The sequence below is a fragment of the Pantherophis guttatus genome, chromosome 7 (genome assembly GCF_059756535.1).
Source record: "Pantherophis guttatus breed Tessera chromosome 7, ASM5975653v1, whole genome shotgun sequence".
NCBI lineage: Eukaryota > Metazoa > Chordata > Lepidosauria > Squamata > Colubridae > Pantherophis > Pantherophis guttatus.
The window spans coordinates 54,334,530-54,472,328 of record NC_142069.1 but is presented as its reverse complement, the minus strand read 5'-3'; the positions used below and the strand labels follow the sequence as shown (position 1 = coordinate 54,472,328).

Sequence of the window (137,799 nt, the reverse complement as noted above, 5' to 3'; positions counted from 1 at the left end):
TTGGAAATGGTAATGGAATTAAAATGATTTGAACACAAAACACAACAAACACTCTGAATATCACATTCTCAGTTTCATGTTATACTACTGCATGTTTTACAGGCTGTTTTGAAAGTTATTTGTAGGTCAGAGATGAGATATTCATGGTTAGTCTAGATCCACGTCTTAGGTTAAATGCTCCCTAAACCCTGGGTGGGCTTTAGGGTCAGGTTAATGAAAACCAGTAGAAAAATTCCTCACAATTCAATGTATTTATTCAAACTATGAAAGGCTTAAAATATAGTGGGAAGATGTATCACACCTTATGTAAACTAATCTTTCCCAAGCTATAAAAGTTGGATGAAAGTTTCATTATTGTTCTAGTAATGTCCTTCAAAATTGTCCCAGTTTAAAAAACATGCAAGTAAATTGGAAGAAAAACTTCCCAGTCTAGTGGTAGGCTAATATTCATTTTGAATTTTATTTTATTTATTTATACCCTGCTTTTATTATTATTTATAAAAAAACTCAAGGCAATGAACAAACCTAATACTCCCTTCTCCTCTTATTTTCTTTATAACAACAACCCTGTGAGATGAGTTCAGCTGAGTAAGGGTGACTGCCCAAGGTTACCCAACTGGTTTTCATGGTCAAGGTGGGACTTGAACTCGCAGTCTCCTGCTTTTTAGTTTGGTGCCTTAACCACCAGATGAAATCAACCATCAACCACCAGGAGCCACGGTGGCACAATGGTTAGAATGCAATACTGCAGGCTACTTCTGCCAACTGCCAGTTGCCTGCAATTTTTACTTTACTTTTTACTTTTATTATATTTATTATATTTATATACCGCCCTTCTCCTGAAGGACTCGGGGAGAATTTGGCAGTTCAAATCTCACCAGGCTCAAGGTTGACTTGTTGGGGGCAATATGCTGACTCTGTAAACTGCTTAGAGAGGGCTGTAAAGCACTGTAAAGTGGTATATGGGTCTAAGTGCTATTGCTATTGCTGTTCTATCTTAGCTTGATCACTGAGTCTAAGTCTTACTTTGAAAAGAAATAGACTCCAAATTATTTTTCAAGTGGCAGTCTGTACTTTTTGTATTTCACTGTTATTTAATTTCTCAACATGCCATTTTTTCTCTCTACAGTGTAAACATATGAATGAATACTTGATGATGTCACTTAATGTATTTCATGGACTTTTAGACCTGTCAAACCTATGTCCTAAATGCTGGAGGTGATGGAAGCTAAAACACAGACCTGTCAAACACAAGACCTGCGGGCAAAATCTGGCCCATGATGTGGTTAGATTTGGCCTGGGGGGCCGCCCTGGAGATGGCGAGGGGGCATCCCCTGCAGCCTCAGGCCCAATCCAGCCTGACTGGAGACTTCCCCTACACAGGAGGCAGCGAGCGTGCAGTGGCTGGTGTTCCAGGTGAAAGAGAAGTGCTCAGAACGTAGTCAGCCTACGGGGCAAGATGGTCACCAGGGATGCCAGGCCCCACACACTTGTTGCCTTCTGTGCACGGGGCCAGGGGCCAGGGCCGAGGTAGTAGGGGTAGCCCCTCACTTGTCTCCAGGCCAGCCCTGTGGGCCATGTTCTGTTTCAAGCGGCAAACTGCTTGGCACAGACAGATAAACTCCATGGAAAGAGTATCATGCAGATTACTTTTGTTTGTCAGGCATTCTCAAAACAATAACTCATAGTCACTGAAGAGATTCTTCTGAGGTGCATATAATCTGTTCCCATTCACATAGGTGAAACGAGGTAGTTTGTCCCATGTTGAGGGAGCAAGCAGCTCCCGGTAGGGCTGGAATTCAAAAAGTCCCGCTAGCATACATGTAGCAAGTCTGACCCAGTGGCCAATCAGAAACACAGATGTGACTACGTGACATAAACTAAATTTCCCAGAAAACAATCCCTTAAGGGGATGTTTTTTAATTCCTAAACTAACTATTTACTCTAACCAGCACAGGCCAGATCTAAGGCTAACCATGTTCCAGCCCAGATGGCAGCCATAAAGTTGTAGATCAGCTCACATAATTCTCCCCAGTGCTGCTTGGTGGGCTGTGCTCTACTGCGTTTTTTTAGCCTTGCTGGCCCAAAAGGCCCGTTTGCCGTGGTGACGGGACATGGAGTGTGGCTCAAGCTGGTCTTGAGCCAAGTGGGGAAAGGGCGCAGAACTGCGGCTGCTCGCGGCCATGACTGGCATTCTGTGCAATTGGCTGAATCGGGAAGTGATGCTCTTGTGGACAGTGGGTGAGTCCAAGGAAGTGGGGTGTCATTGCTTTGAGGCGCCAGGGGAGGAGGGGTCCCTCCCACCCCCTGGTTGCCCGCAGAAGGGTGGATTTTCAGTATTAAAAAAGAATGGTGATTTAATGACTGATCTATATGCTTTACCAATTATCTGAGGCCTGGGATCCCCATTTGCACCACCCAGAGGGCCAATGTACGCCTGTACGTACCTCCCTAGCTGCTTGGCAATTTATCTACTCCACTGTATTTATATATTCTTCAAATATGTTTAAACTTTAAAAAAAATGGGAAGCTGACTTGCCACAAAGCAAAACACCATCCTCCAAAAAAAAAATCATTTCTTTATTTATATTCCATCATTATTTTTATAAGTAATTCAAAGCCACAAACATTTGAAATATTTATTTATTTTATTTATTATTTATTTTTATTTATTAGTTCAATTTTATATGCCGCCCTTCTCCGGAAACACAGGGCGGCTTACAATGCATTAAGCAATAGCCTTCATACTTTTGTATATACCTGCTTAGTAGGGCTTTCGGCCCCCCACTAAGCGGTGTTCTTTTTTATACAAAGTCAGCTTATTGCCCCCACAATCCAGGTCTTCATTTTACCTACCTCGAAAGGATGGAAGGCTGAGTCAACCTTGAGCCTGGTGAGATTTGAACTTGCAGTAATTGCAGGCAGCTGGCAACTAAGTGCTACTTTAACAGCACTTAGTCCACTGCACCACCAGGCTCCCTATATTCCCCACCACAGTCTTGTGAGGTAGGCTCGGCTGAGAGAGGGAATGACTGGCCCAAAATCAGCCAGTCAGTTGTTAACTCACTGAGCCAATTCTGAACTTTCCTGCAATGTGAAAAAGAGAGCTATCTGAAGCCAGTGTTTTGTTTAGAACTGTGTCCACCTGTCTTGAAATAGCAGAAAAATTATAAGCATAGGGCTGTGCATTGCTATGGTGGACAGGGATGCACTTGTCTGTAATTCTTTAAACAAAATATTGTTTAAATATTGCCTTTTCTGGGGAAGAAAGGCAACTGCATAATCCCAGTAAAAACTGCATAATCCCAGGAAAAAAATGCAGCTGCCTTAAAGAATTGCAAGCGGGTGGGACTTCCGGTTGGCGCCGCGGGGATACAGATGGGGAGATAGCTAGCTCCACGGAGCTCTGCCAAAACCCCATCTGCCAAGCTGCCACCGACAGGTCTTCGGACCTCCCCTGTCTTGAAGGGACAGGGGGACAAGAAGGGACCCCTTGGGCGGCCGAGAGGAATGGGCAAGTTCCTCGGGGCCGGCAGTGGAACGACAGCCACGGTGGCTGTCCCGAAACCGCGGCAACCAGGTACAAAGATCGTGCTGGAGGAGAGGAGGAGAAGCTAGAAGTGGAGAATGAAGTAGGGAGTTGAAAGCCGGGTGAGTTGACTTCTGCCCAGGCGAAAACTGCCCATAAATGCTGGATTACAAAAAGTATGCCCCAGCCGTAACAGTGGCTGAGAAATATTGGGGCAAAAAGACTCAAATGAATGGTGGAGAAAAGACCTGTTGATAGATAGCGTTAATTATGGACTTTTTGGAAATGATTTTATTACAGATTTGGTTTTCTTTTTTTATTTTTCTGGCTATTTTTTGTGGCTAAACGAGATTGGATTATGTTTGAGAGAGAGGAAGGAGAAGAGGAAATAAATATGCTTTTAAAAGTAAAGATAAAAGACAAACGGAGATGGAAAAGATGGCTGCCAGCTGAAAAATGAAAGTGTAAATTCCAGACTGCTTGTTACTTGAAAGAGAAACTTTGTTGCTTGTACTTAAAGTGGATTATTTTGAGATAAATTTCAAGAGGCTTGACTTTGGACATATAATCTGTGTATTGGAGGATATTGAAGACCAGAAAGAAGAAACTAAATGGAATAATGAAAACTGATTTATTAAGCGTGACAACAAGAAAAAAAAAGGGCATGGCAACAAAAGAAGAACATGATGATACCATATATGGAATAGCCAATTCAGAATTAATTTTATAGAACTTATAACTCTGAGGACATTGAAATGGAAAATAAATATACTCAGATAGATTGGAGAGGGGAAAAAATGGAATATAAAGGATAACAAAATACCACAGTTTGAATTAAATGGGTGTAATGGTGTCTGGGAGTTTGATCTTTGAATAATTTTAGGAGATACCTTCCTTCTTCTCTGAGCTCTCTCTCAATTCTACTTTATTTTTATTTTTTCTTTCCTTTTTCTTTTTTTTCTTTTGTCTTTTTCCCCCTCTCTATTTTTTCTAATTCTCTTTTCAATTTTTTTTGTTATATTTCTATTCTCTTTCCTATTTTTATTTTTATTTTTGTTTTTCTTTTGTTTTTCTTTTAACTATTATTAATATTGTTACTATTCTCTCTCTTTTTTCACTATTATTTTTATCTAAGTTGATTTTATGAATATACAACAATTTGACTTGAAAAAATGAGTATAAATGATTGAAAATTATGATATTTGGATGTTTTAATACTTTTTTAAACTTGGAATTTTTAAGCTCTATTTACAGACCTAATAATTTAGAAGAAAATGTTCTCTAAGGTGCTGGATATTAAGAAGAATTAATTGCATATTTAATAATTATAGAAAATTGATTTTAAAGTGATTTAAAATATTGATATTCACTGGAAATAAATATGGCACGGGAGAAAGCCTAGGAGAGAATAGGAGCTAAGATATTTGTCGATATACTTTTTTATTTTTAATCAGTTAAAGACATGGAGGAGAATGGATTTAAAAATGAATATGAGTAATATATTGTGAATTAATTTAAAGTTAAATAATTGAATAAGAGATGTAGAAATGGAGGAAAACATAAAGCTGGACAATAATTAAAATAAAATGTTATGAATTAGTTAAACAAATGAAGTTAGGAGTGGAGGGAAGCATGGTTCTGGAGAACAGTGAAAGTAAAGCTGCGATTTAGTCTTACAAATAAGGTAGGAGTGGAGGAAAGCATCATACTGGAGAACAGTTAAGGTAAAACTGGGAACCAGTTAAAAATAAAAATAAGAGTTAGGAGTGGAGGAAAGCACAGGCTGGAAAACAACCAAAGTAAAGCTGTGAACCAGCCATTAGAGTTAGGAGTGGAGGGAAGCATACGCTAGGTAACAGTTAAAGCAAAACTGTGAACTAGCCAAAAAATAAAAAGTTAGGAGTGGAGGAAAATACACCTGGAGACCAACTGAAATACAGTTGTGAACCAGTTAAAAATAGAGGTTGGAGCGGAGGAAAACATTGCTGGGAAGCAACTATTTGAATTACGAACCAGTTTCATAATAGATTTAGGAGGATTGAAGGAGATAACGTTGGTATGCAGTTAAAATTACACTGTGAACCAGCTCAAATAGGTAAGGTTAGGAGTGGAGGAAAGCATCGCTGGAAAGCAACTGATTAAGTTGCGAACCAGCCAAAAAATAAACTCAAGAGGAAGTGGAGGAGACAATACTGGAGAACAGTTAAGCCAAACTGTGAACCACTTAAATAAATAGAGATAGAAGTGGCGGAAAACACTATTGGGAAATAGCTATTTAAATTATTAATTAGTTAAATATTAGATTTTAAAATAAAGTATTTTGGGAGTGACAAATTTTATACGGAAATGTTGATTGATTTAGAAACAAGAGAGGAGGAAAATATTCTTTGTCAAGATTATGGATACTAGTTGCCATTTAAAAGAAGTACAATATAGACTCGATGTAATGGGTCTTAGAAATGAGGAATATATATGAAATATTGATTGTTAAAATGACAAAGATTTGGAATGATGTCTATTTGGAAATAATTGTTTAGAATTTAGGGTGACATAGTAGGATGTTTAAAATCTAAATGTTTAGAATAAAATTTCTTTTTCTTTTTTTTCAAAGAGGTAAATGGATAAAATTTGGAACAAAATTGGTTGAGGAAATGTGAGTAATTGTATTTACTTTATACCGGATCAAATCCTTGCTCTTTATATTTCATGTTTTTTTTTAAAAAAAAAAACTTTTCAAAAAAAAAAAAGAATTGCAAGCGGGTGTAGCATTTCTTTTTCTGTGCTCTCCAAAATATATATTTTTGCATTTGAATCCAAAATGCAGTGGTATAGTACAAGAGGGCAAGTAAGAATACACAATTAAGAAATATTATTTGAAATAGGTGCTTTGTAAACTTATCTGTGGCAAGTCTTCCCAGCTACTGTTTTGCAAAAGCATTCACAACAATAAATATTCATCAGAATCCAAATATAGGGTTCCAACTTTAGGTGACATGGCTGCTTATTTTATTTCTACTACTAGTAAAGAAATGTTGAGAAATCATCATTTTTATAATTACTTCTGAAGAGGAAGAAACAATTATATAAAAGGCTTCAAATTTAATTAAATATATCATTACAATTAAGCCAAAGACGTAATTCCAGTAAATTAGAATTTGCTCACAAAAATTCCAAGATTAACCCATGACATCTCCAGCAAGTGATAGGAAAGCTCTTTTTCCACCTAAGGCCCAGAAGAAATAGTACTAAGTTAAATAGACTATAAGCATAAAGGTAAAAAATTATATATGTAGTGTTATCTTCATTTTAGATTATCAAAAGGGTTTTGTGGCTCCCGGTGTTTTCTGTGGGAAACGGATCCAAATGGCTCTTTGAGTGTTTAAGGTTGCAGACCCCTGCACTAGATTTATAAACTCTATTAAATAAACAGTATAATAAACACTATTAAATAGATGAGTCTTTGAAAACAAAACACTCTGTTATTAAGAAGCATGATATTTCACTTGAAAGGCATTCTTGTCTTTAGGGCAATAGAGAAAGACCTGAAATAAACTATATATGTAATAAGCATCCATGATGATTGACTATGAAAAATGAGGTGTGTAATAACCCTTTTTCAGATACTGCTGCCTAATTACTACATCAGGATTTCATTTTGTAATTTGGCACTTAATGTACACCATCCTAAATGTATTGAATCTGTGTCTTCAGAGGAAAAAAAAGTAACTGAACAGCCCCAGATTCCAATTAAGCAAGGAGAGGTGAGGAGCAGTTAAGCACTGCAGTCCAGTGACTGTTCTGCCTTATGCACCCACCGAATACAGTTGGAGAGAGAGGAGTACACACCATTCAGAACATAGCAACCCAGCAACCATATTGCCAGCATACTGTAGAAGCTCTGCCCATTCAGAGCAGGCAAGGCTTGTAGGTCATCAAAACATAAAAGCCAATGAACTCATGTTGACAGGATCCAATCTCCTGAACAATGTGACACTGTAATGCAGGCAATTTAGGTTGAGATTTAAGTCAGTACTGTATAAGTCTAAGGGAGCAGCCACTTTTTCTTTCTGCCTGTAGAATTCATGAAAGCAATACTATGAGATTTCATTGTGGCATTATTACAGAAAAATCCAGCTGATGTTTGAAAGCAAGATATACTTCTTAAAAGTGAAGATTTTACTTTCAAACAATAAAAAAGAAAGAAAATGGATTAAAGTCTTCTCTTTGTATCACTGTACAGTGGGGCAAGAAAGTATTTAGTCAGCCACCAATTGTGCAAGTTCTCCCACTTAAAAAGATGAGAGAGGCCTGTAATTGACATCATAGGTAGACCTCAACTATGAGAGACAAAATGAGAAAACAAATCCAGACAATCACATTGTCTGATTTGGAAAGAATTTATTTGCAAATTATGGTGGAAAATAAGTATTTGGTCAATATCAAAAGTTCATCTCAATACTTCGTTATATATCCTTTGTTGGCAATGACAGAGGTCGAACGTTTTCTGTAAGTCTTCACAAGGTTGGCACACACTGTTGCTGGTATGTTGGCCCATTCCTACATGCAGATCTCCTTTAGAGCAGTGATGTTTGGGGGCTGTCACTGGGCAACATGGACTTTCAACTCCCTCCAAAGGTTTTCTATGGGGTTGAGATCTGGAGACTGGCTAGGCCACTCCAGGACCTTGAAATGCTTTTTACGAAGCCACCCCTTCGTTGCCCGGGCGGTGTGTTTGAGATCATTATCATGCTGAAAAACCCAGCCACGTTTCATCTTCAATGCCCTTGCTGATGGAAGGAGGTTGGCACTCAAAATCTCACGATACATGGCCCCATTCATTCTTTCCTGTACATGGATCAGTCGTCCTGGTCCCTTTGCAGAGAAACAGCCCCAAAGCATGATGTTGCCACCCCCATGCTTCACAGTAGGTATGGTGTTCTTTGGATGCAACTCGGCATTCTCTCTCCTCCAACACGACGAGTTGTGTTTCTACCAAACAGTTCTACTTTGGTTTCATCTGACCATATGACATTCTCCAAATCCTCTTCTGGATCATCCAAATGCTCTCTAGCAAACTTCAGACAGGCCCGGACATGCACTGGCTTAAGCAGGGGACACGTCTGGCATTGCAGGATCTGAGTCCCTGGTGGCATAGTGTGTTACTGATGGTAGCCTTTGTTACGTTGGTCCCAGCTCTCTGCAGGTCATTCACTAGGTCCCCCCGTGTGGTTCTGGGATTTTTGCTCACCGTTCTTGTGATCATTTTGACCCCACGGGGTGAAATCTTGCGTGGAGCCCCAGATCAAGGGAAATTATCAGTGGTCTTGTATGTCTTCCATTTTCTAATTATTGCTCCCACAGTTGATTTCTTCACACCAAGCTGCTTGCCTATTGCAGATTCAGTCTTACCAGCCTGGTGCAGGTCTACAATTTTGTTTCTGGTGTCCTTCGACAGCTCTTTGGTCTTCACCATAGTGGAGTTTGGAGTGTGACTGTTTGAGGTTGTGGACAGATGTCTTTTATACCGATAAGTTCAAACAGGTGCCATTAATACAGGTAATGAGTGGAGGACAGAGGAGCCTCTTAAAGAAGTAGTTACAGGTCTGTGAGAGCCAGAAATCTTGCTTGTTTGTAGGTGACCAAATACTTATTTTCCACCATAATTTGCAAATAAATTCTTTTCAAATCAGACAATGTGATTGTCTGGATTTGTTTTCTCATTTTGTCTCTCATAGTTGAGGTCTACCTATGATGACAATTACAGGCCTCTCTCATCTTTTTAAGTGGGAGAACTTGCACAATTGGTGGCTGATTAAATATTTTTTTGCCCCACTGTACATTTTAACACACTTTGACAAATCAAAGTTTGGTTATAGGACCTTAGGACAAGCTCAGAAGCCTGAATAGATAGCATTCAGTTTTTGTCCAAAAAGAATGAAACTGCCACAAGATGGCAGTGTGTAATACTTTGATAAAATAAATCACATAAACTTCAATATCATTCCCCAATCTGGTGTCCTCCAGATGTATTAGGATTACAAGTTCTCAAATTTCCAGGCAGCTGGGAATAGGATGTACTTATTTATTTTTCACATTTATATGGCTGCTTATCTTGCAAAAGTGATTCTCAGTGGCATACAACATTCAATAAAAACCATACATGAAAACAACCATTATAAAAATGTAAAAAGGCACCCTTAAAAATTAAAAAAGACTGAAAATTTTAAAGTATACATATATACTGTATATCTGCCAATTCAGGTGCTTGGCAACTGGCATGTATTTATAATTGTGGCACCATCCTAGGTCCTGTGATTGCTATATGCAACCATTCCAGAGCGCTTCTGATTAGCAAAAGCCACTTTCACTTAATGACCACATAATTCAGTTCATGACCACAGCAAAAAGCTCACAAAATCAGGTATGACTCATTAGATAATGTTTAGTGATGAAATTCCAATTGTGCCGTAAGTCAAGGACCACTTGTACACACATTCCACAGTCATTTTGCAGTATTTCTTCTCAACTAGATATATCAGCAAAACTATGTTCAGAAATTACTTCTTTATTCTAAATTGCTGAAAGTAAAACTAGTACAACATCTCAAATGCAAGATTCTTTTATCAAAGGAGGCACACTTTATTAGCACATGGAGATCCAGGGATGCCAAGCCCTCGCTGCAACTCCTTGATCTTGGAGAAAAATGGTATAATTAAAGAGAATATTTGTGACATATTGCTTCTTTGATTTCTATTGTACTAATCTTCTCATTCTTGATAGCTATTTTATTTTTTGTATTATTGTAATGTTTTTTTATTTCAATGTTGTACACCACCCACATCACCTGTTGAGATGGTTGGCCACACAAATTGAATGAATGAATAAAATCTTGTAAGATTTGCTAGAATCAATCAGAATCAGCATTAGAACAAAAAAGCAGAACTGAACTGAAAGTAGTTAACACTTCTCTAAGAAAAAAAAAACAATTGAATTTACTCTTATTGGTAAGTTTTACAGGCCTAGAATTTATAAAAGTAAATATTTAGTTTACAAACTTAAATTTCATTGAAATACCCAGGTATTTTTTATACACTACCAGTGGCAGGGTAGATTGCTGAAAAAGTTTCAGTTAGGCAGCATTAATATTTTTTTATTTTATTTTTTTATTTATTTTAAATTTATATAATTTTAAAAACTATATTAAGTTACAAGATAAAAGTAAAGTAGATAGATGCAACTAGGCCATGTAAAGGGCCAGAAAAATAGTTGTTGCTTTTTAAAATTGAATTATTTATGAATTGTGCACATATACAGGCTATTCAAGTGGCTACTTTCCTTTGGATTAACCAAATTATTAAAATAGTTTTTATAATTCTTTTCTTCAGGTTGCAATGTATAAAAATGAAAATAGAAACAAAGGGGCTATATTAAAATTCCCATGACATCCATTAGGTAATTTCAGAAGTACAAAATATGACTTTGGACTTCTGCTTAATGCCCAAACCAAGTTACATGACTGTATAGTTATAACAAAGTGGATGTGGGTAATGTGTCTACAAAATTATTTAAGACTCGGCTATAGATGAATGGAGGGGATTTAATCCAAAATAAGGTGATTTAGGATCTCTTGTTGGACCCTTTGGGTGATTTTCAGTTATTTAAAAGTGCAAGTAACAAAATGGCTTTTTTATAAATCAGGTGCTTTAATTATTAAAATCTGTGTTGGTAACAGGAATTGTTTTGTATGTGATAAGAGTTCAAGCTCAGATCTAGTAATGTAAACAAATGTTTGGGTGGAATATTCTCAATGACATCCTGACTGACATGTTCTTTGCCTTTTCTTGGGGCTGATTGTGATTCTGGGAGTTTCATTAAAAAGTACAGAACTAGTCCTCCATCTGTTCAATCAACAGACATGCAGAGCTATCTTGTTAGCTATGCTCATTTCTTTGTTATCCTTGTTCTCACAGTATTTCAATTTACCAGTTTGTCCGCGACACATAGGAGAGCAAACAATTGTAAGACTGCAAACTTCAGATAACTCTAAACTAAGATAGATGCAGCTGAGGATTCTTGAAATACCCATTTGGGTAAATTAGCTCACTATTATTATTATATTACTTTAGAATACAAACTTATTACATACCTTTTTTTCTATCGGCAGTAACAGAAAAATAAGAAAAAGGGGAAAAAAGAAAAATATACTCTGTGAGGAGAGTCATTCTTTCCTGCATCCAATAATGAATTTCAATAATTGACTTTTCTTCCACCATAATAAATTGTAAACTACATTTGGCACTTTTAAGGATTCTAAATTATTGCATGTCATTATTTTGGATGGAAAGTCATAAATAACATAGTACCTTTCCTCTGTATAGACAAGGCCAGTATTCATGAAAATAGGTGTTTGATTGTCTGTCTATCTATCTTTCACATTTATTATTTTTATACTGATGTCTGAATTTTCTGGCTTGGGTTCTTTAATATTCTATAATAAAATTCTATTTACACTTAATAGAGTAAAATATGTCATCTATTCTAATCTCATTTCAAAGGAGTTTGAGGAACAAGTATTAAAAACATCTGACACATTCCTTATTTTTGGCAAAATAAAGCTTGCTTTTTTAGAGAAGTAGACATTCCCCACTGTTTGGGCTACTTTATTCAAGGAAATTGAAAGATATAGACTGACGTAGGCGATGATGCCTGTAGAATTTGTCCAGTGATATGAATAAGTACAAGGACAGAGCTTGTCTCCAGTAGGGAACACTCCGTACTCAAGCTATTACAGCTAAACAGCAGCTGCTGTCTCCATCATTTTCCTCTTTAAAAAAGCAAAATTAATAATCCATGGGATAAACACGTCTGACACACTGTCAGCATTAATATCATGGTTAATTCACCATGCTGTCAAAATAATATCTTTCACATACATAGAAATTGTTTGGCAACCAGAAGAATTGAAGATTCCATGGTGCCGTGGTCTAAAACAGCTTGCTAAATTTTGCACCCCAGTTCATGTGGGCCAAATAGTCCAACATTCAATATGAGCATTAATATGGGGTGGGGGGAGGAGGGATTTTTATGTCTAAGGCATTTGAAACTTATCAGTTGTAAGAAGACCAAGCTAGCATTTCCTATAGAGATACTCAATTAAGTCAAGATCTCTTTTTGGCATTTAGATAGTAATAGCTGTTGAGAAATATTACCAGCAATTAGATTTGGTAGCATGCTGTGTGGTCCCATCTCATTAAATCAACAACAAAAGAGATTGGTCTGAAAACAATATTATTTATTTTGAAATGTGGCATAGAATAGTTATGGTGACCACCAGAAGACACTATGTCAGCAGTTTTATCCTATTTGTGATTTGTAAGGCATGGATAGCAAGATGTTATACTTTGGGGTTCAAATCCTTTACCAGGAATTGAATACATGGATCTTTACTGTAGATGACTCTATACAGTGCTTTAGTTTTAAGAGTAGGCTGGGTCCTGACACTCAATATTGCAGAGATATAACAATTCTATCAGAATAGTATATTTAGTCTACCTTCTCTTACTGTAAATTCTGAGAGCAGAGAAGAGATATTGCATTATATCATGACCTGTGTATTATAAGCCATGTACAATCCCATACATTTTGGTTTAACTTAAGGTAAGGTGGACAATATGTACCATTCTAGTAGAATAATAGGCAAAGGTAAAGGAGTCCCTGCAAATGTTACTCCGCTAGAATATTGGGGGCAGTGCTCCACTAAATTTCATGGCCATTGTGCCAGTGCTGTCCAAAGGCATTTCTGCAGTCATGTGGCCAGCATGATGTCAGAGTGCTGTTACCCTCCCACCAGAGTGGTACCTCTTTATCTACTCACATTTGCATGTTTTCAAACTGCTAGGATGGCAGGAGCTGGAATAATAGATACTGCTGTAATAATCTCTTTGTAGGAAAGGAAGTGAACAGTAAACTTTAAGTGTTTTGGTGTATTATCAGTTCAATTCAATGCTGGGTGCAAGAATTCAGATAAAAGCTTCTCCATTTAAAGGCACAAACAATACTGGAACAGAATGGGATAACTTGCTATCAATTAGCTTTTTTCTTTTTATTGCTTCCTAGAATTCCTTTTTCTTGCCTAAAAGAAGCCTAGACCAGAAAAGGACTTCTGTTCTTCTTTCACTGAATTTTCTAGATTCAGGAGTTTTACTATTTGCTTGGGCCACCACCCAAACACATCTTAGGGTTTCTTTTCTTTTTTTTTTGCAGAATCAACATATCAGAATTGTTTCCAATCATACTTTAAAAATTATATAAATAACAGACATGTTTTATTTACACTCAATTTTATTTACATGAGTATCAGTACATGTACACACAATACAGACAAAGATGTAATGTACGCCAGAGCAAAGCAAACCGAAAAAAACTCCTCTCTAAACAAAAACAAAACACTACTGATCTTACTCTTAAATCATAGTTTAGGAATTTAGAAGTCTGATTCAGTGTCAACATTTTAATCATTAAAATATTGAACAGAAGATTCCACAGATTTTAAAATGTTACAATATATATAAACGATATATATCTAAAAAAGCAACCAGTTGAACAAGAATGGCCAATCTTTGTTCTGAGGATATAGCATTCTACTTATGATCCCCCAAAACAGACCAAACAAAACTTGTTCAAATGCCCTGTCAATGCTCTTTCACATGGTGCTTCCTTCTTTGGTCCTAAGTACAATAATATTTTTGATGCTACTGACACCAATTTTATTATAGCCAGTCAGACTTACCAGGCTTTTGGCCCTTCTGGCTGGGAATTAAAACATCTGTGGATCTAACACAGGGGAGAGGACATGGGGAAAGGATAGCAAAGAACATGAAGTGGCACTATCAAAGGATTCCATTCTACTTCTGGATGATACAAAAAGTATCTCAGAGGAATAAATCATGGCAGTCCGTTGCGTTATGCTGTTAGAAATGTGCTACTGTATGCAATGTAATTTTGTAAGCTTCAGGTCTGTGATCGGATAGAACTGAACAGGATAAAAGTGAGAGATGGAGAGAGAATATGTATTTGGGTGAAAAGCTAGGCCATTGCCACTCCTTTTCAGAATTGGTTACAAACACATTGTTCTTGTTATTTATCTACTTCAACACTTTCATCTCACAGAGTACACAACTGCAAAAATAGAAGCATCCTATTTACAATATATGTGTGTGTGTGTGTGTGTGTGTGTGTTTCCTCTAGCCAGGTTTTCCCTACGTAACCAAGGTTTTTCTGCAGCCCCAGCTCAGTAGAATCACATCCATTCAATTCTGGGCTTTTTTCCTTTCTAGCAGCCAGCAAGCTCTTCCTGCTAGGTCTATATAGATCTATTTCCAGCTCGTTTGCTTTCATCAGTAGGCCACACCCACATCTTATGTATCCTCCCTGTAAAGGTATAGTATCTAAAGGAAAAAAGCCCAGAATCGAGTGGATGTGATTCTACTGAGCTGGGGCTGCAGAAAAACCTTGGTTACGTAGGGAAAACCTGGCTAGAGGAAAAACACACATAAACCCTACAAAGAAGTAAGAAAATAGATACTATACCTTTACAGGGAGGATACATAAGATGTGGGTGTGGCCTACTGATGAAAGCAAACGAGCTGGAAATAGATCTATATAGGTCTCCCACCAGCAGGAAGAGCTTGCTGGCTGCTAGAAAGGAAAAAAGCCCAGAATCGAGTGGATGTGATTCTACTGAGCTGGGGCTGCAGAAAAACCTTGGTTACGTAGGGAAAACCTGACTAGAGGAAAAACACACATAAACCCTACGAAGAAGTAAGAAAATATACACACACACACACACACACACACACACACAAATTAAACATTTTCTACAACACAACTGCATAGATTTTGGTCGTTGCTGCTGCTGCTGTTGTTAAATAAAAAAGAAACAGATTCAGCGATATGCACGTATGTGAGTATCAAGGCCCTATCAGCTCTCAGTATTTAGCAACATTTATTTTTTATCTTCACATTTTGATAACTGAAGGTCTTAAACTGAGGAACAATAGACACATTCAATTAAAAAGAAAGACATATGAAAACATTGTCCAGATGCGAAATAGCATCCTCAGCAATGTTTGTTTATGAATAAGGAAAGACTGCCTGATCAAGAGGCATTTTAAAAGCTATTTAAGTTAATACAGACTATTGTAATGGCATAAACTTATTTGAAAAAAAAATAACAGAACTAATACTAAGAAAAGAAACATGCAAAAGTGTGTCTTTGATGTCATACAGACATCAAAGACACACTTTTGCATGTTTCTTTGGTGTTCACATAAATAGTGCAATATCATACCTAAGGGTTATCTTTTTGCTATCCACTCTTAATATCCTCTAATATCCTAGAGACCAAGCATTATAAATCTGGTAAAAGTGATTCTTCCAGAACTGTTAGATGGAAATGGTGAGGAGGAAATATTATCTTTACAAAAATTGCTCAGTTAGGATGCAATTTTATAGCCCCTGGGAGGAGGTACAAGACATTGGAAATTAGGCAAATCAATGCCCATTGGGCTTCTAAGGCTGGGAGAACATGTTGGAGGAAGGGTATGGAAACATACATTCTATGTCAACCCTGAAGCTCATATACAGAAATGTCAGGGAAATCCTATTATTCAAAACAAACATGAGTAGGAATAGATGGAAAAATTCAAATATTTATTCTTCTTTATTTCTGCCTTGCTGAAAGGTTTACAGCAAGATGTTGTGCTTGTTAAACACTCCAGTGTTGGAGCACTCCAAAAGCAGAAATACTGCTCTGCCACAGTGGAATAGCTTATTCCTCAGTCTCAGGAACTTCAAGATATATGAATATCCAGTATGTCGGCTGGAGAATTCTAGGAATTGAAGTCTAGACTTCTAAAAGTTCTCGAGGTTGAGAACCACTGGCTAATAACCACTGACGATCTGGAACGAGCTCCCCCCAGAAATACGGAGGATCCTGGATCTGCGCACCTTCCGCCGCGAGCTGAAGACTCTTTTATTTCATCAAGCTGGCCTCGCCTAAATCTTTTCCCTTTTAAGTGTAAATTTTAAATTTTAATGTGTTTTAAAATATGGGTATTTTAAATTATGGGTATTAATTCAGCCAAATTTATTTAATTCATTTTATTCGATTTTAAATTTTTATATGTATGTGTTTTATTTCGTGGCTGTTCACCGCCCTGAGTCCTCCGGGAGTAGGGCGGTATAGAAATTCAATAAAACTAAACTAAACTAATACTTAGGAAAAACTTTTATAATTTTATAATTTAAGTTCTTTGCTGGATAGTCAAGCCCAAATTCCTAGTAGTTCACCATTCCTTTTCTGTGGGAAAGCCAAGAGAATGCAATGAAAAGAGCTCCATTTTTGTAGTAATCAGATTGGCATGGTTGGGATGGAATTAATTCCCTTTCTGGGTAGGGAATTTGGAAACAGTTGTCTATATACTTATAACAACCAAAAGTTCCTCCAAGAAACATTTTTAAATGCCTTCTAATTGTAAAGCAATGAAAAAATAGCTCCTGCTCAGTTTTTTATAAACACAAAGGCAGGACAAAGAAAGAGTTTGAATTCTCTCTTTTTTGAAATTTCTTTATGCAAGGACGTCCATGGGGCAAGATATGTCAAACAGGTAGTCCTCGACTTATGATCACAATTGGACTCAAAATTTCTGTTGCTAAGCAAGGCAGTTAAGTGAGTTATACCTCATTTTATGACCTTTTTGCCACAGTTGTTAAGTAAATCACTGCAGTTAAGTGAAGCATGATTGTTAAGCAAATCTGGCTTCCTCCATTGATTTCTCTTGTTGGAAGTTGGTTAGGAGTTACAAATGATAATCACATGGCCCCAGGACAGTGCAACTGTGATACAAACTTTTATCACCATGGGGATGCTGCAATAGTCATAAGTATGAAAAACAGTCAAAAGCCACTTTTTTCAGTGCCATTAAATGAATGATTGCAAGTCAAAGACTACCTGTACTGTATGTGCGGCTTCTTTCTTACATGTGTCACATACATCCAAAATGGGTAGAGCTTACAGCTCAACACAGCTTTCATCATTCTAGCAAAAGCAGCAGGATCCCACTTACACCCATGTTCTATAACATATATTATAGTAAAAAAATAAAGTATAGAAAGCCAAGGATGGCTTCCAAAAAGTTTTTCCACCTCTTTATCAGCAGTGGCCATAGAAGGCATTTTTATTTAATGTGTTAAGTCTGTGTGTTTCTGCTATGCACTTCCCACATGTGGCATCTTTGTGTGTTGTGTGGAGAGGGTGGGCTGTGCATATTCCACTCTGGGCTTGTCATCAGGAGAACTGAGAACTGAGAATGGAGCAATGTCAATATCTTGAGCTGGGATGCCTGGAGGAAACTTCCTAGGGTTTTATTTTTCTTCATACCCTTAAGCCTGATTCAATCCTTTTTAACTAGATCTTTCTTTTTCAGCTAAACCTTCCTATAATTAATATATATCTGTTTCATTCATGTTTCAGGTACTAGTCATCACAATGGAAAGGATAAAAGACAGATAGATTGATTATCCCACCCACTCCCTTATTTCTTCCCAGCAATCCTTTGAGTTGGAAATACCAATAGTACTAGACTTATATACTGCTTCATAGTGCTTTTACAGCCCTCTTTAAGTGGTTTAGAGTCAGCATATTCCCCCCAAGAATCTGGATCCTCATTACTTCAGAAGGATGGAAGGCTGAGTCAACCTTGAGCCGGTCAGCATTGATAATACATTCTTCTTCTTTTGGAATTGCATATTACATAACTGAAGGAATTAGCTGCCCCTAAACTAGTTAATATTTAATTTGCACAAGAGTTTGTCATCATCACACCATGATCTAGATGGGAACCTCCACTGTAATGTGTTGTGAACTATTGCTCTTTATTGCAAATGGTATGTAATTTGCCTTCCAACAAATCAGAACATTTGTAAATTCCCAAAATCTTTATGATAATCACTAGGATATTTTATGTTAAGAACTTGAGGAGCCTGAGTGGCGTAGGAAGCTAATGCCTCCTACTAAGGCAGCATTTAACATCCAGCTGCCTGCAATTACTGCGAGTTCAATTCTCACCAGGCTCAAGGTCGACATAGCCTTCCATCCTTTCTAAGATGGGTAAAATGAGGGTCTGTGGGGGCAATAAGCTGACTTTGTATAAAATATACAAAAGTATGAAGGCTATTGCTTAACGCATTGTAAGCCGCCCTGAGTCTCCGGAGAAGGGCGGCATATAAAAATAAATAAAAATATAAAAAATAAAATATATATATAAAAAAACTTTTGTTCCATTTTAAGAAAAAAAAAACTGAGTTCTGAGGACTCATCTGTAGTACAAACTCTGAAGCAGCTTGCTTTTTTGTATTATCCTTCAAAATGGCCTAATGCCTGGACAGGAAACCTAATTCTATTATCTTTTTGGCCCCAGCATTATCTATGCAAAATAAACCTATTACTGACCTACTTCACAATATGACTGTAAAGAAAAGTGCTTTATAGAAGTCATAAGCACTAAGACCCTCTGAATTAATATACATTCTTAAAAGTGACAAAAACCACAAAAAGACTATCAGGACCATCACTGTTCTAGAATCTGAACCAGCTATATGTAGATGGTCTAGAAATGCCCATAATGAAAGTACAAATATCATAATAAAAAGGATTATAAGCTTCTATATACTTGATAGCAAGCTCTGAAAAAACTCTGGATGCAACCCAGAGAATGCATCAAGATAAGTGTATAAATGCCAGCATGTCCTGTATTCTTTCTTTTCATGAACTGCAGACTCTTGAACTACGGACAATCTCTGTGCATCAGAGGTCAATAGATGGCATTCTCATTTGCATTTTTAGGCTGCACAGTGCCAGTAAAATATTTACCAACCAGTAAAGATGTCTATGATTATACCAGGTGCCATTTGCAATGATGTCTTTGTTGATACTAGAAGAAATTTCTACTGTACTGCTAAAGAACAAAGTCTCTCCTTTTTATTAATTATATGATTTTGGCAAGATAATTGTCAGTATCTATTTTACTACATGATACTAAAATAGAATTTATAATGGATCAGTATGTATTTTCCTTGGCAACAGCTTCTTTATTGTTATTGTTCTTGTAACAGCAAAAGAGAGTTTGAAATTCTCCCAACCAGAAGATCACAACTTCATCAAAGCAAAGCAAAATATATTTACAAATGTAATCCTGGCACCAAGAAATTTTATATCTCACACACATTATCTCTGGATCTGTTTCTTTTGATTTTGGTGTATTTTAATTCAAATAATACTGTAGCGGGACAGGGAGACAAGGTGCAATTTCCTGGGAGACTACTTTGAAAATGGGTACACATGCATGCACATCTCCCACAAGGATAACTGAGCTTAAATAATTAGTTTTTGTTTACTAATACCAAAAGACTCCATAGAATCTATATGTGACAAAATACTAGTTATCTATCTAATCATTAACCACATTACTGCACCAGTGTGATTTACTTTGATCAGGATAATGGATAATGGATTTTAGCTGAAAATCAGAAGAAATATTCCTGTGCAATGTATGAAGCAGTAGAAGATATTCTTCAGGTATTTCATTACCATTTACTGCATACAGAAGACCTATGACCAATGGGATCTGTGAAATTGTTCTGACCACTGTAATAATACTGATGCAAAAATTACAAATTAGCAACTATTTCCTGTGGAAAATATGCAGTGATGATTATTTCTTGTTTGTTTGTTTAATAGAGGAAATTTCTGATGAGTAGGACATACTGGCAAAATAGGTGATTAGTGATTTTTGTGAACAGCAAGGAGATAATGCGTTCTTCTTGGTATCTCACTAACCTTCAGTGGCATGTCTTAATGCACCCAATCATAGATAACAAGAGGAATGCTCACCATGGAAAATAAAATTCCTAATGCCAAAAAGAGGGAAGCCTAGAACCAAAATGAGATATTATTTACATTTATTTACATGCAAAAGTGTGCTCCAATGTGAGCATCCAGGGTGTAGTTCTTAAAGACATTGAAAAGTTGCTACCACAAATTTTGCATTGGAAGAATGGGAAAATTATCAAATGCATGAGCAATATCCTATTAATTATCCTTACTTTATTTAAAAGTAAACTATTTAGAAGTACATTCGTAGGTGTGGGATTCAAAGGGAAAGTGTGGTCTCCAATTTGGGAAAAGCTGCACCCTTCTATTATATAATGATTAGCCAATTGAGAATGGGCTTTAAATATAAGAAGAAATATGTTCATGGGGAAGGCAAGGAAGCCAACACACAATCAATATCTAATTATGTCAGCAATTCATGGATAATTCTATCTTACAAATTTAATTCGGAGGTGTGCAAAATGTTTCTAATTTGCTTCATCTTGCATTCTAAATGCAGTCCTGTTTTGAGTTTAAAACAATTATTTTGCTTTTAAAATAGATGCTTCAAATATTTTGGAAATGGCTTTGAAGTTATTTCAGAATATATAATCTTAGCCTTGTCAGGCATTTCTGAGTTTTGTTCCTGCATTCCCAATATCCTTGGTTTCTGTTGCCTTGTATTGGGAAAGGCTATCAAATGAGAAACCTGTTCTAAGTTTGAAAGCACCATCTGTGATTAAGAGTCCTGTATGATTAGGTTCTCTTCTTTAAATCTTCATTCTTATTCATAAACAGTGCAAGCAATTTACTGCAGATCATTTTAAGATACTGGTATTTGTTTGCAAATGGTACTCCATTTGCAAACAAGTATTTATCTTTGTTGCCTTCTGACATGAATGCTGACTCATTTAGCCGTTTGCATACTGGAAAGATCTAAGACCCTTCACTCTGGAGAAATAGTATGTTCTACCTTTGTTACACTTGCACAGTACAGCTTTTAATCTTGTTTAATGAAGGATAACAAAGCATACTAACTTACCCAAATTCTCTGAATCAGTTTTGAACCATCTTGATGGGTGATTTTCAAATAGAGTGAAGATGGAAGAATAAAAATCAACATATTGGCAGATGTTGTTCCTATGACAATGAGAAACATTTTGGTGTTATAATAAACAATTTATAAATCTAAGCCTAACAAAGGAGGAAATCTTAATTAAATATTCCTCTGCGCATGCCCCAAGATGGCGCTGTCCGTGTGAGATACACTCGATGATGGGATGGTTTCTGGTCATTTGGGGGTCTGGGGAGCTGACTTGACCATCTGCGGCCCCAGCCCCAGTTGTGGGAGCCTCTACGCAGCCTGTTGAGGGCTTTTTTGCCCTCCGGAACGCTATGGCTGGGCGGAGCCGACGCGAGAGGCGCCGTGGGAGAATGGTGATGGCGGCCTGGGTGCGGCAGCCTTCTTCTGCGCCGGAGGCCGCGGAGGCCGGAGCGGTGGCGGCTGTGGGCGCGTCGGCGGCGGCATGGAGCAGGCCCGCCCCTCCCAGGCCCTGGATATTGTCCCGGTGGCCCTGGGATATGCTGAGGGGCCGGGTTCCGTCGACGGTGGCAGCTGAGGCGGCAATGGCCGCTGTGGCTCGATGGCGAGACGATGGCAGCGGCGGCCTGGTGCTTAGCAGCAAAGGAGGGGGGGAGATATGGCCGTTTTGTTTCTGGCCCTACCATCTATACCTGGAATAGACCATCTGACCTGGGGGCTGGAGTCTGGAGGCGGGAGATACGATCAGGGGATTTATGAAGTCCTGGGGGTTGGAGAGGCTGGAGTGCGGCCAAAAAACTGGTCATCTGGTCGCCTCGATTTGTCTCCTCCCCCTACCCATGCCTATGACTTGGTCTTCGGCTTCCCGCCTCCAGATTATGTCCAGCTGCATGTTATCCCTCCCTTTTGAACATCTTCTCTCCCTCAGGTTTAATATCATCATGCCTCCATGGTTTGGCTTCCTTTCTCATCTGAGCCCCAAGCTGGAGGGTGTCTAGGCAATTGTCATGCGGGAGCTGAGGGAGTTGGTGCCTTTCACCAATGGAGGAATAGACCATCTGACTTTCCTAAGCCCTTTCCATCTGGGCTAGCCACCGTGAGAGGGTGGCTTGGATTCTTACCTCCGATTTTGATGAAATGATACGGGACTCCTCCCACTGCAGTGAGAGGGCAGAGGACTCCAGCTTACCGGCTCTGAGATTTATCTTGCTCTAATACCTTTAGACTATTTATCAAACTCCTGACCAGACTTTTTACCTCTCATCTATGTATGGCTTATACCTCGGCAGACCTGCTTGCGCTGCGAGATGCCCCCCTCTCGCGGCGATGGCCTTCCACGTTATCAAAGGCCTACCTTAAAGACGGGCTTTGGAGCCCTGAGAGGTGGCATGTTTCAAAGCGGGGATTAAGGGGTTTTTTAATTAGGGTTTTTAATAATTTTTTAAGGGGAACCGGGAGGATGACCAGAGGGGATGGGGGGGGGGTAATCCACCAAGGCCAGAGCCGAGCCTGGCATGGGGTAACGGTTTGGAGGGTACAGGACGAGGGAATGGGGAGGGGGCGGAGGGCTATCCCAATGAGGGAAATACCATCAGCACGGTGGTTGGGAGGGGCAGATATGGTGGGAGCAGGGGGCCACATCATGTGTTGGGGATGCACACTCGCTGTTTGAGAGCAATTGCACGCCCCGGCCCCCAAGGCTCCTCTCGGATACTAGGTGGCTTAGATACTCAGGACCTGGGCCTGCGGCTGATGCTGTGCAATGCCAGGTCTGTGGTAAATAAGGCCCCCCTCATTCACGATCTTATTCAGGAGGGGAGAGCGGACCTGGCAGGTATCACGGAGACCTGGTTGGGACCGGAGAAAGGAGTCCCTCTGGTCGAGATGTGCCCACCAGGTTTCAGAGCATACCATCAGCCAAGAGCGCAGGGGAGGGGAGGGGGGTGGCGGTTATTATTAAAGAAGGTCTTGGTCCGAGGGAGACCACCGTGCCTCAGATTGCCGGATGTGAGTCCCTCTTTGTGAGATGGGGTCATGGGGTTCAGATGGGCTTGCTGCTTGCGTACCTGGCTCCCTGCCACGTGGCAGTGGCCCTGCCTGAGCTACTCGACGTGATAGCCACGGTGGCAGTTGATACACCCAGGCTTTTGGTCATGGGTGATTTCAACTTGCCATCCGTTGGTGAAACGTCTGGGATGGCTCGGGAGTTCATGGCTTCCATGACGGCCATGGACCTGACCCAGTTAGTTCATGGCCCCACTCACGGGGGGGGGACACACTCTGGATTTGATTTTTGTCTCTGGCCAGTGGTTGAGTGATCTTGTTATAGGGGATATAGACATGGAACCCTTGTCATGGTCAGATCACTCACTCCTTCATCTGGACCTTCGAACCGCTACACCCTGCCGCAGGGAGGCGGACCCAATTAGATGGGTCCGCCCCAGGCGCCTGATGGATCCTGATAGGTTCCAGACGGAGCTTGGGCCAATTCCTGATGATCTGGCACACGACTCAGCCGAGGACCTGGTAGCTGCCTGGGATCGGGCGGCTGGTGAGGCCTTGGATCGAGTCGTGCCTTTGCGGCCTCTGACCCGGTGTCGATCCCTCACGGCTCCTTGGTTTACCGAGGAGCTGAGGGAGATGAAATGCCGGAAAAGACACCTAGAGAGCGGTTGGAGGGCCAGTCGCGCTGAATCTGACCGAACACTGGTAAGGTCGCATATTAAGACCTACCTAGTGGCGATAAAGACGGCAAAGTTTAATTACTTTTCCGCCTCTATTGCGTCATCAGGGAATCGTCCGGCCGCCCTGTTCAGGGTAACCCGCTCCCTGCTCCATTCAGGAGCGCGGGAGGATCCCTTGGAAGGCAGGGCGGAGGATTTCGGACAATACCTGTATGACAAAATCGCTCAGATCCGGGGGGACTTGGACTCTGACTGGGTAGATCAGGGCAGGGTGACGAGGAATAGTCTTGAGAATATTATCTGGGAGGAGTTTGATGCTGTGACTCCCGATGATGTGGACAGGATTTTGGGGAGACATGTTTACTGGATCCGTATCCCTCCTGGTTGGTACTGGCCTCCCGGGAGGTTACACGAGGCTGGCTCCAGGGTGTTATCAACACTTTGTTGAGTGAGGGTCACTTCCCCGCAGCCTTGAAAGAGGCGGTGGTGAGGCCTCTCCTCAAGAAGCCGTCCCTGGATCCGGCAATATTGGCCAACTACCGTCCTGTCTCCAACCTTCGCTTCATGGCGAAGGTTGTTGAGAGTGTGGTCGCGTGACAGTTTCCGCAATTCCTGGAGGAAACATCCTATCTGGATCTGTTCCAGTCGGGTTTCAGGCCTGGGCACAGCACGGAAACGGCATTGGTCGCGTTGGTTGATGATCTCTGGAGGGCTCAGGACAGGGGTTGTTCCTCTGTTCTGGTCCTATTAGATCTCTCAGCGGCTTTTGATACCATCGACCATGGTATCATGCTGCACCGGTGGAAGAGTTGGGGATGGGGGGCACCGTGTTACGGTGGTTCTCCTCCTTTCTCTCCAACCGGTCGCAGTTCATGTTGGCAGGGGGGCAGAGGTCGACCTCGAGGCCTCTTATATGTGGAGTGCCTCAGGGGTCGGTCCTCTCACCCCTCCTGTTCAACATTTATGTGAAGCCGCTGGGCGAGATCATCCGTGGCTTTGGGGTGAGATACCACCAGTACGCTGATGACACCCAGCTGTACATCTCCACCCCAGGCCACCCCAACGATGCCCTTGAAGTGATGTCCCAGTGCCTGGAGGCTGTACGGATCTGGATGGGGAGGAACAGGCTCAAGCTCAACCCTTCCAAGACTGAGTGGCTGTGGCTCCCGGCATCCCGATATAGTCAGTTGACTCCATCACTGACTATTGGGGGCGAGTCTTTGGCCCCCACAGAGAGGGCTCGCAATCTGGGAGTCCTCCTGGATACACAGCTGTCCTTGGAGGAACATCTGACGGCTGTAACCAGGGGGACCTTTTGTCAGGTTTGCCTGATTCGCCAGTTGTGGCCCTTTCTTGATCGGGATTCCCTGTGCACAGTCACTCATGCCCTCGTAACCTCTCGCCTTGACTACTGCAATGCTCTCTACATGGGGCTCCCCTTGAAGAGCACCCGGAGGCTCCAACTGGTCCAGAACGCAGCAGCGCAGGTAGTGACGGGAGCAGCATGGCGCTCCCATGTAACACCGCTCCTGCGTGAGCTGCACTGGCTCCCGGTGGTCTTCCGGGTGCGCTTCAAGGTGTTGGTTATCACCTTTAAAGCGCTCCATGGCATAGGGCCTAGCTATCTTCGAGACCGCCTGCTGCCACCGACGACCTCCCATCGACCCGTGCACTCCCACAGAGAGGGCCTCCTCAGGGTGCCATCAGCCAAACAGCAGGCTGGTGACCCCCAGGGGGAGGGCCTTCTCTGTGGGGGCACCTACCCTCTGGAATCAGTTGCCCCCAGAGATAAGGAGAATCCATGACCTCAGTGCCTTCCACAGTGCCCTTAAAACCTTTTTTTTCCAGCAAGCCGGGCTGGTCTAATTTTTTAAGTGTTTTTTAATTGTTTTGTTTATCGTTTTTAATTAACGGGGCCAAATTTATATATATATATTTAACTGTATTTTAATATTTGTATTTGATGTTTTTATTTGGCTGTTCACCGCCCTGAGTCCTCAGGGAGAAGGGCGGTATACAAATTCAAAATAAAATAAATAAAATAAAATAAATAAATATATTTAACATACTGTACCTACAACTCCAAAAATATCCTTCATGGAAGGTATAAAAATAACCAGCAGGTTAATGATCATCAAAAGGATCAATGTAACCACAATGTGTTGGCATAAATGAAATTTGGTTTTTCTAGCAAGCTCAAATATAGATGAACGAACCTATGGAAGAAAAAAAAAATAAATCTGTTAGGCAAAATGTTACATGGGACAGACATCCTTTTATTAATTCTCCTTCAGAATTATATTCTGTGTTCATTTAGAGGAATTAATATATCATATTTGTGAATATCAGCATTTTCAATTCTATTGCTATTTGTTTCAGCTAGAGCTTTTTTATACTATCATAACTTGTTCTAATAAAACATTAAAATTTTGCTTCAAATTAAAAATTGAATTGCTTTTTTGCCAAATTTAAAATACTTAATCTCTCATACCAAGCAGAATTTTCATGTGAAATTGTTAAAGAAAGGAGAACAATGAACACATATTTATATTATATAATATTTTCACTTTTTACTTTTTTTTTATTTTTTTATTATTTTTTAAAACTGCACTTTCTACTTTCTGATAAATATTTGAACTGATATCATAAGAGCGTATGATTGCCTTTGAGTTCTGATTGTTCAGGAATTCAGAGGAGGCTTGACTTGACTACCTGGGGAATTCCATAGTCTTCTATAAAATACTGCAGTAAAGGTGCTGCCTAGACTTGGATAATATAAACGTATCAGATTAGCTCTTACCTTTCCTGAATCCCTGTTTGTTTCTAGTCCCAACTCAAGGGATAGTTTTAATCTATAAAACTCTTCCATTTGTGGGACCTGAAGGAATTTTTCTGAATGTTCCTATTTGTGCCATGGTCAGCCTCAAAGGCCTGCTTGGGATGACTTCTTATGCTGAGATATGACAGAAAGTTACCCAGGAACAAGCCTTTACATTGGTTGATTACCCAAATTTGGAATGCCTTCCCCAACAAAGTATGGCTAATGTTTTTATTTGCTGTAACAGTGATTTTAAACTTTTTATTGTTGCTTGGAGTTCCTGTTATTGTTTTAATATTTACTTTTTATTTCATTCTGTATTTTATAAAATTCTTTTACATGTTTTATGAATTGCTTTGATTATAAACATCTACAAGGATTTTTTTTTGTGGGGGGAAGTGATATGGGTAGTCCTTGACATATGACTACAATTGAACCCAAAATTTATGTTGTTAAGAGACATTTGTTAAGTGAGTTTTGCCCATTTTATGACCTTTCTTGCCACAGTTGTTAAGGGAATCATTGCAGTTGTTAATAACATGGTTGTTAAGTGAATTTGGCTTCCCTATTGACTTTGCTTGTTAGATCATAAAAAGCTGATCACATGATCCAGGATAATGCAACTGTCATAAATATGAACCAGTTGCCAAGCATCAGTTTTGATTATGTGACCATGAGGATGCTGCAACCATTTTAAGTATAAAAAATGCTCATAAAACATTTTTTTCAGTGCTGTTGTAACTTTGAATGGTCACAAAATCAATCGTTTTAAGTCGATTGCTACCTGTACTTCTCAATTTTAATGTTTAAAATAAATGCATAGAAAGCTAGTTTGATCTTCTGCACTATATCAGGTTTTCTAAATCAGCCATACTGAACACAGATAGTCCTGGAGTTATGAATATAATGGAGCCTGCCCATTCCATTCGTAAGCCGAGGATTTGTGGGAATAAATCTTGTACCTTGAACAGGATCACTCCCTACTTTTGCCCACAAATTTGATAATCGAATGTATTACATCGATACATACATCGAATGTATGGCTCTTTAAGTGCACGTGAGGTATCTCGGGATGGGGAAGGCCAGGGGGGCCTAGTGATGGGACAGGCCACCTGCTTAAGACCATCCAAGGCCTCCCCGACCTACTGAACTCATGCTCCCCACAAGTGTTTTACCTCCCACCCAATCTGCTGCGCCAGGTCACTTACCATGCAAAGATCTAGCAAGCTGCCTCCTCTCCAGCCTCTCAGCTGTGCACACCCCTCTGCAGCTCCATTTTGGTGTGCGTAGGCCTTGCCCAGCACTTTGCCGGCCAAAATTGAGCTACTTCAGACCAGTCAAGGCCTCCCCTGACCACAGATACCTCATTCTCCTCCCCTGTGGTCCCCAAAATTGCTTCCTCCCTCATCCTGCCACATCAGGTGATTTACCTTATGAAGATCTGTCTCTTCTCCAGCCAGTTTCTTTGCCTGCTTCCTCCCGTCATCAAAGGGCTTGACAAGGCCTCTGGTGACGAAAAAGGAGGCCTGGAGGGCTGCGCCGTCCTTCCGGTTCCTCGTTTTTCATCATTGGAGGCCTCGTCAAGCCCTCCTTTCTCGTTGGCAAAGCACTTGAGGATTGTATCTCTTTAGGCTTCGGCAGCCCTTTTCAAAAAGGCTTTGCTGGTAGGAACAGAGCTTTGTAGGGATGCGCCTGCTCTTCCCAAGCTCTGCTGGTGCCAGCCAACCTTTTTGCAAAAGACTGCCAAAGCCTACAGGAATGCACTCTCCCTGCGGGCTTTGGAAAAGAAACTGCAAACAGAAGGAAGGTCTGAAGGACCAAAGCCTTTCCACAGTTTGCAAATATCCAGGCCTCAATTCACACAGAGGCCTAAAGTGCAAGATTACACAAGATCAGTAGCACGAGATCTCGCACTATTAATCTCGCATGATCTTTCAGTACGGTAGGCCTGTTTTCTGCCAATGCACCGAAATGCTAAAGCAATGAAGCAGGCAAAGAAAGAGCAATAGAGATATCTTCGCAAGGTAAGCGTGTCTCCACAGGTGGAGTGCTTGTGAAGAATAGGCAGGGTGAATGTTACAGAGCCTTTGCAGTCATTCGTAAGGGCGAACAACTGCTGTAGTGCAACATTTGTAATTTCAGGACTTCTTCATAAACGCTAGTGGGTACTTATCGTGTAACTTCGAACATTCACTAAGGGAACATTCGTAACTTGGTGCTACTTTCCTACTTTTTAATGGAATGATTTAAAAGAAGTGAAAAAGTTATCATTTCAGTCTTTCCCAATATGGAATCTCTGGAATTGTTTGAAACTATGATCTCTAAGAATTCCCAGCATATTTGTAAGTCCCGGAAAATATAGTTCCAAGATATCCAAAAGGCCAATCCAGAAGAAAGTGTGGAAAAAAGGCCCACTGAACAAAAAACAAAAATTTTGGAATTAAATGCAATGAAGTGTTTTACTGACATGGACAATTACAGTAATCATTGGGTTCTTGGCCAGAACATTCAGAGGTAATTAAATTAAGACACTTTATGAGCATCATATCCAGAGAAACTAAAAGTTTCATTGCAGGTAATTATTTGGAATGATCTGGCTGAAGCAAGCAGTGGGTGAATCTAGAGACCAGAGTGGGTTGGGATACTTTCTGTCTCTGGCACTTCCAGTCTTCTCTTTCAGGATCCCTTTTTTTTGCCGTGTTGCTGCAATATTCATAATTTCAGGACTTATTCGTAAACGCTATGGGGTGCTTATCACATAATTTTGAACGTCCACTAAGGGAACATTCATAACCCGGGGATTACCTGTACTATAATTTCCATTACTTTTATACTGGTCATCAATGAGCAATATCCTGGAATGATGGGATTTATGTCCTAATATAGTCTGGATTTGTGGAAGGCTGAACAATATCACTGAACATCAATGTTGTTTTAATATTTAAGCATTGACAAGTAGCATCAGCAATTATTATTAGGCAAATAGAACACTTCAACATTCCAAATCCCTTTAAACATTCTAGCCTTCAGAGTATCTACCTATCAGAGAACAACAAGGAGCAGAAGGAGGAAAATGAAAGATACAAACAACTGTAATGCAGACTGAGTCAGCTGCGTATCAAATCATAATTCATGAACCAAAACAGCCCATCAATAGAACTTCATGGAGTAAATGGGAAAATAGGATGGCTCAGAAAGGAAATGTTGTTTTTGCAGCATGATCAATAAGTATATTATTTATTAGACACAATTGAGAACTACATGTCTATTGGTTTAATGAAAGCAGAAATGGACAGTTCTTAATCATACTTTTTTTTGAGAAAAAAATATTTTCAGTTTTGCAAATATTTGGAATTTAGGAGGCTGGGGATTGATGTTAACTTGCAATCTATTCCTGCTAAAACAAAAACTAAATAAGGAAGCAAACATTCAATTCTTGTATTCAGGAACTACCAATCTATTAACAAATGTTTGAAACTATGATCTCTAAGAATTCCCAGCATATTTGTAAGTCCCGGAAAATATAGTTCCAAGATATCCAAAAGGCCAATCCAGAAGAAAGTGTGGAAAAAAGGCCCACTGAACAAAAAACAAAAATTTTGGAATTAAATGCAATGAAGTGTTTTACTGACATGGACAATTACAGTAATCATTGGGTTCTTGGCCAGAACATTCAGAGGTAATTAAATTAAGACACTTTATGAGCATCATATCCAGAGAAACTAAAAGTTTCATTGCAGGTAATTATTTGGAATGATCTGGCTGAAGCAAGCAGTGGGTGAATCTAGAGACCAGAGTGGGTTGGGATACTTTCTGTCTCTGGCACTTCCAGTCTTCTCTTTCAGGATCCCTTTTTTTTGCCGTGTTGCTGCAATATTCATAATTTCAGGACTTATTCGTAAACGCTATGGGGTGCTTATCACATAATTTTGAACGTCCACTAAGGGAACATTCATAACCCGGGGATTACCTGTACTATAATTTCCATTACTTTTATACTGGTCATCAATGAGCAATATCCTGGAATGATGGGATTTATGTCCTAATATAGTCTGGATTTGTGGAAGGCTGAACAATATCACTGAACATCAATGTTGTTTTAATATTTAAGCATTGACAAGTAGCATCAGCAATTATTATTAGGCAAATAGAACACTTCAACATTCCAAATCCCTTTAAACATTCTAGCCTTCAGAGTATCTACCTATCAGAGAACAACAAGGAGCAGAAGGAGGAAAATGAAAGATACAAACAACTGTAATGCAGACTGAGTCAGCTGCGTATCAAATCATAATTCATGAACCAAAACAGCCCATCAATAGAACTTCATGGAGTAAATGGGAAAATAGGATGGCTCAGAAAGGAAATGTTGTTTTTGCAGCATGATCAATAAGTATATTATTTATTAGACACAATTGAGAACTACATGTCTATTGGTTTAATGAAAGCAGAAATGGACAGTTCTTAATCATACTTTTTTTTGAGAAAAAAATATTTTCAGTTTTGCAAATATTTGGAATTTAGGAGGCTGGGGATTGATGTTAACTTGCAATCTATTCCTGCTAAAACAAAAACTAAATAAGGAAGCAAACATTCAATTCTTGTATTCAGGAACTACCAATCTATTAACAAATGGACAGAAAATTCCAACTTACAGTGAAAAATAACACAGGGACTGTAAGTATCACTGCAACAATGACGGCAACACGAACAGTTAAGACAAGGATGTCATCTTTATTCTGGTATTTGTGAAGCAAATCTGATTGTACAGATTCTGCAGGGAAAACAATGATAGAGCTGTTCTAGCAGTCAGATAATTAATTAATACAAGCTGCCATTTAGTAAAAAAACATCTCAAACAACTTGTGATTTAATCTTTTGAAATGAGGCTGGTGAATCACCCTTTCAAATTGAATTGTCAGAATGGTTCAGCGCATCAAACTGTGTAGGATCCATTTGTATCTGCTAACAGAGACTTAGACTCAGCAATTCAATATTCAATGAATATTTGTGGTTATGTGCTTTTTCTTAATTGATTCAGAAGTGAGAATCTATATGATTTTCTAATTCAAATCAATTTTCTGATCCGAATTTCAAATTTAAATCAAAGTTGATTAGCATTATAATCTTTTATATCAGGGGTGTCAAACTCGATTTCATTGAGGGCCACATCAGGATTGTGGTTGATCTCAGGGGGCTGGGTGGTAGGCGTGGCCAGCTGAATGTCGCTCATATTGGGGGGCTGGGGGGATCCATTGTCTTCAGAAGAGGAAAGCAAGACCAGGGCAAGCGCCAAACCCTTGTCCACCAGAGGAGCCTCGCTGTCCCTCTCAGGCCATGCGGAGGACCCCTGGACAGCGCCATTGGCTGCCTGGAGCTCTGAGCAGTGGAGGGAAAGCACCCAGCGCTCTCAAGTTCCCAGGGCACCAGGACCCCACAGCCCAGCCCAGCCACACTTCCCCAAGGGGGCGCCCAGCTGCACTTACTCCTCCTCAAGACTGCTGCTGCTGTGCTTGCTCTCCTTGGCCACGTTGCTCATGGTGTGTGCGGGCAGGCAAAGTGTGGGTTCTTGCGAGAGGACCCGGCTTTGTAACCAAAGCATCCTTAGCTATAGGATGGGAGACCACAGGGAGAGGAGTGGACAAGGGGATGGCGAAAGGCCAAATGCTAAGGCAGGACTTTCCTCAGACCCCCTCTCTCATAATCTCTCTCCTTCCTTCTCATTGCCATCTTCCTTCTTTCCTTCTCATTGCCATCTTCCTTCCTTTCCTCCTTCTTATTCCCATCTTCCTTCCTTCCCTTCCCTCCTTCTCATTTTCAACTTCCTTCCTTCCCCTTCTCCTTCCTCTTTCCCTCCTCCTCCTTCTCCTTTCCCACCCTTACTTCTCCTATCCCTACCCTTTTTCTTCCTTCCTTCCTCCCTCCCTCCCTCTCCTCCTTCCTTCCTCCGCACTCAGGAAGGCACGAGGGCAGCTTTCCCATGCAGGGGCGGGGGCAGTCCCAGTGAAACAGAACCCTCATGTGCTGCAAGGCCAGGCTGGCGAGCAAGACATGGAGGTGCTGGTGGTTGGTGTGGTGCTGATCTACAACTTTTGGAGCCATCTAGGCCAGAATGTGGCCAGCCTTAGATCTGATCCACACGGCTACCCTGGAACCAGCGAGGGACCGCCCTGCTGCCTCGGCGAAAGGGAAGCCTCGAGGGCTGTGAGGCCAGGCCAGTGAGAGGGGTATGGAGGTGTTAGTGCAGATGTGGTGCTGATCTACAATGTGGTGGTGGCCATCTGGGCCAGAACGCAGTCAGCCTTAGATCCGCAGTGCTGCTTTGGAGCCAGCTTGGGGCAGCCCCTGCCACCTCAGCCCTGCCCCCTGGGCACACACATAGGAGGCAGCAAGCACTGGCATCCTGGGTGAAAGGATGCCAGTTCCCACACGCTCACCACCTCTTGTGAATGCGCTCAAGGTACGGGGTGGTGGCGGCCCATCGCTGGCTCCAGGGTGGCTCTAAGGCTGACCATGTTCTTGCCTGGATGACCGCCACCAGGTTGTAGATCAGCGCCCAGTTGGCCTGGGCCAGGCTGAAGCACCATGGGCCAGTCCTTCGCTGTTTCCAGGGTGGCCTTGTGAGCCAGTTCTAATAACACTGTGGGCCGGATCTGCCCCGCAGGCTTTAAGTTTGACACCCCTGTTCTATATGTTACTTTCCAGAATCCTGAAACAAATGCAAAGATAATAAATATGTATTGCAGACATAGAAATGTATGCTAATAACTGGACAACCCATGCCCATTGGGTCATTGTTTTAGAGATATTTCCTTACTTAAAGAGAGAAAAAGAATGACCATGGGTGGGCAAAAAAGGAGTGGGAGTGAGTTCTGACTTCCTGCCAGTTTTCCTGTAGAATTACCTTGTGGGAAGTTGGCAGGGAGCATCAGAAATCCTTCCTTCCTTCCTTCCCTTCCTCCCTCCCTCCCTCCCATCTCTTTGCTAGGGAGAAAGTCAGTGGAGAAGCCAACAGGCGGTTTCAAGTCCAAGGCCAGCAGGCAGGTATGTGACTGCCATTGGTTGGGGGTGAAAGTGAGGTGGTGCAGGTCAGAAACGATACATGGAGATGTGTGAGAAATACTGTGGGTTGGGAAGAGGATGTGGATGTTTACTAGAGATGCCATCAGGGATGGTATACAGATGGGTAGTCAGGAGGGTTCCTGGAATGTATGTGAGGTGTTGTGTGGATTGGATAGGGAGTGGAGGGGTGTGTGGGTGAAGCAAGTGCATAGGGTCACAGAGTTGTGTAAGAGGTACTGCACCAGTCAGGGATTGCACATGAGAGGATGTGGGTAGTGCTTGAAGGTGCTTGGGAGTGTATAGAGTGTGATATGCAGGTCAAGAGATGGTGAGTGGGGTTACATGAAGGGTGTATAAGGGTGCCCAAGAGGTGCTGCATGGGTTGGACAATGCGCATGAAAGGACGTGGGTTGGAGAAGGTGCGTGTAGTTGTACAAAAGGTGCTACATTGGTCAGACAAGGTGCTAACAAGGGATGGTGCAGATTACAAAAAGTGTGACATGGAGGGCACAACATTGGTCAGGGAAGGTGTATAGGGATGTGGCACAGGTTGGGGGAGCACAGAAGGGAGTGGCATGGACTGGGAAGGGCTTACAGGGATCCTGTTCCTCTTCCTTTTCCTGCCTTCCTTTCTTCTTTCTTTCCTTCATGAAATTTCATTTCTCAAATTTATATACCACTCATCTTGTGGTTTGAGGTGACACTGGGTGGCTAAGGCTTTTCCCTTTCCCTTAAAGTGGCTGTTTGGGGAGGTGGGGGCAAAAGCCTGCTAGACTGGCTGAGAAATGTCATGGAATATTGAAAATAAAGATCATGTGACCACAGTCCAGTCCAGCAGCAGAACAGCATCATCAGATAAGAAAATATCCTTTTCAAATTAAGCATGAGGCCTCTTCATTTGGATGTTGCTTTCTGTACAAAGAAGGAAGAAAGTGGCAACATACGCATTTTATAAAATTCATGTTTGACTGTGATAATGTTTGAATTATAGGGTAATCATTATTGGCCTCAGTTGCTTGCTTTAAAAAGTATTATGAATCAAGAAGTAACCTAAAATATCATGCATGTTAGGGAAGATACATACATACCATAAAATGTCAAGTAGCCAAAAATAGCAGTTAAAAAGTACATGACAAACATGGCAAAGAAAGAGATTTTTGTAACCATCTGCATTCTTTTCTGCGAATGACTGTAAAAAAAAGGGGGAGGGGGAGAGGAATGAAGATAAATGAAGATTGGTGGTATTATTATTCCATTATTTTTTCATTCAGAGGCTGCCTAACTCCTCAGCAACATTTATTAAACTTTAATACATGCTCACAAACACTATACCATTTACTATACTCATTTATAGATAAAATGAGTAATAATGTGAAGCTTAGTTACGAAGGCAAATAGTAAAAACCGATACTTCATTCTTAATCCAACTCTTTTAACAATGAGTAAGGGCTAATATTCCTTTCATGGATCACTGCCTTGTCGTGGCAAAGGGGCTTGTGCAGCGCAATGAAGCTATGAGCTATGCCGTGCAGGGCCACCCAAGATGGACAGGTTGTAGCAGAGAGCTCTGACAAAACGTGATCCACTGGAGAAGGAAATGGCAACTCACTCCAGTATCTTTGCCATGAAAACCCCATGGACAGTACCAAAAGGAAAAAAGATATGACACCGGAAGATGAGCTCCTCAGGTCGGAAGGTGTCCAATATGCTACTAGGGAAGAGCAGAGGGCTAATACTAGTAGTGCCAGAAAGAGTGAAGTGACTGGGCCAAAGCTGAAAGGACGCTCAGCTGTGGATGCATCTGGTGGTCAAAGGAAAGTCCGATGCTGTAAAGATCTATACTCCATAGGAACCTGGAATGTAAGATCCATGAATCAAGGCAAGCTGGATGTGGTCAAATAAGAGATGACAAGACTGAACATCGACATCTTAGGAATCAATGAACTAAAATGGACAGGAATGGGTGAATTTAATTCAGATGAACATTACGTATACTACTGCGGGCAAGAATCTCTCAGAAGAATTGGAGTAGTCGTCATAGTCAATAAAAGAATAGGAAAAGCAGTACTGGGATACTGTAAGGATCGCCTCTCCTTCCAACTTAAGAAAGTACGAACTCTTGAAACGTAGTTGTTCAAAAGGATTCTTTTATTAAGCAGAAGTGAAAACCATCCAGTTAAAGCACAATCTGAATGCCCTTAGGCAAAGCAGTAGGATTAAAGTGGTAGAGACCCCTCCCTTTAGGTCAGAATGCGGATTTCAGCCAATACACAAGTGTGAAGATGTTTTCTTTACTATTTCCTTTGAGAACCCGAACATACATGCATTCCCACCACTTCCCTTTAAAGTGAGACAACCCACATGGCTATCATATAAATTCCTGCAGGTAAAGGGAATCTCAGGCTTCCTTGGCGCCAGGATATAGGTTGTAAAATATCTGATGACACAGGCCATCCAAGTCCCCCCTTCCTTCACTTGAATGGCAGTATCACTTTTAGGGATCTGACATGCTACCCTCCTTAGAAAACAAAAGGGTCCACCTGTAAAAAAAAAAAAAAAACAAATATACACAAGATTTCAAGATTTCATGATAGTAGATCAACAAGGTTTGTTAGGGTATTGGGAGTGAAATTTTCTCAGTAAGATTGGAGCCCTAACGTGGTGTTTAGCGACCCATTCATTGTGTGCTGATGGTAAATGTTTCCAAGCAACTAAGTATTGGACTTTCCCTCTGTGGATCCTAGAATCAAGGATTTCCTTGATTTCAAAGTGTTGTTCACCTTCAATCATGATGGGAACAGATGGTGTAGATGCAGGTGGTCTGAGGGATGAGGTTACTTCTCGTTTGAGTAAACTGATATGGAATACTGGGTGGATCTGCCTGAGTGTCTTTGGAAGAAGTAGTTCAACTGCTACTGGATTTATGATTCTAGTGATGGGGAAAGGTCCAACGAACTTTGGCCCTAGTTTCTTTGATGGTTGTAATGATTTCAAGAATTTTGTAGATAAGTATACTCTGTCTCCAATATGAAAAGGTTTGGGTTCCATCCTTTTCTTGTCAGCTTGAATCTTAAAAGCTTCTCTAGCTTCCTGTAAGGCTAATCTAACCACTGGCCACGTGTTTCGCAAATTATCTGTTAAGTCCTCGCAGTACCGACGCCGGCAAACTCTGTTCTTGCTGCCCTCCCGTGATTGGCCAAGTCGCGCTGGATTGCCGAGCGGGAGAAATACACCTTTATGATTGGACGTTCTAGTTTGACAGCTCGCTACTTAAGCAGCTGTCAGGCAGTTTCTTCGTTCGTGAGTTTCTGAGGTATTCGTTGTTCTACGTATTGTTGGTTTAAATAAAGAGTTTATTAAGCCTAGCCGTGAGTCCATGCCTTTGTTCTAGGATAGAACAATTGGCGATGAGGGTGGGATCGGCGACGGCTGTGGCAGGGCGATAGAAGCAGCACCTGTCTCTCACGCTGACCATGTCAACGTTTTTGCCAGTATTTTCCCCGTTCGTCCCATCGGCAGAAACATGGGACACTTATATGGAGCGTTTCGAGTGCTTCCTCCAAGCGAATGCATTGACTGACTTGTCCAGCGCTTGGAAACGGGGCTACTTCCTCAGCTCCTGTGGAAGCGAGATCTTCGGAACCGCCAGGGCTCTAGCCGCCCCACAACAAGTGTTTGACGTTCCGTGGGACACATTATTGGAGAGACTTAAGAATCATTTCTCCCCCACACCATCTCGTATAGCGCGCCGTCATGCATTTTGGCAGCGCTCACAGTCGGAGGGGGAATCTGTGAACGACTACATGGCCTCTTTGCGCTCCGCAGCACTCCACTGCGAGTTTCGTGATTTGGACGAGATGCTTTTGGATCAATTAGTCTGTGGCATTAAGGATTTAAAGCTGCAACGGTGATTATTGGCGCGGTCCGAATTAACACTCCAGGTAGCCCTGGACGAGGCCAGGGCTGCTGAGATGTCCGGCCGTTCTGCCGCTGAAATTCAACAGTTCCAAACGCCCTCGGCAGCCGCTGTGAAACCTCTGTCCATCCATTACGAGGAGGTTGGCCTGCCGGGTTCCTCCTCCGATGACGAGAGAGAGGTGAGCCGCCTCAGGGCGACTCGTCGGCGACCAGGAGTGACCAGCAAAATTCCAACATCAGCCCAAGACTCTTGTTTGGGCTGCGGTGGCAACCATCGTAGAACCGACTGCAGATTTAGGACCGTGATTTGCCGCCGCTGTGGCAAGAGGGGCCACCTATCTCGGGTTTGCCGGGCTCCCAATCCCATGGCCGCCCCTTCTACTGAGCCTCCACCAGATCGCCGCCGGGGCCGGAGATCGGCCGTTCGTCATGATGGCTGTGTTGCTGTGACCCATTACGAGGACCTGCTGGAAGTTGCTGTGAGCAATGCTTCTTCTTCTCCCGCTGCCAACAAACTTTTCCTCACGGTGGTTCTGGAAGGATCGACCTGCCGCATGGAGGTCGACACGGGTTCCTCCAAGTCCCTCATTGCCTGGTCTACCCTAACCAAATTACTGCCTGGGGTGTCCCGACGGCGGCTTAAACCTTGCCCAGTCATCTTAAGGGATTATCAAGGGAAGTCCATTGCTACATTGGGTTATGACACTTTCCAAGTATCCTATCAGTCCTTCTCTGGCAAACTACCACTAATTGTCGTTAAGGACAATCTGCCTAGTTTGCTAGGCCTAGACTGGTTTGCCGCACTAAGGTTGACTATCTCGGGCATACACTCCGTGTGCCCAGATGTTGCTTCCACATTAGCCCTTGAATTCGTGGATGTGTTTTCCGATCAACTGGGCAAATATACGGGTCGACCCATATCTTTTAATTTGGATCCCCAGGTGGTGCCTGTTAGACTCAAACCACGAAGGGTGCCCCTAGCCTTGCGTCCACGGGTAGATAAGGAATTGGATAAGCTCATTGCCCAGGGTGTCCTTGTACCCGTAGATCACGCCAGCTGGGAAACCCCCATTGTCATTCCTCTGAAACAGGATGGGACCATTAGGATCTGCGCTGACTATAAGTGTTCCTTAAATAAGGCGCTGCAGGCCAACCCCTACCCGGTGCCGGTGGTGCAGCATCTACTGCACTCCCTGGGCCATGGCCGGGTCTTTGCCAAGTTAGATTTGGCCCAGGCTTATCAGCAACTCCCCGTTGATGAGCCGACGGCCATGGCCCAAACCATACTCACTCACAGGGGTGCGTTTAAATGCACCCGACTCCAATTTGGTGTAAGTGTCGCCCCGGGAATATTCCAAAGCATCATGGAACGATTGCTTCAGGATATTCCCGGGGTAGTTCCTTATTTTGACGACATATTGGTCTCCGCTGGAGACCAATCTGATCTCCTCGCTAAGCTGCGGTCTGTCTTGGGCCGTTTGCGCAGCGCTGGCCTCCGCCTTAAAAAGTCAAAGTGCGTTATTGGGGTTCCCCAGGTGGAATTCCTGGGGTTCCTCATAGACGCTAGAGGAATTCACCCGACCCCTTCCAAGATCGCCGCCATCAAACACGCCCCCACCCCCACCTGCAAGGCGGAGCTACAGGCTTTCCTGGGGCTCCTTAATTTTTATTCGGTTTTTCTCCCTCATAAGGCGTCCTTAGCTGAGCCCTTGCACCGCCTCCTTGATTCTAAGGCACCCTGGGTGTGGAGTCGCGCTGCTGCCGCGTCATTTCAAGCTGTCAAAGACGCGCTGACGTCACGGGCTGTTCTTGTCCAATACGATGAGAACTTGCCTTTGTCCTTGACTTGCGACGCCTCGCCTTATGGCATCGGCGCCGTTCTCAGTCATATTTTCCCTTCGGGCATTGAAGCCCCGATTGCCTTTTACTCTAGGACCCTGTCCGCCCCGGAGCAGAATTACAGTCAGTTGGATCGCGAGGCTCTGGCGGCTGTCGCCGGGGTCAAGCGATTCCATGATTATCTGTATGGCCGGTCTTTTACCCTCATCACCGACCATAAACCCCTGCTTGGGCTGCTCTCCGGGGACAAACAAACTCCCATTATGCTGTCGCCTCGTATGTCCCGCTGGGCCGAGTTCTTGGCCGCGTATTCCTATCATCTGGCCTACCGTCCGGGTTCGGCTATAGGGCATGCTGATGCCCTTAGCCGTTGCCCCTTGGCTAATCCTGATTCCGACCCAGCTCCCGCGTCCTCTGTCCTTCTCATTGAAGATTTTGATTTCCCTATCACCGCTTCGGACATTCGAGCTGGGTCCACCACGGACCCAGCCATTTCCCAGGTATTAGACTGGGTCCGTAGGGGGTGGCCCAAGGGTCCTGTCCAGGCTGAGTTTGTTCCCTACCTGCGTAGACAAAACGAGCTTTCAACCCTACAGGGTTGCCTCCTCTGGGGCCACAGGGTTGTTATTCCGACAGGGTTAAGGCGCTCTGTTTTGGCCCACCTCCATAACTCACACCCGGGCATTGTTCGCATGAAGGGGCTGGGCCGCAGCTATGCCTGGTGGCCTGGCATGGATCGCGAGATCGAACACTGGGTGGCCACATGTCCTCAGTGCCAATCGTCCCGGCCAGCCCCTCCAGCGGCCCCAACTAGGGAATGGGAAGTGCCACGGGCTCCCTGGGCGCGAATCCATATGGATTTCGCTGGCCCTTTCCAAGGTCACATGTTCCTGGTCGTCGTTGATGCCTATTCTAAATGGCTGGAGTTAGCTCTCATGCACTCCACAACGACCGACGCAGTCATTAGGGTCCTAGAAGGGTTGTTCGCTACACACGGGCTTCCCGATACCATAGTCACCGATAACGGCCCACAATTCACTTCGGCACCCTTCCTGCAGTTTGTGACCAAACTAGGCATCTGCCACACGACAACAGCCCCTTTCCATCCGGCCGCTAATGGTCAAGCGGAAAGGGCCATGAGATCGGCCAAGGAGGCTCTAGGCCGCCTAGGGCCTTCAAATTGGCACCGCAAAATTAACCAATACCTTTTAACTCAACATACGACCCCCTGCCCAGTCTCAAAAACAAGCCCGGCCGAACTACTTATGGGCCGGCGACTCCGGACCGTATTGGACCGACTACACCCCGCTTACGCGCCAGAAGAATTCAAGGCAGGAAATAAACACACCTGGACCTTTGCTGTAGGGGACCCTGTCTATGTGCAAAATTTCAGCACAGGTGTTAAGTGGGTCCCGGGCCACATTTGCCAACTAACCGGACCCTACTCTTATAGGGTCCAGCTCGACGATGGACGTGTCTGGAGGCGGCATGTGAATCAACTACGGCGGAGGGCCTTCACGACGGCGGGCCTCCCATGTGAGCAAGCAGATCCTGCCGAGACCATTAAGCCACCGTATATACCCACTAGGCCGGCCTCACAAGTCCAACCTACAGCCTCTCTGCAACCCGATGCGTTCTCGTCGGTTAACTCACCTGTTCCAGTTGATTCTCCCGCGTTGACAGTTGTTCCGCCCACTCCTTGTTCTCGGCACTCCAGCCCGGCACAGGACAGCACCATGACTCCGCCTATGCCGAAGGCCAGCCCTGAACTGAGACGATCTGGGCGGAGCCGACGTCGGCCTGCGTACTTAGAAGATTACGCATGCGCGGTCCAGGTGGGAAGGAGTGTTAAGTCCTCGCAGTACCGACGCCGGCAAACTCTGTTGTTGCTGCCCTCCCGTGATTGGCCAAGTCGCGCTGGATTGCTGAGCGGGAGAAATACACCTTTATGATTGGACGTTCTAGTTTGACAGCTCGCTACTTAAGCAGCTGTCAGGCAGTTTCTTCGTTCGTGAGTTTCTGAGGTATTCGTTGTTCTACGTATTGTTGGTTTAAATAAAGAGTTTATTAAGCCTAGCCGTGAGTCCATGCCTTTGTTCTAGGATAGAACATTATCCATCCACTCCTTAAGTGAGGGGATGGTGGGTTCTTCTGTGGGTAGTTCAGGCATGGGGCTGAAATCCTGGCCTGTTGCTACTCTAAAAGGGGTAAAACCAGTGCTTGAATGTACAGCATTATTAAACGCAACTTCAGCAAAAGGCAAAAGTTCGGTCCAGTTATCCTGTTGAAAATTAATGAAACATCTTAAATATTGTTCTAGTACCGAGTTCAAAATTTCAGAATTGCCATTAGTACACGGATGGAAAGAGGTGCTCAACCCCTGGCCAGTACCAAGTAAGCCCAAAAACGCCCTCCAAAAGTTGGAGGTAAATTGAGCCCCTCTGTCGGATATGATCCTTTGTGGAGCACCATGAAGTCGATAAATGTGTATTAGGAATAATTTGGCTAAATTTTTAGCAGTTGGGATCTTTTGGCAGGGTATAAAATGTGCCTGTTTTGAAAATAGGTCTGTCACAACCCAAATAACAGTATTTCCCTCACTGTTTGGCAATTCCACGATGAAATCCATAGCAATCTCTCTCCAAGGCGCTGCAGGTTCAGCTACCTTCTGCAACAGACCTGGGGATTTCCCCTGGCGTCTTTTTGCTGCTGCACAAATGGGGCAGCTAGCTACATAGCTTTCTATGTCCTTTTTCAGTGATGGCCACCAAAATTGTCTTTTAATCAGGTGTAAAGTTTTCACAAACCCAAAATGTCCAGCTAATTTGGAGTCATGGCACCGTACCATTAAGCATAGTCTTTGGCTTGCAGGGACATACAACTTCCCCCCAACCCAAGCCAAGTCTTCTTTCATCAGACAGCTGGATTTGTTGTTCAAAAACCATTCATCAGTGGCCAATGCTTGTTTAAAATTTTGGGTGATGTCATTGTCTGTCACTGTTTCTTGTTTTTTCTGGGATCTGGTGACTACTTTAGCGGCTAGTTGACTGTTTTGTACTATAGGTTTGATTACGTCTGACCTTGCACGAATGTATTGCGGTTTTCTGGATAGCGCATCCGCCAGAAAGTTTTTCCCCCCCGGGAGGTATTTTAGAGTAAAATCAAACCGTTTAAAGTACTGAGCCCATCGTACTTGTTTTGGGGAGAGTTTCCTTGGGGTCTTTAGGGCTTCTAGATTTTTATGATCAGTCCAGACTTCAAAAGGGGTCTTACTGCCTTCTAGGAAGTGCCGCCAGGTTAACAATGCCCAACGAACTGCATATGCCTCTTTCTCCCAAATAGCCCACCTTTGCTCAGTCTCATTCAACTTTTTGGATCTGTAAGCGCAGGGTTGTAGTTGGTCTTGCTCATTCTTCTGAAGCAGGACCGCTCCTATTGCCACATCGCTGGCATCTGCTTGTATGACAAATGGTTTCTCCGTGTCCGGGTGTTTTAGAATTGGTTCTGCTGAGAACAGCCGTTTAAGTTTTTCAAATGCTGCCTGGCATTCCATAGTCCAGTTCAATGGTTGCTTTGGTTTAGGGTTGTCCTCCTCCTTTGTTTTTAAGAGCTTGGTGATGGGGAGAGCAATCTGAGCGAATGCAGGGATAAACTGGCGGTAAAAGTTAGCAAACCCCAGGAAGCTCTGTAACTGTTTACGTGTGCGTGGAGGGTCCCAATCAAGTACAGCCTGCACTTTTAGAGGATCCATCTCAACCCCCTGGTGTGAAATGCGGTATCCCAAATAGTCAATTTTCTCTTGATGGAATTCACATTTGGAAAGTTTGGCATAAAGTTTGGCAGCACGGAGTTTGTTTAAAACTGCCCTGACTAGTTTTACATGTTCTGCTTTGGTCTCGGTATAGATTAAAATGTCGTCCAAATAGACCAGAACCCCCTTATATAAATGCTGATGCAGCACTTCATTTATTAACTGCATAAACACTGCAGGGGCTCCTTGTAACCCAAAGGGGAGCACCTTGAATTGGTAGCAGCCGAGGGGGGTGTTAAATGCCGTTTTCCACTCATCCCCTTCCTTAATTCTGACACGGTAGTAAGCCTCCCTTAAGTCCAGCTTTGAAAAATTTTTCCCTTTAGCGAGGTGTGCTAACATATCTTTCATAAGGGGGAGAGGATACACGTTCTGCACACTGATAGTATTAATGTTCCGGTAGTCAACGCATAAGCGTTTTGAACCATCTTTTTTCTCTCTAAACAACACTGGGGCTGCAATTTTTGGTCAGGCTGGCTCGATGAAACCCCTTGCTAGGTTTTTCTCAATGAATGTTCTCAGCTCTTCCAACTCCCTCGGTGACATGCTGTACATCTTGGGTTTAGGGAGTTTCGCGCCGGGTAAGATTTCTATTGCACAGTCAGTGGCACGGTGGGGGGGGGAGCTCATCTGAGGCTTTTTCGCTAAAAACCTCAGCTAAATCCTTGTATTCTATGGGTATGCCCTCAGTTGGTGTGGCATGACCAGGCATGGCTGTTTCTCGATTCTCTGCCCCCTCAAGTCCTTTATGTGGATACTCAGCAAAAGTCACCTTCCTCTGAAATTTTATGATGCCTTGTTTCCAATTGATTTGTGGGTTCCATCTTTTTAGCCACGCAAGGCCCAGAACCAATGGCCATTCCATGCCAGGTGCCACTATAAAGGTAAGCCTTTCCTTGTGGCTTCCAATGCCTATATGTAGAGGCACGGTGGCCAGAGAAGCTGGCTCCCCTCCTGCTATTGACCCATCTAGTTGGCAGAAAGCAATGGGGGTTTTCAGCTTTCTTATGTTAATCCCTAACTTCCCTACTAAGGTTGGGCTGATCAAACAACGGGTGCACCCCGAATCCACTAGGGTGGGGATACTTATCTCCCTGTCCTGGTTTGGGATAAATAGTCTTAAGGGGAGGGTAAGCGGTTTAATTGGTTTGCTTACCAGTGGCTCATCATCTGGATCGCTTCCGAACGAGTGTGATTCCTCCTGTTCAGATGCCAGGGTTTCTTCCCCAAAGAGGGGAGAGGATGGGACTGCTATGGTCTCCCTGCTCCTCAGGGCAGTCTCCTTCCCACGCCGACCCGGTTTTCCAGGACCCTCCCCCGGTGGGTGGTTCCGGGCGGGTGTTTGCGAACGACACTCTGCAGCTCGGTGCCCTTCTTTTCCACACTTGAAACAGGCTGAAGATCTCGGGGAGAATGCGGTTTGTGGTTTGTGTGGCTCTTGCTTCCATTGGGGTGAGGATTTCTTCCATGCTCGCCCCGCTCGATACTGGTTTCTGGCCATATCGATCTCAGCTTCTTCGGCGGTGACATACCATTCATGTAGGTCATTCGGTGCCCCTCGGGCCACGCAGGCATTGTATAGATCATCACTCAGTCCATCCTTGAAACAGCTCACCAAAATATCTTCCGGCCAGTGCACACGACACGCGAGGTCCCGGAATTCTTCAGTATACTCTGCTACTGGCCGTCGCCCCTGCCTCACCACCTTAATGCGGTCACGTGCTTTGCGATCTGCCAGTGGGTCCTCGAACCGACGTCGCAGGGCCATCATGAAATGGTCGAAATTCCGCAGTTCTGGTGCGTTGGCATTATGTAGGGTCACCATCCATCTGGCTGCGGCACCCTCTAGGGCTAGGGTCACAACTCGCACTCGGGAGCCTTGGGTTTGGAAATCACGCCCATACTCTTGCATGTAGGTGAGCACATGTGCCACAAAGAATCCTAATTGTTGCGGATTCCCATCAAACTTCACCCCAAGAGGGGGAGTTTCTCTTTCCAGCTGAGGAGCCCGGGGTTGGTTGGGAATGGGCGCCCGTGTGCGTGCTGCCTGGGGGGGAGGGTTTGCTGGGTCTTCTCCCGTAGCTGCTGCACCATCTGCTCAATAGGCGGCCTCCAGGAGGGGGGGTGCCTCCCCTGGCATCATCCATGACTGCTGCCCTTTCAGTGCTCTTTGGTTGTTGTCCTGGCTCCCTTCGGATGTTAAGATTTTCCAAAGTCTCCATCACCAATTGGGTTATATGCCTCTTCAGATAGTCCTCCCTCAGGGGTGCTTCGGTCAGCCCCCACTGGTCAGTAAGGGCTTCTAGTTCCAGTTTCCACCCCGGTTTTCGGTTGCCACGGTTGAGGGTGACTCCTCTGGTTCTCTCATCCCAGCCAACTTTCTTCCCAATGCCAATTGACCAGCGGGGCTTTTCAGGATTCTCCAGGGTTACCTCATCCTCTCCGATGGGTCGCACGAGGCAGGCATCCGACTGGGTGGCGGTTGCTGTCTCTCCCCAGCAATCGGTTTCTCCCAGCTCTCTGCTTTGTTCAGACATGGTTTGCAAGGTCCCCTCAGTAGAGCAAAGTTTGCTTCTCTGGGTTGACCGTTTTGCAGATTGTGTTTTCTGTAAGGATCGCCTCTCCTTCCAACTTAAGAAAGTACGAACTCTTGAAACGTAGTTGTTCAAAAGGATTCTTTTATTAAGCAGAAGTGAAAACCATCCAGTTAAAGCACAATCTGAATGCCCTTAGGCAAAGCAGTAGGATTAAAGTGGTAGAGACCCCTCCCTTTAGGTCAGAATGCGGATTTCAGCCAATACACAAGTGTGAAGATGTTTTCTTTACTATTTCCTTTGAGAACCCGAACACACATGCATTCCCACCACTTCCCTTTAAAGTGAGACAACCCACATGGCTATCATATAAATTCCTGCAGGTAAAGGGAATCTCAGGCTTCCTTGGCGCCAGGATATAGGTTGTAAAATATCTGATGACACAGGCCATCCAAGTCCCCCCTTCCTTCACTTGAATGGCAGTATCACTTTTAGGGATCTGACAGATACAATCCCCAAAATGACAGAATGATCTCAGTTCGAATCCAAGGCAAACCATTCCATAACACAGTAGTCCAAGTCTATGCCCCAACCACTGGTGCTGAAGAGACTGAAGTTGATCGGTTCTATGAAGATCTACAACACCTTCTAGAATTAACACCAAAAAATGATGTCCTTATCATCATGTGGGATTGTAATGCTAAAGTAGGAAGTCAAAAGATAACCAGAATAATAGGCAAATTTGGTCTTGGAGTACAAAATGAGGCAGGGCATGGGCTGATAGAATTTTGTCAAGAGAATACAATGGTCATAGCAAACACTCTTTTCCAACAAGCCAAGAGACGTCTTTCTACACATGGACATCACCAGACGGTCAACACAGAAATCAGATTGACTATGTGCTCTGCAGCCAAAGATAGAGAAGCTCTATACAGTCAGTAAAAACCAGACCAGGAGCTGACTGTGGCTCAGATCATGAGCTTCTCATTGCAAAATTTAGGCTTAAATTGAAGAAAGCAGGGAAAAGCACTAGACCACTCAGGTATGAACTAAATGATGAATATACAGTAGAGGTGACAAATAGATTTAAGGAATTAGATCTGATAGACAGAGTGCCTGAAGAACTATGGACAGAGGTTTGCAACATTGTACAAGAGGCAGCAACTACAACCATCCCAAAGCAAAAGAAATGCAAGAAAGGAAAATGGCTGTCTGATGAAGCCTTACAAATAGCTGAGGAAAGAAGGGAAGCGAAAGGCAAGGGAGAAAGAGAAAGATACACCCAATTGAATGCAGAATTCCAGAGAATAGCTAGAAGAGATAAGAATGCCTTCTTAAATGATCAGTGCAAAGAAATAGAACAAAACAATAGAATAGGGAGGACCAGAGATCTCTTCAAGAAATTTGGAGATATGAAGGGAACGTTTCATGCAAAGATGGACATGATAAAGGACCAAAATGGCAGGGACGTAACAGAGGCAGAAGAGATTAAGAAGAGGTGGCAAAATTACACAGAGGAACTGTGTACGTCACTGATAACCATGATGGGTGGCCACTGACCTCAAGCCAGATATCCTGGAATGCGAAGTCAAATGGGCCTTAGGAGATCTGAGGAACAACAAAGCTAGTGGAGGAGACAGTATTCCAGCTGAGCTATTCAGAATCTTAAAAGACGATGCACTGAAAGTGCTACACTCAATATCCCAGCAAATTTGGAAAACTCAACAGTGGCCACAGGATTGGAAAAGGTCAGTTTACATTCCAATTCCAAAGAAAGGCAATGCTAAAGAATGCTCAAACTACCGCACCATTGCACTCATTTCACATGCTAGCAAAGTTATGCTCAAAATCCTACAAGCTAGGTTCCAGCAGTATGTGAACTGAGAACTACCAGAAGTACAGGCAAGATTTCGAAGAGGCAGAGGAACTAGAGATCAAATTGCCAACATACGCTGGATCATGGAGAAAGCTAGGGAGTTCCAGAAAAACATCTACTTCTGCTTCATTGACTATGCTAAAGCCTTTGATTGTGTGGGCCACAACAAACTGTGGCAAGTTCTTGAAGAGATGGGAGTACCAGACCATCTTATTTGTCTCTTGGGAAACCTATATGCAGGTCAAGAAGCAACAGTGAGAACTGGACACGGAACCACTGATTGGTTCAAAATTGGGAAAGGAGTTTGATTGCCTTGGACTGCAAGGCGATCAAACCAGCCAGTCCTAGAGCAGATCAACCCTGACTGCTCTTTAGAAGGCCAGATCCTGAAGATGAAACTGAAATACTTTGGCCACTTAATGAGAAGGAAGGACTCACTGGAGAAGAACCTAATGCTGGGAATGATTGAGGGCAAAAGAAGAAAGGGACAGCAGAGAATGAGTGGCTGGATGGAGTCACTGAAGCAGTCGGCGTGAGCTTAAATGGTCTCCGGGGGATGTTAGAGGACAGGAAGGCCTGAAGGAAAGTTGTCCATTGGGTCCCGATGGCTTAGGCACAACTTTGCCCTAACAACAAGGGTTAATATATAAATTCTCAAATGCATTCCTCATTCACTGTCACGAAGGAACGTATTTATAACACATGAAACATCCCCCAAATTTAAGAATTAATTATTAAAAAAATCACTTTCTAATTTCCATCCAAACCTCATCTTATTTCACATGAATGTGTACATGTTTCTTAGGAGGTCATTCTTCAGTATAGTATGTATAATCTCAAAACAGCTTGCATTGCTAGTACAGAATTAAAAAATAATGTATGTACCACAAAATTGAAAAAACATTCACTAAAACTAGAACCTAGGGCTCCTTGCACAGTAAAAATTGCAATCCTGGGGAAAAGTCCTAAAGAGTCTCCATGGGAATTAGGTTCCAAGATTGGGCAGCACAACTGAAAAGCTTCCTTGCCAGCATCCTACCTCATTTCTTTTTGCAAGGTTCTTAGTAACAGTGTCAGAGCAATGCAAGTGGGGCCCTACAAAGATCTATCTATAGTGGAAGCAAATGAATGAACTTACTGTAAGTATAGTAATATATGTGATTAAACATGTGGATTAACATGTGTATTTTTCTCCCACTGCAAACAACAGCTGCTAGAATGATCGCAATAAGCCAAATTGGATGTTTTGGTAATGCCCCACATTCCTATCTAGTTTCATAGGAAAGTTACAGTAGTTCTTGAAGTGGAAGAGAAGGATTCTGTTGTGATTATGACATGAAAGAAAGAATCCATCCCCATATGCTGGGAAAGATGATGATTATGCCTTCACAGTAATCCTTCCTTTAGATTCTGAATGTGTGCAAGCTCCCTACCTATTACTATTTAGAATAGAGTTTGTTACTATGTCTATTCAAAGCATTAGTGAAGACTTATAAATGGCTTATCCAAGACCACTTAGAGATAGTTTGGCTGCATGTACATTTTGATGTAAAGTTCATTCTCTGTGTGCTGAAAGTAATGGAAGCAAGTATCTTAAGGACAACAGAAAAAATATTTCACAATAGCTGAATCTAAACCATTTAATAGCTGGCCTTGGGAGAACAGGCTAGCCCCTTCTCTGGTGGATTTTCAGCAAGATTTTTAGAAAGTCTTTATGTTACAGACAGAAAACTTTATTTCAAGACTGTGCTTGCTGTTATTTGATATTATTTTATTTTATTATTTTATGTTCTAATTTTGATCTCATTTTAACTTTCAACCATCCAAACTAACATCTATGCATTAAAATGGGATAAGACATTTTTAAATAAATAAATCAACAAAATACATATAATATCATGTAGTATCATCATTCAAGCTTATAGTATCTAAATCTGATACCAAATGGAATCGAATATCCAGCAGCCAAAAATCTAGGACAAGAGAAATATAAATGTATGATCTATAGCAGGGATGTCGAACTCATGACGACACGTCATCATGTGATGTATCACAACTTTTTTCCCCTTCGATAAAACAGGGGTGAGAGTGGCCAGCATGTGACGCATCTGGCCCACAGGCTGCGAGTTTGACACCCCTGATCTATAGGGATAAAAGCAGTAATGCACTGTCTAGGATTCTGAGATTGTTCTAAGAATGTAATACTGACTTGGAAGAAAAAAAAACTCTTAACCAACAGTTTTAAGGATGATTTAAGCAAAAACAGGAATCTGATTTACAAAGAATATTTTAATCTGGTTAAAGAAAGAAGAAACAAAATGGCAAACTAAGAAATGAAAAGTTTTAAATCCTTTGAGTCTAATATATAAATAATAGTTTCCTCATTGTGTTAGCACTAAGCAATCATTGAATCATCAAAAAAACCATGGTAGGTCAAAATAGGCTATTAAGCAGTAGTAGCTCATTATAGCAGCATATACTGTGCTTATATAAACTGTTAAGCTTAATAACATGAATCCCTAATTTAAGGACCTCAACTAACAGGAAACAGGCTAGATCAGCGGTGTCAAACTTGCATTGTCATGTGATGTATTGGGACTTTCCCCCCTTTGCTAAACTGGGCAGGGGTGGGGCAGCACGTGATGCATCTGGCCTGCGGGCCGTGGGTTGACACCCTTGGGCTAGATGTAGCAGGCTCTTTTCAGTCCATGCACTCATCAATAAATGTGTTTTTTCTTCCACACTAATTAGTAATTTTTCATACCGGTAGTCTTCAACTTATGCCCACAATTGGGTGCAATTTTAGTCGTAAAACATTATGGTCATAAGATGCAATTTTACCACTGTTTTATAAAGTTGTTAAATAAATCATAGGATTGCAAGTCCAAATCCAGCTTTTCCAATGGGCATTTTTGCCAGAAAGTGGTAAAAATGTTGGAAATGCAACCACCCAAAATGTAATGTGATCTCAGTGGTGGTGTGGCAGTCATAACTTTAAGGATAAGTCATAAGTAACTTTTTTCAAGTCCATTGTATCTTTGAACGGTCATTAAGTAATAAGATTACTTAATGACCTTAATTTTAGGGTTAATAAACCCTAAAATATATAGGTTTTGTGTTTAAATAATTACAAATGCATTTGTATGTGCATTTTTATTTACAAAATATTTTAACTCAAGCACACTTATGCTAAAATATTTAATAAATTTGTTACATGTTTTGAATACAGCGTTGCAGTGCAAAATCTAAAGAAATGAAAAATATAATTTAATCTGGCAATTATTTCAGGAGTTATGGATCAGATGAGTTTGTATTAAAAACTATAAAGATTAAAGTTCTCAAATAGATCTAGAAAACAATGCTAAAGAAGACAGATTAATTTTGTTTGATTTTGTTTCATTATTTGTTTAAGAATTGAGTAGTCCCTTTTAGACATCATTCTATTTGGATAGATATATGAAGACTGTTTATAATGGGGATATTAGCCAATTTCATATGTGCTAAATTTAATGCGCACAACTAAAGCTGAAGTTCTATTCACAAAAAAGTTTTCATTGTTTCTTCTTGGGTTTTTAATCATCTGTTATCTTTCCAGAGTTGCCAGTGTGAAATGGGTGGCCATATAAATCAATCAATTAATTAAACACTGACAACCTGACTTTTCACAGATAGTTTAGGCTGCAACAATAAAATTCTTAACTCTTGCTAGAAAAGTTTATGGTTAGGAATTATGCAATGGTAGTCCAAACACTTGGAGAATACCAAGGTATTTACTTTACTTATATATCTAAAACCCCTATACAATTTCTGGGATTGTGATTCTGCCTTAAAGCATGTAAACTTTACAGGATACAGAAATATCTGTGCTTTCAGATTTTTAATTAGGCTTATATATATATATTTAAAACAATGATCCTTAGAAGACCTGAGAATTCAATATACTCTGCCTTCCAGATTTTAATGGTATACCGTGTTTCCCCCCAAATAAGACCCACCCCAAAAAGAAGCCCTATGTTTTTTGAACACATTCACTCAAATTAAGCCCTACCCCAAATTTAGCCCTAATTAAGATCCTGCCCACCCCGGAGTGCAGGGGCTGGGGCGAGGTAAAAATTAAGCTAGGGTGGGGGTGGGGGTGGAGCTTCCCTACTTACCAGGCCTCGCACACCCCAACACCTGCCTCGCCTTCTTCTGCAGCCGCTTCTTCTGCGGCCCACTTCTTCTGTGGCTGCTTGTAGCCGCTCACATGCGTCACCCCCAGCCTCGGTTTCGCTGTCAGAGCCTTCCGGAAAGCCTTCTGCAGCTGAGAAACGGGCTCCAGATTGACGTGTGTGGCACCCCCAGCCTCCATTTTGCCATCAGAGGCCTTCTGGAAAGCCCTCTGCAACCAAGAGATGAGGTTCAGATTGATGCGCACATTGCCACTGGCCTCCATTTTGCCGTTAGTCTCTTCCGGAAAGCCCTCTGCAGCCAACAACAGCGCTCCGGATCAATCCAGAGCTCTTTTATCGGCTACAGATGCCTTAGTCCTTTGTAGTCAATAAAAGAGCTCCAGATTGATCCTTTTACTGTCTGAGCCTTCCGGAAAGCCCTCTGTTATCACCTGCAGAGGGCTTTTCAGAAGGCTCTGACGGCAAAATGGAGGCCAGGAGCGCTACATGCATCAATCCGGAGCCTGTTTTTTGATTGCAGAAGGCTTTCTGGAAGATCTCTGATGGCGAAATGGAAGCCGGGGAGTGCCACGTGCATCAATCTGAAGCCCGTTTCTCAGCTGCAGAGGGCTTTCAAGGAAGGCTCTGACAGCGGAATGGAGGCTGGGGGTGACGCGTGCGAGGAGCGGCAAACAGCTACAGAAGTGGGCCGGCAATGGGTTCCTGCTGGGCTGGGCAGGGCTGTCGGTGCCATGGTAAGTGAATAATTAGACCCACCTGAAAAGAAGCCCTAGCTGTTTTTTCAGGGGGTCAAAAGAAAATAAGATCGAGTCTTCTTTTCGGGAAAACATAGTAGTTCTTAACTTTTTAACACCAGATTGAAAGAGTAAGGATAAAAGGGAGAGGGGGAAAAAAACCCACATTTACATCTCTGCTAGGTTAAGCTGCCTTTGAGCCAGATGTGAATAATGGTGCTATAGCTCAAGATCCCTTTAGACTGATTGTTAGCACTATTGGTGTTTCTACAAGTAGCTGTGCAGATCTAAAGAAAATGCCCAGCGAGTAACAATGTCCCTTCAATTCCCCCCTCAAGTGAATCAAATCTTTCTGGAATGCTGGGGGGAGGGGTCAGTGTCAAATATTCCCTCTCCTTTGGATAATGACAGCACTGCAAGTATATAACTCAATATTCCTATCATTCAGATGAAAATGTTCTTTTTAATAATCAGTAATAAATATTCTCTTACTCTTTAAGTTCACTGTAGATTGGAAGGACTGATGGATGGCACACAAATGCAAATGCAATGGTAGGCAAAGCATACACACTCTGTTAAAAAAAAAGTAAGAATCAGGATACTTTTCCTAAAGTTGTTATAAAGTCTTTATTGTTTCAAATATCAGAATTGGAATTTTCTATACTTTTGCATCTGTAGTAAAATGAATGTTTGAAAGATAAATTTCAGTGAATGGAATATGTCAATGGAACACAGAGTTCTTAAGGACCGTTTAATTTTACTCTCCATTACCAGGACAACATATACACCCTGAGATTTCTTATTAAATTTTTTAAAAAGCACATTCTACAATTGAACTTGTATGTTCCTATAACACCTATAGCTCTATAGTAGAAAGAAATGGCAAATACTGTAGAAAAAAACATACCTTAGAATTAAATGTAACATACTTTGGTCTGCATGCCTCCGTGCCAAAACTAAAATTGGAAAAGGTAGCATCTGTTGCATTTCTGTCCAGAAAAGGACAAGAAAGCTGAAATTTCTTGTATATGACCTACAATAAAGGATCAAAGTTGAAAGATTCAGCAAATAGTTTTAAATTTAAATTTAAAAGTTAAATCACTTAGACCAAATTGAAACATTAAGTCCAACTTACCACTATGAGAAAAAATATCATGCATGTCAGAGAAAATCCACTAGTATAGCCAAGATAGCCTGATGGAAATTCAAAGGACAACATATTCAGTAATTTATTATTACTTTCATTTGTGTACTTAATGGCTCATTATTCCATCCCTTATATGCATTTGACATTGTTCACCTTTTTAAATTATCATATAAATATAATGAAACTTATAGGCAGTGATTCTTAATTGTGCTAGTAATATTCAATATTTTTACTTATCTATCTATCTATCTATCTATCTATCTATCTATCTATCTATCTATCTATCTATCTTCTAAATAGCCCATCTCCCTCAGAGATTTACAGATTTATTGATTAAAAATTCTCTATAAATAGAAATATATTTTTATATAATATAGTTTTATAGGTTTAGCACCAGGGGTGAAATGCTCCCGGATCGGACCGGATCAGCTGATCCAGTAGCAATGATGGCCGGTAGTTCGGAGAACCGGTAGCAATGGCAGCTGGAGGCTCCTCCCACCCGCCCAGAAGTTATTACTTCCTGGTTTTTTGAGCCTCTGCGCATGCGCTCGGGCCAAGAGAGGTGGTGGTGGAGGCACTGCATGTGCAGCCCCAGGACATCTGCCCTCTCTCCAGGAGCGCCACTGCCGTCCCAAAGCTTGCCTTAGCCTCTGCAGCCCACTGGCCCCTCTTGCCCTTCTCTTTCTGGGTGCAGCATTTCTGCTTGTTGGGCCACTTCCCCACAGTGCTTCTGCTAGTGCCACCACGCAAGCCTCCCATGAAGAAAAAGAGGGGAAAAGCAAAGTGGCTGGCTGCAGAGCTGCCAGCTTCAGGAAGTGGCCCAACAGGCAGAAGCGACATGCCCAGAAAGAGACTCCAGCCTTGCCCCATCCACTGACTACCTGCTCGCCCTTCGCTTTGGGTCAGGGGCTGGGGCCTAGAGACGCGCCATTCACCGAAACCCCGGAGCTGCCGCTTGCCTCAACCGGGTTGGGGAATGCACCATTTCCTGACTCTAGCCTTGCCGTGGAGCCGCCGCCCACTCGCCCTTCGCCACGCGGCGTGTCCTACTCCTTGCCTTTCTCTTGTGGCTGGCTGCCAGGGAAGGCAAGGGCCCGAAAGTTACCGGAGCTGCTCTCCTTCTTGAATGTGCCACCATCATCACTGCCCTGGTCCATGCGCCGGCTGCGCAAGCGCACACCATTTATTTCATTCATTCATCAGTGGCAGGTTGGGTGTGCGCTTGCGCAGCTGGCGCATGGACCAGGGCGGCTTTATTTGAAGCGAGCTATGTTATTTACTGTTCTCAGGGTATGCAGAATTTTTTGGGGACATAAGCAATCTCAGAAATAGAAAAATGAAACAAAGACATTATTTAGTGTCTTAAACAACCAAATATATTCAACCTGTACCCAACTGTACTTTCAAGTCTCCATTCCTAGGAGGAATGGATGGAAAGACATGTTTAAGATTAAGTTTCAACAATCTTTTAGTCTAAAAAAGGTAATTTATTCTTACCCAAATTTTTCAGAAGGCATAGAGGAAGAATTATTAAAAAGGTCACAGCTACGACCAGAACTCGCCCATCCACATACCAGGCTCTATAAAACATTTTTGAAAACAAAAGATAACTTTTACTGAACTCCTATTTGTTTAAAGTAGTTAAATTTAAAATCAGGGATGGAAATCTGCAAAATTTGGCTTAATTTTAATCCTTATCCCAATCCCCATGTGTAAAATTTCAATTTATATCTATGATAAAAGCTATCTAGTTTCTCTACTTCAGCTTACTATTTGAGATAGGGAGAAAAGGGATCCTGAAAGAGAAGACTGGAAGTGCTAGAGACAGAAAGTATCCCAACCCACTCTGGTCTCTAGACTCACCCACTGCTTGCTTCAGCCAGATCATTCCAAATAATTACCTGCAATGAAACTTGTAGTTTCTCTGTATATGATGCTCATAAAGTGCCTCAATTACATCTGAATGTTCTGGCCAAGAACCCAATGATTACCATAATTGTCCATGTCAGTAAGGCACATCATTGCATTTAACTGCAAAATCTTTGGTTTTTTGTTCACAGTGGGCATTTTTTCCATACTTTCTTCTGGATTGGCCTTCTGGATATCTTGGAACTATTATTTTCCAGGAGTTACAAATATGCTGGAAATTCTTAAGAGGTTATAGTTTCAAACAATTCCAGAGATTCCATATTGGGAAAGACGGAAATGATAACTTTTTCACTTCTTTTAAATCATTCCATTAAAAAGTAGGAAAGTAGCACCATATACATGTCCCTTAGCAAACATTTAAAGTTACACAGTAAGCACCCCCTAGAGTTTATGAACAAGTCCTGAAATTACGAATGTTGCAGCACTGCAGTAGTTGTTCGCCCTTGCGAAGGGCCGCAGAGTTTCTGCAACATTCACCCTGCCTATTCTCCCCCCCCACCCCCGGATCTTCAGAGGCACTCAACCTGTGAAGAGTCAACTACCTTGCGAAGAGCTCCCCTCTGTCATAGTTTCTTTGCCTGTTTCGTTGCTTCAGGCTTTCGGTACATTTACAAAGAACAGAGGACTAATATACGCGATCTCACGTGAGATCATTAACACGAAATCTCATGCTACTGATCTCGCATTTTAGGCCTCTATTCTCTGCAAATTGAGGCCTTCACTTTTGCAAACTGAGGGAAGGCTTCAGTCCTTCAGGCATTCCTTCCATTTGCCGTTTCCTTGCTGAAGCCTGCAGGGAGATTCTGTCCCTATAGGCTTCAGCAGCTCTTTGCAAAAAGCCTGTATTGGCAGCAGCGGAGCTTTGGAGAGGTAGGTGCATCCCTCTGAAGCTCTGTTCCTACCAACAAAGGCTTTTTGCAAAGGGCTACCAAAGCCTACAGCCTACAGCAATGATGGCTAACCTTTTTGCCATCGCATGCCAGGAGGGAGGGGGCAGGGGGGTCACGCACGCACGTGCCCACGTGCATGCGCACGCAACCCCACCCACCCCCAATCCTGGCACATGATGGCCTGGTAGGCCCATTTTTCTTTCTTACCTGGTTCCAGATCCTCTCTATGCATCTGGGAAGGGCGAAAACAGCCTTTCCCACTTCCTTGGAAGCCCTACGTAGGCTGAAAGGGCTCATTTCCCAACTCTCAGTGGGACAGGAAGTGACATTTTTTGCTATCCCCAGCCTCCAGAACCTCTCTAGGAGTCTCTAGGAGCCTCTCTAGGAGTCTCTGGAGGCTGGGGACAAGAAAAAAGTCACTTCCTGTCTCACCGGGAGTCAGGAAATGGGCCCTTTCAGCCTCCGTAGGGCCTCCAAGGGAATGGGAAGGGCTGTTTTCGTCCTTCCCAGATGCATAGAGAGGATCTGGAGCCAGGTAAGAAAGAAAAACGGGCCTTCCCCACCCACCCCCAGGCCCTCCAGAGGCAGGAAACAGCCTGTTTCCCTACTTCTGGTGGGCCCAGAAGGCCTGAAAATCAGCTGGCCGGCACGTGCATGCGCCCCAGAGCTGAGCTGGCATGCCCACTAATATGGCTCCGCGTGCCACCTGCGGCACGCGTGCCATAGGTTCGCCATCACAGGCCTACAGCAATCCTCAAGCAGTTTGGCAGCAAGAAAGGAGGGGAAGGGCACGCGTGGGCCTCCAACCTTGTTTTTGTTGCTGAAAGCTTCATCAAGTGGTTTGGCGGCGAGAAAAGAGGCCCGTAGGGGAAAGCACAGCCCTCTGCGCCTCGTTTTTCATTGCCAAAGGCTTCATCAAGCGCTTTGCCAATGAGAAAGGAGGGAGCAGACAAAGAAAGAGAGAAGCTGGAGAGGAGACAGATCTTCATAAGATAAGTGACCCAGTGCAGCAGGATGTGGGGGAGAAATTGTGGGGACACCAGAGGAGGGAGAATGAGATATCTCAGTGGGTCGGGGGAGGCCTTGGGTGGTCTGAAGCAGGTGGCCTATTCCATCACTAGGCCCCCCCCCATGGCCTTCCCCACCCCGAGACACCTCGTGTGCATTTAACAAACCACGCATTCGATTACTGAATGCGTGGTCGAAAGCAGGAAGTGACCATGTTCAAGTTACGCAATTCACTCCTACGAATCCTCGAGTTACGAATGGAATGGGCAGGCTCCATTACATTTGTAACTTGAGGACTGCCTGCATTTCCTCCTGGCATCGACCACTTTATATAAATCCTTCATCCAACCATCAAAATAATCAAATTAGAAAAAAACATAAATTCAACTTACACAAATGTGTCACCTTCTCCCATAAGGAACTTTATGGCAGCAGGCAGCTCATTTTTAACTATAAAGAGGTAGCTCAACATAGCTGGAGGAAAGCATGGTAAAAAGAAAACAAGAAATTGTGCTTTAAGCATACAGTAATGTACATTTCTGTATAATTTTCAAAGCAAGTCAAAAGAGAATATTTGGCAAAATTCCTAACATGGGTAGTAAGTGAAATGGGGTATGTGCTTTTTTTCTTACATGTGTAGAACTTGCACCAATAATAAAATAAACGAATAGAATAGAATAGAATAGAATAGAATAGAATAGAATAGAATAGAATTTTTTATTGGCCAAGTGTGATTGGACACACAAGGAATTTGTCTTGGTGCATATGCTCTCAGTGTACATAAAAGAAAAGATACATTTGACTTCTGGTTGGCTCCGCGAGCTTTGCTGTCACGCCTCTGTGGGTGTCCAATCCCCGGCACCGTAAAAGCTGCCAGAACAGCCGAAAAACAGCTGTCTGGCAGCTTGGAAACCTCTCCCCGGGCAAAGGGGAGAGAGGAGAGCCGACAGGTGGAGGTAGAGCCCCCCAAGTGCCCTAGGAGAAATCCTGGGGTGCGAAGGGTGAGAGCTCCCTAGAAGCCTGTCAATCTGCTCTGGACCTGGGACGACTCCGCTGATTACGGAGCTAGAAGCCGCGACCAATTTCTGCTGAATACAAATGAGGGATTTATATCTTGAATTGCTGCAGGCAGAACAAGCCAGGAAGTCAGACTGCAAGTATTTACACTTAACTCCAGTTTTTATAGCCTCCTTCGGAAGTAACAATTAAGCAATTAAGCAATTTGCAACAAAATGGCGATTGAGGCTTGAAGAGGCGTGGATAGTGAAAGTTACAGGGAAGTTTAGTTTCGCTGGCAGCCTCTTGCCTGATAAGAACTTTTGTACTGAGAGAAGGAGGACTTTAATACATTAATTTATGATTGGGGAAATCCTTTGACTTTGAGGAATTTTTCTTTTTGGCTTCTGACTAAAATATAAAGACTAATTTAAACTGAAATGGCCTCAAAATCTGTAAAGACTGTTCCTATTAAAGGAACTGGGAGCGCTGGAAGCTCCCCAGCTCACACTTCTAGATTGCAAGCCTCTGCCCCCCCAACAGGCCCACAGACTCTAACGTTTGAGATGATACAAGCAGCCCTACAAGCCACACAAGATAAAATTGCTATTGTGATTAATGTAAAAATTAATGAAACCAATGAAAAAATTAATGAAACCAATGAAAAAATACAGGCTGTTTCAGATGAAATCTCAATTCGGAATCAGGAAATTAGGGAAGATATATTACTGGCATTCAAATGTTTGGCAGGTGATATTGAAATGATGGATGATAAAGTTCAAGAAATTAAGCAATCCATGGAAATTTTGGACAATAAATTAGGAGAAACTCAGAACAGAATTGAAAGGGCTGAAGCTGATGTAACGATGATACAATACAGAGATATGGAATTTGCTTTAAGATTTAGAGGGGTGAAGGAGAATAAACAAGAGAATTTGAAAGAAATGATGTCAGAGGCATTAGCACAGCTGCTGGGGGAGACAAAAAATGAGCTGGGCTGGCAGATTGACAAGGCATATCGTGTTAACTCTTGGGTGGCCAGACAGAAACATTTACCAAGAGACATTGTAATATATTTTACCACAAGGAGACTACATAATGAAATTTTACAGGCTACTTTTAAAAACAAGCTTCAGGTTGAAGGCCAGGAGGTGATGACAATGAAAGAAATCCCCCCCAAGATCTTGAGAGCCAGAAGGGAGTATGCTTTTCTGGTGGATGAATTGAAAAAAACGCCAATTACAGTATAGATGGGAGGTGCCAGCCGGCCTAGTGGTGACTTATTCAGGAGAGAGATATTGGCTTAACACAATATGGAAAGCAAGAGATTTTTATACCAACATATTAAAGGCTGGGACACCCAAATCACCAGAAGGAAAAAGAAAGAAGGAAGTAATGGAAGGAGAGAGAGAAGAGCTACTGACAGTAGTTCAGGGGGGAGCTTCGACTGGTCAAGAAGAACCGTTACAAATCCAGATGGCTGTTCAAGATTTGGACTTAATTGACATATTAGAACAACCAAAGGATCAAAGACAAACCGGAGCAGCAACAGCTAAGCGCAAGGAAGAATTAAGACAGCAACAACTTCAGATGGCAACCCAAGAAACTACCAAAACAGAAGCTGTGGGGGGAACAAGACCTAAAGGTCAACTGAGGCAAGACCATCAGAAATTGCTCCAGATGCTTCAGAGGCCCAGAGATGGGAACTAGATTTTTGACCTGGAATGTCAATGGTTTGAATTCTCCACAGAAGAGAAGGAAAATATTTCACTATCTTAAACAATTTAAGAATGAAGTAATTTGTTTACAAGAGACTCATATCAGGATACAAGATCAAAAATATCTGATAAATTCAAGATTAGGTACACATTATGTAGCAGCAGCACCAGAGAAGAAAAACGGTATAGTTATATATTTGAAAAGAGACTTAATTGCTAAATTAGTTGAAGCGGATGATCAAGGAAGATTTTTAGCGATTGAACTTTTAATAAAAGGAGAAAAAATACTTGTAATTGGAGTTTATGCCCCGAACCAACAACAAGAAAAATTTTATAATTTACTACATTCAAAGTTGACACAATGGGGATATAAAACTTGCATCCTATTGGGGGACTGGAATGGTGTTTTGGACGTAAAGAAAGACAAGAAGGGACCCAAACAAAATGTTTTAACAAGAGCAAAACTGCCCAAACCATTTTGGGAGATGATGGACGACTGGGAGTTGAGGGATATTTGGCGTGAAAGAAACCCAGAAGAAAAAGATTTTACCTTTTTTTCGGATAGACACCAATCTTTTTCAAGGATCGATTTTATATTAATTACCAATGATCTCTTATCTAGGGTGAAGAATACGAAGATTTGCTCAAAAACATTGACAGACCATAGTCCAGTTTGGCTGGAATTGGAGTATGAAAAAGGGCCTAGGAGGTCCTGGAGGTTAAATGATAACTTGTTTAGGTATGAAGAAAATGTAAGAGTATAAAAAATTTATGAAAGAATTTTTTGCTATGAACATGCAAAAGGGTACATCTATGGAAATGGTATGGGATGCAAGTAAAGCATATATGCGAGGAATTTTGATATATTTGAACAATAAATATAAAAAGAAACAGGGGGAAAAAAGAAAAGAATTAGAAGATGAGATTAGTAAACAGGAATGGGCTTTAATAGCCAACCCAACAGATAAGAAAATTAAAGAGGCAATTAATTTATTGAAGGGTCAATTTAATATGTTAATAGCAGATCAAGTGGCAACTAATTTACAATATGCAAAACATAATACTTTTTGTAACGCTAATAAACCAGGCAGGTGGTTAGCATATTTGTTAAGGAAAAAGCAGAAATCAAGGACAATAGAGAAAATAAAATATAAGGGTAAAGAGGTTTATGAGCAAGAATTGATTAAAAAATCTTTTTAAGAGTTTTATTCAAGGCTGTATACTGGTGATAAAATTAAAGATATAGATATAGATAGATATCTGCAGAAAGAGAACATTTATCCAATTTCAAAAGAGCAGAGGGATAGTTTAAATCAATTGATAACCTCCGAGGAAATTTTGTTTGCAATTAAGCAGTTGAAAGTGGGTAAAGCTCCTGGAACGGATGGTTTGACAGCCATTTATTATAAAAGCTTACAGGAAGAAATGGTGGAACCATTGAAGGAATTATTTAATAATATACAACAGGGAGGAGGGGTACCTCCAACTTGGAAGACAGCATTTATTTCATTGATTCCAAAAGATGGGCAAGACAATACAGATCCTAAAAACTATAGGCCGATTTCACTTTTAAATACAGACTATAAGATTTTTGCTAAAATTTTAGCAAATAGATTAATGACAGTTATGCAGCAAATGATTCATCATGATCAAACTGGTTTTATAAATGGTAGACAAATGAAAAGCAATGTAAGACAAATTGTTAACTTATTAGAGTATTTGGGAAGGAACAACCAGGTCCCTGCAGTGCTAGTTTTTTTGGATGCTGAAAAAGCCTTTGATAGATTGAATTGGCAATTTTTATTAAAATTAATAGAAAGGATGCAACTTGGAGAACATTTTGTACAATCTATTAAGGCAATATATCAAAAACAAACAGCGCAAATAATAATTAATGGTGGTTTAACAGATATTTTTAATATAGAAAAAGGAACAAGGCAAAGTTTTCCCTTGTCTCCGTTATTGTTTATTTTGACGCTGGAAATTTTATTAAGTAAAATACGTGGGACGGATACAATAAAGGGAATTAAAATTAGACAGCATGAGTACAAGCTACGAGCATTTGCGGATGACCTGGTTGTTACCTTAGCCCAGATATAATCTGCTCATATGGATATGTATCCGGTTTTAAAATAAATACAGCTAAAACAAAGATAATAGCTAAAAATATGGTTAGAAGCCAGAAAGAAGAGATAGAAAGGTTAACAGGATTTGAAATAGTTAAGAAGGTTAAATATTTAGGGGTTTATATTTTGACTGCAAATATGAAATTGTATCAGTATAACTATGAACCGTTATGGCAAAAAATACAGAAAGAGATGGAAAATTGGAAAAAATTACAACTGTCTTTGCTGGGAAGGATAGTCGCTGTAAAAATGCATATTTTACCAAAAATTTTATTTGTTTTTCAAATGATACCTATACTTAAGAAAGATGAAAATTTGAAGGAATGGCAGAAGGGCATAAACAAGTTTGTGTGGGCAGGGAAGAAACCGCTAGTTAATCATAAGATAATGCAAGACACTCGAGAAAGAGGTGGTCTTAAAATGCCTAATTTAAGATTGTATTATGAAGCCACGGCGCTCTCAGCAATTACAGACTGGATAAATTTAACGGAGGAAAAGATATTGAATATTGAAGGATATGGTCTGGTCTACGGCTGGCATGCTTATTTATTGTATGATAAGAAAGTAGATAAGACTTTTAAAAGTCATATATTAAGAAATGTTCTATTGCGTGTCTGGAAAAAGTATAAATACAAATTAAATGATAAGTTACCAATATGGACAATACCCAGACACGCGATAGAGAACATAAATTTGGAGCAAAAGCAAGATAAGATTACATATAAGGAACTCCTTTATAAGGAAGGAGTCAGATTACAATTAAAATTTATGGAGCAATTAAGAGAAGAAGGAATTATTAGGACTTGGTTTCAGTATGGACAGCTGCAGGCCAGATGGAGAGAAGATCAAAAAACTGGTATTTTGCAACAGGATGAGAATTTGATAAAGCAAACAAGAGATAAAGGTCAAATGCATATAAAAAGGTTGTATAATGTATTAGTGGAAATAGATTCAGAAACAGAGCTAGTTAAGGATTGTAAGATAAAATGGGCACAGAATATAGGTGAACCAATAATGATGGAAACATGGGAAAAGATATGGGTTAGAAATGTAAGATTTACACAAGCTCAAAATTTAAGAGAGAACTTTTATAAAATGTTTTATAGATGGCATTTAGATCCCCAAAAACTAGCCTATATGTATCCAAATTTACAACCTAAGTGCTGGCGATGTGAGTGTGAAGATGCTACATATTTTCATATATGGTGGACATGTAAAAAAATTAAGGCTTTTTGGATAAAAATATGGTGGATTATTCAAAATATTTTAAGGAAAAAAATTAAATTTACACCACAGTTCTTTTTGCTGGGAATAGTTACGGATTGTATTGTAATAGAGACGAAATTGGTTTTGAATTTAATAACAGCTGCCAGGTTACTGGTGGCACACTACTGGAAGAAGGAAGATCCACCCACCATTGAGGAATGGACACTAAAAGTTGTGCATTTGGCTGAGATGGCAAAAATTTCATCATATCTTAAAGACCATTCAAATGAAAGATACATATCGGAATGGAGAAGATGGATTGACTATATACAAAAGAAGTATCCAAATAAGAAGATTCATATAGCTTATGAATGAAATATTTTTAAGTAGTTTATGTTTATAGTTTTTTGAGTTATAAGGAGTTAAAGATCTAGGGAAAATATGAATGCAATAATTTGTTAGCATATTTTAGTTTTACGTTTGTGAATGTCTATACCCTGTGCTTGTTCTGGGAAGTCTAGGGAGGGGAGGGGGGGAGGGGGGAAGGGGGGGGAGAAAATGTTTGTATTTCTTATAAAACTTTTCAATAAAAAAAAAGATACATTTGTCAAGAATCATAACGTACAACACTTAATGATAGTCATAGGGTACAAATAAGCAATCAGGAAACAATCAATATCAATATAAATCGTAAGGATACAAGCAACAAAGTTAGTCATACAGTCATAACTGGAAGGAGATGGGTGATGGGAACGATGAGAAGGTTAATAGTAGTGCAGATTTAGTAAATAGTTTGACAGTGTTGAGGGAATTATTTGTTTAGCAGAGTGATGGCGTTCGGGGAAAAACTGTTCTTGTGTCGAGTTGTTTTGGTGTGCAGTGCTCTATAGTGTCGTTTTGAGGGTAGGAATTGAAACAGTTTATGTCCAGGATGTGAGGTGTCTGTAAATATTTTCACAGCCCTCTTTTTGACTTGTGCAGTATACAGGTCCTCAATGGAAGGCAGGTTGGTAGCAATTGGGGTTTGTTTTTTTTGCTATGTTCTAATTATCCTCTGAAGTCTGTGTCTGTCTTGTTGGGTTGCAGAACCAACCCAGACAGTTATAGAGGTGCAGATAATAGAGTCAATAAATAAAATAATAATAATAATAATGAAATGAAATAAAATAAAATAAAATGAAATAAAATGGTAGAAAGGGAAAATCAAATGAAAACAAATATTTTTGTTTCACAGTAGTATATCCCAATAGTACATCTACAGTTAATTACCCGCAGAAAAATATATAATATTAAAGCCATTTCAAACTATAATTTAATATCATAGTTTCACCAGTTGTTTTAAAATCAGCTATTAATCAATAGCTAAAGCAACTTATGGCTTAGTGTGCCTGCAAATGTTTCTGCTCCACATGTAGTTTGCTTTAAGTAAAATTAGAAAATAAAAAAAACTATCCTTTCTTCCTATGGACTTTCCCATTGACTGCTGGGAATAGTACATTTTAGTCATATTCACTTCTGCCCTGATCCCATATGCATTTTTATGTGTATGTGCGAGAAAAGGAATGGTATACATGTGGATGATAGTAAATGGGTACATATGTGAATAGGTATGACTCATTGGCTCCTTCTGCAGTTCTCCAAATGATTCAAAGCAGCCAGTGCAGCTTCCCAGTATGAAATGCTTAAGTAGACCTACTGAATGAATTATTTATTTTTCCTGCTTCTTTAGACTTTATTTACCTCCAGTGTTCTGAAGAGACGTAGATCCAAAAACAATAATCTTTCCTGGAGTGCCAAAAACTTGTTCTCCGAGTTTTTCATAAACCATGCAGCCTAGTTAAACCAAGGTGAAGAGAGATGGCAATTAATCACAACAAGGAACAGTATCTCTAATCATTTACTGTACATTTGTTGCATACCTATGTATATCATATTCTATTTTTTTATCTTTTAACTGACAAATGAGATGTAAAGCATAAGAAGCAGAAAGCACCTCTGCATCATAGCATTTGTTCTCTCCAGTTCTTTGCAAAAAAAAGTCTAAAGCTATTATCTTCACTTCTCATAACCTTGAAAAGTAGAGAACACTTGTGAACCAATATTGCTGCCCACTTTCCTTCCGGCTGAACAGTAGGAGAGTGAAAATAATGTTGTTAAATTGGTGTCTTTGTCCAACTCTCTGATCATGAACTAACAAAAGTTCTTTTACCCTTAGTCAAAATTAAAATAAAATAAATTGCAAGGGAATATTTGTGGTGGTGGTTTACAATAAATATTGTGAGGTTGTAGTGATGGGAATGTCAGTGTTCCAAGTACCATATTTTTCGGACTATAGGACGCACTTTTTTATCTCCCAAAACTGGGTAAAAATGTCTGTGCATCTTATAGACCGAATATTGCCAAAGCCCCGCCCACTTGCTAGCCATTTTTTTGCCTCAACACGCCCCATTTTCGGGCCTTTTTTCGGCCCATTTTCGGGGCTTTTTTCAGCCCATTTTCACGGCTTTTTTGGGCCCTTTTCAAGGCTTTTTTTGGCCCATTTTCACGGCTTTTTTGGCCCATTTTTATTTATTTATTTAATTTATTTATTTATTGGTTCGATTTATATGCCGCCCTTCTCCGGAGACTCAGGGTGGCTTACAATGCGTTAAGCAATAGCCTTCATACTTTTTGTATATACCTGCTTAGTAGGGCTTTCAGCCCCCCGAAGCAGTGCTCTTTTATATACAAAGTCAGCTTACTGCCCCCACAATCTGGGTCCTTATTTTACCTACCTTGGAAGGATGGAAGGCTGAGTCAACCTTGAGCCTGGTGAGATTTGAACTCGCAGTAATTGCAGGCAGCTGGCAGCTAAGTGCTACTTAATAGCTGTGCCACCAAGGCTCCTTATTCCTTCCAGTTGAAAATTTTTGAGGTTTTTGGCCCATTTTCAAGGCTTTTTTGGCCACTTTTTAAAGAAAAAAAATGGCCTAAAAAAAGCCTCAAAAACAAGCTGAAGAAAGCCGAAAAAACAAGCCAAAAAAAGCCTCAAATACGGGCTGAAGAAAGCCTAAAAAATGGGCCGAAAAAAGGCGAACAAATGGGACGAAAAAGCCTCAAAAACAGGCCAAAATAAGCCTCAAAGACGGGCCAAAAAAAGCTTCAAAGACGGGCCAAAAAAAGCCTAAAAATGGTCAAAAAAAAAGCCTAAAAAATGGTCCAAAAAGGCTGGAAAAGGCCCAGAAAAAGGCCTGAAAATGAGGTGTGCGGAGACCAAAAACTTTTTTTTGTTGATTTCCTCTTCTAAATTTAGGTGCGTCTTATAGTCAGATGCGTCTTATAGTCTGAAAAATATGGTAATGCACCCATAGATAGCAGAACTCTGAGGCAGGTAGATTCCTCAAAGAATAATTTATTGGATATATCATATTGGCACAACTGGTGAAAACCGACTCTGAAAGTTCCCGTGGTTTTCACCCAGTTTATTTTCCCTTCACTTTTAAAACATATATTTTCATATACTCTTTAACCTCATTATCTTATTAAGATCATATTTGAACTATGGCATTATATACTTTTTTAGTTTTATAAAGCAAAACTAAACAATGGCTCTATATTTTTCTAGGTTTAACAAAGCATATTTAATTTTTTTTAGAATTAATAAAGCAAAACAAAATAGGGTGGAAGATTTAGGCTTTTATATACCATATTCATTATCTATATGTTATTCCTTGGAAGTGAAATAATATAAAGTTTTATAAAATACCTGTTTCCTTTGCACAAGCTAACAAGAGATTTATTGAATAGATGGAGAGCAGTGTCACTGAAATCAAAAGCAACCTATAAGAAAAAACAAGAAAAATACTTTTTAGCACTATAATATAAAACTTGAGTAAGCATGGATGTATAGCAGTAATATGAATATAACTTTAATTTAAACCATGAGGGCCTCCCTTAGGTTAACATAATTACTTGGGGCAGGTTGGCTGCCTTCTCAATAACACAGTGACAAATGACAAATCATATATTAAAATAATTGCTCTGAATGAAATTTGTCATTTGGTCCTAAGGAATTTTGGACCAAGCATTTTGAGGACACTGGAGCTCACACACTTCTGAGTGTAGCAACTTTAAATTTAGCTATTAATACTAAACAAGTAATTTGTTTTGCGAATTCTAGATATTTGGCTTAAATTCTTTGCACTGAAATACTCAGAAAATCAATTTTAAGAATACTTGCTGAAGAACTTTTCCATTAGAATTATCTCAATCTTACTTCATGTTTATCTAGAATTTGTGCCAAAATTATAATAGGTATTTAATCATAATTCTATTTCTGCAGGAGTAATGTGCTCTTAGCAAAACATGAATTACAATTGAATTGTACACACTAATTCTCAGTACAGACACTCCATAGGTTAAGATCAAGTTCTGTTGCCCTCTATCTATAACTCTTTACGATGACAAAAAAAGTAAAGCACTGAAGCTGTGCAATGTTTTCATGAGTTACTGAAAACAGGCTGTACACTATTTAAAAGCAAACATTCTACTTTGTGACACTTATGAAAGCACTGCACAGCTTCAGTGGTTCATCCACCATTTTGAGTTGGATCATGTTGCCAATCAGCGGTCCACCATTTTAAGTACCATAACAAGGCAGCCATCTGGTATTTTGTAACAGGCAGCCCTGTTCATAACTAGGGGTTGTCTTCAGGTTGGATGTTCTTAGCCCAGGGCTGTCTGTGCATTCAAAAGGTCTTACTCTAAATATGTGGGCAGAGTTGTAAAATTAGAGGTTTTATGGTTTCAAATTGTCAGTATAAATCTGATTTGCAGATTCAGTTTATTGGGATAATGTAAGAGCAAGAGCACTGAGTAATAGAAGTCAGGATTGTGAAATTCATATGAGGATTACAAGGGGAGCTTTGTGAAATTCTGCTGCTGAGAAACACCCTCAGGGAAATTGCCACCTCTGTGGCTTCTCATCATCGTTTGCACACTATATAGATGTAATGGAATGAGAAAGGAGAGGAAGAGATACTGCCTAGAACACAAACAGACAAAAGAGGCAACAGTTCCCAGTGACTTAATGTTCAGAGTAAGAAATTTAAGGAAGATCTGCCCTAATGAAGCAAGTGATGTGTATGAAGTTTGTGCCTTTAGATTTGCAAGATTCTGTTAACATAACCTTACAATAAAATAGAATTAGTTCAATGTTTCCTGCCTGGTTTACCTGACAGCAGATTGGTTTGTGTGACAAAAATTAACATTACGGAGAGTGGCTTAGGTGGAGCAAGACCATAAATATTATAATAACCAGACATTTTGGACCACGGAGAATAGGCATAAATCCCATTCTAGAACGGGGCATTTTAGGGTCATTTATTTAAAAGATGCTATTTTAAGAGTCCAAATAACATCTGTGAGATTACTATTTGCTAAAACTATTTCATTTCCAAATCTAAATTTAGAAAAATTTAGTCTTAAATTTTTGACAACCATCTTATTTAGGATTATTCAAAAATGAAATGTACTTTAATAAATATAATTCACCTTATCATACCCATTAAAAACAGTTGGAAAGAAGCTTAATGGTATGGTTGGCCATTACTAGATCAAAGTAACAACTGAAAATTGGCAATTCAAACTTGAAAACAAGAATAACAAAGAAAGACCTATGCCTCATAGATCCTACATAGATTAAATTACCTGACTAAATCTGGAGTGATTTAGTATAGAATGTCACAAATGTCTTTTGGTTTAATTCAGCTTCATATTACCAGTATTTTTCTGTAAAATATTGATACCAGAGACCAACGATTTCTGGATTAGGAAGTATCCAATATCATGCCCACAACAACTATGGACAAGATATTCTGTCATTTAGTATCATAGAATAGAATAGAATAGAATAGAATAGAATAGAATAGAATAGAATAGAATAGAATAGAATAGAATAGAATAGAATAGAATAGAATAGAATTTTTTATTGGCCAAGTGAGATTGGACACTCAAGGAATTTGTCTTGGTGTATATGCTCTCAGTGTACATAAAAGAAAAGATACGTTCATCAAGAATCATAAGGTACAACACTTAATGATAATCATAAGGTACAAATAAGCAATCAGGAAACAATCGATACCAATATAAATCGTAATCTGACTAAACTATATAACTACGAAAATTTATTATCAGAAAGTTCTATTCCATTACTACTTATTTGAAAGTAAAATCTTTCAAAAACATTTTTAGTTTCTAAATATGAAAGACTAAACTAAAGACTAAATAGTGAAAATGAATTATTTTTCTAAGATAGCAGAGCAAATCTAAAAATGTTCTGTTAGACTTCAATTTATTTCTCAAATATATGCTTTTTTTAACTTTTTAGAATTGGAAGATTAGAAATTGCCTCTCTGGGTATTTTAGTATAAAGTGATTACTTTTCTTCTCCTTTAATAACTTTTTTTAAATGAGATGAGTCAAGATATATAGATTTATTAAAATAATTACCATAGTTGATCTAATGGAAAAAGACCCTTATATCCATCTTACTGAAGATGTGTTTCAGAGACTTGAATATTCAGGCGTGCTTAATAGTATATACCAGCAGAATTAATAAGGATGCCTTTAGATCAGAGGTGTCAAACTCAAACTCACCCTGGCCCATGGGGTGGTTAGATCTGGCCCGCAGGGCTGCCCTGGAAACAGCGAAGAACCAGCCCGTGCCTCTGCCAGCAAAAATGGAGCTTGGGAGGGCTGCACATGGCACACTCAAGCTCTGTTTTCAACTGCCACAGCCTCCTGCAACCCTCTACCAGCGAAAATAGAGCTTGGGAGGGCCGCACATGGCCCTTCCGAGCTCAGTTTTCGCTGGAAGAGCACTCAGACGCCCCAGACACGATTCACATTGAGCTGGTCACACAACTTATCCCTCCGCTCCCCAGGTCAAACACAACCCTGATGCAGCCCTCAATGAAATTGAGTTTGATACCCCTGCTTTAGATTATTTACTAATACATTTGAACAAGCAAAATGTCTAGATTCTGCTCTTCAACAACCATGTTTTACATGCCAGTAATTTCAATTTTGTTGCCAATTGTTTTCTATCCTAATTATTCAGATTTGGTCAAGATATTTATTGATTAAACCAAGATGTTTAATTCTTTAAAAAAACCCTACATTGTGCTACAGTAATCTGTATTTGTATTACCTGGTAAGAAATCAACTCAAGCACAACTTTTATACAAAAAATTACATTTATGTGTTCTTTCCCCCATCAAATAGCATGGGAGTTTGTGTACCTTTCTTGAATGGTATCAGACTGCATCAACTAGCATTTGTGGGGACGGGAATTGTTCATGAAGTTCTAAATAACAAACATGGTAACTGTAGTGGTTTCATGTCCCTAACAATTTTGGGGTAGGCAAAAATCTTATTAATATCTATATGGAGTGGACTGAATATAAACAATTTCAACCAGTAAACATTTGCCACCTTCTACACAGCATACCAATTATAGCATGACGCTATGCACAGCTTAAGTTTCAGATCCTCTGTTAATGCTTGTATGAATAAGATTTACTCAAGAACTGTTGAGCCCATACCAGATGCCCTGAGCCAGACTTTCAAAATATGCTTACTTGATGTGATGTGAATTAGTCACATCACTCTGGGGCAAGTGAAGTCAAGCTCTTAAAATCATTATTTAATATAGTACACAGTCAATTACAATGCAACTTTTTATTGTTAACATAAGCAGTTTTATAAGGCAATATTTTGTCCTTAATGCATTACAGTATGACTAGTGTGCATAATTCCTCTAATGATCTCCACTATATTTACTACTCTTATTTTCAATGAATAAATGTTTGTTGTTTTGTAAGTCACTTTGAAGAAATATAATTCCTGCAATATTTTTCTTTAAAAGTCCTTTTCTATTTTTCTAAAAGAGAACCATTGTGGTGGCACAGTGGTTAGAATGCAGTATTACAGTGGTTAGAATGCAGTATTGACTCTGTCCGGTGCCAGGAGTTCAATGTTGATCAGCTCAAGATTGACTCAACCTTCCATCCTTGCAAGGTCAATAAAATAAGAACCCAGATTGTTGAGGGCTTTATGCTAACTCTGTAAACTGTTTAGTAAACACTATGAAGAGGTATATAAGTCTTATTGCTATTCCTAAAAGATAATTTGTGTGATAGTGAAATCACTTGCATCTGAATTATAAGGTACATTTTATCTCTACCTGCCCATGTGAACCTTTGGCTTCTACATTTCTTTCTTCCTTCTCTGTTCCATCCTAGCTTCAAGGTTAGTTCATTTCAACTTTCTATTAAAATTATTTGCTTTTTTCTCACAGAATAAATGTAATTAATCTTTATCACTTAAGAAGTTCCAATGCTTTCGAACTTGCTTCTTTCTTTATAGCATAGCTGAATCCAATAGTCTAGATTCATACAGTGCAAATAATAATCATTGGCTCTGACTGTAACAGGAGTAGATTTATGAAGGAAGCCTAAGCCCTGAAACTTGTGTGTATAAATAAAATGTTAACCAGTTCAGTGAGAAGTGAGTCTCAGAAATGGAACTGCCTGAAATATGTCCTCAGAGAAATTACATTTACATTGCATTATATTACCTAGTGGTAAGATACATAATATAATAAAAGTAATAAATAATAAAAGTAATAAAAATAATAAAAGTATTATTAAACTTGATTTTGCTCCATTGTTTGACTCAAAGAAGAAGAAATGTTCATATAAACTACTGTTCATAGTAGTTTATTAAAAAGCCTCACACAAATACTTTCAGCAAAAATAAAAAAAATCAAAGTTCCTAGTGTTAAAATCCTGATGATCTTGTTAAACTGAAAGAGTTCTAACTTGTATTTGGCTTTTCTGTCCTTACAGGTTTTCTCACAGGTTGTCTGTGTTTTTTTCCATGTCTTTCCAGGAGACACCATGAAAAGGATGTTTGTTGTATTGCATGTGGTTGAGACAGACAGACTATTGCAAATACCATCCCATGGAATGGCATGAAAGTACAAACAGTGCTGGCTTTCAACAGATTCAAAACATATGTACAAGACCTAGAAAATTCTGCAGTGTCTCAAGAGTCCTTAGATTTCTTATATTAAACTAGATCAAGGCAGCATGTATGTCAAAACAACTGCAGAAATATTTGTACCAAGAATGTAGAGAGCATTATCTGTAGTTGATAATTTTAAACTTCATAAATATAAATCTGAGCAAACAAGGCCATTGAATTGAGTCATAATTTGTGTAAATTTTCAGCATTAGTGCATTGAACAGGGAAAAGTGGCTCCTTGTTATATTTTTGAAAGATGCTGCATGTTTACAGACAAATAAGTCATGTTCTGCAAGAGGTACAAAGGTACTGCTTCTGTCCTGTGAGGTGTTAAAGAGTTCAGTGGCATTCTGCAAGGTATTTGCGAATGGGTCATAAGTCTGTAAATTTATACAAATTCTACAATCCCATTCATAAGACCTGGAGATATTTTAGCTAGCTATTATTACTGCTTGTTGCATGGATATCAGTAGATAATAAATACCTCCATGTAGTATGCATGCATATCTATTACGTTGTACAACTCATAATGTTACTGAAAAGTATAAAAAGTTAGTAAGATGGCAACATTTGACTGTTTTGTTTAAAATGAGACAAATATAGCACTGAAAGTTGTACCCTGTGCACTACACAGAATCCTTGTGTGCTGTATCCAGTGCCCCTAAGATAATGGAAGGGCTCCATATTCTATCATCATCAATTAACACCCACCCCAGCTATAACATAACAAGAAATGCCGCAGGAGTGATTCTAAAGCATTTAATTTCTGACTATAGAGTGGATTGGTTCTCACTGGTGGTAAATCTTGTTTTATTGCCTCTCTCTCTTTATTCCAGAGAGCAGGCTGGATGCTAATTTTTATGTTTCCTTTGCCTCTGATGGAAGATCCATAGGCTAGCTGAGAGACAGCTCAATGAATGGCAAAGGCTGTGATGTGAGAAAACTCCCAATACAAAAAATGTTCAGTTATTTTATTCCCCTGGCATTGTTTTAGGTAGGTACTGTAGATGGGGAATACTGAACTAAGAATGAGTTTGGGGTTATTGGGTTTTGTGGGTTTTTAAAAACTTATTTAGATGAAATATTTACAGTACTGAAGTTTCTTGCAACTCTAGTTTATAACACTCAAATATGTTTTTCCTGTAGAATAAAACATTACTCAGTTATATGAGTCATTTGGATTTCTCAGTTCTATAGTTTACAGCAACATTTGGGTACATTTGTCAATGATTATGTAGGCTACCCTGATGAGAGGCACTAGTAAGAGTTCGTGCCAACTCTTTATTCCTAGAACTCCAGGGATAAGCAAACAAAGTGCAAGACAAAGAAGAAATCCTCACCCCATTTCTCTAATTCCACCTTTTCCCTTGCTTCAATCTCTTCTCTTTTCCCTCATTCAAGTACTGTCAGAAAAGTCAAGGGAATGACAAAATATGAATTCATGTATAAAGGGGTCTTTCTTCTATTTCTGTTTAATTGCAGGAGGAGCAGATAAAGTGCTGTTCACTCCATATCTACAAATATAGAACAAGACTCTGTAGTCTAGAGATTGGAAAATATTAGTGCCTAAATTATACTTAAGAAACATTTGCAAATTGCCAGACCACTCAACAAATTCCTTGACTAAGTTTTGACAAGGATACACGGAACCATACCAGGATATGCAGGTTTCAGAAAAGTCAGAGGGATTAGAAAACTACATGACATATAATGAAGAGAATAAGAAAATACAAGGTGGTTTACCTTGACTATATTCAAGGTCTTTGAATGTGTAGGACTTGTCAAAATATAAAATATATTAAGACTAATTGGCAAAACACTGGATTATTTTTCTAAAGAATTCTTTCAACAAATAAGGGACTTGTAAGATTGAATCTGGAGAAACAAAGTAGTTCAAAATAAAGAAGGGAATGAGCAATAATACATACACTCTCCATTTCAGTTTAATTTGGATAATAAATGTATGATGAAAATGTCAGAAGTGAGATTTAAAGAGATGATAGCTGGAACAGCAGAAGGTCAAGAATTAACTATTTGAGATGTGCAGAAAACCATGTTACCTGTACATAAAAAAGACTAGATACATCAAGTAGTAGTATCTTCAGTAGACTTCAGTTGATTTTTTTTAAAAGTTAAGTTGGGTAGGCAATTTAGAATTTGAGTAGAAGGCCAGTAAGAAATCCCAAAGCTTAAAATAAGACTGTAAAATAAATAATTTTTTAAAAAAACCATTCAGGAATAAGAAAATGGCAATTAACTTCAGCAGTACTGTTGCCAATAAAACAACACAGACTTATATAGTCCCCAGGAGTTTTATCTAAATTATAAAAGTGTGTTATAAAAGTAAAGATGAAAAATGAGAAATATAAGTTAATACTTAGTAAATCACCTTAACGTTAAGATGAGAAATTTACTGTCAACTTACAAGCGTAGTGAACTTACAACTGAAGAAGTGAAGATGGCTGATAGATTTGTTTTCTTGGGCTCAAGAATATACAAAGATGCACTATGTGCTGGAGAAATAAAGAGGAAATAAATCTTACAGAAAAGAGCAATGAAAAACTTACTGTCGATATAATACGCTAAAAAAGGCTAAGGATATTTCAATGACAACTAAATTAAAAATAGATAAAAGCACTGTTATTTCCAGTGGTAATACAAGGCTGTAAAAAGCTGGAAAGCCAAGAAGAATTGAGCATCAGATCTAAGCTACAAAAAAACAGATCATCACTAGATGACAGGAAAATGTTACAGAAAACTCTCTGGTGCTATTCAGTGGCGATATGAATTTTTGCAGAACTGGTAGCCTCAAGAAATGCTAAAGAAAGTACTACATTTATGAACAATGGATTTGGGGACAATGGATTTGAGGACAGTTATGCTCAAGGACCATAAGAAAGAACAAATCAACCAATCCAAGATCAAATAAACCAATCAATCATGGATGACATAATAATTGACTGCTCCTTTTGATCAGCAAAAGAAAGTCACACACACTTTGAAAGTGTGATGCAAATGAATGATGAATTAGAGGGAAAATGATTTGAGGGAAGTGGAAAAAATAAAACAGACAAGATCAAAGAGATTACTGGAATGTCTTTGAAAAAATTGAGTTATTACTTAAAATAGGTGTGGTTGAGTGTTTGCCATACAATTATCAGTAGAAGTCAAATAGGACTCAAAGACATCTAACTAATTAAATAAGGTGACAAATCCCATTATATTTGAATATTTAACTTCATTTCTTTGTTTGGTTACTCAGCTGATTAATAAACACTACACTGAATCTAAAACAATGCCAAATAATAACAGCATGTAAGGCTGTCCCTTTTCTATTTTAATACTTTCTTAATATTCTTTTTTTTGAAGAGGAATAAATGCCTGCTTAAATGAACCTGCAATACAGTTTCACAAATGTTTGAGAAGTACATTGTAGCAGTTCAAGATCACTTATTCCTTAGTACAGTGGTTCTCAACCTTCCTAATGCCGTGACCCTTTAATACAGTTCCTCATGTTGTGGTGACCCCCAACCAGGGGTGGGTTCTAAATTTTTTTACTACCGGTTCTGTGGGCGTGGCTTATTTTGTAGGCATGGCTTGGAGGTTATGTGACTGGGTGGGTGTGGCTAGCTGGTCATGTGACCGGGTGGCCATGGCTATGTGTATAGGGACTACTCAGAGGGCTGAAAAAAGTCATTTCTGACAGGTCCTCGCACTTTTGACTGGTCCTCACACTTATGACCATCCTCACATTTATGCCCGTGCAGTATTCTTAACAACCATGTCACTCATTTCACAACTGCTTCTCTTCACCATGGTGACAAGATAGGGCAAAAACATAAAATGTGAGGACAGTCGTAAGTTTGAGGACTGGTCAAAAGTGCGAGGACCAGTCAGAAATAACTTTTTCAGCCCTCTGAGTAGTCCATATGCACAAAAGGACTACCCAGAGGGCTGAAAAAAGTCATTTCTGACAGGTCCTTGCACTTTTGACCGGTCTTCGCACTTATGACTGGTCATCATTTATGCCCATTGTAGCATTCTTAACAATGTGTCACTCATTTCACAACTGCTTCTCTTCACTATGGTGACAAGATAGGGCAAAAACGTAAAATGTGAGGACAGTCGTAAGTTCGAAGACTGGTCAAAAGTGCGAGGACAGTCAGAAATAACTTTTTCAGCCCTCTGAGTAGTCCATATGCATAAAAGGATACAGCAATAGAGAGGGATGAAGGAAGGGAAGGGAAATTAGAGTAGGAGTGAGGGTAAGAGAGGAAGAGAAGGAGAAAGGAAGAGGAAGTAGGGAGGAGAAGAAGAGGGTGAGGAAGAGAAAGTAAGAAGGAAAGAAAAGAGAGAGGTGGTAGGTTTGAGGAGAAAGATTGCTGTACAATAAAAAAGATGAAAGGGAAGAAAGCCAACCCCAAACAAATATAAAGATATTAAGATAAAGAATGAATTGTTAAACTTTAAAGAATAAAAGAGAACAAATATGAATAAATAACAATAATTAGAAACACACATACAAACATACAATGTATTTTCTTTGAACAGAGTATTTGGCCGGTTCATAAATTTAAACATAAATTTAAACATAAATTTAAATTTAAACAATTGAAATGTTTAGTCATTTCAATTAAATTTACAATTTCTATATTTCCTTTTTGCCATATTTATTCCTCATCTATTTTTGTAAAAAATCAATATTACCCTTCATCCTCATCTCTAATCTTAATCAAATTCAATTTTTCCCTTCTATTCTATATTATATCCCTTCCCATTGTCATCTATTTTTATATCCATCCTCACATTGGTTAATTATGTAATATTAGTTGTTTAATATGAATTCAACATTTTAATATAAATCAATTAGTTATATAACTACCTTTTTTGTATATTAATCAATATGAACATGAATATTCCAATTATTTCCATGCAATCCAATTTCTTACAAATCAATTAATTATATTTACCAATAATAAACCAAATAATTTCCCTCATATATTCCTCCAAACCACAACTTAACCATTTCTGCTTTCAACACAATATATAATTAATAGTATCTCAATTATTACAATTCCCTAGTTAAATAGAGCTTTTTTTCTTTTGTGTTTTAAAATCTCCTCTTTTTCCCTAAATTTCCCGTTGTTTGCACCTACCTTTTTTGGTGAGGAAAAAGAAAAGAAATCTGCCTGCCTAATTTTCTAACGTGCAAAACCAACAGCCTGCTTTACTTTCTCTTTCGTTTTTCAGTGGTTTTCGGGTGAGTGTTCATCAGTATGCTGATGACACACAGCTATACATCTCCACCCCAGACCACCCCAATGATGCCCTTGCTGTGATGTCCCATTGCCTGGAGGCCGTGCGGATCTGGATGAGGAGAAACAAGCTCAGACTCAACCCCTCCAAGACCGAGTGGCTGTGGCTTCCGGCGTCCCGGTATAGTCAGCTGGTACCATCACTGACAATAGGGGATGAGATCTTGCTCCCCACAGAGAGGGCCCGCAACTTGGGTGTCCTCCTGGATTCACGGTTATCTTTAGAAGATCATTTGACGGCCGTGGCCAGGGGTGCCTTTTATCAGGTTCGCCTGATCCGCCAGTTGTGTCCCTTTCTGGATCGGGACGCCTTGCGCACGGTCACTCATGCCCTAGTTACCTCCCGTATGGACTACTGTAATGCTCTCTACATGGGGCTCCCCTTGAAAAGCACCCGGAGGCTCCAACTGGTCCAGAACGTAGCCACGCGGGTGATTATGGGCGCAGCTCGTTACGCCCATGTAACACCTCTCCTACGCGAGCTGCACTGGCTCCCGGTGGTCTTCCGGGTGCGATTCAAGGTGTTAGTTATCACCTTTAAAGCGCTCCATGGCTTAGGACCTGGGTACCTACGAGACCGTCTTTTGCCACCAATAGCCTCCCACCGATCAGTTCGTTCTCACAGGGAGGGACTACTCAGGGTACCGTCAGTCAAATTATGTCGACTGGCGACTCCCAGGGGGAGGGCCTTCTCTGTGGGGGCTCCAACCCTTTGGAATGAACTGCCCCCAGAGATACGGAATATCCCTGATCTCCGTGCTTTCCGCCGTGCCCTCAAGACCCTGATGTTCCAACAGGCAGGGCTAAACATACAAACATGCGAATGATTTTTTTAAATGTTATCTAATTCTGGGTTTTATTTAATTGACCAAACTAAGTAACAATTTTAATTAGCAATTTTATGATGTTTGTGTGTCTATATTTTTCTTGACTGTACACCGCCTTGAGTCCTACGGGAGAAAGGCGGTATAGAAATATAATAAATAAATAAGTATAGCTAGGGGGAAAAAAATCTGCACTCTTTCCAAGCAAGCAGCAGAGCACTGAGCAAAACAGCTGAGAGCAAATCAGCTGGGGGTCGGGAGCCGATCTAAGCAAGGGCTAATTAGCCTATGCTGAAGCTCCATGGGCCAATAAAATTACAAAAAAACACCGAACCATTTGTTAAATTGCTGGCTCACCCGCCCCTCGCCCACCACTATTTATTGGCAATAAATAGTGGTGCGGAGGGGCGGGGCAAGCCAGCAATTTAACAAACGGTTGGGCTGCACCACTGGCTATAGGGCGGCCCTTTGAAGCCCCGCGGCAAGAATTTAAACAGTTTTTTTTCCTCTAGCCATCGGAGGCAGCAATAGATTGGGAGTGGGCGGGGTAAACAAACGGCCGGCGATCCAACAGAGCAGAGAGTGAGGGTGAGTGAAGGCATGGGGGGGCAGAGAGGGCTTTGGCGACCCCTGTGAAATGGCCATTCGACCCCCAAAGGGGTCGCGACCCCCAGGTTGAGAACCGCTGCCTTAGTAATTGCTATAAGATGCATTAGATTGGAAAAATATTTAAAAAGTGAATGACTTTTCCAGGTAGTCCTTGGTTTACAACCATAATTGGGCTGGGAATTTTGGTCATAAGTTGTTATGGTTTTAAGTTGAATAAGCACATGACTGAACCCAATTTTACATCCATTTTTTTCAATATCCATAAAGTGACTCATTATGATCAGAAAATCACATGATTGTAAACGTGAATCAACTTTTTCCAATGGCATTTTTGCCGGGTTTATCAGAAACCCGCAAAAACCCTAGCAAATTGTAATCATGTGACGCTGAGATATTGCAATTGGTTATAAATTTTGAGCCAGTTGCTAAAAGCTTTAACAGATTAACAGAGATGGAAGGGTCCTTGTACTGTAGGTCATCTAGTCCAACCCCCCGCTCAAGCAGGAGACCCTACACCAGGGTTGTCAAACTCGCGACATCATGTGACATATTGCGATTTTTCTCCCTTCACTAAACTGGGCATGGGCATGGCCAGCGTGTGATGCATCCGGGCCAAGAGTCTGACAGCCCTGTGCTACACCACTTCTGACAAATGGCAGTCCAAACTCTTCTTAAAAGCCTCCAGAGATGAAGCTCCCACAACTTCTGAAGGCAACTGCTTGTGTTTGTGTTATGTTGAATTCTAGTATGACATGGTCACTCTCACCCAAGGTTCTTGTGATTTCAACTCCCTCTATCACTTCTTCTCTGTTTGTAAGAATTAAGTCCAGTATGGCTGTCCCTCTAGTTCCCTCTCTGCCTTTTGGACAATAAAGTTGTCAGCTAGGTTGGTTAGGAACCTATTCAATTTCTCACTTAGTGCGGAATTAGTCTTCCAATTGATGTCAGGGTAATTGAAGTCCCCCATTACTATTGTAGTATGTTTCCTACATATATTTGTTAGTTGGTTAGCAAAAAGAACATCTATTTTTTCTTTGGTAGAGCACAAATGAAGCTTTGTATGACTTCCTTCAAGATAGCTTTTCTCAGAATTCTTATCTGTGTATTATATAATCCTTCTTACTGTATCTTTGTTGATATTTCTTTGAAACATAATCCTTTTCCTTAAATTTAATACCAACCTGAGCTTTTTTGTTTGTTGTCTATATCATGAATCCAATATATTATTTTAAACATCCTTTTATGCCAATTTTTTTTTCTGAGGGTTGAAATTTGATAAAAAATACCATTTGCTGTTATCACTCTGAACTATCCTAGTTAAATGCAGGAGAGCCAATGGTAATAAAATGTTTACAATTTTTTTTAAAAAAGCTGTGATAATTTATATTAGCAATACTACATTTGCTAGTATTTTTATTTTCTAGTAATAAATAGCAAGAATCCAGACCTGATAAATGTCATACAAAGATAGCATGGCATTTCATACTACCTTTGCTCTTAAAAAACCAATATTTTTTTAACCTTATTGGTGATTAGGTACCACCTTCATTGTATTGTTTAAGACAATAATGTGATATTGTCCTTTCCATGCTGACTTAATCCATTCAGCAATGTTGATTAAAGTTCAGGAAGCGACTTGTCCTAATGCATCCATGGCACCCAGCTGGGATAGCTTATTCAACATTAAAAAAACCAAAACTGTTAACAATAGTTATTTGATTAGAAAGAAGCCCCAAAAAGCACATACCTCATTGTTTAGAATATTTTGCATGAGATTATGTCTTAAGAATCAAACTTAAAATTTCTTTAGAAGTTAAATAAGAAGCTAAGCAGCAATGTTTGACCATCTATTAAAAAGTTTCTACATATGTGTGAAGTTCATGCTAAACAAATACTCATTCTGTTTTAAACAGAATAGAATTTAAACATACATTTCAAATTAAGAATGAATTTATCTGTCCATTCTAGTTTCATCCACTTTTCCAGCTTACCCACCTTAAAAATCATTGTTTCCAGCTTCATTTCAGGTTGTATTTTTTAAAAAAGTATTTACATGAAAATTTATACCACTCACTGTGGTTTTCTAATGCAATTTTGCAAAACACTTTTTTCAAATGTAAAATGTGTTGTTTGTTATTTTCTTTTATGTGTGCATATTTATATCTAGTATCTTTACTTAAGGAGTAGTGTGGTGGCTCAGCGGTTTGTCAGCTGGAAGCCCAGGTTTGAGGCCTGAGCACCACATGAAGGGGTGAGCTCCTGTCCTCGCTCCAGCTCCTACCAACCTAACAGTTTGAAAGCATGCAAATGCAAGTAGATAAACAGGTACCAGATAACAGCGTTCCATGAAGTTATGCTGGCTGGCCACATGACAGTGCTGATTCAATGGCCTTGAAACAGAGATGAGCATTTCCTCCTATAGTTGGTAATGACTAGCGGAGTAAAATCCGCAGGGACTCCTTTATTTTTACTTAATAATTCTGCATACGTTTTATTTATGAATTACACTGCAAAACCTAAGAAACTACAAGTGAATACACCTGTGTATTTTGTTTATGCACTGGTTAGGAAAATACAGATCAGGTAAACCTCTGCATTAAAGTATAAAAAACAGAATTTTACCTGTGTCTTTCCTTCAGCTGAATATTTACAAGGATTGAATGAAAAATGTTGCTTCCAAAGTTGTAAGTCACTGACAGGTAGACGTACTGATATGCTAGAAGCTCTTACTGTAGTATTTCTTAGCCTCTGTTCTTTGACTTCAATTGGCAGGAAGTTGCTATGAGAAAAGGTTCTATTGCTCTTGTTTGTGAAGTGAAAGCCTGCAGTAAGTGCATTTTAAGTGATGTGACATGATTAAATTTTGATTGCCAAGGGATCCTTGAAATTCAACATCAAATTCAGGTTGTTTATGATGACGCTGAAGTGAGTATTGTACATTGCTAGTCCAAAAAAATGTAAAGGTGATATACTCAAAAAGAATATATGGAGAGAGCGACACCCAGAGATGAGACAATATACATTTCACTCTTGCAGGCATAAGTCATGGTCGTGGATCGACATGGCCTGGATGACACTACAATTAAGGGAATACGTTTCTGAGACAGAAATTGGGGTTAATGATTGGGCTGATCACAGCCCCTTGCTTGTAACATGGAGGGGCCAACAGAAAAGGAAAAGATAGAAGATGGATGTGAGGGTGCTGAAGGATGAGGAAGTTGTGACCTAGATTAAGAGAGAAACAGAATATTTCTCTAAAGAGAATAAGAAAGAGGATATGAACCTGCAAAATAATTGGGATACTTATAAGGAGCTAATTAGGGGATTGGTAATAAAATATACAATAAGGAAGCGAAGACTGGAAAGGAAGGAACGATCAAATTTAATGGATGGTTTAGAACAGGTGGGAAAAGGATTACGAAACAAACCGATGGATCAGGCATTATTAGAGGAAAAAAATTCAATTTGCCATAAAATAAATTTAATGGACGAAGAAGAAGTAGCTGAAAAATGCAGGTGGGTCAAACAAGGTTATTTTGAAAACGCTAACAAGCCGGGAAGATGGCTAACCTATAGAATTAAAAAGTTAAAGGGAAGAAGTAAAGTAGGTGGTTTGAAGGATGCGAATGAAAGATGGGTAACTGACAGGGAAGGTATGAAGGGAATCGTACAGAAGTTCTTTACAGATTTATACAAGAGAGAGGAAGGGTCAGAACAAGAGATGGAGAAATATATAGAGGGGCTGGATCTTCCAAAAGTGCCAGAAGAGGTAAGACAAATACTTAACAGGGAAATTTCAGAGAAGGAGTTGGAAGAGGCAATTGGAAGGCAGAAATTAGGGAAAACTCCGGGGACAGATGGGATTCCTATGGAATTCTATAAGGAAACTCTTGATATAGTGGGACAATATATGACTGAAGTCTTTAATGGAATCATCGTGGAGGGTCGGATCCCAAATTCCTGGACGGAGGCATATATTTCCTTGATCCCCAAGGCAGAAACAGATTCATCAGTGATCCACAATTACAGGTCTATATCCCTTTTGAATACCGATTATAAGATCTTCAATTCAATTTTAGCAGGGAGAATGAAATTTTTTTTAAACCACTACATACATAGAAACCAGAATGGGTTCTTGCCACATAGATAAATAAGGGATAATGTGAGGACGATAATAGATGCAATGGAGTACTATGAGACCATTTCGGATAAGGAAGTAGCATTTATTTTTGTAGATGCTCAGAAGGCCTTCGATAGGGTTAGGTGGAAATTTATGTTTGCCTTGTTAGTTAAGATGGAATTTGGAGATAATTATATACGGGCGATAAGATCGATCTACTCAACTCAAATAGCTAGAGCTTTAATTAATGGGGAAGAAACGGGTAGGATTGAAATTGGAAAAGGCTCAAGACAAGGATGCCCACTGTTCCCACTTCTATTTATATTTACACTAGAACCTCTGCTACGGGAAATCAGGAAGAATCAGGGAATAAAGGGGCTGAAGGTGAGATCTGAAGAATATAAAACTCAGGCATTCGCGGATGACTTGTTTTTTATCGTAGAGGATCCATTAGAATCAGGTAAAACTTGCTTCAGGAGATAGAGAAGTATGGTAGAGTTGCAGGTCTCTGAATCAACAAAGACAAGACGAAGATTATAATAAAGAATATGACACGAAATTGTTGGAGTGAATTGGAGAGATAATTGGGCCTTTAAGTGACTAAAAGAATAATATACTTGGGTATTTGGATGTCTTTTAAAAATACGTCTATTATGGCAGATAATTACACAAAGTTGTTAGGCCAAACAAAGACAGACCTAGAAAAGTGGGAGCACCTGCAACTCTCCTTACTTGGTAGGATAGCTACGATTAAAACCCATGTACTTCTGAAATGGAACTATTTATTTCAGACTGCCCCCGCGAGACTGGATAGTGGTTTTTTTAAACTGCTAGATAGTTATGTGAGGAAATTTGTGTGGCAGAAGAAGCAGCACCAGATAAAACTTAAAATGCTCCAAGAGGCTCCATGTAGAGGGGGATTTGGTCTACAGAAAGGGGAGTTTTACTACCAAGCAGCTAATTTAACTTGGATCAGAGACTGGATGCTTTTAAATAGGAAGAGGACTCTTACATTGGAGGGTTATGATTTGTGTCACAGTTGACACCATTTTCTATGGAGTGAGAGGGGCAAGAAATGTGGACAGTTTAAGAGACACTACCTTCGGAGAATATTATTACAATCTTGGGAAGGGGTTAGGAACAGGCATTATTCAATGATTCCGATTTGGTTTGCCCCATTATTTATTTATTTATTTATTTATTTATTTATTTATTTATTTATTTATTATTTATTTATTTATTTATTGATTTATTTATTTATTTATTTATTTATTTATTCATTCATTCATTCATTCATTCATTCATTCATTCATTCATTCATTCAATTTATATACCGCCCTTCCCCTAGTGGACTCAGGGCGGTGCACAGCCAAAACCAAAATACATAACAATACAAAATTTAAAATTAATTAAAAGAATTATATACTTTGGCCCGAATTAAAACAGTGCGAATTAAAACCCATTAACAATTAAAACTAAACAATTAATAACCATTAAAAACTAAAAAAGGGGGGCGGGGTTCACGCCAGCCCTGCTTGCTGGAAAAGAAGAGTTTTCAGGGCTCGGCGAAAGACCCGAAGATCCGATATCCTTCTTATCTCCAGGGGCAAATCATTCCAGAGGGCGGGGGCTGCCACAGAGAAGGCCCTCCCTCTGGGGGTCGCCAGCCGACATTGCCTGGCCGACGGCACCCTGAGGAGTCCCTCTCTGTGGGAGCGTACTGGACGGTGGGAGGCTATCGGCGGCAGAAGGCGGTCCCGCAAGTACCCAGGTCCTATGCCATGGAGCGCTTTAAAGGTGGTAACCAACACCTTGAAGCGCACCCGGAAGACCACTGGAACCAATGCAGCTCACGCAGGAGAGGTGTCACATGGGAGCGACTCCTCGCTCCCATAATCCCCCGCGCGGCCGCATTCTGCACCAGTTGGAGCCTCCGGGTACTCCTCAAGGGGAGCCCCATGTAGAGAGCATTGCAGTAGTCCAGGAGGGAAGTGACGAGTGCCTGAGTGACTGTGCGTAAGGAATCCCGATCCAGAAAGGGACGCAACTGGCGAATCAGGCAGTAACACATGCGACACTATACAATAAGGAAATACCATTGACTTATCACGATTTGCTTGACCCTCAAGGGGAATTGAAGACCCGAGAGGAGCTTACAAAACAGGGCAAAAAGGTAGACTGGTGGGCGTATGCCCAAATACAATCGAGAGTCAGAAGGGACAAAGGAAAGGAGGAAATATATAGGTCATTACAGGAGTTAGATAAAATCTTATTGGGAATCGAAAAGAAATTACTTTCAAGGTGCTACCAGTTTTTGGTATCACGATGGATTGGTGAGGAGGTGATTAAGGACACTATGATTGCCTGGGGGAGGAACTTCGGATTTTTTTCCAAATTTGGATAAATGGGATGAGATATGGAATAGGAATATGAAACTTACTTTGTCAACCTCCTACAAGGAAAATATTTATAAAATGGTCTATCGTTGACATATCCCCCCGGCAAGAATCGCAAGAATGTTCCCGGGAGTTTCTCCAGCATGCTGGAAGTGTGGGAATGGTTGTGGGACGTACTACCACCAATGGTAGACGTGCCCCAAAGTAGGCAAATATTGGTCCAAGGTTCGGAACTGGATAGTGGAAATTACAGGATATAATATAGAGCTGAAACCAGCGATTTTTTTATTAGGAATGAAACCAGACAAAATAACTAAGGAAAAATGGTACTTGATCCTCCACATCACTACTGCAGCTAGGATACTATATGCGCAAGAATGGAAAAACGAATTAATACCCACAGAAAATAAATTGATTTGGAAAATTACAAAATGCGCAGAGGCAAACCGGTTAACAAAATTACTTAGGAATCAAAAAGATTCTGATTATTACAAATGTTGGAATTTATGGTATAATTGGGTGAAAGAAAAGAGAGGGAAATGAAATGGATTGTATTAGTGGTATAGGCGCAGATTTGTATACGTTAGTTGCAATAACATTGTATGTATGTATATGTAAAGTATTGTATTTTTAAAAATGAAAATAAACTTTGTTTAAAAAAAAAAGAATTTTTTTTTCAAATTAGTGGAAAGAACTGTTAGGACCTCATTGAAGAAACAAAATGTGGAGTTCTTTCATGATAGCTTTAAAAGTTGTCCAGCATTGGCAGACATATGTAGTAACTGGAGTTGATTGCTTGGAGACATCAATACTAACAATAAAATAATTCTTTTAAGGATAATTTTTTACTTCATCTATTAAAACATCTCTATTTAAACTGAAACTATGAGTGGTGTTATTTTTCATTCAATCCTTGCATGTGTCAAACTGCTAAAGAAATTTGGTATATGAATTACTTACATAAAGAGTACAATTCCTGTGTTGGCCAAAGCAAAGGCAAGACCCAATATTCCACTGCCCATGATAGCATTACTAAGGTTGAAGACAGACATTCCCAAAGATGTTGTGCCTGGACTCTGTAAGAGAGAATGAGGGAAGAAGGGAAATAAAGGAAGAAGGCAACTTAATTTCAAAGCTTGGCAACTGTAAGCGTTCTATTCAATGTTCATTTTGAGAAGTCACTTCGACATTACATTAGTCACTTGTATGCTGAATCTAACATTCAGTTATCTGCCCAGTGGAGTTCAGTAATAGAAAAAAAATGACAAGTAAATCAGTAAAGATAACATCTTTATGGGTCATCTTTATCTGTGGATCTTGACATACATCTATTCATTACAGCCATATATCATACTGGTCATAAAGTGGATCATCATGTGAACCTTCTGATTTTATGATTTTTGCACCAGTCATTAAGTGAATCACCATAGTTAAGTCAATCAAATCATTAAACAAATGCCATGGTCATGAAGCAAACCCATTGTTTGCTAAGGTGTTTTATTTCCAAAAAGTGAAAGTAAAAGCCAATTTGGGACAAAAATGTCATAAATCATAGTCATATAAACACAAGCCAGTTGCTGAACACTTGAAATGCGGTCACATGACCACAGGAGGGGGAGTGAGACATCTATTCAAAGTTTGAACCTAATAGAAAATAACTTTTGGGGGTTCTTTGTAGCTTTGAGTGGTGGTTAAGCTATCAATTGTAAGTTGAAGACTACCTACCCTGTTTCCCCCAAAATAAGACATCCCCTGATAATAAGCCCAATTGGGCTTTTGAGTGCATAGCAATAAGGCCAAGAGCTTATTTCAGGATTCAAAAAAAATAAGACAGGGTCTTATTTTCGGGGAAACACGGTATATGTTAACTGCATAATAAAACAAAGAGACCACATCCATGTGGCCAATCCATTTTCCTACGTGCTATATCCACATATTCATTATTTTTAATGCAATCCCTAGTAATATATAGCTATTTAGTACTTATCAACTGGGTCCCATTGTATCCTGTTAAATTTCATTATCACCTCAATCTTTGTCAATTAAGGTTCACCTCAATTGTTTAAAAGCCAAATTCATGCATTTCTTTATTTTTACACAACACATCTCAAAGCTTCATGGTTATGAAGATGTCTTTTACAAGTAGGATCATAGTAATTGACTCTAAGAGGATTGGTAGAAATCAATATGGTGAAAATGTTAAAAGAGGTGGAATACTAAAAGTAGGATGGCACGGCTTCCTATTTCTGCTCATCCATGTCTTGCCTGGACTTGTTAAGAGTGGAACATGCTCAGTTGTACCAAATATGTTGATTCTACCAGCAGGACTCACACAAAGCCTTTTATTAGCTTAGGGTACATCATGTCATTTAAATCCAGAAGCTCTCACTACAACTCATTGGAGAGTGTAATCATAAGTTTTAGAAGGCAATAATGGAATTTAAATATGACCACCATATCTAGCAGCCATTGAGAACCTTACCTATTAATAACTAATTTCCTTTTCAAGCCCTTGAAAATGTTAGACAGTAAAATCTTATAATTTAACTGTTTGAACAAATACAATTGTTTAACTGCCTTCACCATTTGTCTCCAGTAGATAAATTTGGAATTCTGGAAGAAAAATCCCCTGCTTCCTACCTTATCCACAGTGCATTCACTGATCATTAGGAAGATTAACCGTGGGCTGCAGAGAATTATGCAACTTTCATTGAAGGAAGGCAAGAACATAAATATAAATGAAACATAAATGAAACACAGATGAACAGTCCTGGAAAGGGTAGCTAATGGCAAAGCTTCTTCTTGCATAGGACATCCTGGTAAGTTTCAGTTTATGTACACCTGCAACGTTGAAGAATAAACCTCTATAAAGTGAGGAGAGGAACCTACGTATTCATCACACTTCTTCTTTTCCAAATGGCTGTTAGTTAGGCTTCTTCTGCTCTCACGGTCTGCGATGAACTTGCTGAAAGGACACAAGAAAGCAGGATTTTTTAAAAAAAATCATGAGGCATAGCATGAATGTACTTTATCACCTGTTATTGCTGTAGAATGCTGTGACATTTCAATGTGGATTTTGATTTTTTTTCATTAAACCACATTGTACACTGACATTTGAGAAGACGGCATAGGTAAACAAATATTACAGATGGAGGATATAATAAGAGACTATCAAAGACCTGAAAAGACATTCATGTATGGTTCTGTTCTCTAATACACTGCTTAGAAATAATCCCCTGACATGGCTACTTTGCAACAGGAGTAGTTTTCTTAGTCTTTTTTTTCTTTAGTATGACTTGGAAATGCAAATCGTGAAATAAAGAACAAGTCCAGAATGTCGGAGGAGTATGAATTTGCCAGTCTTGGGCTGTAGACTGCAGAGTCAGCATTGCTCCATTTTCACAAAATTCTTGACAGGAATGACTTTGTTAATGCAGAGAATCCAAAGCATTTTAACAGTAATTAAACTAAACTAAATAAATTTTTTAAAAAATAGAAAGGAAAAAATAGTTCAAAAATTTAAAAAAAACAAATGTAGAAAAAATAATAAATATATAAAGAAATGATTTCTCCCTTCATAACAATAATTAGGAACAATTTTAGTAACATCACCTTCTCTTATAATACAACAAATGTTTCCTTCTTCTAAAATCTCATCTTATCCATATACAAATCCATAAAACTTTGTCATTTCAGACTTGATATCCATTAAGGTTTACCAGAAAAAACAATATATCTAATAAACCAACTTTGTGTGCTTTCCTTTTGCTGTTAACAATCTTGTTTTTATATTTCTTCCCTTTACTTTTCACAATCTTGATGCTTAATACTCTCAAATAAAGTCCTAGAGATTGATTTCTTTTCACTTGTTTTATTATTTCTCACAGAACTCTTCAAAATGTTAAACAAGTCTCTTTTGTGAATCCAATGTAAGAAAGTAATTCAGGTCACTTGTTAAGACATCAGCTGGTTTTATTTCTATATCCACTTTAGCATCCCCTTTCACCTGACATTTTTAAATCCATTTTCAAATCAGATTAAGGCCTATGAGGTAAAAATTGCTCCTCTTCCAAATCATCTTGGTAAGATAGTTGGGTGGTATCACTGATTGATGGCTGAGCCCCTTTCCTCTTTGGGGCCCTAAGGAACATGTTGGGATGGCAGAGTGAAGGTGCAGTTTTTCTTGCAGTCCATGGTTTCCTTCTCCCTGCAGGCAGTCCTGTGGGTCAACTGAGGAGAAGGAGGAAGAGTGATTTCTGGAGCTCTCTGCCAAGCAAAGTCAATAGGTAAATTGACTTTGGTACTCCTGCTCCCACTCTGTCTGCCTGCGGTCATTCTGTTTCTCTCTTTAGATAAAGATGAAATGAAATGAAATGAAATGATGACATAATGGCTCACAAGTTGTCTGGTCTACTTCTAAATTTGAACCTAAAGCTCTGTAAGAGTTTTTGGCATATATTTGTTCTCACTTATTTATTTAGCATATGGCACATGTTAGCCAGGGACCACTGAGATGGCTGGTTACCTCTGTGAAAGGAATTTTTTCAGGCAGTATTATCTTACCTGCAGGACGCCTCAATGCCGGTAGGCAATCACGGGAGGCTCCTTTCTTGTCCCTCTGCAGTTTATTCACTCATGGGAATCAAGCCGCCGAGCTGTCAACCTTAGCGGTGCACAGACCTAGCATCTTAACACGTAGCCACCATGGCCCCTATTCTCACTGATATTATTCTTTCTCCCTACTTCCCTTTTAATTGACATTCAGATGTCACGTTCCTTAGGGACTTTTTGCAGAGGTAAAAAGAGAATATATAAGTCACAAGCTTTCACTTAACCTGAAACCTTCTGGATGCAATACATTGTAATCTCCAATTAGTGTGTCTGGGAATCATGGAGGTTGTAATACAAATCATTTACAGAACAATAGATTGAAGGTATAGGGAATTGTGAGAATTGTAGTCCCACACATTTGCAGGAACCACTTTGAGAAAGATTGCATTGGCATCTTATTGTCAGCCCCAAAGCACCAGGGCTGCCATTCTGGAAGGGGGAGACCACCAGCCCGCCAGCCTAGCCACCTGGAGCCCACCACCATGGCAACCGCCATCACACCCGCTGCTGTCCTGGCCGTTGCAATTGCCGCGGTCCCCGGGGCCCTGTTACCTTCCTGTTTGCCCTCACCATCCTCGTCCTTGCCGCTGCAGCCTCCAGGGACTGACACTGCGGCCACTGCAATGGGCGCCACCACTTTTGCTGCCGCCTCACAGCTGAGAGGCGGCCTTGGGACCAACTGATGTTTGGGGCCTTTCGCTTGCAGGACAAACCAGGACTGATTGTTGGCTGGAGTGGGGGTGGAAGGCAGAAGTTGGGCTGTGGGTGGAGCCACAGGGTGGAGACAGGGAGGGATGCGGGTGTTCTGCCCCAGCTCCGGATCCCAAGGAGTGTCACACACACCAAGCTCCAAAAACTCCGTTTATTACAAACAGACCCCTTTCAAAATGCAGGCTTTCAGTACAAATGTCCTTATCAGCCTGCTATAAAGTACAAAGAATAAACAAAATCCGACAAAGGTTGGCAACCAGCCAGAAACCAAGATGTGATAAGAAACTCACTCTCCAAAATGCTCTGTGTAATAATTAAATGTTGTTTCCAGCAACAATTGCTAACTGCGTGCGACTTAAATAGGCTAAGGAAGTGGCCAATTAACCCCAAGCCTTACTCTCGAGGAGACCTCCTCCTCCTGAGTAGCCACTCCTGCGTGCTCAAGCATTGAGGAGAGCTCCTCCACTTCACTCTCTGCACTTGAAGGAGCCTCTGGAAGTTCTCAAGGCCCTGGCTGAGTCTCTGCCTCTGGCACCACATCCTCTTCAGCCTCCTCGCTGTCCGACGTGAGCGCCGGCTGCACAGGCTGCTGGCGTGACACCATACCAGCCTCCTCCTCGTCAGGATCAGCCACAAGCCGCGCAGGCCGCTGGCGGGCCACAACAGCGGGAGACTTCAAAAGGTGATGGGGAGCACAGCACAAACACCACTGACAATGATTCACTTTTCACTGGTGTTTGTCGGAGCATGCCGGAGCACAGGATAAAGAACTCTCACATCAAAGCTCATTATGGTTTGGAGGTTTTTTTCCCTCTGCGCCGTTCTGGAACCTGACACTTACATTGACTTAGAATATTATGTTATGATGGTATATAAATTTTTCCTACTTTCTCTTTCATGTGAGAAAAATGTTTAACTCAATTCTGTACTGTTAGTGTGATGTGGAAAACATGCCTGAATGGACCATGTAATCAGGAGAATTACAATGGAACAAAGATGCATATTTAGTTTCTAAATGCTTCCTGGTGATGCCTGGCACTTGAAGGTTCCTCTATGTTAGAGAAAACAAATCAGCAGTCTAGAACTGCTAAGAAAATCATACATATTTTTTTAGTATAACAAAGCAATGGTAAATTATTTTGCCAAATAATTTCTAAAAAGCATCCTAATAACTATAGAAATCCCTCTTGAACATAAAGTAAAAATGAGAATGAATTTAATTAACTATTTAGCCAGAAAGCCACCACAATTAACACTTACCTTAAGAACTCTGAAAACATCTACATCTAGCCATATTCTAAGAAGCAGAAGCAGAAGGTAGGCTTTGCCTAAAACATGTGTGTGTGCATCAAAACACACAAATTCACAAAATTATCATGAAATTACCCAGTCTTCTTGCATGAGAAAAAGAATGGATATATTAAAATGAACTGCATCTCAGAATTAAAGTCACTGAGTATAAAAAGAAAAGCAACAAAGTAGAATCAACAACAACAAAACCCTATGCCATGAAAAATTCAACACCCAATACCCAACAGTCAAAGTCAGTAGGTTAGAAATGTCTACTGATGGTTCTTTAGTCAAAGGCAAAAAATGCCCAGTTTGATATCCTTGAACCCTAAACTTTCTCTGTGTTGTTGAATTTTAAGTTTCTCTTGTTCAAAAGGCACTTTGGCAAACTATATTGCATCAACTAGCCATTTAAGAACAGTACACAGGTTGTACACTATTTCCAAGAAGAAGAGGACAACAGAAAAAGAGGTGGCTGGATGGAGTCACTGAAGCAGGGGGGGATGGTAGAGGACAGAAAGGCCTGGAGGAATATTGTCCATGGGGTCGCGATGGGTCGGACACGACTTCACGACTAACAACAACAATGGTGTCAAGAAAAAGAACGCAGGAATTAGACTACAGGAATAAGCCATTGACTTTCATTGTTCTGATTCCAAATATATTTCAAAACTACATACTTTACAGAAAATGCGGCACACAAGTCAACATATTTGAAATATGTCTGGTACATTTTGCAATTATGTTGGTTTAAAACTTTGGCTCAGTGAGGCCTGCAAGCCCACTCCTAGGCCTTACTACCTGCAACTTTCCAATGGACATATTTCTCTTCTCACAGAGTGGTCACTGACCTTGAGACAGACATTCTAGAATGTGAACTCAAATGAGCCATAGGAAATCTGAGCAACAACAAAGTTAGTGGAGGTGACAGTATTCCAGCTGAGCTACTCAAAATCTTAAAAGACGATGCAGTAAAAGTGCTACACTCAATTTGCCAACAAATCTGGAAAACTCAAACAGTGGCCACAGGATTGGAAAAGGTCAGTTTACATTCCAATTCCAAAGAAAGGCAATGCCAAAGAATGTTCAAACTACCACACCATTGCACTCATTTCACATGCTAGTAAAGTTATTCTTAAAATCCTACAAGCTAGGCTCCAGCAGTATGTGGATCGAGAACTACCAGAAGTACAGGCAGGATTTCAAAGAGGCAGAGGAACTAGAAATCAAATTGCCAATGTAAGCTGGATCATGGAGAAAGCTAGGGAGTTCCAGAAAAACATCTACTGCTTCATTGACTATGCTAAAGCCTTTGATTGTGTGGATCACAACAAATTGTGGCAAGTTCTTAAAGAGATGGGAGTACCAGACCATCTTATTTGTCTCTTGAGAAACCTATATGAGGGTCAAGAAGCAACAGTGAGAACTGGACACGGAACCACTGATTGGTTCAAAATTGGGAAAGGAGTCCGGCAAGGCTGTATACTATCACCCTGCCTATTTAACTTATATGTAGAGCACATCATGAGAAAGGTGGGGCTAGATGAATCAAAAGTTGGAGTTAAGATTGCCGGGAGAAATATCAACAACCTCAGATATGCAGATGATACCACTCTAATGGCAGAAAGTGAAGAGGAACTAAAGAGCCTCTTGATGCAGGTGAAGAAGGAAGAGTGCAAAAGTTGGCTTGAAACTTAACATTAAGAAAACTAAGATCATGACATCCAGCCCTCTCAATTCCTGGCAAATAGATGAGGAGGAAATGCAGGTAGTGACAGATTTTATTTTCCTGGGCTCCAAGATCACTGCAGATGGGGACTGCAGCCAATAAATTAAAAGACGCTTGCTCTTGGGGAGGAAAGCTATGGGAAATCTAGACAGCATACTAAAAAGCAGAGACATCACCCTGCCAACAAAAGTGCATATAGTCAAGGCTATGGTTTTCTCAGTTGCAATTTATGGCTGTGAATGTTGGACCATAAGAAAGGCTGAGCACCAAAGAATTGAGGCCTTTGAACTATGGTGCTAGAGAAGACTCCTCCGAGTCCCTTGGACTGCAAGGCGAACAAACCGGTCAGTCCTAGAGGAGATCAACCCTGACTGCTCTTTAGAAAGCCAGATCCTGAAGATGAAACTCAAAATACTTTGGCCACCTAATGATAAGGAAGGACTCACTGGAGAACTGCCTAATGCTGGGAAAGATTGAGGGCAAAAGAAGAAGCGGACCACAGAGAAGGGACGTTGGTCTTACCGTGATACGTTCCTTCTCGTAGTGTAAAATGGGAGGTGCCAGGCTGGGATAGTCTATGCTCTAATTCTATGTCCTGAGTTGAAACTTCTGAAGATCCGCCTCCTGGTGACGTCTCTTCAGTTTTGCCAACGAAGCCAATGCGAATGGTACAGTCCAGGTGAATGGTACGCAGTCTGAAAGACAGAAACAACACGCTCCACGAAGGGAGCCAGTCCAGGCAGCCAGCCTCTGCCGATGCAAAGGAATCCAGTCTATAGTGGCGGATGAAGGGAGTGGGAGAAGTCCACGTAGCTGCCCTACAAATGTCCTCGACAGACGCTTGAGTAGCCCAGGCCGCAGTTGTGGCAGCACTGCGGGTGGAGTGAGCCGTTATCCCTTGAGGCACCGGGAGAGCCTGAAGCTCATATGCGGATGAAATGCACGTACGAAGCCACCTCCCCACCATGGAAGAGGTCACCCTGTGGCCAAGAGTCGACGGCTGAAAGGAGACAAAGAGAGCCTCCGTCTTCCGGAAAGAAGAGGTCCGAAAAATGTAAATACGGAGGGCCCTCCTCACATCCAAGGTGTGCCAGGTCTGCTCCAAGGCGTGCCTAGGCCGAGGACAGAAGTCTGGCAGGACCAACTCCTGTGCTCGGTGGAACAAGGAGTTGACCTTAGAAAGAAAGGCAGGGTCCAGCCGTAGGACAACCCTGTTGGAGTGAAAAATACACAGGTCTTTCCGCACCGATAATGCCGCCAACTCCGAGATCCATCGGGCAGACGTGACAGCCACAAGGAAAGCTACTTTACACGAGAGGAGACGCAGACTAGCCTCCCTCAATGGTTCAAACGGTGCCTTAGTCAAAGCTTGTAGGACCTTGGAAAGGTCCCATGTGGGATAAAGGTGAAGAGGAGGGGGTTTTAAATTAGCTGCTCCTCGTAGGAAGGTCCTCACCCTCGGATGGTTAGCAAGGGAACCCCCGTCCCCAATTGTCAATACAGATCTCAGCGCAGCAATCTGTTGCCTCAAAGTGTTAGTGGAAAGTCCCATGTCCAACCCTTCCTGTAAAAATTCCAGCACCTCCACCACCGATGCTGAAGTTGGACTCAAATGTCTCGAGGCATACCACACTGCAAATCTGTTCCACGTGGCCTCGTAAATGCGTGTGGTGGAGGGCCGCCTGGCTGCCTGCATAGTCCAGATGACCCTGGCCGGAAAGTTCTCCCTCAAGAGCCCCCGCTAAACCTCCAAGCGGCTAACTGCAGTCTTTGAGGGTCCGGGTGTTGCACCGGGCCCTGCCTGAGGGAGACTCGGTCCGGGGGGATCCGCCAGGGCCTGGCGATCAACAGGTCAACCAGGTCGGCGAACCACGGCCGTCGGAGCCAGTGAGGGGCCACTAACACTATCTCCGCCCCCTCCAACAACACCTTCCGAATTACAGCTGGGATCAGGGGTAGGGGAGGGAAGGCGTATAAGAGGCCCCTGGGCCACGGGGTCTGTAAAGCGTCCACTCCCTCTGCTCCCGGGGCAGGGAAACGGGAGAGAAAGCGGGGAAGCTGGGTGTTCGTTGGCGAGGTGAAGAGTCCATCACCGGGCGACTGAATGGTCGACAATGTCCGCAAACAGGCTGGGGTGTAACCTCCACTCCGAGGAGTCCACAGTAGCTCGACTCAGCCAGTCGGCTTCGACGTTGTCCGTCCCGGTGATGTGGTCCACTGTCAGGGACAAAAGGTGAGTCTCTGCCCAGTCGCAAAGCGTCTCTGCCTCCCTCATCAGAGGCCAGGAATGAGTCCCCCCCTGCCTGTTTATATGGGCTTTTGTTATTGTATTGTCTGTGAGAAAGAGCACATGCTGCTCCCTCACCTGAGGAAGAAAGGCCTGCAGGGACAGACGGGCTGCTCGGAGCTCCAACCAATTGATCTGCTGGGAGAGTTCTAGGTGTGACCAATGGCCCTGGGCCACCTGAGAGCCGCAATGGCCTCCCCAGCCCCACAGACTGGCATCTGATGTCACAACCACCTTGTGGGGGTCCCTGAAGTAGCAGCCCCTCTGTATGGCCTCTGACGTCCACCAGGCCAAGGAGCGCCGGACCCGTGGGGGCACCTGAACCCTGACCTTGGACGAGGTCGTGCCCGCCTTCTGACATGGGAGCAAGAACCACTGTAGTGGCCTCGCATGGAACCGGGCCCAGGGAACGATATTCAGACAAGAAATCATTTTCCCCAATAGTTGGGACAGGTGGTCTATCTGCACAATCTGGCTCCTCTGAATCTGTAGGATTAGCGCCTGTATGCTGTCCTGTCTGTCCTGGGACAAGAAAACCTGCCCCGTCTGCGTGCCTATCAGGGCCCCTAAGTGAACTAACCTTGTTGAAGGAACAAGTTGGCACTTTGCCAAATTCACCGGGAACCCATGGTCCCTCAGTGCACCTATTGTCATGGCCAAGTCCTGTTCCGCCCACTGCTGAGAGGACGCCTGTAGGAGCAGATCGTCGAGGTAGCACTGTATTCTGATGGGAAGAGACCTGAGATACACCGTCAAGACAGTGAGGATCTTGGTAAACGTCCGGGGGGCCGAGGCCAGCTCGAACGGCAGGGCAAGATATTGGTAGTGGCAGCCTGAATAACAAAATCTCAGGTACTGACGATGCTCCGGCCGAATAGGGACATGGAGGTAAGCTTTGGTCAAATCTATGGAGGCTAGAAAATCTCCCTCCCTGATCCCCGCTAAGATGGAATGCAGGGAGTGCATCTTGAACCTCGTGTAGACTAAATACTGATTGAGTCCCTTCAAATTTAGAATTGCCCTCCACCCACCCCCCCGAGGCCTTTGGGATTACAAACAGGATGGAATAGAATCCGCGCCCCCTTTGCCCCAATAGAACCGGCTGGATGGCCCAGATATCCAGCAAATGCTGAATGGCCGATTCCATGAGCCCCCGCCTGAACGGGTCTCCAGAAACGGGGCAACGGAGGAAACGCCTCAGAGGAGGTGAAAGGAATTCGAGGGAGAGCCCTGCTCTTACAGTCTCCCTCACCCAATTGTCCGTTGTCAGGTCATCCCAGGGGTCTGCAAACAGGGTGAGCCTGCCTCCAATAGGGGCCTGAGGCAGGCAGTCATTTCGATCTTCTAGCCCCTGTGCCTCCAGCGCCCCGAAGGGCTTGGTGGGCTGTTGCTGTCTACCCCAGGAGTAGGAAGGTCTATCGGCCTGGAAACTAGGCCAAGAGTAATGGAAGGGCCGCTGTTGACTGGGGAAGCTTGGCCCAGCTCACCCCTGGCGAAAGGAGGGCCGCCTGAAGTAAGGGGAGGAACGGAAATCCATTCGCCTGCTCTGAGATGGGAGTACCTTCCTCTTATCTCTCGTCTCTATAAGCAAGGGATCTAATGCCTGCCCAAACAGGAAACCTCCCTCAAATGGGGCAGAAGCTAGCTTCCACTTGTTCTTCCCATCCATGCGCCAATGATGCAGCCAAAGCATGCGCCTAGCAGTGACTGATGAAGCCATGGCCTTGGCAGAGAACCTGGCAGCCGCCAAGGTTGCATCTGCCGTATACTCAGCAGCCGCTATGATTTTAGAAAGGTTTTGATGGGCCCGAACATCATCCGGTGCCAAGTGGCCCTGCAGCTGACGAAGCCATCGAACCGATGCCCTGGTGAGGAAGGAAGCTGCAGAAGATGCTCTCACAGCCCACGCATCCGCCTGATGCGCACAACGAAGTGCCGTCTCCTCCCGGCGATCCTCAGCCTTCAAGGCATCCTCAGCGTCAGGTGGCAACACGGAAGAAGAGGTGAGTGCTGCTACTGGAGCATCTACCTTGGGAACTTCCAACAGGTTAATCATAGCAGAAGCCACTGTAAACAATTGATTATCCAACCCCGAGGGTCTGGGGCCTGCGGCAGGGGCCGTCCACTGCCTACGTATCATGTCCAAAAACATCCCCGGAATGGGAACAGTGTCAGCCTCCACTGCTTGTTCGGTGAACAAATAATCATCCTGCTCTCCACTACCCAGGTTATCACCGGAGAGCGATGGATCAGGCCCCAAGCGAGTGGTAGCCCTGGCTTTTGACAATAAAGGCTTCAACAGGGCCGGATTAAATAAGCCCTTAAAGGCCTGGGGGGGGCAGTCCTGGTCAACATCAGAAAACTCCCCCTCCCCTTGATAGTCTGCGTCATAATCTCCCAAATCAGAAGGAGAAGGAGAATATTGGTAGTCCTCAGGAGCTGCAACATATCCCTGAGGCTCCACTTCTGGTCTGAATGCATACATTTGGGCAAAGGCCTGCGATTGTAACTGCATACCCTCTGCAATGCCCCGTCTAATTGCCTGTTCCACCCAGGACTTCATAAAATTGGGGACATCCTGCTCCCCCACTTCGCCCTGACGGAGGCCAGCTGCAGTGGGAGTAAAAGTGGCCTCAGGTATCTTACTGGGAGCCACAGAAGGCCCTGGGGGGTGGGGGCTGAGGTTCGGCCTGTATCTCCGGAGACCATTGCCTCTCATGACCAGCCACAGCAGGAGCAGGTAAATGGTGTGGAACTGCTGATTCTGTATTCTGAGCAGGTAGATGATGTACAGTCACAGGCACCTGAGAGGATTCTGGAGGTGCATTAGTGGCAGATTTGCAAAGGGCCTTTGTAAATTCTCTGTCCAAGGCCCTTTGCCTGACTTGAGCTGTCTTTTCATCGGCCTTGGAAAGCCCAGTGCGAGCCCTGGCCCTGGCCTTAATCTTGTTGGCTGCTGCAATACTTGCAGTGCGGGGCCTAGAAGTAGCTCTACCTCTGTCCAGAGGAAGAGACCAAGAGCTCTCAGCCGAAAAGGAGGCCCGTCCATCCACATCCCCCATATTGAAAATAAGCTTTCCAGTCCAAATTTAAAGAGAGAGGGGGCTTAAATGAAAGGCCTGAGTCAATAAAGGTAGGTATACTGGCCTGAATGGAGACAAAATGGCCGCTGTCTTCTTCAAAATGGCCGCTCGCAACTGTCAGGATTCAAATCAGCCCCAGGAAATAGAGAGCTCTGCCAAGTCCGTTCAGGCTGCAAAGCAAGCCCGCAGACCTCAAAGAGACTGGTCAGCAGTCCAGGCTCCCATCCGCAGCCGCGGAGAGCCTACCAGTCTATGCCTCAAAAAAAAAAAAATGGCTTGCCTCAGAAAATGCCGGGGGAGCAAAGCTGCCCGGACTTAAAGGCCCCCAAATTGTGTGGGAACAATGGCCGCCGCGACTTATAGGGCAAAATCCAAGTGTGGCCAGGCAGCTAGACCAGCCTTTCCTCGAATCCAGGCTGCTCTCGAAGAATTGAGGCGAAGCAACCCGCGCCCAGGCTAAACAAGGCTGGCGCGGCTGCAGCGGCTTCAGAAGGCTTTAAAAGTACAAAAAAAGCTGCTCCACCTCACAGCTGAGAGGCGGTGATCAAAGGGACGCCGCGGCAGTGTTAAAATGGCTGCGCGACTCCCGCGGCTTCCACAGAGGATCCTGTGTGCTCCGGACGTGTCTGAGGCAAACTGGGGCGAAAGCCAGCCAGCTAAGCCTTACAGCCGCAATCCAGGCAGGGGAGAAAGGGGGGGGGAACTTCAGCAACCCCCCCACATCCAAAAACGGCAGGCAGAGAGCCCTTCCCAGCCAGTACCTCATAGATAAGCAGTCCTCTTTCAACACAGAGCCTTAAAGGTACAGACACACTCACAGAGAAAAAAAAATGGTAAAATAAAAGGAAAAATAATAAAAATTCCAGGGAAATATTACTAGGCTAAACTCACAGCTCAGGAGCTGAAAGAATTGCAACCATGAGTTAGGCTGAGTTGAAACAAACTGAAGAGACGTCACCAGGGAGGCGGATCTTCAGAAGTTTCAACTCAGGACATAGAGCTAGAGCATAGACTATCCCAGCCTGGCACCTCCCATTTCTACACTATGGAGAATGAGGTGGCTGGATGGAGTCACTGAAGCAGTCGGCATGAACTTAAATGGACTCCAGAAGATGGTAGAGGACAGGAAGGCCTGGAGGAACTTTGTTCATGGGGTCGGACATGACTTTGCAACTAACAACAACAAAAAATACATTTATATTCTGATTTTTTTCCCTTGGTTTTAACATGAACACCAATAAAGGATTGATAATGTTCAAACTGCCTCTTTGCACAGGATGTGACTCAGCATTCATCAATTGTATTTCAAGTTGGGTTACTTTTTTAAATGCTATTTTTAACAAATGTTTTCAAATGGTCAGTTTAGGGTAACAGAAAACTACTCACCTATTCATTTGTCCATTTTCTACTTCTGTAAAATCATTAGAATCATTGCTTATGTTATCATCCTCAGGAAGCTTCATATTTTGCATCTCCGTTAATTCTAGTGTTATTTTGAAAGGCATTTTGATTTAGAGAACTTATACTGGAGTTTGAATTTTGGAGTGAAGTGACCAGCTACACAATGCGTTGGACAACCTGAAAAAAAGGAGTAATTAAAAAATAGCAAGACCACTGGTAAGAAGATCAGCAATTATCTCCCAAAACACTATGCAATATTTTTTCAATTGAGACAATTATTGTCTGAATTGACACTCATTTAACTCTGCTTTCAGTAAATACATCAATCTGAGAACTTTGATAACAGCTTAAGATACAAGTTGACTTTTTCCTTTGTGTTTAGGTGAAAGGGGAAAACTGAGTAAAGGAGAGAAGCATTTAAAATGTTTAGGTAATTTACATAAACTAATAAACAAGAATCCTAAAATATTATCCAAAGTGTTATAGAAATATATCACAGGCAACACTTCCTGCAGTATTGGAAAAAAATCAACTCTGGTTATACCAACCAACTCGTAATGGTACTTCTGAATTAAGTCTCCTATGACACCTGAAAATGGGATTTTTTTTAAACTTTCTGTATACTTATTGCTAATCCTGAGCATATTTTACATGGGGGTCTCAGTAGCAACCATTTGTTCAGCAACCATTTGACGTTATAACACTGCTTAAAAAATAATTTTATGGCCCATTTACAAACTTTGCAGCATCCCAGGTATACAATCAATCGCCACTGTAGTCACTTCTACACCTTGTTCTGTGCCTGATCTGCATTTTTCTCTTCCCCACACCCAAAGCAGAGAGATTGGACAGATAGGGATTGCAAAAAAGTAAGCTGTTTGCTCTTCTATACATCAAAGGCAATGCAATCATATCAGAAGCCAGGGCTGGGAGCCTCTACACAAATAACTTACAATACTCTGTTGAAATCTCTTCCTCTCCAATCTCTCAGCTTTGTGGGGCAGAGAGGGAGGAAAAGAAAGGTGATTTATGTAGAAAATATTTCCTTTGCCTGACTCTTCAGCAGGGAAAAAGCAGCACTGCTTAACTCATTCTTTGCATCAGTCTTCATGCAAAAAGAAACTATAGCCCAACCTACCAAAAACATAACTGTAAAATACAGACTAGAAATGAAAGTTAAAATAAGCAAAAAAAAAAAAAATAGTAAGAGAACACCTGTCTGATCTTGATTAATATAAATCACCGGAATCTGACGGATTACATTCCAGAGCTCTAAAGGAGCTGGCAGTTGTCATCTCAGAACCACTGTACCATATCTTTCAAAAATCCTGATGCACAGGGGAACTATCAGAAGACTGGAAAAGAGCTGATGCAGTTCTCATCTTCAAAAAAGGGGAAAAAACAGACCCAGGAAACTACAGACCAATCAGCCTAACATCAATACCCGGGAAGATACTGGAAAAAATAATAAAAAAACAGACCTGCAAACATCTAGAAACAAGTAAAGTAATAACTAGAAGTCAGCATGGGTTTGTTAAAAACAGAGCATGCCAAACCAATCTTATTTCATTCTTTGACATAGTGACTAAATTAGTGTACCAGCAAAATAGTGTGGGCACAGTATACTTAGACTTCAGCAAGGCATTCGACAAAGTAGACCACAACCTACTTCTTGGTAAGCTAGCAAAAAGTGAGATAAATAGCATCACCACCAGATGGATTTGTAACTGGCTGACAAACCATACTCAACGAGTAGTCCTTAATGGTACTGGGTTGTTTTTTTTTAATTTATTTATTTATATGCCGCCCTTCTCCGAAGACTCAGGGCGGCTTACAAGGCATTAAGCAATAGCCTTCATACTTTTGTATATTTTATACAAAGTCAGTTTATTACCCCCACAAACCGGATCCCATTTTACCTACCTTAGAAAGGATGGAAGGCTGAGTCAACCTTGAGCCTGGTAAGAATTGAACTCGCAGTAATTGCAGGCAGCTGGAAGCTAAATACTACCTTTAACAGTAGCATTAGTCTGCTGCACCACTCAGGCTCAGTAATACTCATTAGTGCCCAGTACTCTTTAATATCTTCATAAAGAACTTAGATGAGGGAATAGAAGAGGAACTCACCAAATTTGCAGATGATACTAAGCTGGCAGGAATAGTCAACACCCTAGATCTGTGATGGTGAACCTATGGCACGCATGCCAGAGGTGGCACGCAGAGCCCTCTCTGTGGGCATGTGTGCTGTCGCCCCAGCTCAGCTAGCTCGTCATCAGGTTTCCAAGGCACGCATGCGCATCAGTCAGCTGGTCGTCGGGTTTCCGGTGCTCTGGCGCACACGTGCACAACTTCCAGTTTGGGCACTCTGTGCTTAAAAGGTTCACCATCCCTGCCCTAGATGATAGGTTCAAGATCCAGATTGATCTTGACAGATTTGAACATTGGGTCCTAACGAACAAAATGAAATTCAATGTAGAGAAAAGTAAACTCTTACACTTAGATAAGAACAACCAAAAGTACACATATAGATTAGGAGAAACCAGGCTCAATAGCAATAACTGTGAAGAGATCTTCGAGTCTTAGTGGACAACCAATTAATTATGAGCCAACGATGTGCAGCGGCAGCCAAAAAATCCAATGCAATCCTAAATTGCATTAACAGAGGGATTCAACCAAGATCAAGTGACGTACTAATATCACTCTATAACGCCTTATTAAGACCATGCCTAGAATACGGCATCCAGTTTTGGTCACCACACTATAAAAAAAGATGTTGAGATTCTAGAAAGAGAGCAGAGAAGAGCAACAAAGATGATTAGGGGACTGGAGGCTAAAACATATGAAGAAGTTACAGGAACTGGGCATGGCAAGTCCAGTGAAGAGAAGGACCAGGGAGACATGATAGCAGTGTTCCAATATTTAAAGGGCTGTCACAGAGAGGAGTGGGTCAACCTATTTTCCAAAGAACCTGAAGGCCAGACAAGGAATAATGGTTGGAAACTGATCAAAGAGAGATTCAACTCAGAAATAAGGAGAAATTTTCTGACAGTGAGAACAATCAACCAATGGAATAGCTTGCCTTCAGAAGGAGCTTCACCACTGAAAGGTTTTAAGAAGAGACTGGACTGCTATCAGGGGTGAAATGCTCCCGGTTCGGACTGGCTCGGGCGAGTAGGTAGCGATGGCGGCGGGCAATTCAGAGAACCAGTAGCAAAAATCCCTGCCCCTGCCCCCCATGCCCAGCTGAGCCGCGTGATCATCAGAGCCTTTTTTCCTTTTAAATGGCTGACGATCCAAGCTCTGACAATTCAAGCTCTAACGATCCCAGCTGAGTTGCCTGCTAATCAGGCAACTCAGCTTGGATTGTCAGACCCATTTAAAAGAAAAAAAGTTTCTTTTTTTTCTACCCCCAGCCTCCAGCTTGCTTACCTTACTTAGCTGCTGGTCGCAACGCCTGCCTTGCTTCGCTTGCTGTAATACCTACAATCCATTGCATCAGCAAGCAACTGAATCTCCCTGCCTGGAATCAAGCTCATCGATGAGCAGCTCTATCTGCAACTTTAAGACTTGTGCACTTCAACTCCCAGCAAAGCTGGCTGAGGAATTCTGGGAGTTGAAGTCCACAAGTCTTAAAGTTGCCAAGGTTGGAGACCCCTGTTCTATTGGGTAAGTTTTTTTCCCCTTTGGGAGCTTTAAAAGAAATAGTTAATTGGGGTTTTTTTTAGTTGTTCTTTTTTTAGACATAGCCATTTAAAGTTTAGGAAGTTTTAAATTAGCTGCTTTTATATAAAAATAAAAATAAAATAATGTTTGTGGAGCTTTCTGAGATTTAGTGTGTTTCTGTAGTGTTTCACTCTAACTACACAAACACACAAAATCTCACAAAACTGTATGTGGAATTTTGTGTGTGTGAAGTGTGAAAGTTTATTTTTTAGGCTTTTTGTGGCTGTGTGAGGTTCTGTCAGCCTCCGACTTTCTGCTTTGGCTGCCATAAGAAACGGGGGAGGGAAGAACAGGGGGAGGGAAGCAAGCTGGTGGATTTTGAAGAAACGAAACCTAAGCACTGAAGTGGCTATCGGGTCAACCGTCATCCTGATTGATGACGATGCCAGACGTGCTTCCACCTGACCTCTGGGAGACCTTTGGATTGGGTGATTGATGATGGACAGTGGGAGGGGATGCTTTCTATATGCAACTTTCACGCCTATTGCTTTAGTTTCAGCTTTCCTTTGGTTGTGTTCATTTCATCTTCCAGTAAAAGTACATTACTCTATAAAATATGGAGTTTGGCTCATTCTTTCCTGGACTTTGAAGGAAGCACACCTGACATTAAGCTGTTTTTCCGAGAAAAGAAGGATGGTTCCTTTCGCTTGGTAGTTGATTATAGGAACCTAAATGCGATTTGTGTGGAGAACATTTACCCCCTACCACTCATGAAGAACATGCTATCTCACTTAGGAAAGGGAAAAATCTTCACCAAACTTGACTTACAGGAAGCTTACTATCGAGTGAGAATTAAAAAGGGAGATGAGTGGAAAACAGCATTTAGCTGCCCACTTGGATGTTTCCAGTTTAAAGTACTCCCATTTGGACTACAGGGAGCCCCTGCTGTATTCATGCAATTGATTAACGAAGTACTGCATGAGCAGCTGTTTAAGGGGGTTCTGGTCTACTTGGACGACATTCTTATCTACTCAGAGAACATGGACAATCATGTGAAATTGGTGCGAATGGTTCTGAAAAAATTCAGGGCCGCCGAACTATATGCCAAACTTTCTAAGTGCGAGTTCCATCAAAGTAAAATTGACTATCTTGGATATCGCATATCACATGAGGGGATAAAGATGGACCCTGGGAAGGTTCGGGCCGTATTGGAATGGGCCGCCCCACGCACCCGCAAACAATTACAAAGTTTCCTGGGTTTTGCAAATTTCTATAGACAGTTTATCCCTTCATTTGCCAAAATAGCTCTGCCTATAACAAATCTTCTGAAAACTAAGGGTGAGGAAAAACCAAGGCCCTCATGACCTCTTGAATGGACTATGGACTGTCAAGCAGTTTTTGAAAAGTTGAAACGACTGTTTGCTGCTGAACCGGTCTTCAAACATCCAGACATGGAAGAGCCTTTTGTAGTACAAGCAGACGCGAGCGACGTGGCTGTGGGAGCAGTACTTTTGCAAAAGAACGCAGAAGGGGAATTACAACCCTGTGCTTACACGTCCCGTAAATTATCAGAAACCGAGAGGAGATGGGCCATATGGGAAAAAGAGGCTTTTGTGGTGCGATGGGCATTATTAATTTCTGGAAGGAGCAAAGCACCCATTTGAAGTTTGGACTGATCACAAAAATCTGGAGGCGTTAAAAACACCACGTAAACTGTCACCAAAGCAAGCTCGTTGGGCCCAGCATTTCAACCATTTTAATTTCACCCTACGCTACATTCCTGGTGGAAAGAATTTCATGGCGGATGCACTCTCCAGAATGCCTCAATACAACAGTACCAAGAAGTGGTTCAACCCATCATCCCTTCCACACAACTGGCAGTGCCCATGACTACCAGAGCGCAGGCGAGGGCCGATCCAGCTTTTTCGGGCGACCTACTACAGAAATTACAAGAAGCCTTAAAAACTGACGAATGGTTTAAAACCCATTCAAATGAATGTACCCTCCGTGATGGTCTAGCTTGGATAGGGGCTAAATTGTATATCCCTGAGAGTTTAAGACTAACAGTATTACAACACGCTCATGATGCCAAGGCAGCCGGACACTTTGGATTTGTTAAAACTCTACATTTTGTTAAAAGATAGTTTTGGTGGCCTGCCCTCAAAAAAGACATAGAAGCATATGTGGCTAGTTGTCCGGTGTGTGCCTCAGCTAAAAGACCTCCGGGGAAACCACCTGGGTTGCTGCAGAGTGTGGCAAGACCGGATGCCCCTTGGAAGGAAATATCCATGGATTTTATTGTTGACCTACCAGAAAGTGAAGGGTGCACAGTCATTTGGGCAGTAACGGATTTGTTTTCCAAACAAGTACATTTCATCCCCTGCTCTAAAATCCCTTCAGCAAAAACTCTTGCAAAACTGTTTATTCGTCATATTTACAGATTACATGGAGCTCCAAAACGTATAATTTCGGACAGGGGTGTACAATTTACTTCCAAATTTTGGAAGGAGTTTTTAAAGTTAATAGGCTCTGCCCAAGGACTAAGCTCTGCCCACCACCCCCAGACCAATGGGGCCTGTGAGAGAACCAATGCTGTGTTAGAACAGTATCTGAGATGTTATGTAAATTACCAGCAAGACAACTGGGTGGACTTATTGCCATTTCCGGAGGTGGCATACAACAATTCTATCCATAGCAGCACCGGGTTCACTCTGTTTAAGGTAGCGTCTGGTCAGGATTTTGTGCCAATTCCCGAGTTACCACAAGACACCCCACAAAACCCATCTTTGGTTGAGTGGATCGAACAGTTATGGAGCACTTGGGCTGTAACTCGAAAAGCCCTAGATGATGCACACGTTATGCACGCATAAGACACAAGCAGATAAAAAACGGTCCCCGGCACATGTGTATAAAGTGGGTGACAGGGTTTATCTTTCCACCAAATACTTACAGACTTCACAGAAATCAAAAAAGCTTGGACCCAAGTATGTGGGTCCTTTCCTGGTCACTAGACTTATTAATCCAGTCACAGTTGAATTGGAATTGCCAAAAACGTTGAGACGGATACACCCTGTGTTTCATGTTAGTTTGTTGAAACCAGAACACTTGTCCCCTTTACGACCCAACCAAGATTCTCCTCCTGTTCCCATACTGATAGAAGGGGAGCAACATTTCGAAGTCAAAGAAATTTTAGACTCTAGGAAGCACTATGGTAGGGTGCAATATTTGGTGGCTTGGAAACATTTCCCTTTGTCTCAAGCTGAATGGGTGAATAAACGTGATGTCCGGGCGCCAAAGAAAGTACAGTTGTTTCATAACAAATATCCTGATAAGCCTTAATGTCTATATTGCAATCTTTTTTTTTTCTTTTCCCTTCCTTCTCTTTTCCCTATTTCGGACTAACGTCTTTTCTCTGGAGGGGCCAAATGTCAGCCTCCGACTTTCTGCTTTGGCTGCCATAAGAAACGGGGGAGGGAAGAGCGGGGGGAGGGAAGAGCGGGGGGAGGGAAGCAAGCTGGTGGATTTTGAAGAAACGAAACCTAAGCACCGAAGTGGCTATCGGTCAACCGTCATCGCGTTCCTGATTGATGACGATGCCAGACGTGCTTCCACCTGACCTCTGGGAGACCTTTGGATTGGGTGATTGATGATGGACAGTGGGAGGGGATGCTTTCTATGTGCAACTTTCATACCTATTGCTTTAGTTTCAGCTTTCCTTTGGTTGTGTTCATTTCATCTTCCAGTAAAAGTACATTACTCTATAAAATATGGAGCTTGGCTCATTCTTTCCTGGACTTTGAAGGAAGCACACCTGACAGGTTCCTGTTTGTTGCAGGGGCCATTTTGGGTCTAGCACATCTGCTTTTACATTGTGGGTGAGCCAGTTGTGTTGTGTTGTGTTTTGTAGGTTAAAAAAGGGCAAAGAAGTGACATTGACTTGGCCACGCCCACCCAGTCACTTACCACCAAGCTCTGCCCACTAAGCCACGCCCACAGAACCGGTAGCATAATTATTTAGATTTCACCCCTTAATGCTGTCAGAAATAGTGTAGGTCTGCTGCTTGGGCAGGAGGGCAGACTAGATCAGGGGTCACCAGTCTTTCAGACCTCAGGGACCACTAAATTCATAATTTTAAATCCCGCAGACCAATATGATCTGCCTAATGACTGGCTGGGTGGGTGTGGATAGGTGACCATGTGACTGGGTGGGTATGGCCAATTCACTGTCACTCACATCGAGGGGCACCTTGCCAGCCTCTACTCGCCCCTCCCCTCCCAGCCACTCCTCGCCTCTCCACCTGGGCTCCTTAGGACCCCAACAGGAAGCAGTTGTTGAAGCTAAGCAGCCACCACAAGAAAGAGTTGGCAAAACAGCTGGCTCAGTTCAAATTGGATCTGACCGAGGAGGCTCAGCAGAAGCACTTCACTGAGGACTAGGAGCATAGGCTTTCCAAGCAGAGGGAAGACCTGCGGGAGTGCAAGGCCAGGTACCAGCGGGCTGAGATGCTCAGCCAGTTCCAGGCCATGATGCAGTCCCACTGGAACAAGGCCCTCCGGCTCTTTGCCACCAGCAGCACTTCCCTCCAGCCTTTGCTCAAAGCCCCGCACAAGGAGGCTGAAAAAGACCCCAAGTCAGAATTTCTCCCCCACCCCGACCCACACAAAAAGTCCCAATAACACAAACGTTCATTGCACGTATCCGGCCCAGGGGCCATATTTTGAGGACCCCGATTTATTGCAATATTAAAAATGCAAATAATTTTTCTGCAGACCACCAAAATTTTCTCGCGGACCACCAGCGGTCCATGGACCACCAGTTGGTGACCACTGGACTAGATGACCTACAAAATCCCTTCCAACTCTGTTATTCTGTCCTACTGCCAATGCATTCATTTTGATGTGTAGAAGAGCAAACAGCTTACTCTCTTGAAATTCCTCTTCAATATCTCTGCTCTGCAAGAGGGATTCATACAAAGGAGAGACTACCTACATAAATCACTTGCTTTTTTCTCTCCACTTCTCTCACAGAGTGGGGTTTGGAGAGAAGGGAATTTCAAGAAGTGTAGGGTGTTTGTGTAGCACACCCTGACTCCCAATGCAATTGCATTGCACTCAACCATTCCAAAGGGCAAGGGGTGTTAGGAAGCAAATCTAAGGAATAATTAATTCAAGCAACACTGAATTTACATATTGCATTAAGCTATGGATTGTTCAACTAATCTTTGTTTAAATAAACTACAACTGTCAAGTTCCTACCATAAGCTAGCCATAAACCTTTGTTTATAAAACACAGTAGCTGGATTCATATAATATACTAAGCCAAAATCAAATTAATCACATTACAACTTACTACAATATGTAAATACACCCACTGATTTGTTCAATCAATCATATTTAATGCAAACCATAGTTCAATACAATGTGCTAACCCAGCCAAAACAACTTGGGAACGTTAACTGGGGTTTTGTATACTTCATTAAAATATACACAGACACTCTTTTTTCAGTACAATTTGGCTTGCTTTCAAGCTGTTTTAAAGGATGCTAGCTTTTGCTTCAGAATATTTTGTTGAGAGACTGAAATTGGGATCAATTCTGCATTCATAGCTCATTAAATACTTCTTGATGTTTTCAAACACAGAATATTTCTTAATCTGTTCCTTTTATATAATGGCATAAATTGGTTTAAACTGGGCAAGACCATATTTTCAATGCTGAGTTTAAGGGAGTTTCACTAAAAAGTACATTGATCATATCTCTATACATTTGTTATTGTTTTCATTTTTCAGATAGGCTTTTACTTCAACAGGAAAAACACTTTCTTGATAGGCTGTAGTGAAACTTTAGAAGATAGAAAAAAGAAGAAATTACTGAGCAATTAAAAATTTTGAAGTAACAGTTAAAGGTAACTCTAGAAATAGAACCAGGACAGACGATATGATAGGCTTTGTACTCAGGTATCTTTTTATGCCAAGTTGTCACCTCTTTAAAAAAATTCTTTAAAATAGTCATTCAAATCAAGAAATTTGTTGTAAAATTTATATTTGCAGTATTTAATCCTGAAATTTGTTTAAAGTGTTGGAACTAAACAAGGACACATGACAAGCCTATGTTACAAACACCTTTTACCTATGGTTTGTATGCAAATGACAATAAATCAAAATCATGGTTTATAAACCAGTATATGTTTCATATGTTATACTAATCTAAACAAGAACAAGATATCTTAAAATCATGTGAATCCAATCAACATATGAAATTGTTCTGAAGGAATATGGATTATAATGGGAAGGGCTTCTAGATCATTGGAGGTGTCCGATTGTTACTTTTGCCATCTTTTTTCTTTGTAATTAAGTCACCCAAAATAAGTTTACCCTAAATTAAAATTTCATGTTTACATTATAAACCATATGCAGGTAGTCCTCGGGTTACAACAGCGAGCCCAAAATTTATGTTGCTAACCAAGACATTTGTTAAATGAATTTGCTCCATTTTATGACGTGTCTTGCCACATTGGTTAAATGAATCACTATAGTTAATAATATGGTTGTTATTAAAGTGAATCTGGATTCCCCACTGACTTTGTTTGTCAGAAGATCACAAAAGATGATCACATGATCTCAGGACACTGCAACCATCATAAATATGAGCCAATTGCAAGTGTGAAAAATGATCATAAGTCACTTTTTCAGTGCCATTGCAACTTTGAGCCATCACTAAATGAACTGTTGTAAGTTGAGGAATACTTGATAACTGTATCAGGTTATTTTCAGAAAGGATTTCCTTTCTTGTTTTGCTCATATATCTGATTGTCTTCTTTTTGAATGAAACCATGTTCACATGACCAGATATATGAACATATGGAAATCAGGAACAAAGTCTGTTATTACAAATATCTTGTTCTTCCACCTGTACATGTTCAATAAATCTAGCTTGGCTACTGGTACATTATGTTGTAGCTGTTTTACCATTAAATTACAGGACATAGAAGTTTACTAACCTACTCCAAACAATATGTCTTTAATTTGAAGGAGGAATAATTCCTCTGAAGATATTAGGAAACTCTAGTTTTCTTGAATTAACTTAGTATATTATTAGGAATCATTAAATTCTTCTGACCTTTCTCACTCACTATAACTTCGCTTTAGGCAAATCCCAGGAATCATCACAGGAAAAATTGTAAATTGATTTAAATGCACTTTACTTTAAAACTGCTTTAGCCAAGCTTGGGAAAATGTATTGACCAATCATAATTATTCAAAGATTCAATTAAATGTTCTTTCCTCTGAAAAAACCCTTTGAATGAAACACAATAGAAGTGTTTTGGCCGTTTAATACAAAGTAGTTATGAGTACTATGCCACAACAGAATGCACTCTAAAGTTCCTATGAATATATAGGGTCATGATGGTGAACCTATGGCACCAGTGCAAGGGGATCATGCATAAGATTGCGGCAGTAGAGCCCTTGACCCACAGAGAGGGTCTCCTCAGGGTGCCGTCGGTCAAGCAATGTCGACTGACGACCCCCAGGGGGAGAGCCTTCTTTGTGGGGGCACCCGCCCTCTGGAACGAGCTACCCCCAGAAATATGACTGATCCCGGACCTCCGTACTTTCCATCGAGCTTTGAAGACCTTCCTATTTCAGCAAGCCGGGCTGGCTTAAAATTTTAATGGGTTATTTTATGGGTAAAGGGTTTTAAATTTTGGGAAGCCAATTTGATTTAATTCTGTTTTAATTTATTTTAATTTTTATATTGTATGTATTTTAATCTTGGCTGTTCACGGCCCTGAGTCCTTCGGGAGAAGGGTGGTATACAAATTTAATAAACCTTAACCTTAACCTTAACCTTGCCGCGTGTTTCCCGAAACCGGTCTGGCCTGAAAGGGGAGCATGGAGGATATCGCAGCATCGGAGCCCTTCCCGGCTGCTTCCCAAAGCCAGCCTGGCCTGAGAGAGAATCACGCGGGAGATTGCAGCATCGGAGCCCTTCCTGGTTGCTTCCTAAAGCTGGCCTGGCCTAAGAGGGGATCGCACAGGAGATCACAGCATCAGAGCCCTTCCCAGCTGCTTCCCAAAGCCGGCCTGGCCTGCAAAGGGAGCGTGTGGGAGATTGCGGCTTCAGAGCCCTTCCCAGGTGTTTCCCGAAGCCAGCCTGGCCTACGACTGGAGTGTGCAGGAGGTCACCAGCTGGACTAGCCCAGAAGCGGCGTGTCCCCCAGTTATGGGCTGGATGTGGGCCCAAGGTAGAGGGGAGGGCGAGTTGGCAACCCTCGGGAGAGCACTGTGCTTAGATGCTGTGTGCTCTCAGGCCTCCTGTCCATCTCTGCTTCTGCGAAGCAGAAAAAAAGTCTTATCCCATGCCCTCCCAGGGTCCTGGTCTCGGTGCTGATTCAAGGGCTTCCTCCATGGACCGCTAACAGCCCAAGGTTGGTGGTGCCAAGGCAGGCCATGCCTCCCACTGCTTTGAGCTCGGAGCTGTAAGCCGCATCCATTGGTAGCTGCACTTTACTCCCGAGCACTGTTGGCCAGAGGAGGTAGGGAGAAAGGCGAGGGGGCAGCACTGTTGAGGGCGCCGGAGCCAGGAATGGGCAGGCAGATTAGAGGCAGCCAGTAGATTGCTGACTTGCTCACTCAACTATTCGCCCCCCAGAGCGTGCAGGCAGCGAATGAAACCCGTGTCATGGCCGCTGCCGCTGCCTCCGTGCTTCAAGGCCGAGCATCAGCATGGAGAGCGCAGACCTCCTGAGCCGCAGGAAGCGGCTGCCAGTGATGCCCTCAGGTGAAGATGTTGCAAGCAGGGAGGCTCAACCCACCTCAGGAGCCACAAAGCGTTTGCCACCCCTCTGACACCCACCGAGTGTCCTCCAACTGCGAGTACCTCTCTTCCTCCTCCTTCCCAGAAGTGCTTGCATGCCCACCGGGAAGGGAGAGGCTGGCGACTGGCTGGGCCTGCTTTAATAGAGAGGCGTCCTCACCATTCAGAATGGCAGAGAGGTCCAGCTGGCCAATTTCTAGCTCCAATGGACACCAAAGCTAGGGTTGACCCCAGCTGCTTCTCTCCATCACAATGATTTCTGGATGCGGCTTACAGCTGCGAGCCTGAGTGGCGGCTGCCTTGAGTCTTCAAATTTCAAGTGACAAGAGATGTGTTACTTTTGGGTAGACTGCAGGATTGCCCCGCCTGCCCTCTGGCCAGCTGGTCTTCAGCGCACGGCTCGTTGGCCTTTGGACATCAGATTCCCACCACCCAGCACCAGTTCAGGAGGTCCTTCCCCCACAGGGGACAGAGAGAGGGAGGGAGGAGGGAAAGTTAGAGGGACGTGAGGTGGGGAGGGGGAGGGAGGGAGAGAGAGATAAACTTACTGATTGTAAGCTCCTTGTGGCTGAGAATTGCTGCAAAACAGAGTTTCCTGAAGTGGACCAGTAGATTCCTAAACAACTTAAAAAAATGATCTACCATGTTTCCCTGAAAATAAGGCCGTCTTATATTTTTTTGAACCCTGAAATAAGCGTTTGGCCTTATTGCCATGCGCTCCAATTGGGGATGTCTTATTTTGGGGAAAACAGGGTAGTAAAAAGAAAAGTCATCCAAAAGAGCAACATGCCAACAAAAGCAAATAACACACCCAGGAGCAAAGCAAATTAAAGTTTAATTTGTGTGTATTGCTTAATGGACTGCAACGCCCAGCCAGTCACATGACCACCTAGCCACGCCCACCCAGCTGATACAGTCTCCCCAACAGTCTGAGGGATCGTGAATTGGCCCATTTAAAAAGTTTGAGGACCTCTGACATAGACAAAGGCATTCTTTAATCATCCAATCCAATTCTTCTTTATCTCTTACATCATTGTTTGATCCCTTAGATTAATTATAGCTGCACTGAGAGAAACAATTCTTTTTCACATAAATTAATCATTCTTTTTCTTAAAAGTGCAAGGTGTTCTTATGGGATTTTTGCTCAAAAAAAAGAGAAAAATGAACTTTTTAGATTTGAAACTTAGAAAGATGATTCAAGATTGCAAAAATTACAACAGATTTATTCCATACTTTAAATTGTCTCAGTTCCGTTTAGATACCGCATGCTTCACAGACTTCAGGAGGTAAATGTTCATGCCACCATTTCCTACCAGATGAAAGTCTGAAAGTTTTGTCTGGTAACATACAGCTGTGGCCACAGTCATTGCTACAATTTTAAGAAAACCAAGGGACCTCCTTCCAGTAAATATACTTTAAAGCTGTTACCGAGAAAAATGTGAATAGTGTGTCATGGATGCTATTTGGCAAATATTACACAACTAGTATACAAGGAAGTATCTCACCAAGATATAATGAAATGTCACTGGTTTATCTCAATGCTTTGCTTGGACTGGCATACAAAGCTTCAATTATGGCACAAAGAGGAAAGGTTAACTCTCTTAAGTACTCCTTTATGTCATTCCTTTGCTCCTGCAAGGAAGACGTGTTTTAGCAAAAAGGCAAGTGCTGGAAGAAATATCCCTCTTGTTCAGTTCCAAGCCAAGAGAAAGACACTGGAAAGAGGGAGGCTGATTGGAAAGATAGTTTAATGATGAAGCAGAATCACATGAGTTCTGGTGCAGCTGACAAAATGGAGTTGAGAATGAGGGGTTTTTATACCTTCTTTGGGCTTTGCACTTGAACTTCCTGTTCCTGTGCAAGAATATTCTATTGGCTGTTGTCAGATTCCTATGGGGTCCTAGATGTTTGTCTGAACTTCAGGGTTTGGTTGAAGTTTGGACTGCTCTGAGATGTTGCAATGAAGAGGTTTGTGTTCTGAAAGGGTGTTGGGCAATTCTTATTGTGACTTAATGGCTTTGTCCTGTGTTGGATTTTGAATGAGGGCTAATCCTACCATTCTGCCTTTGTTTCAAAACATCCTGTCTTGAAAGGATTACCAAATCTGCATTTCTAAAAGTTGGTTTTAGTATCTGCTGGGAGCAGGGAGCTGGGAGCTGGCCTTAGTATCTGCTGGGAGCAGGGAGATTGAGTCTATTTTTGGTGGGGTCTTATTTCCCACCCCCCATCTACTGGTATGAGGCAGCGGAGTGGGGCAAGTGGCCCCTCGTGCCAGCCTTCTGAAGGGTCGCAGCAGGCCATCCCACCATCCACGAAACAGCTGATTTTCAGATGCCACTCAGGCCGCAGCCTCCAGCACGCGTGGCTGTTTTTGCAGCCGATTACAGCCGCAAAAGCAGCAGGAGGCCAAGTGACACGCCCCACAGACCTTTTGTCTGGCCTTCCAATGGGTACTGTAGCAGCAGCTACCAGTATCCACATTTTTTTACTGTTATTTCATCCCAACCCACATGGCCCAATATGGTGTTAAAAGTTAACATTTCAGAAACACTACCATAGCTGAGGAGGTCTCCCTGTGCAATGCTCTGCTGCAGCTTTGGAGCAAACCTCTGCATTCACCTGCACAGGATTGCAAGACTGGAGGCTCCGAAGCCATGGAGGGAGTGTTTTTGGATGTGCGTCTGTGCAGGGCACCTCTTTGAAAAAACGATCTGCAGGTGTGTGTGTTTGGGGGGGGAGATTTTTCTGCACATTGTCCTAGCTGTGGAGGAAAGGATGCACACACACACACACACACAGAGGTCCCTAAACCCCCCCTCCCCCCTCCCAAGGCAGCCACATCCCTTCACTAACCTGCTTTCCAGCTCCGTTCTCCACTGCACCTGCAGGACAAAGTAGTCTGTGCGACTATGGTAGAAAAAAAAGTGCCAGAAATTCAGACCTTTCAACTTCTCACAAAAAAAAAAAAAAAAAAAATCTTGCAAAGTTGGAAGGTTTTTTTTATTGTAGTCCCACAGACTACTTTTCTTCCCGTGCATGTGGCAGTGGAGAATGGAGCTGGAAAGCAGGTTAGTGGAGGGATGTGGCTGCCTTGGGAGGGGTGGGGGTGGGGGTTAGGGATTGAAAAAAGCAGAAGGCCCCACAAGCCTCACGCCCCCTTCAAAAACACAGTCTTACTTCAATTGGCTGCAATGCCCCAAGTTGGCACACCCCGGCCTCCGCCTGCTCTCTGACATTAGATAGGACTTCTCGCACATGCACATAAGCGCACATGCACAAACACACACAGAGAGGTTTGATCGGATCACCCGCTGCTTCTGCCTTTTGCTGGTGCCTTCCCAGCATGTTTTGGAAGGGAGATAAAACTAAATCCTGCAGTCTCTCACAGCAGCCATGCAAACCCTAGCACGGGTAACAGCAGCTATGCCTTCTTCCTTCCAAAACATGCCAGGATATAATCTGAATAACACCGGCAGCAGTGAAATGCTTCCTGAAAGGGAGGCAACAAACAGGAAGGGTGCCCGAACTCACAGCATTTTGTTTTGATTGAGGTGTTGCTTGCTCACTTGGTATGGTAGGAACTCTTTCATGTGTGCAAGGAATCTCCTTTCCTTGGGGTTCCCTGTACACATGCACATCCATGGTTTCGGCATAAATCATCCCCAAGGAAAGGAGGATCGGCAGAAAAATCCACCCTCCCCCCATTTCCTTGGGGATGATTTATGCCAAAACCATGGATGTACATGTGTACAGGGTTGGCGGAGCTGATGAGTGGGGGGATCTGGTTTAGATGAGTAAGGTGGGGCAGGGGGGCAGAATTGGATTGGGTGAGCTACTGTTTCGGCAGACAGCAGCTCCTTGGCAGCCCTGCAGCGGGATAGACAGATGGAGGAGGGAAGGGAGATTACCCCTTCATCTTTGCACTCCAAAAATTGCCCCACACCAGGCAAGAGCAGACAGCTGGAGGAAGGGGCGATTTCCCCCTCCCTCCTTCATCCCGCTGCAGAGCTACCATAGAGCTCCTGCCTGCTGAAGCTGCAGGATGGCCAAGAGCAGCGCGGCCAGGAGGGCAAAGAGCCCTTGCAAGGCCAACAACAGCGGGTGCAGCCAGGCAGAAGCGGGGGAGGCAGCAGGCAATCCCAATGCGCCACACTGCTTTCTCCCTTGTAGCAGCAGCCTGCATAAGCACACAGCCAGCACGAGAGCTAGCGCTCACCAGGGCCAAGGCCTGAAGAGTACTGTTCTGGCATGTTTTGGAAGGGAGATAAAAAAAAGTCCTGCAGTCTCTGGCTGCCACCATGCAAACCCCAGCATGGACAACAGCAGCTGTGCCTTCTCCTTTTCAAAACATGCTGGGACGGCATCAGCAGCAGGCAAAGGCAGCAATCCGATCAAGAGCCCTCACAAGGCCAGCAGCAATAGGTACAGCTGGGCAGAAGTGGGGGAGTGGGGGGAGAAGGCAATCCCAACGTGCTGTGGGCAGGGCTGGGGCTGGCAACACCTCCAGGTGCCCAACTGATCCGTGGGCCACAATTAAGGTGCCAAACTTCCATAAGGTGACCAGGGAAGGGAAGGGCTGCCTCCTGTGCTGCCCACGCCCACCCATTCACTAGGGCTTATTTTGGGGGGAGGGCATATATTTACACCCACCCCAAAAATCAGGCTTGGCCTTATTTTCAGGACATGTCGTATTTTCGGGGAAACACAGTACTTTAAAAATAACTTCAACAAGCAAACTTGTTGAGGCTCAAAATATTCTTGTATTTCAAAAACACTTTATCAAGAAGCAAAATGTTTTATCAAAAAGCAAAATGTAATTACCATCCACAAAGGTAATTTACATTTCAGTCCAATTAAAGGCAATGGCAAAACAAAATAAAGAGTAAGCTGAAACATGAAAAAAGTAGAAATAACACAAAATGGGGCAGAGGAAAATCTAATAATATCTGGCCTGATTAAACGGTCTATATATACATTAGCTATAAAGGTCATGATGATTGTGCTATTAATAAATTTTCACTTGCAATTTTCTTTTTCCTTGTAATCTGATGGCAATAAATGAAAGCAACAGGTTCTAATTCTGCTTTGCACACAAATGAAACAAATATTCTGAAATACAGTGGTCTGTAAAAACCATGAAATAAAAGAATAGATTCTTTCTGAAACAAAGATAAGAAAAGATGCCAAGTATCTTATCCATGCTGGGGCTAGGCCTGCATTCCTAGCATACCACACTCCCTGTGAAGTAACTTGAGGGAAAAGAACAAGAAATAAATGTCAATTATATCTATTAACCAATACCTAAATTGGAAAAAAAAACTTTACAGAATCTGTAAAGCATCAGTTATATTTCAATAGACAACAGACTATCAGCAGGGCTTAAACAGCATTGGGTTTAATGATTTTTTAAAAAAATTCAGATTTCAGCAGGACACGCTTCCTTTCAATGGGAATGGATGTGGCCAAGGTTAAAACAAAAGCTTAAATGAATAAAGAAATTTATTCAAAATGCATGCGGTTTTTAGTCAAGATTGTTTTTTTCTTTTAATTAAATCCCGCACTAACTTCATTAAAAGGCGCCCAGAATACAGTAAGGCACAATTTTCTAAAAAAGAAGAGGAGAGTTCGCAGAAGGACAGAGGCATTTCAAGTAGAAATCTTTTGTAAAAAGAGGACAAAGAATTTCATCCTGCGATCCCTCTTCTCCCCGCCTCCAAACGCTATAAGGCTGGGAGTTTCATTTATTTTCCAAGATACATTAAAAGCTCTGCATAGAAGCACCGCTCGAGTCCTATCCTAAACTGTTCCTCTTAATTATGTCACAATTTTTTCTATAGGATATCTTTCTCTCTCTCTAACGGAAATGAGTCGTCAGTCACCCACAATGCTGTTCCACGCCTTTTTCTTTTAAATAATGAAGGAAGCAAGGCGGGGGGGAATAAAAACGTGGCTCGCCCCGTCCGAAAGTCTAGTGAAACCACTACAGTGCTGGGGGAGACTAGGCCAACTTGCGCATTAGGAGCGTGAATATTCCTCGCCCGCCACGCGGCTTTCTCCTCCAAGCCAGGTTGCCCGGGACAAGGCATCACCGCCAGTTTTGCTTCTCTGACGTCCGCCTGCTAGGTGGCTGGAGAAAAAAGGCCCGGCACACTAAGCCGCCTTTCGAGCCATGTGCCCCGGCAGCCCCCAAGCTTTCTTGTGTCCAGACTCGTGTCTAGAGCGAGGTGGGGAAGAGGCCTTGCCTTGCCCACCCAGTCTACCTGTAAAGGCGAGCAACGCCTTTCTCTCAGGCAAGAATCCAAACCACGGTACCTCGGCTGTGTCTCCGCCTTGCGCTTTTTTTCTTGCAGCTCCTGTAAAATACCTCGCTCGGGCGCCGGGAGCTCCTATTAGGCTGGGTTTTACCGGAACGTGTGTAAATATTTTCTCAGTCGTCACTACACGCTGATGTAAAGGTCCACGGCTACATTAAAATCCTTCCAGGAAAAATGTGGCAGAGCGCGCTATGAATAAATGAATGAATGGTCGGCGGCAATTTCATGCGGCGGCACAGCGATCAGCATCCCTTCCTCCCCCTTCTCGACATCAACCTACGTAGGGGCTCAGCAGAACCAGTAAAGCGATTCACTGACAACTGCACCTGGCGAGCCCCGCTGCCTGCCGTGCGTGGCCATGATGTTCCGAATTTATGATTTCATTTGTTTAAGGCTGGGGAGCGCTTGCTCGGTCGGTCGCTTTTCCTCGCGGCTGCTTCCTCCCCGCCTCCTCCAGGAGGACAGTCCTAGGTGTTTTGAGTGGAACACTTTTGCCCGAAATAGGTAGGACGGATTCCGGGCATGTATAGCCGCCGCATCCGCCCGGTCGGTTAGGAAGAAAGGCACTCGGACACTGACCTGAGGCTTTGCTTTTTCCCCGGCATGAGTGAACAGTCGGCGCGATGGGCGCTTCTTATCCAGCTGAGAACAGCTAAAGGGCTACTTCCTCTCGTTTGGTGGATATAGGAGTGGTGTTGATCCCAGGCAGCGTTCACGGATTTTCTGATCGGGTTAATTGCTTAATCCCAAGAGTTTAAAAGGGTTTATTATAATCAAGAGTGTAACTTACTGCTCTAGGAGTCTATTGTTCCAGGTGGGTTGGGAGTATCAACCCTAAAAACTGCTGGCTAGTTGTAATCCTGCTTCATATGGCAAGACTATTGTTATAGAAATGAAAGGCTGGAACACATTCCTGGGTCAGACAGATGCATTTATTTGCGCAAAGGTTCAGTGCAGTTTTTGGTTGTTGCAAAACTGAACAAGGATGAGTTATGATTTCACGATTTATATATGTTTTTAAGACAAAGAGTTCTATGAGCCCTTCCGGCTTCCATATATGGTTACATTAAAAATACATTATACTTACATTACACTTTACCATATATGGTTACATTAAAATACATTATGCTTACATTACACTTTACTAATTACAAAACCATTACATACTAGTTAATAAAATTATTTTGGCTACACATTTTTACTCTCCATCATTTACTAATTATTAAACTATTACAACTACTTAACCCATCACTTTATAGTTTACAACTTTCCTTTAAGTGCTGTAATGTTTAAATGCAGAAATTATGGCTATAGTTTAAACAATAAGTGACTTTCTGTCTCCCATGTATATCCGTTCAGATGTTCACATATATCTGAATTTCCGTAGTTTTTGATTCTATTAAGATGTATAGAATCAGTGTGTTTGACACAGTGTCATAGGTCAAGTAATTATGAGGAAATCCATGAACTAATTGCTTAGCTTCTTTTCTTTATCCGAGTCAGTCATTTACCAGAACACCATTCTTAGCTCTCCTGATGGATGACAGCTGGGCCTCATCAGAAGATATATTTACCAATAATGGGGTTCAGCTGCCTTTAACAAGTACGTTTCTCTTCTTATAATAATGTGAATAGAGAGGTTCTCTCAAAGTTCAATAGAGAAGGTTATTCAGAGTTCATATATTTGATCTGACTTTATGTATCTGACTTGGTATGATTATTTATTTTATTCACCTTATTTGCTATATTTACCTCATTTCTACCTCACTATGAAAAATGCTGCTGAAGTGGTAACACTTGCTGTCCTTTTTTTGTTAAAGAAAAGGGGGGAAAGAAGCAATAGCATTGCACTCTGCTGAACAGGTTTGCTTGCATCTGTACCATTTTATTAACCCAGAAAAACAACATGTGACTGCTATTTATAGGACTGAAAAATACGGTATACACCTATCTCCCCATCTTCACTTGAAAATGTACTTAAGCAGTACTAATTATTTTACTGCCACTGTTGTGGAAGAAGGAATTCAGAAACATCCCTTCAAGGCAGACAGAATCAGTTTATTTATTTATTGCAATAAAGGATCAGGCCTGATATCGTTACCAAAAAGGAAGTCTGAACGACCTATGATTTTCAGCTCAAAGCCTTTATACAGTTTCAAACAAAGGATTCTGTGAAGTCAGCATTTTCTTATTATCACAGACATATGTTAAACAAAATGACATACCTTAATTACTGAGTTTGTTACTATCTTTGCCAAACAGTTATAATTCTTCTTAGAAGTTACTGAAGCATAGATTCAAATTATCTTCTTGTTGAAACAATAATATGGACATCTCCGTTTCTCTGACCTTCAAAATGTAAATCACCAGACTGTCTTTATCTGTGACAACTGAGGGGCCTTGGTGTACAAATCCTACTTGAAAGGAATGTGTTTGCCTTTTATTTCAACTGGATACATTTGCAAGCACAATTTCTCTTCTACAATACTATGAACAAAGAGGGCCCTTCAGTGATCATCTAGCTGGATCCGCTTTTCCTACTTTACCACAACTACAGGGTTTAGTTACCTGCAACTTTTTCTTATTAGGTTGATCTTAACTATGCCTGTCTGAAATCTGCAATTATAGGCCTTGAAGAATTGGCTGTTTGTAGATTTTGCTGCTCTGAGTGAATCCATGATGATCTCTGTAAAAATCCATGGCTCCCTTGTGTAAGAATCCCCCCTTCTAGAAGAATGAAATATTTTGGGAACTATTAAATGGCAAGATATTATATTTCCCTAAAGGAGAAATGGAGAAACATGCTCTTAAAAGACAGAAAGCAGACTCAATCTCCCTGCTCCCAGCAGATACTAAGGCCAGTTTTTAGAAATGCAGATTTGGTAATCCTTTCAAGACAGGATGTTTTGAAACAAAGGCAGAATGGTAGGTTTAGCCCTCATTCAAAATCCAACACAGGAGAAAGCCATTAAGCCACAATAGGAATTGCCCAACACCCTTTCAGAACACAAACCTCTTCATTGCAACATCTCAGAGCAGTCCAAACTTCAACCAAACCCTGAAGTTCAGACAAACATCTAGGACCCCATAGGAATCTGACAACAGCCAATAGAATATTCTTGCACAGGAACAGGAAGTTCAAGTGCAAAGCCCAAAGAAGGTATAAAAACCCCTCATTCTCAACTTCATTTTGTCAGCTGCACCAGAACTCATGTGATTCTGCTTCATCATTAAACTATCTTTCCAATCAGCCTCCCTCTTTCCAGTGTCTTTCTCTTGGCTTGGAACTGAACAAGAGGGATATTTCTTCCAGCACTTGCCTTTTTGCTAAAACACGTCTTCCTTGCAGGAGCAAAGGAATGACATAAAGGAGTACTTAAGAGAGTTAACCTTTCCTCTTTGTGCCATAATTGAAGCTTTGTATGCCAGTCCAAGCAAAGCATTGAGATAAACCAGTGACATTTCATTATATCTTGGTGAGATACTTCCTTGTATACTAGTTGTGTAATATTTGCCAAATAGCATCCATGACACACTATTCACATTTTTCTCGGTAACAGCTTTAAAGTATATGTACTGGAAGGAGGTCCCTTGGTTTTGTAGGAAGAAACATCCTTCTGGGGTCTGCTCCAAGTGGGGAAAAAGACACTGGAAACATGGAGACTGCTTGGAAAGATGGTTTAATGGTGGACAGGATCACATGGCTTGAGTTCCTGAACAGAAAAGGGGCAGATACAGTGAGTTTTCGGGTTTTATGCTCTCTCTGGCTTTGAACTTTCTGGGGCCCAGAAAGAGTATCCTGATTGGTTGTCAGACTTCCAGGGGGTGGGGTTTTTTAGCTAGCCTTGCTGACTGATGTAATCTTCCCGGTGCCATGTGGTGAGTTTCATCCTAGATGGATCCCATTGTCTTGCAGATGAGGTCCATTGACAAAGATTGACTTTCTGCCTCTGGCCCATTAACAAAAGGGTGGGGGCAGGAAGGTGGGAGCTGCTTTAAAACAGTGGTTCTCAACCTGTGGGTCGGGACCCCTTTGGGGGTCAAATGACCCTTTCACAGGGGTCACCTAGGACCATTGGAAAACACATATTTTCAATGGTTTTAGGAATAATTTTATTGTTGGGGGTCACCACAACATGAGGAACTGTATTAAAGGGTCCCAGCATTAGGAAGGTTGAGAACCACTGCTTTAAAACATGCTTCTCCATTTCTCATCTTGGGAAACATAATATTCTGCCTTTTTAATATTTCCCAAAATATTCCATTCTTCTAGGAAAGGGGTGGGTGCTAACCTCCTACAATCCCTACTTTTTTTTTCAAAACGTGAGTTTTGAAACAAGTTCTTGGCAAAAGATTAAAATTGATCAGTTCAGGTAGACTTAATAGGTGCTTTTAATTGTTCTAATGCAAAGGGGAAGGCATTGATAGGGGCAACAGAAAAGGATTCCTTCAGGGGCTTCCAAAAGCTTTCAACTATGAAGGTCTAGCAGTCGGCAAAAATTCTGAAAAGAAATTTACAGTATCCAATTTCTATGCCAATTAATTTCAGATTTCAGATATCACTTTCTGTGAGCTTCCAGTCAGGTTTCAAGCAAGCACATGTCCCAAAATTTTTCACAGCCATGATTTTCCTTTAAATTACAGGCTGCCCATTTCCAAGGGTTGGTTACTGAACCTGCCCTAGTTTTTACTTTAGTGCATCCAGGATTTGTGAGTCCAAATTGAGGTTAGTCAGTGTACAATCCAGGCTTTTTTTGGGGAGGGGGTATTATTACACATAATGAGCCCTGGGACTTCTACTCATGAGATCACCAGCGCAACATATTTATCTTTACTGGGCAACTGGGCAGCATCATTTATAAGTCACAGTCAGGGCTTGGGTTTTGGATATCACTTTTTCTGCTATCTCTTCAAGTGAGGGAATTGCCTGAGGGGGATTGTCCCTTCCCCCATGGAATTAGCAGGTAGATATGACTCCTTGGGCTTTTAGTGCTACAGAGCAAAATCAACCTAGGAGAAGCTTTGTGTGGAGGTAAGTGAAGGGAATAGTTTCAGTCTAATTCTGAATGGTGTGTCTCTCTCTGTGTGCATGTGTATGCAGCTACTTTTACAATACAGGCAATACAAACATTTTGGACATATTTCTCCTCCCCACCAGGCAGAAATCTAAGGTGTACATAACTTGCTGTCGCAACCACTCCCAAATACAATTCTTACAATAAACTGATTACAATATAAATGAGACAAGAAAGAAAATCTTACAATGAATTTCCACCTTCCCCATAGTCTTTCCAGCTGTCTTCTGAGGATTGAAAAGAGTCTTTTAGTCTTTACTTGTCCATCTCAGGATCTTTTCTTTCATGTCTGCTGGGTAGCATGCTTGGTGGTAAGGCTTGGTCGGTCAGGCTTGGGAAGATCTGTTCCACTCTGGTTGCTGTGATGACTTTCAGTGAAGACTGGATTCAAACCCAATTCCTGATTCAAACAGATGGAAGGTCTCCTCTGGAGGCAGCATCTGGATCCATGTGCTCTGCTTCCACAGGTTGCAGAGTCCTTCGTGCAGGGCTGAAAGACATTAGAACAGGGCCTCCTTCCTCCTTTTGTGGGTAATCTTCACAGGAAAGGTAGGATTAGAGATGGGGGGGTAGATAGCTTACAGGCAGAGTTTGAAAAGAAACAACACAACAGTATTGCAGTTACTAAACAGATAATGCAGTTTCAACAAAATGGATACACAACAGATGAGAAAGAAAAAAACTGGATTCACATGCTTTGGGAAAGAGAGATGAACAGGTAAAACCATTTAAACACATACAGTAAATGCAAGACTGGATTTTTTTTCTTTTCTTGTAAATGAACTTAAAACGTTTCTTCATAAACTTGAGTTGTTACTTTAAGATACAGAGAGGGAAGGAGGAAAAAAAATCAGAAATAAAATGTCTCCTTACTCTGTTCTTGTTGGCCAGACAAATACAGGGCAAAGGCTCTTTCTTTTTCTCTCTCTCTCTCCCATTTTTCATTGCTTCAACCTTTTTTTTTCTTTTCTAACAATTTAAAGTTCTTGTCTCTAGAGATCAGATACATTTTACAATTACAATTACCTCGAGGGCGCACAAAGACTTAGACACACACACATAAAACAAGGAAGATAAAGAGAAGAAAGCAGAATTCTGAGATCTACACACACACTGATCATTCCCGCCATAAATCTCAGTTAAATTACGGAAGGCACAAATCTTAACAAACATACCACGTGGTTACATAGAAGATAGAGAGACAAACAAACAAACCAAACAAAAACCCCAACATTCCTATTTATATATTTCCCTTTTCTTTTAAGTATCTTTATTTAGCCAAATTTGTCTCCCGGTGTTATCTCTTAGCAAAGCCCATTTTTGACACAATTCCCGCTTGTTTCCTATTCATGCCACTCAAAATGGGCATCCACCTGGTGTCCCAGGCCTCGAGCAATTCTCCCATGGGGTTCCTGCCACCCGCGAACTACCGCTATCCATGATCCTTTTGGTAGAAGGATCACTTCGACTTAGCCGGGTGGCCCGCCATCAATTTTCAGAGAAAAGGCTCTGGGAAGGACTTCAATTCCCTTACGAAGTATGGGACCCTTCCTTAGGGAACTCGCTATAGATTTTCAGATCCAAAAAGGGGATCCGGGAGGACCTGCTGCCCCCAGCAGTGAGTACTGGCACCTCCTCACACTATCTCCGCATCTGGGCTAGACACACCGGGATTCCCTTCTACATTTTTATTACCCTTTTCACTTTCACTTGACATTCGCTCGGCTTCCGTTCCCTTTAAACACAAAGTTCCACATTCGGTGACCCCACCTTGCTTTCTCTATCCTACCAGTCACAGCTCGATGGAGCTAGCAGTAGGCAGAGGTGCGGCTAGAGGTCACTCAAAGAGGTGAAATCAGACTGTTTTCCGGATGGAATTCCCCACACACACTTCCTGCTTCCCTAACAGAAGGTCCTGCACTCTGGCAAAACCCCCATGCTCTCCAGACTGTTGGTCTTTCTGCGGTTAGGAAATGCACAGAGCAAGCAAGATCCAGCTGTGATTGGGAGAATGATCCTCACACACATACATGCAAGCATACACACATTTCCCATGCTTTTTTCCATGCTTTAAAATTAAAATTTAGAGGTACTCACCTTCTTTCCAAGTAGCCTTTGAGCTCAACACTCAAAACCCCTTTAAAACCTAGTTCCAAATGGCCAAGGTCCAGGAAAACTTACCCACAGACTCAATGGGTCTGATGCTAGCAAGGGAGGCTTACCTGGGCCTGGTCCATTGGTTAGGTTAGCTTGGAGTCCCATCTGGGCCGCCAAATTGTAGGAAGAAACATCCTTCTGGGTTCTGCTCCAAGTGGGGAAAAAGACACTGGAAATATGGAGACTGCTTCGAAAGATGGTTTAATGGTGGACAGGATCACATGGCTTGAGTTCCTGAACAGAAAAGGGGCAGATACAGTGAGTTTTCGGGTTTTATGCTCTCTCTGGCTTTGAACTTCCTGGGGCCCAGAAAGAGTATCCTGATTGTCAGACTTCCAGGGGGTGGGGGGGGTCTTAGTTAGCCTTGCTGGCTGATGTAATCTTCCCAGGTGCCATGTGGTGAGTTTCATCCTAGATGGGTCTCATTGTCTTGCAGATGAGGTCCATTGACAAAGATTGAGTTTCTGCCTCTGGCCCATTAACAAAAGGGTGGGGGCAGGAAGGTGGGAGCTGCTTTAAAACATACTTCTCCATTTCTCATCTTGGGAAACATAATATTCTGCCTTTTTAATATTTCCCAAAATATTCCATTCTTCTAGGAAAGGGGTGGGTGCTAACCTCCTACAGTTTTCTTAAAATTGTAGCAATGACTGTGGCCACAGCTGTATGTTACCAGACAAAACTTTCAGACTTTCATCTGGTAGGAAATGGTGGCATGAACATTTACCTCCTGAAGTCTGTGAAGCATGCGGTATCTAAATGGAACTGAGACAATTTAAAGAATGGAATAAACCTGTTGTAATTTTTGCAATCTTGAATCATCTTTCTAAGTTTCAAATCTAAAAAGTTCATTTTTCTCTTTTTTTTTTGATCCCATAAGAACACGTTGCACTTTTAAGAAAAAGAATGATTAATTTATGTGAAAATGAATATTTCTCTCAGTGCAGCTATAATTAATCTAAGGGATCAAACAATGATGTAAGAGATAAAGAAGAATTGGATTGGATGATTAAAGAATGCCTTTGTCTATGGCAGAGGTCCTCAAACTTTTTAAATGGGCCAATTCACGATCCCTCAGACTGTTGGGGAGACTGTATCAGCTAGGTGGGCGTGGCTAGGTGGTCATGTGACTGGCTGGGCGTTGCAGTCCATTAAGCAATGCACACAAATTAAACTTTAATTTGCTTTGCTCCTGGGTGTGTTATTTGCTTTTGCTGGCATGTTGCTGTTTTGGATGACTTTTCTTTTTACTACCCTGTTTTCCCCAAAATAAGACATCCCCAATTGGAGCGCATGGCAATAAGGCCAAACGCTTATTTCAGGGTTCAAAAAAATATAAGATGGCCTTATTTTCGAGGAAACATGGTAGATCATTTTTTAAGTTGTTTAGGAGTCTAGTGGTTCACTTCAGGTAATTCTGTTTTGCAGCAATTCTCAGCCACAAGGAGCTTACAATTAACAAGTCTCTCTCTCTCTCTCTGTCTCTCTCTCCCCCTCCCCCTTCCCTCCTCTCTCCTCTCTCGTCTCTCTATCTTTCCCTCCTCCTCCCTCTCTCTGTCCCCTGTCTCTGTGGGGGAAGGACCTCCTGAACTGGTGCTGGGTGGTGGGAATCTGATGTCCAAAGGCCAACGAACCGCGCGCTGAAGACCAGCTGGCCAAAGGGGAGGCGGGGCAATTCTGCAGTCTACTCAAAAGTAACACATTTCTTGTCACTTGAAATTTGAAGACTCAAGGCAGCCATCACTCAGGCTCGCAGCTGTAAGCCGCATCCCCGCATCCTCCGAGGAGGAGGAAGAGAGACGCTCATGGTGGGAGGAGGCTCAGTGGGTGTCAGAAGGTCGGGGTGTGCTTTGCAGCTCCAGAAGGCGGTCAAGCCTCCCTGCTTACAACATCTTCACCTGAGGTGAAGCCGCTTCCAGTGGCTAAAGAGGTCTGCGCTCTCCCCACTGCTGCTCAGCCTCCTCGATGCGTGGAGGCAGGTGGCAGCAGTGGAGGCCACAACACAGGTTTTGTTCACTGCCTGCGCCCTCCAGGGGGCGAGCAACTGAGTGAGCAAGCCAGTGATCTACTGGCTGCCTCTAATCTGCTTGCTCGCACCCAGCTCCAAGTGCCATCGACCGTGCTGCCCCCTCGCCTTTCTCCCCACCTCTCCTGGCCAACGGTGCTCAGGAGTAAAGTGGAGCTATGAATTGATGTGGCTTACAGCTCTGAGCTCAAAGCAGAGGGAGGTGCGCGCTGCCTTGGCACCACCAGCCTCAGGCTCTTAGTAATCCGTGGGGGATGCCCTTGAATCAGCACTGAGACCAGGGCCCCAGGAGGGCGTGGGATAAGACTTTCTTTCTGCCTTCCAGAAACAGAGATGGGTGGGAGGCCTGAACGCACACAGCGCCCGAATGCAGCATTCTCCTGAGGGCCTGCCACCCTCCCCTCCACCTTGGGCCCCACATCCAGCCCATAACCAAGGGATGCACCACTTCCGGACTAGTCCTGCCGGCAATCTCCTGCATGCTCCCCTCGTAGGCCATGCTGACTTTTGGAAACACCTGGGAAGGACTCCAATGCTGCAATCTTCCGTGTGCTCCCCTCGCAGGCCATATCAGCTTAGGGAATCAGCTGGGAAGGGCTACGATGTTGTGATCTCCTGCACACTCCCCTTGCAGGCCAGGCCGGCTTTGGGAAACACCCGGGAAGGGCTCTGATGCCACGGTCTCCCGCATACTCTCCTCCCTCTCCATGCACATCAGTTCACCCGCCGCCAGTATCACCCCTCTGCCAGCTCACCCTCCCCGACTCACCCGCCAGCCCATGCCCTTCAACCTTATCTTTGCAAGCAGCAATGAGCAGAAGTATGCAGAAGTGTGGTTAGCTAGATTCTGCAAGGTATATATAAGGCCAACAACTGGAGGAGGGGCAATGAGGGTGGTGGGAAAAGCCAGCCATACAAGGAGTGGCTGGAATGCATGAGACGGGGCTTAATCCCACCACTGCGCAAGCTGGATATATTGTGTTGGCGGGCCATATCTGGCCTGCGGGCCATAGTTTGAGGACTGCTGTCCTAAAGGCATATCACTCTAAGAAATAGGGGACAGAGCTGGTACAACAACGTCTTTAAAAGGGGGAGAAGGTTCTTTAACAGATTCCAATACTGTGTCAAATTCTATAAGAATAGAACAATTTCTATCTTTTTGTGTATGTGAATATAGAAATGTGCTGAAGAGCAAGTTGCTTTTTAAAATGGAAACTGGGTACGATATAACATTAAGACTATGGAAATTATATGTCCTTGACAATGCAGTAGTCTCTATATCATATGTCTCCTGAGTCAGGGACATAAATATCTATTATAAAATCACAACAAAAGAAGATGCTGGCTGGGAAATTCTGAGAATTGAAGTTCACATGTTTTAAAGTGGGTTGAGAAAGTGGGTTGAAGGAACAGCAATTTACCATGTCACAAGTGCATGGAGGAAGCCAGTGGATCTGGGTTGATTAGATTTTTTTCCAAAGCACTGCCTTGCACAACTTTGTTATCTTTCCTGAGTTATTCATGGTGGCTACAGTTTGTTAGACCATAAAGATCAAACTTTAAATATGAGCTTATTTATGGGGTGGGGGGTGAGGGGGTTCTGAAAAATTATCCCAGTGCATCGTTATGGGCAGTAGCTCTGAATGTTTCTAATTGTTCCCCTTTTAAGCCCCTTTCTTCTCTCTCCTGGTCATGTGATCCACATCTACTCAGTACTCACATACACCTAGGCATCTAGACAGCATGTTATTTTGTTACAAAGAAGGTTAGAGAAGATGCTTCCCATGATCATTATTGGTAAAGATGTTAGAAAGAGTTCAGAAATCATGCTCTGTCTACTTTCTCTGCCCTGTTTTCTTTATATGTACTTTCTTCAGACACTGCTTTATTTCATAGAATTGGAAAGGAACTTGGAGATCATCTGACTCAACCCTTCCCATTGCTGGAAACCATTCCTCCACTGACAAATTGCCATACAATCCAGTGGTGAAATTTGAACACATACAAACACGTGCTGTGCGCGTGCATGCACAGTGTGCACCACACACCAAATGTGAGGTGCGCGCGTGCACTGCACACCAAAAGGATACATGGGGTAAGTAGAACAGCACGCACGTGGGGGGGGGTGATCAACTGTGGGGCACGATCTTTTTTTTTACTTTTTAAAAGCATTTTTTTACAACCTATTCGGGTGAAAAATAGAGAGGTTGGAAAGAAACAAGGGAGGAAAAGGGGAAGAGCCTAGGCACAAAAGAATAAAATGATGACACTGGGATTAACACTGGGGAAATAAAAAAGAGGAAAAGGGTAAAAGGGAAAAGATCAGAAAGGAAGTAAGGACAAACTAGTCAACTAAGAGATTCAAAATTTAGAGAAAAGAAACAGAAGAAAAGATACAACAATTTTAAAAGAAAAAAGGAAAATAAGAGAATGGGATGAAGACAGAAAAATCTTAAGAGATGGAGTGCAGGGGGGACCAAAAGAAAATGGGTAAAAGGAAAAATTAATGGAAAGTAGGTTGGGAAATAAGATAATTATATGTGAATTTTATTATGATTGAATATCAATATTTATGACTGTAATAATTGATTTTAGCGAAAGTAATACTTATAGGCATAAGTGATTTCTATTAGGACTAATATTGATGAGTGTAATATTGGTCTTGATTATTTTTTCTTACGAAGAGATAAGATAGTGTTTTTTGAATTATAATTTATTAGAAAGAAATTAAGATGATATTTAAAGGAGATGTGAAAAACAAATTTAAAGAATTTTGTCTTTGAAGTAAATGGAAAAGATGATGAATAATAAATTGGATAGTGTTTTGTATTTGAAAAAAGGAGCTGTGAAAAATGAATTTAAAAAATATTTTGTTTTTGATTAATAGAGTATTTGGAATTATCTATTAAGAAGGGAAATTTATGGAAGAGAGGAGAGGTTGTAAACTTGATATTATAACTAATTTTGATTGTTGAAGGAGATTTAAAAAACAAATTTAAAGAAAGATATTTTTTTGCAACAAAATGGTAAAATGATAAATAAGGAAATAAAAAAAAGTAACTTGGTCCATTTGATATATTAAATCATAATAGGAAATTAGGAATTAAGGTTGGAAAGGACTGTTTTTAAATTAAAGGGCTGTAAATTGAAAAAGGGAATAAGAGAAAATAAATTGATAATAATGTAAGGTTTGGGGTTAGGGCAAATGGTAATATTGTTTATATATTAGATAAGCAGAAAGAAAATAAAATAAAAAAGCAGAGAGAAAGAATGTTATGGCAGAAATGGAAATATATAAATTGTTTTAGGGATATTATAAGTTGTACAAGTTTTGAGTTGGGAAATGGGCCATTTCAAATCTTTGGAGGGCCTTTGGAGGGAGTGGGAAAGGCTGTTTTCGCCCTTCCCAGATAAATAGAGAGGATCTGGAACCAGGTAAGAAAGAAAAATGGGCCTACCAGGTCATTGCGTGCCAGTAGCAGGGGGGAGGGGTGTGTGCGTGCATGTGCAGGGCAGGGCGCATAGAATTATCGGTGTGAGCACCTGTGCACTTGACCCTCCCCCGCCCCCCCTCTCCTGGCATGTGATGGCAAAAAGGTTAGCCATCACTGATCTAGGGTGTTGACTATTCTTGCCAGCTTAATATCATCTGCAAATTTGGTAAGTTCCCCTTCTATTCTCTAAGTTATCTATGAAGATATTTAAGAGTACTGGGCCTAAGACAGAGCCTTGTGGTACTCCACTGCTTACTTCCCTCCATGTAGATGTAGTACCATTAAGGACTACTCATTGAGTACATGACTTACAAATCCATCTTATGGTGATGCTATCTATCCCACTTTTTTTAGCTTACCAAGAAGTAGCTTGTGGTTACTTTGTCAAATGCCTTGCTGAAGTCTAAGTATACTATGTCCACAGTATTTCGCTGGTACACTAATTTAATCACTATGTCTACAGTACTGCATGAAAAGCAAACTTCCATTATTCTTATTAAGAAGTAGTTGAACGGGGCTGCATAAGCATAGGCAAGTAAATTTACCGCCAGACTAGTTGCCTGAATAAAAGTGAAATTATGAAATTTATGTCAGAAGAAGAAGGAAACACGGTTGTAAAATTGGAACAGCGGGTTTGGAATAAAACAAAGACATCATTGTGAAAACATCTCTTTTAAAAATGGTGCATAGAGCATGCTCATGTCATGTGTAGTAAGATTATCGGTCTTTGTATTGCAGCATTCACAAGTTTTTGCAACTTCAGTATTTGTAGTACAAAATGACAAGCTTCTGACATTTCAGCAAATATTAATGAAGAAATCAAGAGAGTCTCGGCTTCTAATGGAGTGTGATTATGAAATCCAAATTGTTGCGATCATCTTGGCGGGCTCCTCATGAGTAGTCCAGATTAGAGAAAACACAGGCACAAATGTTTCTCGGGATGAGAGAGCCTCGAGCTGACTCCAGACCTCTCTTTTATTAGTAATCAAAGTACAGCGTCATCAAAAGGCGTTATTATGGCTACACATCTCATATTACATGCATGAAAAAGGAAAGCATCCATATATTCTCCATATAGGTTTCACATTCTACAATATTACAGTAAATCACGTGGATTTCTAGGAAAGCGATACCTAAGGTAAAAACAAAACTTAACTCTGCTATGTTATCATATTTGGCTTCGTTCCCAGCATATTCTTCTGCTAGCCGAGAGGCCCATCTCCCCGTTATCAGAGGTTACCTCAGTTGTCAGGAATGTTAGTTCAAAGGGATCGCTACACAGTTTATGTTCTACAATATTATGAACAAAGAGAGAACGAATAGGGCCCTTCAGTGATCATCTAGCTGAACCCGCTTTTATACTCAGATTATTTCGGTGCCAAGCTCCGTACACGTGTCCAACCAGCTAGGCCGATCTACACATATACTATGGCCACCTGATTCCCACACCAAATTGACTGTACCTTAGCATAATCTGTTTGTATGATCTCAACCTTTGCTTGTCTCAGTTAAATTACTCTTTGTTTCTAAGCAGTTGTCCATGATGGGGGTATTTTACCCCCTTGTTGAATATTGCAAAATAAATCTCTGAGTTGTCCCACCATTTCAGCTTGCAAAGTTTTGTAATACACTGCGGTCAAACCATCCGTGCCAGGAGCTTTGGCTGTTTTTAACTGTTTAATTGCTACTATTATCTCCTCCTCTGTTATAGGATAATTCATTCTTTCCTTTTGTTGATCAGTAATTTTTTTAACTCTTTTATCGTTTAAATATTTTTCTATAAGTCCATTCTGCACCTCCTCTTTGGCATATAGTTTGGTATAATAGTCCACAAAAGCTTCTTTAATTAATTTTTGTTGAAAGATTTCTTTCCCTCCAATATCAATACTATCAATAGTCCGTATACTTTGTTTTTTCCTCAATGTGTAAGCCAACCATCTGCCCGGTTTATTAGCGTTACAAAATGTATTATGCTTCGCATATTGTAAGTTTGTTGCAACTTGTTCCGCCATAAGCATTTGAAATTGGTCTTTCAAAAGTTTTATAGCACTACATATTTTTTCATCTGTTGGATTTTTAATAAGTAACTGTTCTTTATTCTTTATTTCTATTTCCAATTCAGATCTTTTCTTTTGTCGAAACAGTCTATGTTTAGAGTTCATGTAGATAAGTACCCCTCTCATATAAGCTTTACTTGCGTCCCACACAATTTCAATTGGGGTACCTTTATTCAAATTTATTTCAAAAAATTCTTTCAAATGCTTTTTAAGTTCTGTTATATTTTTTTCGTATCTAAACAAATTCTCATTTAATCTCCAAGAACGTCTCTCAACCTTATCCATCTCAATTTCTATCCATACTGGGCTATGGTCAGTCAAAGTTCTTGGAAAAATCTTTGTTCTTTTTGTCTTGACAAGTAAGTCATCTGACAACAAAATGAAATCAATCCTAGAGAAGGATCTGTGTCTGTCAGAAAAAAAAGTGTAGTCCAATTCTTTTGGATTATGTATTCTCCAAACATCTTTTAGTTCCATATCTTCTTTCATGTCAAAAAAGGTCTGTGGTAATCTGATCCTAGACTTTGCCAAACTCTTTTTATCTAATTTGGAATCAATTACTCCATTCCAGTCTCCCATAATTAAAATAGATCTGTAGTCCCATTGCAGTATTTTAGTATGTAACATCTTATAGAAATGGTCCTGTTGTTGATTGGGAGCATAAATTCCAATCAGAAGAATTTGGCCATTTGCTGTAAGCAATTCAATTGCTACAAACCTACCATCTTCATCTGCTTCTATAACTTTAGCTGTTAGCTTTTTATTTACATAAATAACCACACCATTCTTTTTTTGCGAAGTTGAAGATATAAAATGTGTTCCTAGTTTGGAGTTTGTCAAATATTTTTGATCTTGAGTTGTAATATGCGTTTCTTGTAAACAAATTATATCATTATTAAATTGTTTCAAATATGTAAATAAATAATTTCTTCCTTTTCTGTGCTGAATTCAACCCGTTAACATTCCAAGATAAACACTTAAACGTCATCTTCATCTTTCTGGAGCAAAGAGCAGAATAATCGAAGGTCATCCGAAAGCTTCGATCTCGCTCCCCCCATGGCTCCAGTCTCTTGTGCAGTACTCTTAACTGCCTTCTTGTCTTGTCTTTCCTGTTGTTGTTGTTGCTTTTGTTTAAGTAACTTAGATTGAGCTCGAGTTATACGTTGATCCTTAACTTCAATCATCCGAACCGGGTCCAGGATTGGAGAAGATTCCAGCAAAGGCTCATCCAGAAAACCTCCTTCTGCGCCTTGCATTTCCTCTAATTCCTGCTTAGACTGTTCTTGCAGTTCTCGTTGAGGTTGCTTCTCTTCACTCTCCTTAATCTCCAAAACTGTAGATGTACGTGGAGATGGTGTTCTTTCCTTAAGAATAGTAGTGTAAAAGTGCTGTGCCTTCTCCACGGTATTCAAACGATATCTTTCTCCCTTGTATCTGAAAATTATACCAACTGGGGCGTCCCACCGAAATGGTATCTGTAAATTTTGCAATTCCTTAACAAGAAAGCCAAATTCTTTTCTAGTTTTCAGCATTTTAGGAGGTAATTCTTTATAAATTCCAATTCGTGAGCCCCCCACTTGCACAGAAGTGTAAAAGGATTTTTGCAGGATGTCGTTTCTTATTTCTCTATCTGTAAAATATATGACCACATCTCTGGGCAATTGTCTTTGTCTGGCCACCCAAGAATTCACTCTGTAAATTTTGTCTATTTTGTGAAAAACCACATCAGGATTAACTTGTAGAATCTTGGCCAGGGCCTCAGAACAAACTTGTCTCAAATCCTGTCTTTCCTCTTCTCGAATTCCTCGAAGCCGTATGGCAAACTCCATTGCCCTGAATTGTACCATGACAATCTCATTTTCAACTCTTTGCATTTTATTGTCAACATCAGCAATTTTATAATCATTGTCTTTCATCTTAACATTAACTTCTGATTTAAGTTCTTCAACTTTAGAATCAACTTTCACAATAAATTCTGCCAGGCCAGACGCCACTTCTGATATTTTTTTGGTCACCTTGTTTTGATTCTGTTTCACCATATCTTTAACTTCATTAATTTCCTGCATAAATTCCTGATGTGATTTTTGAAGTTTATCATCTATCTCCTGTTGAGATTTTTGAAATTTATCATCCAAAGTTTTAGAAATAAATTCTTTTAAATCTCCCACATCAAAATCTTTTTTCTGAGTCTGTATCTGTTGTACTGGGGGAGGCTGTGCTTTATGTGTGGGAGATCCACCTCCTGTTGCCTTCGCTTCCTGCTTCTTTGAGGCCATCCTGCCACGTAGGCTGGTTTTACTAAAAAGGGAAGTTCTTCTTCCTCTCCCACCTCCACAAAAACTTCTGAAAAAGTCCCCCAGATTTAATCAAATAAAAACCAAAGTAAAGCAAAGTCCAGTATTAAAAAAGGAGAAATTTCTCTGTTATTCTCTTGTTACAAGCGAAGCAACTTTGTAGCAACTTAGTAACTTTGTAACAAAGCAAGATAACTTCACCAATCCACACTTGCTGGCTCGTTAACTCTAATGCTGGGCGCCATATTTTTTCAAGTCACTTTCACTCATTCGCATTTTTTCTTAAATTGAAAAGTCAACAAAGCGCTAATACTTGCGATTCCAAGTTTCAGGTTTCAAGTGTATATCCGCTGCTTGTTAAAGTTGGTTCCTTTCGCTTTAAATGTTTACTGCAGCTGGCTTGTTCTGCAGAAGCAGAATCGTCCCACGCCGCCTGGAGTCTCAGCAGGTTGGGAGGGAGCCGCGCCTGTTTCCTCCCCAGAAACAATTCCC

At 41.7% G+C, this 137,799-nt stretch overlaps 1 protein-coding gene across 1 annotated transcript; it reads right to left on the bottom strand.

The window, feature by feature from the left end:
* Positions 1–20,331: 20,331 nt before the first annotated feature.
* Positions 20,332–121,185, bottom strand: SLC38A1 (solute carrier family 38 member 1). The gene is given in 17 exon segments (XM_060690221.2): positions 20,332–20,444; positions 20,447–20,519; positions 21,502–21,599; positions 26,260–26,401; positions 31,659–31,777; positions 35,154–35,254; positions 53,442–53,521; positions 53,857–53,982; positions 54,085–54,143; positions 55,594–55,676; positions 58,316–58,397; positions 65,710–65,802; positions 67,715–67,788; positions 87,260–87,375; positions 89,189–89,264; positions 101,397–101,588; positions 120,203–121,185. Coding segments are annotated over 16 exon segments (1,464 nt in total). The 5' UTR covers positions 101,516–101,588; positions 120,203–121,185; the 3' UTR covers positions 20,332–20,421.
* Positions 121,186–137,799: the final 16,614 nt, after the last annotated feature.